Consider the following 144,179-nt stretch of genomic DNA (forward strand, 5'->3'; position numbering starts at 1 on the left):
GTAGTCCGACTAAGGAGGGCAACCGGACAACTTGCAGAGTCCGAGTATACATGTGGATTCTTCGGCCTTGTTCGTCTGACTCCACTCCTGTAGGTGGTGCTATATCTCTCTATAGGCTATTGAATCTGTTTCCTGTTGACGTTTACGCCACAGAAAAACAAACCGTGAAGGTCGAGATGGATCATGCTGTGGTTCTGTGTTTTTCATACTTGCTGTACATCATTGTCGTGTTGTCTGAAGAGAGATGCCGCTACCGCCGTGGCAGTTTATATGTCGTCTCCCTCTACTTCCGGGTCCGACTCCAGTCCGACTAAGTGTATACATGCAGGAGTAATCGGACTATGAATCGCATTATCCAGGTGTGTTAGTCTGACTAAGACTAGCTTAATTTTAGTCGGACTAACGTGTTTACGTGGCGTTAAGAAAACCGAATTATTGTCTTAGTCCGACTAAGACTAGCTCGATTTTAGTCGGACTAACTTGTTAACATGACCTCGATAAAACCGAATTATTGTCTTCGTCTTTTAGAGATAGATCGCACTGAGAGATACTGTAGATTGTCATTAACGAATCAGACCCAAACAAACACAACTCACCGATAAATGCAAGAAAATGGGAAAGAAATCATAAACAAATATAAACAAATGAATGATGTTTTGTTTATGGGTAACACACTGTCTACAGCGGTGATTCCCAAAGTCTGGGTCGTGGTCCAAACATGGGTTGTGTGAGATTTGTTCTAGGTCCCCCAAACAAATTTGCAGAATTTCCCCAACCTTTTAATCAAGATTTCTGTGACCATGTAACATGCATTAAATGAAGTTTTGATTAAAACATTTTGTTGACTGACTCAGGTGTTAACAGAACCTTTAGTTCCTGGGATAGTGAGTGAGAAGAATTCCCACCTCCACACCTCAAATTCTTTCCTCCAGCTCTGCCGACAGCGCCTCTGGAACGACGTGTACAAGAACAAAATCTATTTATTCTTTTGTTCATGTGAGACTGTAGCATCTGCATCTCTCCTTTACCATCATAATTGTCAATTCCATTACAGGTGGAATGTTGCACAGCAAGCAAAACGAAAAGTCGACAAAGGAGTGATGCATCGAGTTCAGAAAGAATGTATAATGAACCTAGGAAGGCAAGAGAGGACACTTCCTCCCTGCGAAGCCTCATTGAAGCTAAGCTAATTGTCTAAAATAACACCGATCATTTCGGAACAATTGTGGGTGGCATTTTTGTTGGGAATTTTGTCCCAAATTGTACACAAAGAATTTATACTCATTCCCTTTTGGGCATTGGTCTTTTCCAGAACATCTTCCCATTGGAGTGTAGCTAAAGTCTGTGACACACAAGAGGATTTTCAAATCTGACTTGATATAAAAAACGTGGGACTCCACTTTATGCGTGGCTGTGTGTGTTTGATTAGCCTCCGTTAAGCTAACCCAACCAACTCAACATGGACTTTCTCAATGGACTTTGGTACGTGAAAGTTACCTCCAATATTCTGGATTTACCAGGTCCAGTGGGTAACATTTAGAGGTTTGGGTCGTTATTGGCCTCTATATTTACCTTTTCGGTCCTGTTTTGTACATGTGTTGGTACGATCTGACGTCCTTGTATAACCTCAAGGAGGTTGCCCTGGTTCCATCTTCTTCATTGTCTCTTTAGACCAAAACAAGAGTTATACAGTTCTAGCTCTTCTTCGGTTTCCTCCCACAGTCCAAAAACATCCAAAGACACTCTCAATTGCTCTTGGGTGTGAATATGGTCCAGGGTATGACCTCGCTCTGTCAACTGGGATTGGCTCCAACCACAGATGACCCTCAAGTGGAGGAGAATGTGGTAGAAGTTGGATTGGATTACATTAGCGCTGGGCCACACGGTTGGTGTAGTGGTTAAAACTCTTGCCTTTGCAGGAAGAAGACCAGGGTTCACGACCTGGTTGGAACTAGAGTCTTTCTTCATGGAGTTAGCATATTCTCCCTGTGTGTGCATGGGTTTTCTCTGTGTTCTCTGGTTTCCTCCCACAGTCCAAATACATGCAGATTTGAGGATTAGGTCAATTGGACACTCTAAATTGACTGAAGGTGTGAGTGGTTGTTTGTCTCTATGTGTGGTCCTGTGATGGACTGGCGATCTGTCCAGGGTGCGCCTATCGCCCTATGTCAGTTGAGAAAGCGGTAGAGGATGGATTAGCTTTTTGTTAAGTGGCTAATATCTGTTTTAAGTTTGTGTCCTCACTGGCAGCCACATTTTATCTGCGATAGAATGTCTGTGGGTGCAGATCTTGGTGGTAGTAGCAACTATTCAAAGGAGAACTTTGAAGGCGAAGTGGAGAAGGGTTCAATGTGAACAGCAGTTGAACATGGGTCAGTCGGTCCTAAGAGGAGGTGATTGGTAATACAAGTACGCTTAAAACTGCTGTTATTTCAGGATTCAGCAGAACGTTATTCTGTGTGTGGCAGCTCTCGGTTCCTTAGACTCAGCTGATCTTTAGCTGCATCCGCGTGGACGCTCCCGGGCACACGTGTCAGTACAGTCCTCTTGGGGGTCATTTCAGGACAGAGCTGAGCCGCTGGAAACTGAGCATCGTGAGCAGTTTGTGGACTTTGTTGTTGTTGAGGTCAGTGAGCTGAAAGAGTCTCCGCTCAGCAAACTGTCAGCAAGATGGCAACGGCGGGCACAGGTGGGTGTTAATCAACGCCTCTCACGGGAGTGTGGCGCAGCCTCAGCAGCCTCCAGTGCTCTGATACGACTGACAGTAATTATGTTTCACAAAAAAATCATCAGGCTTCGCAGGTACAGGTGCTCTAAAGAGCAATCTGGGTAAAAGTTGTTTCCATGGCAACAAGACAAACAGAGTGACCACATGGCGATTGAAAATGATGTGAAATAACGGCCGTGTGTTACTGTTAAGTATTTTTCATTCAAAATAATTAAGGATTTCTTAATCACTTGTAATTATTCACTTAAACTGTGACAGATTATTATTTGATTGTTTGTGTGGTGACAATAAATGGAAGGTGAATTTTCTCATAGACTAATTATCGTTAAATGAACCCCCCTGAGAGAGTCTTGAATATTTCCATGTTTTCCCCCAAACTTTCAGTGTTTGACAATCCTTCAAACTTGGAACACGTTAGGCAGAATCTTCTCAGAGAAAGGATCAGATTTGTTCTAATGAAAACATTAATTCTGGGTGAACAGCTGAAGAACACCCAGTGACACGTCACGCTATGCTAATGAGCACCGTACTTAAATAAATACCACAAGCAGGTTTAGTGAGCACACACATTTAGACACACACACATACACGCGCGGTGCTGTCTCAGTGTGACACTCAAACCAGGTGAACCTGAAGCACTTATTGAAGAAACCGGCAAAACAGTAAGTCAAAGTATTTATGTTTATGTTTACATATATATGTGTGTGTATATATATAAATATATATATGTGTATGTAAATATATATCTGAATGTATATATATATGTATGTATGTATATACAACATGTCTTCGTCCAATTTTATAGTCGGACTAAGACAATCATTTGGTTTTCTTAATGTCATGTAAAGACGTTAGTCCTTAGTCTGTATATGAATATATATACTTTTTATTTGTTTAACTGTTGAAATTTCAGAATAATTGAAATTATTGAGACAAAACGAAACAATGTTATCACGCTATTTAAGTTACGATACAATATTATGAGTCACATTACCATATCAATTATCAATTATCTATCTATCTATCTATCTATCTATCTATCTATCTATCTATCTATCTATCTATCCATCCATCTCTTCTGATTAAAGGCAAACATGGAAACCTTGTCCATCAGCTCGCGCCTCGACAAGAGCATGCGTCAGCAGTACCTGAGTCTGCCACAAGGGGAGAAGTGCATGGTCACGTACGTCTGGATCGACGGCACCGGGAGAGAACTTCGCAGCAAAACCCGAACCCTGGACAGTGAACCAAAAGACATAGGAGGTGAATGACTGAACATGTATATATATATACACATATTTATATATATATATATATATTGTGACTGACACGATATATTACATCGTGTCAGTGACTTCAAATGCTTTATTTGGTGAATTCAGTGTTTGAAAGCCTGGCTCCTGCACACGTTTAGAAGATAAGCCGGAGAACAAATGTTGTGTGCTGCAGTGAGCCTTAACCTTCAGGACTATTTTTAATCTAATAAACATACCAGTGTGAGGAGGAGACGGCTTGGTGCGGTCGTCTGGCATAAGAAAACAAAACAAAGGAAGACAAGGGTGAAGGAGGATTAATGTCAGGCTGCTTTATTAAAAAATCATCATCTACTGCTAGCACCCATATAGCTTAGCTTATCTTAGCTTAGCGTAAAGACTGGAAAGAGAGGAAAAACAAATAGCTTGGTTCTGTCCACAGCTCACTCGTGAACATATTGCTGTGTAAAATCACACCCACAGTTTAATGTGTGGTTATTAATAATGTTAGAAGAAGAAAAAGAAGGAGAAGACGAAGATGAAGAACAAGAAGCAGCATGAGAGATTGACGAAAGCTCTCAGTGAAAACATGGCCACCAGCAGGGAAAGACAATGTTTAGCCGCTTAACAAATGTTCCACTTCAGAAATCTATGTCATCTTAACTAAATCAATATGTTTACTGTTTTATTTCACTGTTAGATAAACCTTTTTCAACAGAAAAGTGACATTTTTAACCGCTCATTCTCGCACACACCAAAGCCCATAGAGAAGATCAATGATTTTAGCCCGCAGTGACACAGGAGCTGCTACTCTACTGCTGCCTTGTGTGGTATGTTTGTGTCACTGAGATGAATCTGATCAAATTATTTCACCCAAGTCACAAAAGAATGTGTCAAAATGTTTATGTTTAAGCAGTAAATCAGAATGCTCCATGTTAAGAAGAGATGTTTCCGTTGTCAGATATTCCCGTATGGAACTTTGACGGCTCGAGCACGTACCAGTCCAGCGGCTCCAACAGCGACATGAACATCGTCCCTGTCTGCATGTTCAGAGACCCTTTCTCCCTCGACCCAAACAAACTGGTGCTCTGTGAGGTCTTCAACTTCGACCACTCTCCCGCCCGTACGTACTGTATTTCCAGTTTTTCCTGCAAGTATTTGCATTTGGTCGGTTTACCTCAGGAAACACAAAACACTGTCCTTGTTTCTGTAGAGACCAACCACCGAAACAGCTGCAATCGAGTCATGGAGAAGGTGAAAGAGCACTGCATATGGTTCGGTATGGAGCAGGAGTACACGCTCTATGGAGTCGATGAACGACCCTTTGGTTGGCCAGCAAATGGATACCCTGCGCCCCAGGGTGAGTTAGCTTTATGTCTTTGTAGCATGGCTCTCTCTCTAAAACCGGACATTTTCCAAAGAACTGGGTGTGGCCATTCTCTGGAGTTTGGCCTGCAGCAGAAGAACGTTATAACTCAGGAGGTGGCAGGAGAATTTGCAGAATTTGCAGAATCACTGTCTCAGATGTAGCCGGGACAATCTCCAGAGAATGTCCAGACATCAGTGCCTTTGTATTTCTTTGTTTGTTTCTGCCCAACATCTGTATGTATTTTTGTCTTAAAACAACTTCCCCTCATGTCCCCCTCACTGTAAGGCCCTTACTACTGTGGGGTGGGGGCCAACTGCGCTTATGGACGGGACGTTGTGGAGTGTCACTACAAGGCTTGCCTCTATGCAGGCATCAAAATCTACGGCTCCAATGCTGAGGTTATGCCGTCTCAGGTGAGTGTCAGCTCAACCGTTTGACCGAAATAATTGCGTTTCCCCACAAAATATGAACTGCATTCTCAACTTTTCTTGACATCTAACCAACGGTGACGAATGCAAACAATTTTGTCCGACATTTGCATAAAAAATATTCAGTTGCTTTAAAGGCGACATAGACCGGAAGCTCCAATTAACGCTGCGTTTGTGTGTGTATCTGCGTCATTACCTCGTTTATGAAACCCTAAAGTTTCAGAACAAACAGTTCAGCCACTGCTGAGAAAATAGGGTTTTATTGTTTTCCTGGGCTCTGCAAAGCGGAAAGGCACTTCCGTTTGCTGATGATGTCATCAGGAAACCTCACCTCTCCTCTCACCACCGTGGCTCCTCCTGGTGCGGGCACTAGTCCAGTCACAACACAGTCCGCGTTCTGTGATTTTGGTCTGAAACAGCGCGGCTGACGAGTGCGTCAGTGAGGAGATATTTCGATCGGCTCGTTTGCAGCGACTCGGAGGTTTTTGACCATGAAAACAAGTTAATATATGTAAGTAGACCTCCGTGACTAACATATATGTGCGATATGAGCATTCCATGTCACCTTTAAGAAGAATTGCTACACACCAGTATAGAAAAGAGTCGTCAGCATATAAACGAAGATTAGCACCTTTCATTCAAGATTATTTAAGTTAATAGTAAATAAGAGTGGACTTAACACAGAGCCTTGAGGTACACCCTTATAAACGATTACATTAACAGACGACAGGCCCTTGTAACGAATATTAAGGTCATTAAAAAAACTATTTTATGTTATATTTATGTACAAATAGCAGTTTGTTTTTGGGATGTTATTGTGTGTTGAAGACTTTTTTTTGAAAGATTTGGAGGATTTGCTGTAGATTGTTGTGGAGACATGTGCAGATGAGCCAAGGGTGTTAAAGATACTTTGGGGGCCCTGTGCAAAAAGATTGTGGGGGCCCTAAAATTGTTGTGACTGTAGACTTGGTTTTGGTTCAACAACAAAAGCATGTATTTTTGTTTTACATGTTGTCCCTGAACGCCCCCATCTCTTATGACTCCTCGGACTTCAGTGGGAATTCCAGGTGGGTCCCTGCGAGGGCATCGAGATGGGCGACCAGCTGTGGATCTCGCGCTACCTGCTGGACCGCGTGTGCGAGGACTTTGGCGTCATCGCGTCGATGGACCCCAAACCGCTGAAGGACTGGAACGGTGCCGGGTGCCACACGAACGTCAGCACCAAGCAGATGAGGGAAGAAGGGGGACGGCAGTGAGTGGACGTTTTGTTTCAGGGAAATGTCATTTGGCCGATGATGTTTTTTATATTTGGGTAAATGTTTCAAATGTTTCCCAAGAATCACTCTGAGTGAAAACATGGCTGCCAGCTGGTTCTCCCAGAAAAACTGGTTTTAGCCACTTAACAAAAGGCTCAACCAATTAAATTTACCTCAGCTGAACTCTACAATGAACTTTGTGAACTGCGCTTCCTCCCACACCAAAGACCATTGAGAAAAATTTGCATTTTTAGCCTCCAGAGACATAAGAGTTGCTTGGTAATGCTGCCTCATTTGGTAAGATTCTGTCACTGAGGTAAATCTGAGTATTTTAAACACAGAATTCACAAAATAACTTATTTGAAGTCACTGAAGGAGGCAGCAGTGGATCGACACCTCCTGTGTGCTGTGATGTAAAAATCGCTGATTTTCTCTATGGGGTTTGGTGTGGGAGAACAAACTGTTTTCATAGTGACACAAAAGGCTGTCTACTATTGTAATAATGTAGAATTAAACTTAGTATAAAAAACCTCTTCCCTCCCCGACAGTGAAATTGACCGCGCCATCGAGAAGCTGAGGAAAAAGCACAGCGTGCACATCCGCGTGTACGATGCCAGCGCGGGCCGGGACAACGAGCGGCGCCTCACCGGCCTCCACGAGACGTCCAGCATCCACGACTTCTCCTCGGCGGTGGCCAACCGAGGCTGCAGCATCCGCATCCCGCGCCAGGTGGGCGAGGACAACTGCGGCTACTTCGAGGACCGGCGCCCCGCGTCCAACTGTGACCCGTACCTCGTGACTAAAGCCATCGCACGCACCTGCCTGCTGAATTCAGAGGAGGAGGAGGACGAGGAGGAGGAGGGTGTGTAAAAGGTGCAGCTTCCATGTGTGTGATCACCTGACCTGGACTCTTGTCCATGACGACCATGAATAAATGTGTGTTTGTATAGATAGACGTATGTGTGCTACTGTAGCTGTAACCAGAGGGAAATAGTCATTTATCCAAAGTAACGCTGATCTCTGACCTGCACAGAACTGAATTTTACACCACAACTATGAATAAAACAACATAATCTACACATTTTTAGTGGAAAAAGAGAAAAAGAGTCAAAATTTCATTATAAATCATGAGGCCCTTGAATGATTGGAAATATGGTGGCGCCCCCTTGTGGCAGGAGGACAGTATGTCACTCAAGATTTTTCTCAATAACTGAAAATCTTTATAATCAGTTTATATTTACTGGGTTTTTTTCACTTACAGTACGTCATCCCGCGTCTTATTCTGAAGATTCTCCTGCAAACACAAATAAAACCTCAAAATGACCTCAGGGTCACATGAGCTTGTAGTCTGGTCAGATGTTGTGGTTTTATTTTCTTTTTTTTACAGTAAATTATTGTTCTTTTAGCAAATAATTGAAGTTATATGATCTTAAAATTTAGATTAGAAATGATTGTTGGTTGTTGTTGCAGTCATTAGGATTAATTCTTCTATTCACACATAAATAATAACCAGCAACAACAACTGTTTCAAATGTAAATGTCTTCTCACAGTTGGTCACCAGGTGGCGCCAAAGTAGAAGCTGAGCACTTCACCTGAATCATCTACAGAATCTGATTTATTTATTTATTAGTTTTTAGGTGTTAAATAATAAAATAATAATAAGAGGAAAATATTTTGAAAATGTGAGAAAATTCTATACTACAGATTTTTTTTGTTTATTATTTTTTGGCAATTTAATTTAATTTAATTTAATTTGATAATAAATTGTTCAGTTAGAAAAACTAAATTAATTCATTGTTAAGTTCTGGGAAGACTTCATATTAAAACTATTACCCTACAATTTATTTATTTATAAATATATATAATATAATAATATATGTACTGTATATATATTTTTAACGCAGAAAAACCATGTGAAAAATTATTTTTCACCTTTTCCCCAAAAAAATACGGAAGACGATTAGTGCCACATGTACAAAGAATGATGCAAACAAAATGTTTATTTCAACTTCTTTTTATGTATATATATATATATATATATATATATATACATAAATATATTCTGACTTTGATCTCATAATTCTGGCTTTAATATATATATTTATATATAAAACTATGTATGTATGTATATATATACATATATATATATATATATATATATATATATATATATATATATATATACAGTATATGCAAAACCTTTTTTTTTTTTATGTTTCCAAAAACAAAATTTCACATGTGGCTCTGATCCTCTTCCGTAATACAGAAACAAGAAAATAGTAAACCAAACCGTCAGACAAACGTTCAAAACAACTTCAGACAGAAAAGAAACAATTATAAAACAAATCAGAGAAAATGAATCCATAAACAACAAAAACAGGCAGAAATAACAAGGTGTCAGGGGCCACAGGAAGTCGTTTGGTGGTCCACATGTGGCCCACGAGCCATGGGTTTGTTTAAAATGTTATTTAATATTCTTCAGTTTCACTTCAGTTTGTAAAATTCTTTGTTTCTCGTGCTGTTAAATAAACAATGAGGCGTCCACTAGACATATGTCGTCCACCGCCTCACTTCCTGACATGTGACCTGACATGTGTCATGCACACTGATGGAAGTGGGCGGGGCTCCGTAACACGAGCACACACACAATAAAATCATAACCGCCGCGTATCGTCGCTCACATTCTCCAGTGCAGAGCAGATGTGATGCCACAGTGTGCTGCGTCGCCATGGATACAGTCAAGCAGTAACTTGGCAACCGCAGCGTTTGTCTGTCGCTATGGAAACGTCGGTCTGAGCCTGGTGAGATGAGGACAAGCGAGGCAGAGAGAGAGTCAGCATCTTTCTCTCTGTGTTTTCTAATAAACAAGTAATAGCTTATTAATAACAATAAAAATCAGTGTAGATATAAAGGGCGATGAGTTTTTGTGGCATTATTACGCTAATGTAGACTTTATTAATTGTCATTACCAAGATATTACCTGTTTATTACTTTAGTAATAATGTGTTTTATTGTTATATTGTATTTTTATGAACAGATTAGTGCTATTTTATCACCAAGCTTGAAAGTGTATTACAAATAAGATGTGATTATGTAATATTTCCTCACGAATACAAGATTATTACCATGTATTTATGTAAAGTGTTAACTGCTTTATTTTCTACAAAGAGGTTTTTATTTTATATTTTTGGACAAAAACAGTTGAAGACAAAGTCACAACAGGACAGAAAATATGTAAAATTCACATAAAATAAACAATGAAAATGAATATTATCACTGAAAAGGTGAAGAAAACCTGACGTTGACGCCTGAGAGTGTAAAAAACAAGGCTTTAAAAAGAAGAAGAGAAGCTGCTGTGAAACAACAACAATTGACAGGAAGTAGTTTCAGCCTGACAGGAAGTGTGTGTGTGTGTGTGTGTGTGCAGTGATGTGAGACAGTTTGCTGCTGATTCATGTTCGTGTGTTTGTGAACATTTACACACTTTATTTATCACCCAGGAACATGTCACTCACTGAGATTCAACACCAGGGTTTCCATGGAAACCACTGTCAGACATTAATATGTATATATGTATACACACACAGAAGACCAGGGTTCGAGCCCCGGTTGGAACAAGGGCCTTTCTGCATGGAGTTTGCATGTTCTCCCCGTGTGTGTGCGTGGGTTCTCTCCGGGTTCTCCGGCTTCCTCCCACAGTCCAAAAACATGCAATGTGGGGATAGGTAAATTGAACACTCTAAATTGACCTTAGGAGTGAGTGTGAGAGTGAATGGTTGTTTGTCTCTGTCTATCTGTGTGTGGCCCTGCGATGGACTGGCGAACTGTCCAGGGTGTACCCCGCCTATCGCCCGATGTAGCTGAGATTGGCACAGCACCCCCCGCGACCCTCTGGTGGAGGATAAAGCGGTAGATGATGACTGACTGACTGACAATTAAATTACATTTCGAATTTGTAATGTGCTATAGATGAAATATTCCATCAAGAATGATATTATATTTTATTTACATGTGCACTATAGACTATTTAATAATAATATTCATTATTATTATTAAAATTATAAAATTATATTAGGAAGAAAAGAGTATTTTAAAATATATATATATTCATTCTTAATCATATTTTTTTCATTTAATTGTTGTGATCTACAATAATATATATATATACAGTATATATATATATATAAACAGTATATATCACTGAAACATACATTTTAATTTTTTATTAAAAAGTTAAATCAACATTTTAAAATATATTCATTTTTAATCCTATTTTCCAAGTTGTTGTATTATATACATATATATATATATATATATATATTATATTTTATTTGTAGATAATCTGGATTATAGTCGGGCTCTCACAGTCAGTGGTTTTCAGTCAAAGTGACGTCACTGGTTTCCATGGTCTCGTGCAGCAGGTGAGAGGAGCAGCGTCGCTTCCTCGCGCTCTCTTCAGACGCAGAGCGGCGGAGCTGCTGAGCGGAACTCAGCGGAGGAGCAGCAGAGGAGCAGATACAGAAGTAACAGTTACCCAGGAGGAGCAGGAGGAGCACAGTCATGGGGAAGCTTCAGGAATTTGACATCACTTTCGCCAACAACAAGGTGGTTTACGGTCCCGGAGAATCCGTAAGCGGAACCGTGAAGATCCGGACCAGCACTTCTGTGCCGTACAAAGGTAAGAGCCGCTCACCGGAGACACGCTGCGTGGAAATCAAACTTTTCCCTCCGTGCTTTGCTTTGGTTCATGGGGCAGAGAGGAGCTGCTGACGCCGTGTTTGTGGCTCCTTTTTCCGCCTGGAAATGTCGCATGTTTGGGGGTTTGTTGTAGAAGAAGCAGCGTTTTCAGCAGCAGTAGCGTTTTCAGCAGCAGTGGCGTTTTCATCAGCAGTAGCGGTTTCAGCAGCAGTAGCGTTTTCAGCAGCAGTAGCGGTTTCAGCAGCAGTAGCGTTTTCAGCAGCAGTGGCAGTAGAGTGATGTTTAACCACATCCTGATCTTTGTCCTCCTCCTGTGTCTCCTCGTAATGTTTGAGGCAGGACAACAGGTGTGAAGACACTTTTCTGTCCAACTTATGTCAGATTTTACATTCTTTAAAATATCTACAGGAATCGGTTAAAGGGCCAGTTCAGGGTTTCCTAAACTGTGGTTGTGTCAGGATGAAGTGACATGAAATAAAATGTGGGCCATAGGTTGGGCACCTCTGAGTCATTTCTGAAAGACAGTGTACTTTCCCCAAAGATAAAGCTGTAGTTTTGTAACTTTTAAAGATCAGGCTGCTGATTTACTGAATAAATTTTTTGATTTGATTCATACCAATTTAAAGAGATTTATATGTTTAATCGTATCAACATGTTCATGCTAACTGAAAGCTACATTGTTTTTGCAACAGTCTTGTTGCAAGATGAAGTTGAAGTTAGGTATAATGTTGCAAAATTTTACATGTTATTTTTGACAAAGATTAGTCAAAATATTGACTTGGATGCATTATCAGTTTTTGAGTAGCATTGGATTTAAAAATGTACTACACTCTCAAGTCATTAAGGACAAAAATGTCCACTTCCAAAAACACTATAAAAGAGTACAGATTAATGTTTTTTTTTGCTTTTTTGGGTTAAATCTTTTGATCAACTTCAGTCCTGATCAAAACTATCAAATATTGAATAGTTATCAGGATTTTAACCCTCTATATGGCAGCTTGATTACATGATGCTAATATGTTTTATGGGGAAAAACACACAAAAAAAGTTATATGGAAATAAACTACTTTTTTACCTTGTTTTTGACTGCCACATAAATCAACCCGACGACCCTTCGCTCTCCCGCAGCCTTCTTTATTTACACACCCTGACAATTAACATACCAGGGCCCTGGTATCAGTGAAGAATCCCACAACAAGGTACCACACAATGGAGTCTCTGTGTTCCATCTGTGGCAAACAGCTGCTCCCCTGCACCTCAATGACCTGCTTCACCCACATACAGCTCAGGTGTGGTAGGTGTATGAGACACTGACTCACAGTCATAAGCATTAGTAATGTGAGTAAGGAAGTCCTCATGCTCAGAGTGAATGCAGCATGGCATGTTTTATGCCTGGAAACAAGCTTGTAGTGCGCTCGCTTTCCGCACCGAAGTCCATAGAGAAAATCATCGATGTTCACATCACGGCGCCGAGGAGTGGTTGATCCACTGCTGCCTTCAAATATGTTATTTTGTGACTTTGGCGTTTGGAATCCTTTGTTTGGATTTACCTCAGTGACACAAACTGACCAAAAGAGGCAGCAGCAGAGCAGCGGCTCCTGTGTCCACATGAGCTGAAATCGCTGATTTTCTCTATGGTCTTTGATGTGGGAGAACGTGCAGGTTAGCAAGCAACAAAAACGCCAGGTTCCTGTTGTTGAAAGTGTGTCAAACGGTGAGATAAAGCAGTGAACACATTCCTCAGATAGTACAGACTTAAATTAACATTGACTTTATCTGTTGAGGCTTTTGTTAAGTGGCTAAAATCTTGTGTTCACTGAGAGTGAGCCTCGGTGTCTCGGGCTGCTTCTGTGCACTATCCCTGAGAGTGAGAACCTTCGCTAACTCCATCTCCGGCTTTCAGTGCTTCTGTTAATGTACTGTAAATGCTGAGACTGCATTAACTGCCAATGATGGTTCCATCAGTCTTGAATCATGGTGCAGCAGGGAAAGTGTGTGTGTGTGTGTGTGTGTGTGTGTGTCTCTACTAACGGTGAGAACTTCCTGTTTCTTTTTGTGTGTGTGTGTGTGTGTGTGTGTGTGAGTCTCTTCTCCAGCAGTCGCTGGTTTGTTTCCGTCAGACTGAACCGTGCGTCGTTAGCTCCCGGTTGTGTAATGAAGCGGATGATTCGCGATCCCTGGACAACTGTGCACCATGTTCACGAGAAGTGACTCCACAGAGTGTGTGTGTGTGTTGGTCCTCAGGGTGCGACGGTGTGTGTTTTTATCAAAGTGGACACTCTTATGTGTGTGTGTGTGTCTGTGTGTGTAACACAGAGATAATAATAAAAGTGATACATGCTTTCAGCCTCGCTGTATTATTGATGATGGAGCCATTAGACGACATCTGTATTGATTAGCTTCCTTTGCATGAGCAGAGTCATGAAAGCATCATTGAACATGAACCATGACTCTGTTTGTCCGACCACTTATCACGTCCCTCGATATTAGCTTCATTAAACATCTACGTCACTTTAAGTCTAGAGCATCTTCAGAGTGGGTTTTCTGCTTCATCTCACTGTGGGACACACTTTTACAACAAGAAATCCAAGTTTGTGTAGCTTCGGGGGAAACCGCCCGCGCTCCTGTACCAAACCCCATTAAGAAAATCCTCGTTTTCAGATCACAGGGACACAGGAGATGCTGTCTCCCGCTGCCTCCGTCAGGATGTTTATGTGTGTTATTGTGAAATGTCTCTGTTTGAAATCCTCTGTCCACAAACTGACCACACGAGGCAGCAGTGGACCAGCCGCTCCTGTGTCCCCTGCGATCTTAAAACGACGATTTCCTTCTCTAAGGACTTTGGTGCGGGAGAGTGAACTGTTTTCAAAGTTCCCAGAGTTGTCCTGAGATAAAGCAGTGAACATATTCTAAAAATATCGCAGACTTAAGCTGACGTAGATTACAGCTTACTTACTCTACTTTCAGGGGCCTCCATCTGAAAGTTTCCTGTCAAAACCACTGTTCTTTGGTGCAGTTTCCTGTTGGAATTGGCTGTGTAATGTTGAGATAAAGCATTAAACATATTCTTAAACTATCGCAGACTTTAGCTGACGTAGATTATAGCTTAATTACTCTACTTTCAGCTGTTTTTTTTCATTATCCTCATTTCTCTGATTAGCGCCAACCCCCGGGGGACACGAAGCAGTGACACTGGAAAGTTGTATTCATATATATATATATAAATCTGTTTGCAGTGTCATATTCTTTAAATGAACATCAATATTTGGCACCAGCGTATCAATAATTGTCTCTGAGGACTTTTATAGATTGGAGGTTAAAGGGCGTCGTCCACCTGTCTCTTCTCTTTAACCTCCTCTTGTCTCTCGGCTCTCAGCCTCAGTATGTATTGATACTGGAGATGTAGCCACATTGACCGGCGGTGAGGACATTTTATCTCACGAGTGGGACTCACTGTCCACCGGGGTCCATCGTGTGTGTGTGTGTGTGTGTGTGTGTGTGTGTGTGTGTGTGAGACGCCCCTCCTTTTACGCTCCGTTTGACCCGTTTATGAAAACCGTGTCAGTCATCAGAGGCGTAAATGAGACGCTGCGTTCAAACGTTCACTGTAACCTGAGCATAATCTGTGGCAACACAGGCCAGCGGCTGGACTGTATGTAAACAAGACGAGCTGTGTCCCCTGAGACACACACACACGCACACACACACACACACGCACACACGTATATTTGTCCTGGATGTTTCTTTTCTTAATCTTTTATTTAAACTTTGTTGATCACACAGTGAGGCTGCACTCACTCTGTTTGACAGAAAGTCCAACAGCGAAGACGACAGCTGTGTCCAAAAGCTAAATTTGGATTAGGGTTGCTCAAAGTGGGGCCCGTGGGCCAAAATTGGCCCACCAAATGTTTTCATTAAGTCGGTACGACAAATGCATTTATGCAGGGTGCAAATGGATGGCAAAATTCCAAAGTTGTCACACGAGTGGTCACTAATATTGTAGTTTAATTTTAACACGTGTACTTCAGCTTGAAAATTAATTGTTTGAGAAAAAAAACCTGTATTTTTTTTCTCATTCTCATGATTCTCACTTTTTTTAATTAATTTCAGACATAATTATTGTTTCATGCTCCGTTTTAGTAAAACCTTTGTTTTTTTTCTCTCTTTTCTATTCTGTACTTAATTTTAAATGTTTTGTATGAAGCACATTGTGTAAAATACACTTTGTGTATTTTAGAATCAGAATTTATTGCCAAGTAATATTCACACATACAAGGAATCTGACTTCTTTAAGAAGATTAAAATTAGGAAGTAAAAATAAGAAATGTGGGTGAAATTATTTTCTTTATTTAAATATGGTTTGTGTTCACATGACGCATAAATCTGCATTTGTTAACACAGTAGTATATTATATTACTCTGACACTTTAAACGCTGATATTTAATGTCATGGAGACTTTTTACAAAACAACAAAATAACAAAAACATATTTAGTTACGTTAAAAGCTAACAGAATATTTCATTACAGGATTCAGGGATTCCTGGAAATGCTTGCATCTTATTACAATAACAGTGGGTGTTTTTCTTTTTGGCTCACATCGAGTTTCAGTTTGGGCTCCCGTGGTTTGGATGGTGTCACATTTATAAGAATAACTCATCGTCCACTTTATTAGGTACACAGTGACACCCGTGTTGTGGTCTTCATAGTTTAGTTATAACATGTAACTGTTTGAGTTATTGTTTCCTCGATCCAGTCTGGTCATTGACCTCTGACCGCTGACATTTTCTCCCACTGAACTGCTTAAAGATCACTCTGTAAACTCTAGAAATAGTCGTGCATAAAAACCTCGGGAGATGACGTTCAAAGTTCAACGTTCAATCACCGTTTTCTTCCTCATTCTGATGCTTAGTTTCAGCATCAGCAGCTCGTCGGGATGAATTCAGTCAGGCTTGTGATGGGCGGTAACAGCTGTAACTCAAAATGTCAGGTTGTCTCGTGTGTAAATGAGTAAAAATCTAATCACTGTAGATTAAACTACTACTGTCACAGCTGCTAATGTAACTTTATTCAGTTTCCCTTGTTCTCGTGTTCTATTTTCTCAGATTCTTTGTTGTGTCTTTTGTCTGAAATGAGGACTGTGACACACGGGGGTTCAGGAAGAGAATCTGTGACTCACAGTGACTTCATCCTCTCCCTTTTATCTCCACGTTTCTGCCCCAGTGTGGAGGTTCTGATAAGGTTCACATGGTAAATGCTACGTTTGTGCACTGCCATTATTTCTTTGGCACATGCTTCACATCAGTGTTTTGGCAGGTGCTGATGAGTCAGCGCTCATCACATGGTGTGTGTGTGTGTGTGTGTGTGTGTGTGTGTGTGTGTGTGACAGAGTTCACATTGACTTAATGACTAAATCAAAACAAGTGGCAGGAAGTAGGACACAGACGCAGGACACAGAGTGTTAAGAAGATGTTGGAATTTCCCAGTTCCTTGTCGGAAAGTTTAAACTGGAACACCCCCTCAGCTCAGAGAGTGGGAGCATAATGGTACCACACGGTCCACGATACCAATAATATCATGATACGACGATTCTGTGATAATCAAAGTTAAAAGTGCAGGATTTCTCTGTTTATTCTTAACACAGAGAACAAAGGTCAAAGGTGAAAAAGCCTATATGTATTGAACATGGATGCAGCATCTCCTAACGTAGCTTTCTCCATCATTATCCCGCTGGAAACTCCTTCTTCTTCTTCAGTCAGGTTCCACACCAAGTTTCCCCCTCATTCATTTGAGCAGCTCCACCGGAGACATGAAGTAGCGACGATGCCCGGCGGGTGAAATTGGCAGAGAGTTTGTTAATATAAATATTGATTATCGTATTGCATGAGGAAGAACGACGATATATCGCCAAATCAATATTTTGAACCACCACTAGGAGCGACCTCACAAAGCCCAACACAGGATTCGAAAATGGCTGCTACATGTGTCAAAAGTCTTATTTGTTCCACTTTAAGTCAGTCAGTCGTACACAGAGTACCGATTCATTTTTATACACGGGCATGTTACGCCGTTTGTGTGAACAAACGACTGAGTGGTGTTTTTGATAACAGTAGCTAACGATGGCTAATAGTGGCTAACAATGGCTAATAGTGGCTAACAATGGTGAACAGTGGCTAACAATGGCGAACAGTAGCTAACAATGGCAAACAGTGGCTAAAAATGGCGAACAGTGGCTAAAAATGGCGAACAGTGGCTAACAATGGCTAACAGTGGCGGCTAACAGTGGCTAGCCAGAGATTATCTATGTTTTTTTGGAACACGCTCAACCCGGAGGTGACGCCACTCCGTTCCAACTTCCGATGTAAATTGAACGCACTGTGTATAAACTCAGGGATATCAGAACGACGCAGGGAAAACTAAAAGTACACACACAAGGAAGAACTACAAAATAAAACAGGAAACCAAAAACCAGAGGAAACCAGAGACTAAGAACCAAAGAAACCATCAGGGAGAACATGAAACACAACAAAGCGGAGTACAGAACTGTAACTAACGACTATTGTCTCTGTAAATTGATGTGTTTAATGTGTTTGGTCTATTAATGAGTCCGAAAATGTAGAAACTATTGATCCGTGTTTCTCAGACCTGGAAATGATGATGTTCTCAAATGTCTTGTTTTTGTCCAACAAACCAAAGTGATTCAGTTTTATTGATTTCTTTGTTTACACGGAGCAAAAGAAACCAGGAAAATATTCACGTTTAAGAAGATGAGAAGTCAGAGAAGCTGTTTTTTTAATTATTGAAAAAAACACTCCGGCACTCTAATATAATCAGTGTTTATTGAAAATTCTGGGAAGCAGCAGTTCCTGGACTCAAGTTACATCCAAATCCCTCTCTCTCTCTCTCTCTCTTACTCTCTTAAATGATTTAAGTGCCTTAAATGAAATGAAATGTTCTGGTCATGTTGCAGCGTTTTAAAAACAGTACTGAGCTAAAGTCAAATTAGAAAAGCCATTAGATGAGTTGCTTTTTCAGAAAAAAACACCTTAAACCTGGAATTGAACGAGTAGAAGTGAAGTAACTGATAAAAACCCGTGTTTCTTCATTATTTCATGTTTATTCAACATGTTTGAGCATCAGAGTACACAAGATGTGTAAATTAAACTCACTGACAGCTTTTTAATATGTATTAACGCCTACTTTCAGTCACATAATCCCAGTCCAAATGCCAACGGTGACAGAGTTTGACGGACATTAAAAACAACAAAGCTGTTGTTGACTTTCACACAGTCCTGCACACACTGTGTAAATAACTTAATAGTGTTATCGTTCAAATTCTTTGTTCATATTTGCCTTAGAAAGAAGTTGTTCACGAGGCACAGATCAGCGCCGCAGGTGCACCCATGGTAAATTGCCATTGCAACAATACACAATTAATATGGACATAGTGTGGCTTTCTTTTTCAGAATTCTATATAAAACTATGAGACTTTAATCTCAGAATTCTGACTTTCTGAATTGAATCTCTGAATTCTGACTCTCTGACTATAATCTCAGAATTCCGACTTTCTGACTTTAATCTCTGAATTCTGACTTTAATCTGGGAATTCTGACATGAATCTGGGAATTCTGACATGAATCTGGGAATTCTGACAATAATCTCCAATTTTCTGACTTTAATCTCACAATTCTGACTTTCTGACTATAATCTCTGAATCCTGACTTTCTGACTATAATCTCTGAATTCTAATTTTCTGACTATAATCTCTGAATTCTAATTTTCTGACTATAATCTCAGAATTCTGATTTTCTAATCTGAGAATTCTGACTATAATCTCAGAATTCAAATTTTCTGACTTTAATTTTACAATTCTGACTTTCTGACTGTAATCCCATAATTCTGAATATAATCTCAGAATTCCAATTTTCTAATCTAATAATGCTGATTTTAATCTCAGAATTCATGCTTTTTTTTAGACTTTCTTTAAGAAAACGTTTTTTTTTACATGTGTCCCTAATCCTGTGCAGCTGTTGTAAGGGTTAATATTGTTGAAGTATCAGTTGAGACACAGTTGAAGCAGCACCAGCAGTTTTAAAAGGTTCCACATTTACTTTAATCTGAGGGGAAAAACCAACTTCAGTCAGAGCACATGAAGGCGTGGCACTTTCCATATGAAACCACAGATTAGAAAAGTTCCGTCCATCTCTGAACTTTGGTCTGTGATTCACCGCAGTCATTATTACTTAACTCACAATATAATCTGATTAAAATCTAAAATGAGGGCCAGTTAAAAGAAAATAGTGTGGGGTCATGTGAGGAGAACAAGGACGACGTTTAAATGTAGGTCACTGTTGACATGGAAACCATCGAAAGTGATCTGAGGAAGTGAAGGAGATGAGTTCTGACCACACACACACACACACACACACACACAGGGAAACAGAAGAACTATGAATGGTTTCTCTTCACGTTACACTTTGTGTTTGAGCCTGAGATTACAGATTACATGTTTTCTGATTGATGTGGTGTGATGTAACCTCTGCAGGGATAAGCCTCTTACACACACACACACATGCACAGGTTACTGTTCTCCCATATGTGTGTGTACTTAAAGGTCCAGTGCATACAATTTATTTCCAGTTGTCGTAATATTTTTATAATTGTACAATCACCTGATTGTATAATTCGTTGTTAATCCAATACGCCAGTATAATCCTAATACAGTGGCCCACGATGAACAAACTAATCACCTTTTTTTTAAAAACCAACTCACCTGTAGACATAGTCAACGTCAGTGATCACTTTGAAAGCACAAAAGCAAAGTTGTAAAGTAGATTAAAGCTGGACTGGAGGAGCTTTAAAGGGATAGTTCAGTTTTTATATATACTCTATGTTTGTATGAGGTACTGAAACTCCCTGGTTAACACAAATACACACAAAAATAGCTGAAAAACCATCTTTGTGGCATGGCTGCCGACACAAACACAAGGAAAAAAACTGATTTAAGCCACTTAATGAAATAAAATATACCCCAGCTTCGGTATATGATAGCTGGAGATTATGTCTGTGACTTTAACTCACAGTTAGACAGGAAACTAAAGTTTGTTTCATTTTTATAAAGCGTTCACTCCTCCACACCAAAGCCCATAGAAAAATCCAACGATTTTACCACACAGCACACAGTCGTTGTTGATCCACTGCCGCCTCCATCAGGGAAGTTCAAACGTCTTATTTTATGACTTCTGTGTTTGAAATCCTTTGTTTAGATTCACCTCGGTGACAAAAACGTCCTAGATGAGGCAGCCGTGGACCTGCTGCTCCTGTGTCTCTCTGAGCTAAAATCAAAGCTTTTCTCTATGGAATCTGGTGCAGGAGTGAGATGTTTACAGAGTGAGTCAAACTTCAGTTTCCTGTTGGACGCCGTCTGTCCTAACCGTGAGATAAAGCAGTGTACATGATACTCTAGTTAGTGGCTAAATTCTGTCTCATGCTGGTTTATGTCAAAACCGTCCCCTCTCCGGTTCCTGTGTAGTCGTGTTGAACATGAATTGATTCGTCCTCTGAGCGTCTTCGTCTTACAGAGGTCATTCAGGACACGTCTGGACAAACAGTCCTTGGCTCCGTCCTTTTTTTTTCTTACAGTCAGGAGTGATGGATCAGTGTTTGACACGTCTGTCGCTGACAGGAGGCATCAGGAAACCAGCGCTGGGAAAGTGAGAGGGACTAATTGTTTTCAGCACTTAAAGATTTAATGAAGGTCGTTAAGTGAAGCGTCGGATTTCGCTGCCGCTCTGTGGCGCCGAGCGAACGCCGTGACCTCTGTGCTCTGTGCAGGGAATGAGAATTATTCCTTTTAACAACCTTTATGTCTCAGCTAGGACCTTTTGTGCTGTTTTATTCTGTCGGAAATTCCTGTTTATTCCTTTTTTAAATGCCTGGCAAACACACTTTAAAGGGACAGTTCAGTATTTTTAAAGTATGATTGAGAAAAAAAAAAACACACTTAACAAAACACTAATTTAATAAAATCATCACCAGATTAAGTCCACAACAACTTCACAATATATTCACTGCTTTAACTTGTTGCTTATTAGCATTTTCCAACAGGAAACAGAAGTTTTGAAAATCGCTTACCCTCTGCACTGAATTCCATTGAGAAAACCAGCGATTTAAGCTCTGAGCGACACAGGAGCTGCTGCTCTGCTGCTGCCTCGCTTTGGAGGATTGTGTCACTGAGGTGAATCCAAGTGACGCTGTTCAAACATCAAAGTCACAAAATGCCACGTTTGAACCGACCGACAGAAGCAGCAGAGCATCAGCAACTGCTGCGTGCTGGGATCTGAAATTGCTCATTTTCTCTATGGGGTTTGGTGTGGGAGAGAAAGCGGTTTAAAAACATAGGTTTCCTGCTGGAAAAGCTTGTCAAACAGTGAGATTAAGTTAACGCGCACTTAATGTGATTCAGATTTTTCCTGGTGAGCCTTTGTGGCTGTGGTTAACCCACTTCAACCCCCCCAAACTAACCCTTTAAACCCTTTAAACCCTTTTTAAAACTCTCTGTTTTATCTAGATGACAGTTGTGTCTTATCACACGTGCACACACACACACACACACACACACACACACACACACACACACACACACACACACATCTTTTCGGGAGTTCTGATGCCATGATTATGCAGGAATGTTTAAATGACGTCTGACGACAAAGTTTCGGTGCATGTGAGGAATGTGGATCATTTCAGCGCTCTGTTGTGTTTGAGAGGGTTTTTGTTCCTGTGAGGTCCAGACCTTCACTCATGATCATGATGATGATGATGATGATGATGATGCTGATGCAAGAGGCTGCAACGTCTGACTTCATGGTTTCATCCCTGTGAAGTTTCTGTCTGTAACAATGATATCGTGAGAACTTCTTGAGGGAATTCTGTCAGATTTAGCAGAAGTGTTTTTTGATTCCATAATCATCCACATATACATTTTCTGTGAGGGTGCGTGGACACGTCGTCACTCCATGATCGTCTGAGTGAGATTATTTGTCCTCACCATGGACAGTTTTGCCTCATCATCGTTTTTGTTTTCATGAGTCGTCGTGAAAGCAGCTGCGTGAAGCAGAAATGTTGATTTTTTTTTTGTCAGTTTGCTTCGATTTGTTTTGCCATCTGGCTGCGCTGTGAGACGTGGATCTCAGACTTCTTACTGTGAACTGATTGTTTTGGTGATGCAGTCAACCACAGTCTGTTGGGTGTGTGTGTGTGCGATTTCTGCTGACTGCGTAACAAACTGCCCCTCAGGGATAATGAAGAAATAACTGTTTTGAATCACTTGGATTAAGTGTTTTTTTAAAGTCACTAAAACAAGTTCTCTGATTTTTTTTTTTAAGCTCCTTAAATGTGAGTATTTTCAGTTGTCTTTGCTTCAGATGACAAAATACAGGATAGGGAAACACTATTTTCATAGTTTGGTCCATAAAATGTTTGAATGATTTCTTTGTTACATGGAGCAAATATTCACATTTACGAAGCTGAAAACTTCTCAAAAACTATCAAAAATAGTATAGTGGGGATTGATTCAGTAACTGAGTAATAATCGATCAATCATTGCAGCCCCAGAAGTCGTTGGTGGGCTGAAGTTGAAATGAAGAACAGTGAGGTGTGGCTCTTCCTCAGTCATGTGGGCGTCAGTCTAACAGATGTGATGAGCCGACGCCTTCACTTCCTCGTCAGAGTCTCTGTCTTTGGTTTAATGAACCAACTGCAGTCGTGTTTACTCTGCAGGTCCAGAAACATTATATCAATGACAGAGCGTCTCTCTTGTATCCGTCTGCCCACACACACACTCACACAGAACATTCACGAGTAGTAGTAGCACCGGGATCGCCTCCAGACGGAGAGGATCCTGGAGCGACTCAGTGTGTTGGTAACAAAGCCAGTCAGCTGCTGAGTCAGAGCACGCTCTGCTGCTGCTGCTGCTGCTGCTGCTGCTGCTGCTGCTGCTGCTGCTGCTGCTGCTGCTGCTGCTGCTGCTGCTGCTGCTGCTGCTGCTGCTGCTGCTGCTGCTTCTTCCTGAGTGTCAGTCAGTCCGCCTGAGGCTACACTTTGTTCTGCTGTAAATTCCTCTGCTGGCAGTGTAATCCACTGTGAGGGCAAGTTAGGAATTGTCCGTGTCAGAAAAACCGAACACTACTTTTAAGGGCTGAGTTTGTGTTGCAGGATTTTAGTCTCTAAATAGCTTTAAATTGAATGTTTTTTGTCCATTCACTGGCGTTACATAGTCTTACTGGCACCAGTCCCTATAAACAGAAAAAAACGTACAGTAAAACATAAAATGATTTAAATACATCACTCTTCACTGCTTTATTTCACTGTTTGAGAGACTTTTACAACTTGAAACTGAAGTTTCTGTCACAAACCTCTCACTCTCCCCACACCAGAGTCCATTGAGAAAAACAGTGATTTTCACATCACGGCTCACAGGAGTTATTGATCCACTGCTGCCTCCATTTGCAAGTTCAAATATATTATCTTGTGACTTCTGTGTTTGAAATCCTTTGTTTTAGTTTTTCTCAGTGACACAAACCGCAGCAGCTCCTGTGTCTCTGTGACCTTAAATTGATGATTTTCTCTATGGACTCTGGTGCAGGAGAGAGCGTGGTTTACAAACTTCAGTTTCTTCATGGAAAAGCCTGTCTAACGGTCAGATAAAGGTATTTGTAAGACTTAGCAGACCTTGGTTGAAGTGGATTTTTTGATGTTAAGGTTAATTTTATTAAGTAGACAAAATCTGTTTTTCCTGTTTGTATTCCTGTCTGGTCCAGTCCAGTGCTTTAATTATAATTAACACAGTTAATATTAGAAAACATAAATGTAAGGCCTCCTAAAAATGTAATTCCAAATGATTTACTTGTTAAAAGTACTCATGCTACTCCTAGCGTCGACGATGTGAAAGCTGTTGTTTTCAGTTTTTTTTTAAAGAAATAATCTGTATTTTTGGTGTAGGAGTGAGATGTTTACAAAGTGAGTCAAATATACTGTAAGTCCTACTTGGACTGTAAGTCCTACTTGTGTCTGTGGACATGTTACTCTGGTGTTTTTATGAATGAAATACCACTCAGTGTGTTTGGTTAGCTAGCTAGTTAGCAAACCTAGCTGTAATGCTAGCATTACTCAGCAAATATCCAACTTGTGAACTTCTGTGCAAACTGAAATCAGTAATTTGTACAAAAAAAGGCTTAAGCATGGATTGAGAGAACAGTGAGTGTATGTAGAAGAAGTAAACAAATTTAAAATACACATTATGTGTCATTTTATTCCGCTTTCAGCTCCTTTTAATACGAGCTGGTTTCCAGTAAGGCATGCTGCTAATTATTAGCATGTCGATTCTGACTTTTTCTACTGTTCATTAACTTAAAAAAAGTTAAATTCTTTAAGATGACACAGCATTAAATCAGAACAAAAGATGAATTAGGCTAATTTTCACCGTGTTTTTGTCACTGTTTTCAGATTTTTCTGTGTACTAGCTTCTTATGTTATTTCCACACATTAGCCAGGTGCATGTGCAGTTTGAATCGGGTCAAAATGAAGTATAGAAGACAATTTCAGTGAGACTAACATGTATATTAAAAGTCCTGTTTTAGTCGGACTATCAGCATATTTGTTTTTTTGGAACGTCTAGAAACATGCTGTCATTTATATCCCGTCACGTCTGTGTTTTTGTCCGTGACGACTGTGTGGATGTGACGTGTGGAGGTGTTGTTCTCCTGCATGAACGAGGCAGATGGCCCGAGCAGCAGATTGCATGTTTAAATTAATGACCAAATAAATAGACACTGAGCTGTGGACTTTTTTATTTATTTCTACTGAAACCAAAGGTCCCTCCCTCTTCCACATAACTGTGCCAACAGACCTGCTGGTGTGGAGAGAGCAGCCATCTGCCATCTGTGTGTGTGTGTGTGTGTGTGTTGTCTGATGCCAGGATTCAGCGTTGGTATGAGCTGTGACAGGTCAAACACAATCTGCAGCTTGATACTGTATTTGTCCGTTAATGCTTATGTGTTTTTAAATGTCGGCACCCATCGTGTTGATAAACGTGAACGCTGACTGTTTTTAATGCTCGCTCTCTTTTTAACAACATGTTCTCTTGCTGTTTCGACCGCCTTTCCTGAGAGGAATCTGAAATTCATGTCGATTTGTAAACCACTCGCTCTTCCGCACCAAACTCCATAGAGAAAATTAACAATTTATGCTCGGGAGCGACACAGGAGCTGCTGGTCTACTGCTTCCCCGTTATGTAAGCTTGTGTCACTGAGGTAAATCCGAATAAAGGATTTCAAACACAGAAGTCACAAGATAACACATTTGAACTCACTGAAGGAGGTGACACAAACCTCAGTTTCCTCAGAAAAAGGTTGTCTAAGAGCAAGATGAAGCAGCAGACATATTTCTTAAGAGATCATAGACTTACTCTAATGTGCATTGTATTAGATAAGGCTTCTGTTAAGTGGCTACTAATCTGTTTTTCCCCTTTTTTACTGACTGGACCATGATTTGACGGATCTGTGCAAACGTTTCACCGAATATAGAAAAAAAGACTATCATTAACTCGTCCGTCAAGAAGGTTTTTTTCCTGCTTCGTCACTAATGGAAACCATTTTATCTCTCCTCTCTTCTTGGCAGCGATCAAGGTGAGCTGTCAAGGCTCGTGTGGAATCTCCAACAAAGTGAACGAGACGTCATGGAGCGTGGAGGAGCAGTACTTCAACAGAACGCTGTCTGTGGCTGACAGAGGTGATGACAGTTAGAGAAAAAAGATGCCTCATGAGTTTTCTACTGATTATTTTCATTCATCTTGGTTCATTGATGGAGAAAATGGTGGAAAATGTCAATCAGTGCTTCCCTTCAACTGACAATGTCCCTAAAGAAACCAAACATGTTCAAGAAGCTGAAATCACAGAAACACTCCAACTGATTTGTTGATCAGTATTTGTTGAAAATAGTTGATGATACATGTAGTTGCTGGAGCCTTATCTGGAAGTTAACACCTCGTTTTAAATCACTGTGACATCATAGTTTGATATTTTGTTCAGTTTAATATCTTGGTTTTTTGTGAAACCAGAAGTAACCATGTTTGGAAGAGAGGGGGTGGAGCCTGTCCATATATATATATATACAGTACCCGCAACTATGCACCTATTGGACTGTACTGAAATAATGGAGCCTTCAAATGTTGTCGTCATGTTTACAAAGTTTACATGACGACAACATAAGTTTGCCCCGGTGGACATTTGAGAGAATACAGGTTTCAGACACTTCCACATTGGCTTCATTTCTTTTTGCTGTGACGCTGCAGATTCTCTGAATGTCACAAAGCGACATATCTTTCTCATCTGAGAGCGCTGACATGTCGGAGCCCCTTATCAAAACAAATCATCGCTGTGTTACGTGAGTGAAGGCTCCGCCCCCCCAGCTCATTTGGCTTATGGGAAATATGCTGCGACGGGATTAATCTCTCAGCAGCAGCAGCAGCAGCAGTGAGGAGATAAAAGCCTCAATCAGGCAGAGTAACAGTGTCCAGCCTCGCTGTCTGCACGACGCCTCCCTGAGGTCACACGTGGTTTCCAGCGGTGACTCATGAGAAGACTGGACCTGCTCCACAGAGGACGGGTCTTTTCTTTTCCTTTGTTTCCGCCCCCTCAAGGCCTCGCCACTCGCCTGTGGAAGTCAAGAGCTCACAGGACGTTTATTGTTGCGCGTGATCTTCCATCTTTTGTATGCGTTGCAGTTAAATCCCACAGCAAATGATGTGTGTGCAATATATGAATGAGGATTATATCTATATATCGTGATATTGTGATAAAGTATCTGTGATGACTGTTTAAAGGCTGTTGCATTGAGAATCATCATACATTTGTGAAGTACACTAAATATTATGAATTAAATATCACAGATATCGATCACTATATAAACTAAAAATATCCAAATATTATTGTTAAGACATTCAGCCTTACCTATAACTTGATATATCAAATGATAAAAAAGGTATTTTATTCCATATTGCCCAGCCAAGTGTGCATTCAATCTATTGTTAATGTTAATATCTACTGAGGAACTTGTTGTTGCTCTTTAGAGCATGAAATGAACTGTGTTCTTCATCATATACAGCTACTGTATACACATCACTTCTGTCTATATACTACATTATAAACAATGTACTACTGGAGAGTCATTTATCTTCATTTACTGCACCTAAAGACTGCAGAATAACAACATATTCATACATAAGCTCCTTCATACTTGGTGTTAGTGCTTCAGTGGCATTGACCTTCTTTATTTAAAGATTGCTATCACTGGGCAGCAGATTCAGACTGAAGAGGAACAATGTGTGATTCCGTCCTGGCCGTGAAACAATGGACCGGCTCTTTACTCTGGCAGAGATCCTGGAGTACAAATTTTCCAGCCTACCATGTGTTTGCTGTTTTGTGGATTTGGAGAAGGTTTATGACCTGCTCCCCTGGGATGTTCTGTAGAAGGTGTGGCGGGCGTTTAAGGTAAGGGCGGACACTTCTCAGGGTCATCCAATCCCTGTTTGCCCAAAGCAAGAGCTGTGTCCGGATACTTGGTGGTATGTCCGGTGGATGTTGGCCTCTGCTAGGGCTCCCCAATCCTGTTTGTGAAATTCATGGACAGGATCTCCAGGTGCAGCCGTGGTGAGGAGGGGTTCCAATTTTGGTGGCCTTTTTGCAGATGATGTGGTCACGATAGCTGCCTAGATTTTGAGGCAGCGGGGGTTTGAGGATCGGCACCTCTAAATCAGAGGCTATGGTTCTCAGTAGGAAACCGATGGATTGCCTACCCCAGGTGGGGTCTTTACCCCAATGACGGAGTTTAAGTATCTCAGGGTATTGTTCATGGGTGAGTCAAAAATGGAGCGTGCGATTGGCCAGAAAATCGGAAGAGTGTGAGCGTTATTGCGTTCGTTCTGCCGCACTTTTGTGACGAAAAGGGAGCTGACCCAAAAGGCAAAGCTCTCAATCAGTTCATCTTTGTTTCTATTTTCACCTCTGGTCATGATCTCAGGTATAAGCAGCCAAAATGAGTTCTCTCAGCAGGGGGCTCTCCCTTAGAGATAAGGTGAGAAGCTCAGTCGTCCGGTAGGGACTCGGAGTAGAGCTGCTGCTCCTTTGTGTGGAAAGGAGCCAGTTGAGGTGGTCTGGGCACCTCCCTATAGAGGTGTTCCTAGAACGTCCAACTGGGAGCAGATCTTCAGGCAAACCAAGAACAAGGTGAAAAGATTATATCTCCTTGTTGGCCTGAGATTGCCTGTGGGTGCCTTAGTCAGAGTTAGACGATGTGTTGATGTGGACGAAAGGGAAGTTTGAAGGCCCCTGCGACATGATCTTGGATAAGTGTTTGACGATATATGGATGGATGGACATCACTGGGCAGCAGATTCAAGCTGTAGACATAACATTGACATGTTTACATTAAAGCCGGAGTGTGGAAATGTGTGGAAAAACTAACATAAGCAGGCTACGTCTACCAAACAAAACATCCAAACCCCAGCTGTGTGTACTCTAGTCAAAGCTCCGCCCACCTAAGTCCTAAGGAAGTTATGTTTTTTGTAATGTTGCAATATTTGGAACTAAAGTTTTGTGTGTGAAATGTAATGTTTGCTAACTTGCTAACATTACAACATTTTATGATGTTTTTGATAATTTTGTCTTAAGGAATGTTTTTGTGAAGCAATTTGGTTACAATACAACATTTTGTAACAATTTGGTCATATAAGTAGTGTTTTTTGTGATGTAGCTACCATGGTTTTCTCCATTGCAACATTTTTTAACATTTTTTGATAATTTAACTTTCTTGGGCATATTTGAACATTTTATGACACCTTTTAGTAACTTTATTACTATACAACATTTTGTAGCATTTTTTGGGTTAGAATTGTTAGTAAGTATTGTTTTTATGACATTAGTAACGTGTTGTATTATTACAGCATTTCCTGGCAACACAAGTAATGTTTTCTCTCACATTTGTCTGTTTTTGGGGACATCGTTTAAAAGCTTACACATGTGGACTGAGCAAGGACAGAAGGCTCCGTCCAGTTCTGTTTAAAAAAAAAGTAATAAAAAAATCTAACATTGAGCATAAATGAGCCGTAAAGGTCGGGTCAGTAACTGTTGGAAAAGCTACAACTCACACATCCGCCTTCTCCCATATCTGCTGCAGTGTCGTGACGACACATCGTGAGAGCACGGACGCGCAAGTAGGCGGGGTCAGTTAGTGACTGACAGGTACGGTAGCCAATCAGTTCCATGTGTGATCTGACCGAAGTGATTAGTCATGTTTCCTACAGTGTTGTGACGACGGCAGACGGCAGCTTTGTCTTTCCTCTGTCGCAGTCTATTTTATTTATTGAGGATGTGAAGAGGATCACAAAGAAATTACTGAGCGGAGCTTTAAATACAAGACACACACACACACACACACACACACACACACACTCATGAGTCTGGAAACTGTTGTGTCTTTATCTCCTTTCATTGTCATTGTCTTCCAAAAATGGGCTGAGGAACGCTCAGAGAATCAGACAGGAAGTGTGATAGAGCACCACCAACACACACACACACACACACACACACACACACACACACACAAAGCAAGTAAGCGTGGCTCACTGATAATGTGGTATGCCACAGATGCTTGGCAGTTGGCAGCGTGCACAGCAGTGACGATGATGTCATAGTCCACTCTTCATCCTGTCACTGTTGTTGGTTAATGACCTTCAGGAAATGAGGAACGCCCCTCCCACTGACGCGCTGCTGCTGCTGCTGCTGCTGCTGCTGCTTCTTCTACTAACTCCACTGAAGCATCTGTAGTTTTATTCATGAATACCATTTCACACATCTCTGCACAAACTGCAGGTATTAGAAATTCATTTGCAAGTTTCCTAATATATATATATTTTTTTAGCACCAAAGTCCATAGAGAAAACCAGCGATTTAAGCTCCCCTGGACACAGGCGCTGCTGCTCTACTGCTGCCTCGTTTGGTTAAGTTTTTGTCACTGAGTTTAATCCGATAACAGATTTGAAACACTAAAGTGACAAATGACTATATTTAAAGTTACAGATGGAGGCGTCAGTGGATCAACAACTCCTGTGCGCTGTGATGTAAAATCGCTGGTTTTCTCTATGGGGTTTGGTGCAGGAGAGCGAGCAGTCAAAGAAGCGACACAAACGTTTCGGAAAATTATACACAGGACATTTTCTTTAAAATATTTGTCTCTCCAGTTTACAGAGATCTTATTTCTTGAGTTATTGTGAAGTGGATAAACCTGTTTATTTTTTATTGTTGTCCCCAAAGTTGGGGGCAGGTTTCACTGAACTCTGGCTGCTTCTCAGCACCTGTGTGTGACACACTGACTCTGTACAAGTGCTCTTCAAAAGTCCCCACGTTGGCCCTTTAATGGCAGTTCATCTGCAGTGCTGCTGCACCTGCACTGGTTTAGAGCATGACTGCGTCTTCCTCTGTGATGCAAATGAACCAACGCACACACGCGCACACACACATGCACATACCTTCTCAGGAAACAGAAACTAACGGAAAAAGGGCTGTTTTCTCCGTCCCTAATGAGTTGAGACGAGTTTCTCTCTGGAAGAACTTTTATCGCACCGTCAGATCATCTGGTGAATCAATAACCTGGTTTACTGACGTGTGACGGGGAGAGGGGGGAGGAAACTTCTTAAAAAAGGCTCTTGTTATCAGTTTAATGGACCCTGTGAGGCAGTGTCAGCATTTAAACTTTTCCAGAAACTTAAATGAAAGGAGTGACTTCCGGTCGGTAAATATGGAAAAACTATTGACATTAAATCTGTGTGTAGAAAAGCTGTCAGAGTAACATTAATAACATGTTTTTGTCACATTTTTAACACTGGTCAGTAAATCATGTTTCAATTTCTCCTCTGTCCATGTGCACAAATCTACTGATATACATAAAGATTTCTAACTTTCTAACCAAGGTTTTTAGACCAAACGACCCAAAAAACCAGAAACACCTTTCAAAATACATGCAGTCATGTGATTCACGTAACCAGACCAAGAATGACCATATATGAGCATCCGCCGGTCTCTAGTCATCAGTTGCAGGCCTCAACCAGTCGCTCTGTCATATCGCACGTTCTACATGCAGTATGAAGATGATTTTCAGGGCGTGAAGATGTCAACACATGAGCTATCAATGCTTCTCAGAGTCTAATTACATACACATGAGGCTTTCTTTAAAAGCTCCAGTGAGTTATGACTTGATTATATTGTATTAATTGATTAATTGTCACAGGTTTTGTTGACACTAAGAAAAGTGAGCTGACGTCTGCCTCCCACTCTCCGCTCGGTCGTTTCTTGCTCTGCCGGTAAAATCACTCATTAACTGCCAATAAATCACTCATTAACTTCCCTGAGAAGAGCTGCAGCTCTGCCAGCGAACATGTGTCGCTCGCCTCACGCCCCCGACGCTCGCGTCAGCCGGTGTCTGACCCGGGTTTCACTCGCCCTCTTTTCATTTCACCGCCAATGAAAAAAAATAAATAAAAAGGAATGTCAGCGCGGCGACAAAAGCCCGTTTGTGCCTGAAACTCCATCCCAGTGGGAAAGTAGGTGAGGTCCCCCCCCCGCACACACACACACACACACGGGCCACTCCTGTTTACTCTCGAGTTTCCAACACTTCAGTAAGACAAATGAGACGCTGTACGTGTACGTGATGTTTGCTGCCCACTTTTAACAAACATACTCTGAATATCTTAACGTTTCTATGTCATTTATGATCAAATAAATCAATAACTGTTTATTTTCCGCTGTGTCACTGAATGAACGCCCTCTCTTACAGGAATGCTGACGGCAGGCGAACACAGTTTCCCGTTCCAGTTTCTCATTCCAGGTGAGTGTACCTGCTTGTTCCTCTGTGACCTGGCCACGCCCTCCTGTTCCTTTTTTTAAAAATTGTTTTATCATTTTTTTTTCTTTTCTTCTCTTTTGTTGTTTGCTTCTTTTTTTATCAGGAGTGACATCAGCATCTGTGATAACACAGAAACTTTTCCACTGTCCGGGCACACGCACACGCACACGCACACACACATAGTGGAAGTGTGTGAACAGTCACCTCATTAACATATGCTTGTAATAATAATAATAATAATAATAATAAGTTCTCCTGCCTCTGGGTTCATAAACCACCCTCAGTGAAAACATGGCAGCCAGTGACGACTCAAGAAAAACAAGATTTTAGCCACTTAACAAAAGGCTCACCTATAAAATCAAAATCATATTAAGTCTCTGATATCTAACCATATTTTAATCCCACATTAGACAAGCTTTTCCTCAAGGAAATTTAAGTTTTGTGTCACTTTGTATGCCGCGCACTCTCCTACACCAAACCCCATAGAGAAAATCAGCGTTTTAAGGTCACACGGACACAGGAGCTGCTGGAATATGGCTGCTTTGTTTGCTAAGTTTATGGAACTGGGGTAAATCTGAATGAGGGCTTTTACACACTGAAATCACTCAATAACACAGTTGAACTTACCGACGGAGGCAGCAGTGGATCAGCGACTCCTGTGTGCATGAATGTGTGCATTAATGCAACATTTGAGATTTTCTCCATGGACTTTGGTGTGGGAGTTACAAAGTGACACAAACCTGAGTTTCCTGTGAGAAAAGTGTGTCTAATAGTGAGTGAACATGTTATAAAGACATCGTACACTAGTCTGATGTATTCCCATTGTCCCCCTGGTGGCCATGTTTTAAAATGCCTTTGTGTCTCAGGCTGGTTCTCTGCACAGGGGGCGCTCACGGTGCAGACTCTGTGTCCATACCTTCAAAAAAACAACACCTGACTTCTTCTTCTGTCATGGCAAAGTTGGGATTTTCCCTGCATGAAATGATAAGGATGAGGTGAACATGGTTGCCACCTGGGGGCGCTGACACAGTGCATGGTTTGTCTTGTTATCTTGCACTCTGTCAGGCGTGGGCAGTAGCACAGGGCTGGATCGGGTTATTTATAGTCCTCGTTCTCGCTCTGCTGGTGTGTAGTCACTGTTTAATTAGTCTTCATGTTCCCAAACTTTCCCTCCCCTCCTGTCAGACCTGAGGGATGTGTGCTACTGCCCCCTGCTGGTGGAACACTGTTAAACTGCCCTTTTCCAACAGTAAACTCAAGTTTGTGTCACTCACTCTCTCTCACTCTCTCTCTCTCTCCCACACCAAAGTCCATAGAGAAAGTCAGGGATTTTACCTGATGGCACACGGGAGTTGTTGATCCACTGCTGCCTCCGTTAAAAAGTTAAAATGTGTTATTTTGTGACTTTCGTGTTTGAAATCCTTTGTTTGGATTTACTTAAGTAGCACAGATTTACCAAATGAGGCAGTAATTGATCAGGAAGTGCTGGGTGCACGTGAGCTTAAAACGCTGATGTTCTTCATGAACTTTGGTGCAGGACGGTGAGCGGTTTCACAAACTTCACTTTCCTGTGGAGGAAACTATAACCTCTCCATTTAAGCTGCTTTCAGACATGCTCTAAATTTCAGAGACATGTTCTTAAGATGGTTGAAAGTCACTCAGAACGTCTCCTGACATCAAATCAGCTGATAATGTCCCAGTGAGAACACACCAGGAGAAACTCAGGAGGGACATTTTGCAGAATTCATGTGTGAAAATGGCGGTACTCTCTTTGACATATAGTCTTTACCTTCCTCAAGGATGTCAGTAACTGTTCACTATGTCACAATAACATCCGCACCGTCCTCCGACTCCACAGCTGCTGTCCCGACTTCCTTCGAGGGACCGTTTGGGAAGATTTCTTACCGCATGGTGGCAACCATCGACACACGCCGCTTCTCTAAGGACTACAAAATCAAGAAACCCTTCTACCTACTCAACCTGCTCAACCTCAACGAGGTGCCGGACGTTGAAGTAAGTGTAACAACCCAGGGACAGCGGGTTTGTCTTCCAACCAGGAGGTTGGGGGTTTAATCTCCAGATCCTCCAAATCTACATGCCTGAAAAAAATCCAGATCAAATCTATGCAAGTCTGCAATATCTCCAGAATATGTTTCTAACCATTTCTAACATAAAAAGAAAAATTTAAACTGGTCACTCTGCCACACCAAAGTCCATACAGAAAACCAGTGTTTGTAGCTCACAGCGACACAGAAGCTGCTGGTCGTCTGCCGCCTTGTGTGGAGAGTTTGTGTCACTTTGGTAAACCTTAACAAAACTTTTCAGGTGCCAAATTCATAACATAAGTAACATATTTGAACTTACCGATGGAGGCAGAGGTGGATCAAAAACTCCTGTTTGCTGTGATGTACAATGACTGATTTTCTCTATGGGCTTTGGTGTGGGAGAGTGAGATGTTTACAAAGTGACACAAACTTAGTTTTGCTGTTGTCAAAGGTTGATATAATACTCAAATGTGTTCTTGTGATATTCATCCACTTAAGCTGATGTAGATTTTATGAGGTGGCCTTTTGTTAAGTGGCTAAAATCAGTTTCTCCTCTTTGTTCCTCATTAACGTGACGAGGCCTTTACTCACAAACTCCTTCGTCCTGCGACTCTCTCTTTCTCTCTCTCTCTCTCTCTCTCTCTCTCTCTCTCTCCCTCTCTCTCCCTCTCCCTCCCTCTCTCCCTCTCCGTCTCTGCAGCAACCGAACTGTGCGGTGACGACAAAGAAGTTCAGCTACCTCCTGGTGAAGACGGGGACGCTGATGCTGAAAGCTCGCAGTGACCTGAGGGGCTACGTTCCCGGTCAGGTCATCAAGTTAGCGACTGAGATCCACAACAAGTCTGGGAAGGACACGGGATGTGTACTGGCCAGTCTCATACAGGTAGACACTGGAAATGGTTTTGACTGTAGCTGCTTTAAACTGGGAAAGGACATTGACATGGTTTAAAGTGACTCTCTTATATATTTTCATGTGTTCATGGTTTCTCATCAGAAAGTGACCTACAAGACCAAGCGACCCTTGTTTGACCTGCGGACCATCGCTGAGGTGGAAGGAGCCGGAGTGAAAGGAGGAAAACACGCAGAGTGGAGGGAGCAGATCATCGTCCCTCCTCTTCCTCAGTCAGCGTTAGCAGGCTGTAGCCTCATAGACATCGACTATTTCATCCAGGTCAGTGTGTGAGTGTGTTACTGGTGATTAAGTGACGTGTCTCTTTTAAAATCAACCAATTAGCATTGCATTAGCACTTAAATTATATTGCATAAGCACTTAAGTTATACTCCATTAGCACTTAAGATATAGCACATTAGCACTGAAGTTATACTCCATTAGCACTTAAGTTATACTCCATTAGCACTTAAGATATAGAACATTAGCATGTAAGTTATACCCCATTAGCACTTAGGCTATACTCCATTAGCTATTAAGTTATACTCCATTAGCACTTAAGTTATATTACATTAGCACTTAAGTTATATTGCATTACCACTTAAGTTATATTACATTAGCATTTAAGTTATATTGTATTAGCACTTACGTTATACTTCATTAGCACTTAAGCTATAGCACATTAGCATGTAAGTTATACTTCATTAGCTATTAAGTTATACTCCATTAGCTATTAAGTTATACTCCATTAGCTATTAAGTTATACTCCATTACCACTTAAGTTATATTACATTAGCACTTAAATTATAGAACATTAGCATGTAAGTTCTACTCCATTACCACTTAAGTTATATCGTATTGGCATGTAAAACAGCTTTGCTAAATATTTATAAAACCATTTATAAGTAGACACAACACAGCTTCAACACCAATGATAAAATAGCATTAAGACCATGCTAGCATCATGCTAATAACACAAGCTATTGCCTGAAGTCCCTGAGTTCCCTGAGAATTTAATTGATGAACAAACATCACTATCAGCAGTTAAAAGAAAAACGACATCCATTTACATTCAGTGATGAATATAAATCTTGAGTTTTAGTCTAGAACTCTGTGGCTCATAGTTGTGAAGCTAATTCAGGCTCATGTTTTTGTCACAGGTGTCACTAAAATCTCCAGACGCAGTCGTCACTCTGCCCATTTACATCGGCAACATCGCTGTGAACTTGTCTCCGTCGAGGACTATCCCCTCCACTCCAGACCGCTGCGGCGCCGCGGGGGTGATGCCCAGCGCCCCGCCGGTGGAGGAGGAGCCAGTGGAGGGCGCAGGTGGCATGGTCAGTGAGGAGATCCCGACAAAGAGTCACTCTCAGCAGGATCCCTCAGGTCAGCCGGTCACCATGTCGCCCAGCGCCTTTAGCTATGCGCCGGGTGCAGCGCTGCCTCCCAGCCACAGGCGGCCCGACGCGTCCGCGCCGCTGTTCTGTGTCTCCACTGGGGCAACCATTCCATTCTTCACAGAGGGAGATGTGACTCCCATACCTACTTCCTGTTCCCTCATTCTCCCTCCAGAGTACAGCAGCTGTGACTACCCTCATGGTTAGTACATTTGTGTCACTTTGTAAAACGCTCACTCTCCCATACCAGGGTCCATAGAGAAAATCATCAATTTTACGTCACAGCACACAAAGGGTTGTGGAGTCACTGCTGCTTCCATCAGTAAATTCAAACGTGTTCATTTTGTGACTCAAAATCTGTATTCGTCCTTTGTTTGGATTAATTTAGGAGACACAGTTTTACCAAACGAGGCAGCAGTATATGAGTAGAGAGTTTGGTGTGTGAGGTTAATTGTGACATTTTTTTTTATCCCCAAATGACTTAAGAGGGTAGTACATTTTAAATCTGAACCCCATTTGTTAAATGAAAAGTAAAACTTTTTTATGTATTTCTTTAATAAACAGTTTTTGGAAGTGGACATTTTTGTCCTTAGTGACTTAACAGAGTAGTATATTTGTAAATCTGATGCTATACAAAAACTAAAAATGCATCAAAGTCATTATTTTAAGTAATCTTGGACATGTTTAATACTGATGTTGTTTTGTGTGTTTTTTCCATAAATAGCAACAGTGACATCAAGTAATCAAACTGGCATTTAAAGGGTTAAAATCCTCAATATTTTTGGTAGTTTTGAGCAGGGCTGAAGTTGTCTAAGAGATGTATGCAGAAAAAAGGAGAACAAAAAATATTAAATATTAAATAAATATTAATCTGTAAAGATTTTCTTGCAGATTTTTTTTAGAATTGGACAATTTTGTCCTTAATGACTTAAGAGGGCAGTAAATTGAAGCCTGAGGGTTAGCATACATATCTTTAGGTGAATCTTTTCTTAAGAAGCTAAAATATGTTTCTCCTGGTCTCCCTGCCAGCAGCCATTTTGTTTCATAAAACCTGAACTAACCTTTAAACGACGACTTTTGCTCTCCTTTGCGTTCCAGAGCCGCCGCCCACTTATGAGGAAAGCTGCAGTAATGCCGACTCCAGCTTCAACAACGGACAGTAGACAGGAAGCAGCTGGTGAAGCCCACTCGCACCTGTCTGGGGTGAAAGGCGGTGGACAGAAGCCCCAACACCCCAAAGATTTAGTCCCGTTGTCCTCCTTGTCCTGTACTGTTTTAGAAAAAAATGGACCTTATCTTATATTAAATATAAGAATTTTAATTTCAGGATCGTGACAGACATACTGGGTGATCATCACTGTGCCTAAGAGACATCTTTTGGATTGACACGGAGGATGGACGGACGTGTGTACTTCTTGGGGCGGGGGAAAATGTTTCTTCTTTTTTTAAAATAATTGTTGCATCTGTGATGCTTAGAAAATGTCTTCAGTCGGAAGTCTGATGACACCCAAAGTCCTACTGCTGTGTGTGTGTGTGTGTGTGTGTGTGTGAGATGTCCTCATCATCAGCAGGACACAGTCATCTTCACTTAATGGGATAGTTCATGTTTTTTGAAAGGTGTTTGACTGATGTTTTGACAGAGACCCCGCCTGGACTTAGCTTTGACTAAACAATATGTTCACTGTTTTATCTCGCTGTTACACGGCCTTTTTTTAACAAAAAAATGTACGTTTTTGTCACTTTGTAAACCCCTCTCTCTCCCACACCAAAGCCATTGAGAAAATCAGCAAATGAACGTCACAGCTCACAGTAGTTGTTGATCACTGAGTTCAAATGTGTTATTTTGTGACTTGGGTGTTTGAAATCCTTATTTCAGATTTATCCCAGTGACACAAACTTACCAAACGAGGCAGCAGTACAGCAGCAGCTCCCGTTTCCCCCTGTGAGATAAAAATGCTTGTTTTCTTAATGGGCTTTGGTGCGGGAGAGTACATGCTTTACAATTTTCCGTTTCCTGTTAGAAAAGACTAACGGTGAGATAAAGCAGCACTAATTAGATCTGTCAGGATGGACCAGGTTGCATAAAACTAATTTAAAGCCCTTTGTGTATCTTTTAGTGACCATCTTAACAGTTCCAACCATTGTACTTTTTAAATCCATCACAGATAGGCGTTAATGAGGAATGTTTCTTATTTATAAATATATAAAAATTACTGTGCAACCAAAAGAAAAAAAACGTTTTTAAACTGTTTTATTGACCCAAATTAACCACTTCCAATATTTACATATTGGTTTATGTTGAAAATAAGTTTTTTTTCTGTACCAGATGTTGATAAAATGTAAAAACTTAAATTTAAAGAAGACCACGTACACTGACATGCTCTGGTTTGGTGGTAAATAAATCACATTGTTTGTACATTCAATATTTTTTATATATTTTTTTATCTCTTGTGTCCACTCGGTTATAGACTGTTAATCTGCTGTCCTAGTCTGCCCTCTTGTGGACACTGTTTTGTTTGAAGACGTGAGCCTGAGTTATTTTTCTGTTTCTTCTTTTTTTTTCCTTTTAAAGGTACAGTTTTGTCTTGTTTTTGAAGTTTGGATGCATGAGTTATCAACACAGAACCAGAACCAGAACCAGCCTGAAACATAGAAGTTCTTCAAAAACAGGATTGAACCACTTAACAAACACATCTACTTCGGCTTAAGTCCACGAGATCATGGCATTGTTTCAAGAAATGTCTTCATACACATGAAGTCCACCCCAAACAACTGTAAACACTGTAGTTCATATGCCAGGCCTGTATGTGGCGCTGTAACACAGCTACAGAAATACACCAAAATGGATGAGGAGATGTGGAGCTTGCAGTCTGTCGTACAAACTCCAAACACAAGAAGAAGAAGAAGATGACGACAACTGGTTACGACGTTATAGCTTTTACCAAAATCGTATGACGGTTGTTTACAAAGTAAAAGGGCAAGGGTCACATTATGAGTTTTTGTCTTTCTGGGACCAGTTTTACAAAAATGGTGTTTTTGGGCCCCCAAAAAACGTTGTTTCTGGGAGGACAAAAGGCCAATGTTTGTGGATTCTTCTAAACACACTCTCCTGCACCAAAGTCCCCAGGGAAAGTCGGTGTATTTGCACACTCTTAGGTGTCAACAACAATAATGCTGTCCTCACTCTGGTTGCTTGACCACATTTCTGAGTCTCATCAGTGGACAAAAAAAAACCCCAATGTGAATATGAATCAGATGTTTTTATTTTAGTGTGAATTTGTCTTTGCTAAAAATCCTTTGTCTGGATTGACCAAAATGCAAACTTCTGTGTTTGTTAGCTTATTTTTGGGAGGATTAGGGGGCGTGGCACAGATGGCGGCGGGGGGCGGGGGGGTTGTGCCTCCTGCAAAACTTGTCTTTCATGAATGTCAGCCAGAAAAACCCACAGCTGCGTGCGTTCCAATGATCGTGCTGGCTTCCTTGAATATGTTGAACAGTACATTTTTGTTTTGCTCCGTGAGGTTCCCATACCACTAAAAGGTCTATAAAAATAAAAGCACCTGTCAGTGTCTTGTCCACATTAAAAATATTATTGTTGAAAATACAGTCTCTGCAGGTCATGGGCAAAGACTGTAGCCAAGGAAAGGAAAGACATGGAGTGTAAGACGGTGTTGGAGAACTGTATATAAAAACGTGTCACCTGTGGTAAGAATATGGACAGAAAAGGTACAGAGTAATAAAGAGAACAGAAAACAGCAGTGTAAAATGTTTTTTTTGTGGTTGGTTGGTGGTGTTTGTATGGCAGGTACTTTTATGGTGACTGCTGAATACATGGTGCATTCCATTTAATGGAAGTCGGAACTGGGAGTGAAAAATAGTACATACAGTACACATAACATTTATTTATTTTACACTTTTTATTTTACTTTTTTTTATAGTGTTTATGACAAAATAATGATTTATGTAAATAAACGATTGATGTAAGTTTGGTCGAGTTTAATAATTAAAAAAAAAGAATGCTAACGTATCTTGGGCTAGCAACGCTGTACATGGCACATTTAAACAGCGTAGAAACACGTCCACTGATAAAATGGTACCGTAAAATATTCTATAAGAATTATTTACTGAGAAAATAAACAAGGTAGAAATGGCTTTTGAGACTTTCCGACATCCGACTCTTGCCCGGACCAATATGGTGTTGTCTCCGCGTCCTTATCGAGTTTATTTTGAAAACCTGAGACCGGATACGACCACCGGTTGTCATGTGATTAGCTCACGGATGTGATCGGTTTGTCTCCTGAGCAGCAGCTAAAATAAACCGACTCAAGAGAGAGTCCGTGTGGGGTTTTATCGCGGAGGGAAACCTTCATCTTCACACGTTTGTCCCGGAGGAAATGTTTCAGTAGGACACGTTTATTTTCTGGTACGTGTCAACACATTTGCATGTTTCTGTTTGGGTTCCGTTAGCCGCGCTGCTAACAACCGGAAGTCGCGACATTGCAGATGTCGTTTAGCGTTAGCGCCTCACAGATCACGATAATAACGTCCTGTAACATCCAAATAATCCGACATTTTATCCACATCTGTTCGCTCAGGTGACTTCTGTTGCAGCGCAGTGTCAAAATGAACTGTGTCTCGTGTTCATTTGACACGTTTTTAACATTAAACGTCAAGGTGACGGACGAGCTGTTGATGTTTTCATCACATGAGCGATTATTTTCTGTTGTTGTGTCGACTCACTGATGCGGTGTGTGTATTTAATGGTATTCATGTATTCATATCCAGCCTCCATTCATCAAAAAATATCCACACTGACATTTTTCTTATCCAAATGACATTCATGGTCTAGAATTCACGATTTCTGGGCCAAATGACGTCACCTTTTCCTGTTGTTAATGGGGTTTGTCATAATAAATGTCTGAAATTCCTTTTTTAACTAACATTCACTTCTGACTATTTCAATTACACGGGAATTGAAGATACTGTAGATTGAACTGGAATTATGACCTGTCAGAATTAAAGGTCCCAGTGCATACAATACAATTTTAGGGATGACACTTATCATGATAGTGATATCACAGACTTGATTATCAACCGATCTACTGATATTAGTCTGATACAGTCATTTTAGACCATTTAAACCAGTGTTTCCCAAACTGGGGTTCTTGTACTCCCAGGGGTACACAAAGTGATATAAGGGGAATATGAAGAAATAACCTGTTGTTGTGGCTGTTCAAACTATTTTCAAATACATAATTCTCCAACTGTGTTACAAACATTATTCTGCCGTAATCAAAAACAACATGACTCAGCTAAAATGTTGTTGCTCATTTTTATTTACATTTATTACAGTCTGTGCAGAGTGAAACATGTGATATTCAGGATGTTTTGGATTGTATTTTTACATCTGATTTTGACCACTTAATCTGTATCGTGTTGGCTCATCCCTTCTACAATTTAGTAGTTTATTGGCCTTTTCTACACAGAAACAGAACTGTCCCAGCAATGTTTTATTCTTTATTCACGCCAGTTTTCCATAAGAATGGCAATGGCTGTGTCTGTGATGTCGAGCAGGATTAAGGGTCATAAATTAGAGAAGTGAGGCTATGAAATCGCTGTTTTCCCAAGATCATGTATTCGTTTTATACATTTGAAATAAATTACATTTTTTTTTTTTTGAATTGTCACAATAATATCGTGAAAGGCAGAATAATCTTGGATGTAAATGTTTATATTGTACCATTTCTAACACACTCATTCACTCCCACGTCATCGGAATTCTTCCTCTCTCTCTTTCTTTACAGACACGTCTCAATAATGTCGGGGAACAACCTGGTTTTACCCATAGTGCTGTGGGGCCGCACGGCTCCCACCCACTGCATCAGCAGTCTGCTGGTGATGGACGACTTCAGCACCATCATCACCGGCTGCCATGATGGACAGATCTGTCTGTGGGACATGACGCCAGAGCTGGAGGTACTGATGAAGACCATGGTGTTTTCTTCTGTCTCTTACTGGCTTTCTCTCATTAGTTGGTATATGCTGAGTCAGCATATCGCCAACCATTGCGTTCCCATTTTCCTTTGCTTATATTTCTTCTTTAACTTAATTTTCTTTCTTCTTTATGTTTTGTGGTTTATTTCATTCATTTATTCATTCATTCATTCATTCATTAATATTTATTCTATTTATTTATACTATTTAGGTATGTACTTTGAAATGTTATACATTTTGAGCATTTTTTTGCTCTTGAGAATTGGTTTGAATTATCATGACTTGTCCTGTCTTGGATTGTCTTCTTGTCTTGTTTTTGAATAGTCACGACTTATATTGAATTGTCACGTCTTTAATCATCATGACTTGTCTTGTCTTGAATTGTCTTGTCTCATCTCGGTATTCTTTCAGATTTGTCCCAGAGCCATGTTGTTTGGACACACGGCGTCCATCACGTGTCTCTCTAAAGCCAGCGCGTGCGGTGATAAGCAGTACATGGTCAGCGCGTCAGAGAGCGGGTGAGTCCACACACACTGCTGACTCTGAGGTCAGTCATTCATGTCCAACTCATGTCTTCTCATGTCTTCTCATGTCTCAGGGAGATGTGTTTATGGGATGTTAACGACGGACGCTGCATTGAGTTCACAAAGCTGGCCTGTGCTCACACTGGCATACAGGTGAGACTCACACCAGTGTCCTGTGAGCGTTTATAAGATAATACAAGCTGGGATTCAGCATGTCCTTTTTTGTCCTCCGTGGTTCCTCAGTTCTATCAGTTCACCATCGGCACACAAAGGGAGGGACGACTGCTCTGTAACGGCCATTACCCAGAAATCCTAGTGGTGGACGCGACCAGCCTGGAGGTCCTGTACTCGCTGGTGTCCAAGATCCTGCCCGACTGGATCAGCTCCATGAGCATCATCCGCTCCCACCGCACGCAAGGTGAGTGACGCAGGGACCGATATGCTGTTCGCGTGTTGTCATGGTAACTGACTGTTAATTTGCCGTGTGTGTGTGTGTTTGTTGGAGCAGAGGACACGGTGGTGGCGGTGTCAGTGACCGGGATTCTGAAGGTGTGGATCATCACAGCTGAGGTCAGCAAGATGCAGGTACACCGCCGTGTGTTTGAGAATCAACGTCGGACGTCAAAATAAAAGCTTGCGAAAGACGGCCTTTCTCACACAGTTAACCCTTTTCTTTTTCCTCATTTCTGATTTCGAACGATATCATCTTTACTTTACCACCTTGACCCCAGTGCAACATTTAATTCATGGCACATGAAATCTACGTGTGTGTGTGTGTGTGTGTGTGTGTGTGTGTGAGTGATGTTTAAATTTTTATTGAAAACAAATCATATTGACTCAAATTAAAAAGTGAAATCATTAATTAATGGTGCAGTGCTACGTCAGGAACTCCTTGTCTCATATTCTTCTTTTTAAAAGTACATTTGAAGGGTGATTAAACCTGCTCTATTGTCTTATTTTGGAAGAAATGCCAGGTAGTGGGCTGAGAGCGGAGGTAGAGAGCAGTGCAGGGGGGCGTGGTCTGGTAGTGAAATCTGATAGCGACAGCTCTGGCATTTAAAAAGGGGAGGAGGAGTCTGTGACAATGAGCCTCGCGCTGGTTGGACAAGAGGGTGACGGAGGAGTGGACTCATTGTGACTGCAGTAGCTGATGTTTGACCAGAGAGGGCAGTAGATTCAATAATACTTTACACTAAACTGAAGATTTGCACCTGGATCAGCAAAGAACGTGAACTATATACACAAATACACTGGTTTACACCTGAAAATAAGTGGTTTTAGGAGTTTAATTACACTTGAAATGAAATGAAATGAAATGAAATGAAATTAAATGAAATTAAATGTGGATATAATGTTACTCCTGTGTAGGACATGGACCCCGTGTTTGAAGAAGAGTCCAAACCCATCTACTGTCAGGGCTGCCAGAGCATTTCCTTCTGCACCTTCACTCAGAGCAGCCTGCTGGTCGTCTGCTCCAAGTACTGGAGGGTAAGAGACACCGAGCTCTGGAGATCTCACCTCGTGTCTTCATGAGTACGTGCACATCTCTGTTTGATCTTCTCTGTTTGTTTTCTTTAATTCATTAAATCAGGTGTTTGACGCGGGCGACTACTCGCTGCTCTGCTCGGTGCCCAGTGACACTGACCAGGTCTGGACCGGCGGAGAGTTCATCGCCGCAGACAAAGTCATCATCTGGACCGAGGACGGCTGCAGCTACATCTACAAGCTGCCCGCCAGGTAAACACCACGCCGTTCTCTGAGCTACACGATCGGTCAATGTTCTGTGTTTTACTGGTGATTTATGAATCGTCATGTCCTGAGATGAGTGATTTACTCTGTGTGTGTTTATTCCCCAGTTGTCTTCCTGCTAGTGAACATTTCCGCAGCGATGTTGGGAAAACCAAAGAGGGTTCGATCCCTCCTCTGGTGTACAGCATCGCCAGCCGCTCAGACAAACAGGTCAGTCTCGTCTGTGACGCTTTAAAACGTGAGCTGAGACTGAAACACGTGAGATCACATGACAGCAGACTCACCTGACTAACAAGTTCACCCAAAAAACAAAATGTTATTTTTCTTGATAGAAACTGAAGTCTCTGTCACACATAATTCCATAGATAAAATCGGTGTTTTAAGCTCACAGAGCCACAGCAGCTGCTGGTCCACTGCTGCCTCGTGTGGTCATTTTGGGTCATTGAGGTAAACCTGAATGTTTTTCTTTAAACACAGAAGTCACAAAATAACACATTTGAACTCACTGATGGAGGCAGAAGTGGATCAACAACTGCTGTGTGGCTGTGATGTAAAATCACTGATTTTCTCTATGGGGTTTGGTGCAGGAGACTGAGAGGTTTTTAAACTTCACTTTTGTGTTAGTAAAGTTTGTCAAACCATGAAAGTAGAAAAGTGTCTTCTTTTTCCCAGTTGCTGACATAATTGTTATTGTTATTTTTGTGCCTCCAGCTCTTAATCTGTCCTCCGGTGACTCGGTTCTTCTTCGGCCGTCGGGAGCCGTTTCACAAACTGCTGATTCAGGGAGACTCGTCAGGTCGACTGTCGCTGTGGAGCATCCCAGAATCTTCACCTCTGCAGCTGCCGTCCATCCCTGCTGCTCCTGCTGCTGCTCCTGCTGCTGCTGGTGAGGTCACCGCTGTCTGTGGTCATGGGATTATTTCTTTTCACCCTCATAATCTGAACATAATAATCTTGTTTTCTTGAGGAAATTCTTTAAAATTAAATTAAAACAAATTCAAACCTGTACAATGATCTAAAAAACATGTATAAAAAGAATAAATATGTATGGGTAATAAGAGCTATTGAGGCATTGTCGGTGAAATTGTGACACCTAGTGGCCAATATATGTCATGACAAACAAATCTTAGTTTTTTTTAATGATTTTAATATTGTGAAAAATAACAAAATCACGTTTTTAACTTCAAATCTATTTAAATTTTTGCCTAAGTCAAATTTAATTTCTTTTCGACAACCACAGAGTTTCACGTGTTTCAAAATACAAACTGCAACCAAGTTATTTTCATGATTAATTCATCGGTTAAACTATATTTCTGATTAATCAAGTAGTTGTTTGATTAAATTAAATTAAATTAAATTAAATTAAATTAAATTAAATTAAATTAAAATGTAAAAAATTATGTTGATACACATTTTATGAACTTATTATATATAATATTTCCATTTGCCCACAGATTTAAAACATATTATAAAGTTTCTAAGAAGAAAAATGCTTCATTTTATTGTTGGCCAATATCGATTATTTAAAAAACGCCAAATATTGACTCTAATTCCACAATTCATGCACAAAAACCTAATTTAACTATCATTAAAGTTGTGATTTCAGTTGTGTTGACTGTGTGTGTGTGTGTGTGTGTGTGTGTGTGTGTGTGTGTGTGTGTGTGTGTGTGCAGAGCTGCCGGCGTCGACCACCGTCAGCCTCCAGGAGGCGTTTGATAAACTCACCCCAGTGTCTGCTGGAATCATCGACCAGCTCAGTGTTCTGCCCGGCAAAGAAGAACCAGTCAAGGTCATTTTTACGTATTTAACCATTTATTTGTCACGTTTCTCTCTCTCTCTGTTCCACATAAACAAACACTGTGTGTGTCTGTGTCTGCGTGTGTGTCTGTGTGTGTGTGTCCATGTGTGTGTCCATGTGTGTGTGTCCACAGGTGACGGCCAGCGTCTACATCCCCTCTCAAGGTCGTCTGGTGTGCGGCAGAGAAGACGGCAGCATCATCCTGGTTCCTGCCACGCAGACCGCCATCGTTCAGCTGCTGCAGGGAGAGCACATGCTCCGCAGAGGTGAGAGACGTTACCTCACTCCTACACCATGACTCGGCACTTTTTTACCTGGCACACACACACACACACACACACACAGTCCACTCACTTAAACTCAAGGAAACTCAAATTATTACTTTTTATAGTGACGGTGCCGTGTGATTATAGATTATGCCACTAGGGGGCACTGTGCTGTACTGTGCTGTACTGTGCTGTACTGTACTGTATAATAGTGTTTTACACGCTGTCTTTTTAAAAATGGTGAGCAGTAGTGACACTGTGTGAGTATTGTAGCCACATCTGCAGCACATGATGTATTTTTATTGGTAAATGAAGAATTTCCAAGAGTTGTCTGGTTTTGTTTGTGTTAATTAAAACACATACACGTGACTCTCAGGTAAAATTCTGCACATTTTCTTTGTCTCCCACGACCCATTTGTGGGCCCTGACCCAGTTTTTGGGAACCACTGCTGTATAGTGCAACAGAATTTTATCAAAAAACAATTTTTCCTGGGGCTCTGTGGTGTTGTGCACTTCCAGAGTAAATATGAAGAGATTCAAAGGTCGTGGGTTTGAGTCACACTAAAGTCCAGCTTTGTGGACAAAAAGACTTGTCTTCTGTGCAAGACCATGGTGCGGTGGTGTGCTGAGCGTTGTGTGTCCTCCTGTCCTCTGAGCGTTGTGGGTCCTCCTGTCGTTTCCCTCTGTCCTCTCTGAGCGTCTTGTGTCCCTCTGTCCTCTCTGAGCTTGGTGTGTCCTCTCTGAGCGTCTTGTGTCCCTCTGTCCTCTCTCTGAGTGTGGTCTGTCCCTCTGTCCTCTCTGAGCATGGTGTGTCCCTTTGTCCTCTCTCTAAGCGTGGTGTGTCCCTCTGTCCTCTCTGAGCGTGGTGTGTCCTCCTGTCATGTCCCTCTGTCCTCTCTGAGCATTGTGTGTCCCTCTGTCCTCTCTCTGAGCATGGTGTGTCACTCTGTCCTCTCTGAGCCTGGTGTGTCCCTCTGTCCTCTCTGAGCATGGTATGTCCCTCTGTCCTCTCTGAGCATGGTGTGTCCCTCTGTCCTCTCTCTGAGCATGGTGTGTCCCTCTGTCCTCTCTGAGCCTGGTGTGTCCCTCTGTTCTCTCTGAGCGTGGTGTGTCCCTCTGTCCTCTCTGAGCCTGGTGTGTCCCTCTGTTCTCTCTGAGCATGGTGTGTCCCTCTGTCCTCTCTGAGCCTGGTGTGTCCCTCTGTTCTCTCTGAGCGTGGTGTGTCCCTCTGTTCTCTCTGAGCATGGTGTGTCCCTCTGTCCTCTCTGAGCCTGGTGTGTCCCTCTGTTCTCTCTGAGCGTGTTGTGTCCCTCTGTTCTCTCTGAGCGTGGTGTGTCCCTCTGTCCTCTCTGAGTGTGGTGTGTCCCTCTGTCCTCTGAGCGTGGTGTGTCCCTCTGTCCTCTCTGAGCCTGGTGTGTCCCTCTGTCCTCTCTCTAAGCGTGGTGTGTCCCTCTGTCCTCTCTCTAAGCGTGGTGTGTCCCTCTGTCCTCTCTCTGAGCCTGGTGTGTCCCTCTGTCCTCTCTGAGCCTGGTGTGTCCCTCTGTCCTCTCTGAGCCTGGTGTGTCCCTCTGTCCTCTCTGAGCCTGGTGTGTCCCTCTGTCCTCTCTGAGCCTGGTGTGTCCCTCTGTTCTCTCTGAGCGTGGTGTGTCCCTCTGTCCTCTCTGAGCCTGGTGTGTCCCTCTGTCCTCTCTGAGCCTGGTGTGTCCCTCTGTCCTCTCTGAGCCTGGTGTGTCCCTGTGTCCCTCTGTCCTCTCTGAGCCTGGTGTGTCCCTCTGTCCTCTCTCTAAGCGTGGTGTGTCCCTCTGTCCCCTGCAGGCTGGCCGCCTCACCGTACGCTGCGCGGTCACAGGAACAAAGTGACGTGCGTCTTGTATCCGTACCAGATCTCCCCGCGCTACGACCAGCGCTCGCTGGTGTCCGGCGGTGTGGACTTCTCCGTCATCGTCTGGGACATCTTCACCGGCGAGATGAAGCACATCTTCTGTGTGCACGGAGGGGAGATCACTCAGCTCATCATCCCGCCGGAGAACTGCAGCGTGAGTTTCCCTCGGTTTGTCTTCAGTCTCCCAGCTGACGTCAGAGTGTCTCGTAAACGTCCCGCCGTGTCCTCCTCAGACTCGCGTGCAGCACTGCGTCTGCTCGGTGGCCAGCGATCACTCGGTCGGGCTGCTGAGCCTCAGAGAGAGGAAGTGCATCATGCTGGCGTCGCGCCACCTCTTCCCCATCCAGGTCATCAAGTGGCGTCCGGCCGACGACTACCTGGTGGTGGGATGTTCTGACGGCTCCGTGTACGTGTGGCAGATGGACACAGGTGAGACAGAAGCCTCCTCTCTTCTCTTTGGTTGGTTCTGTTACTTATGGAAAAAAACAAACTCTGAACTCTATTTTGAAAGGTCACAGCAGGAAAATCACAGATGTAAATGAGTAGAGAAGAACTTTATTGTCCACCAACATAAAATCAGGACAGAGTCATAAAAACAACACAGTTAAAATAAGATGAGAGGAAATATAACGTCTTTCAGCAGTGCTGTCGCTAAATACACCAGACTCCTCTGTTAACTATAAAATATTCACATTTTTGAACGTTTCCTGTGTTAAATGTTGGAGTTTAACAGCATGTTTTTAAAGGAAGACGCCAGTGATGACGTTCTCTGACCAATCAGACACCGACCGTCTGTCCACGTCACGCTTTAGTATCGTCTCGGCTCACTTTCGACCAAAAAAACCAGGAACCGGGTCAAAAAAAAAACTGTACTGGAACTGTGTAGTGGGAAAAATGAGGGTCCTCACTATGACTGAAGCACAAACGTGTGTGTGTGTGTGTGGAGACAGAGGAGAAAGAGAGCCGTGGTCTATTACATGTCAAACGCCTGACTTCACACACACCTTCCTTAATTTCACACTTAGCCACCCTGCAATCTCACAGCACTACAGCTTATTCACTCTCTCACACACACACACACACACACACGTATAATGGTGCCACTTCTCCTCTCTGCACTGATGTGCTCCTAATGATGTCTGTGTAAGAAATGCCGCCGCACGGCTTCTCTCTGTCTCTCTCTCTCTCTCTCTCTCTGTCTCTCTCTCTCTCCCTCTCCCTCTCCCTCTCTCTCCCTCTCCCTCTCTCTCTCTCTCTCTCTGTGAAGAACGTCTGCAGTCAGAGAGCCGTCGCTCTGTCTGTGACCTGAATCATATTCCACAGATAATAGATGATGAAGCCGAGCGTCCAGACACTGTGAGCCGGGGATTGTGTCAGAGGAGGGAGAGAGGGAGAGAGGGAGAGAGGGAGAGAGTTTACCAGATGTATATAAAGTGGGGAGTGATGAGAGAAGATTGATAGACACACACAGACAGATGAAGCTGGTGTGTGTCTGCTCACACTGTGGAATATAATCATCTACACGGTGCATCACGGCGTTGGTGTTTGTCACGTTTAAGAAGCTGCAGAAGCTCTGAGTTATGATGCATTCCAGGCTGCAGCTAAACATTATTTTCTCAATTAAGTTCAATAAGTTGTCGTTTGGTCCATAAAATGTCAGAGAACGTTGATCTGTGTTCATAATGATGTCGTCTTTTAGCTTTAATGATTTCTTTGTGCATGTGGAGCAAACAAACCATCAAATATTCACATTTAAGAAGCTGAAAAATCTGAAAAACACTCTAACAAAATAGTTAGTTATTAAACAAATAATCTAATTTCGTTCCAAAAAATAACATTTAAAGCTGTAGTTTCTGTTTTAAATCAGAGGTTTAAAACACTCAAATCTGTATAATGTTATTTAAATTGTTTGCTTTTCTTCACAAAAATGGCAAAGTCGTACAGAATTAAGAGTCTTTTTTTGACTGCTGAGTTATTTTAACCAACACATCCCTTAAATTTGCCATTTTTGTACGATATTGAGTCGTTTAGAAGAAAAAAGTAGTGATGAAACAGGTTTTGCCTGATGACATATTAATAAAAAACACATTATTCCATCACAATATTGATATTTATGATGATATTTTTGCAGAATTTCAAAGTAAAAGTCTTTGTTTTGATGTAGAATGATGTATAGTTCACTTATTTAAATAAAATCAAATATTAAGTCAATAATAACACGTAGACAAGTTTAATTAAACACAAAACAAGCTTATATGTAACATAACTTTGAGTGTAATACATTTAAAAATGTGATAATTATAAAAACATCTTCACACCTAATCAATAAAACGTGGAAAATAATCACCGGATTAATCCTGTATGAGTTGTAGCCCTTTAATCTTATTTAAAATTCTTGTTTTCACATCATAAAGGTTGACTAAAATTGATCAAAATGTAAGATTAAGTTTGATTTCAGGCCATTTTATCGCAATAATACTTAGAATCGACATAAATGTGACATTATAATTATTGGATTTACATTTTTCACCATTTTCTGATTCTGAATAACAAACTTATTGAAGAGAAACAATCAGCAGAGAAATGGATAATGAAAAAACCTTTTCTTTGCATTTGCAGGCGCACTGGACCGCTGCGTGATGGGTATAACGGCGGTGGAGATCCTGAACGCCTGTGACGAGCTGGCGCCGGCCACCGTGGACGCTCTGAGTCACTCGGCTGTGAACCTGAAGCAGGCGATGACTCGCCGCAGCCTGGCGGCGCTGAAGAACATGGCCCAGCACAAGCTGCAGACGCTCGCCACCAACCTGCTCGCTGCCGACAACGCCGACAAGGTACGCACAGTGTTTACTTTACGTTTGTGTCACTTCGTAACTTTGAAAATCCCCCGCACACTTCCACACCAAAGTCCATGGAGAAAATCAGCGATTTTAGCTCATGGTGACACAGGAGCTGCAGGTCAACCGCTGCCTCGTTTCCTAACTTTATGTCACTGACGTAAACCAGAACGAAGGATTTCAAGCACAGAACACATAAAATAACACATTTGAACTTAAAGATGGAGGCAGCAGTGGTTTACCAACTCCTGTGTGCCGTGACATTAAAATGACTGATTTTCTCTATAGGGTTTGGTGCAGGGGAGAGTGAGCGCTTCACAGAGCGACACAAATTCCCGTTTCCTGACGTCTGTGAAGTTCAGATGTCTCCTGATCTTCCCTAGTTTTGTTTATCTGTCTCTCTCACACACACACACACACACACCCACACACACACACACACACACACACACACACCCACACACACACACACACACACACGAGTTCTGTTGGTCAGATTGCCGCCAAAGTCACAGTCCAATTAAAATACTGCTGGAGACAAACGAAAGGTCAACACTACTGTGTGTGTGTGTGTGTGTGAGACAGAGACCACTGGTGTCTCAGAGGGAAGCATGAACTATCTTAAATGTCAAAAAGGTGCAGTGTGTGGTTTTTTCCTCCTCCTCTGAGCTCGACTGTCCAGAGCAGCTCAGGTATAAGTGGGGAAAGTTTTCACGATCCCCCCCCGAGGGTGTGTGTGTGTGTGTGTGTGTTTGTGTGTGTGTGTGTGTCATGGGACCCCTTTCTGAGAAGCTCTGGTCTATTTGACTTAAAATAGAAACATAAAATTTACAAAATAAACGTGACGTTTTGTTGAAGAAGAGCTGAAACAAGTGATCGTGACCGTTCACTCCTCAGGGAAAATGTTTTCTTAGTGTTTTAATTCAAGTGAGAAGTAGAAGCTTGCTTGCAAACCAGTGGAGGCGCCCCCTGGTGGACACTCAAAATACAGTTTTCGGACACTTCCACATTGTCTTCTATCCTTAGATCAGGGGGCTGTCAAACATACTGCCCGGGGGCCAGAACCGGCCCGCCAGAGGCTCCAATCCGGCCCACAGGACGAATTGTTAAAATTTCACACTTCGATTACAATCTAAACGTAATGTCAAATGCAATATTTTTCACTTCCAGATACCTGTGACTAAATGTTTGTGCCTTTATAGATCCAGTGTGCTGTGTAAATAGTACATTTAGGCATGATATTGTTGAAATTGCACTTATATTTCTCAAGAAATTTACAATGTTTTGTAAAAATATCCTTCAGTAAATGTAACACAAAGGAGACAAAACAAAGGAGTTCTTGTTGTTCATAGGTTATAATGCTATTATTTTACTATTTTTACTGGTCCGGCCCACTTGTCAAATTGTGCTGTATGTGGCCCCTGAACAAAAATGAGTTTGACACCCCTGCCTTAGATAGAGAGGAGGAGTCAAGACAGAGCCGTAACTACAAGTCCTTTTCCTGACGTCTCTTGTGCTTTTTATCTGCTTGTAGTCCCTCCCACTTGTACCCGGCCCCCTTTTTTGTCCAGATTAGGGCGACTTTGTCTATTACTATGTTCAGTTTGTGATATTTCTTGAAAAAGTGCGGTCTCACAGTGAACTCTGGAAACCAGATTATTGTGGTTTCCAGAGTCTGTGTTTGAGTAAGCCCCGCCCACCCGGGGGCGTCCCAGCACAGAAAACAAATACCATGAATAATTTAGCGTCATTTAGTTCAGCTGCTACACTTTGACTTTTAAAGTTTTACAGTGATCCATTTAGCTCGTCCTTCTCCTCCACCACCGCGTAACCTGTGTGTGTGTGTGTGTGTGTGTGTGTGTGTGTGTGTGTGTGTGTGTGTGTTGTCTTCCCTTCCGTCCGTCCTCTGTGTTTTCAGATTTATCGTAGGCGTCTCTCGGGCTCTTCCTTCCATCAGTGTCCGTAATCACAGCTCTTTTCAGAAACACATCAGCGCTGTTCTCCTCTCCTCTGTCGTTTCTCATATCTGCTCAAATTATGGGTCAAAACCACCCACTATCCCTGATGACTGTGTGTGTGTTTGTGTGTGTGTGTGTGTGTGTGTGTGTATTCTCCCCTGCGGGGTGTAATGGCAGATAATGACCATAAAATGTCAGACCATCAACCCGAGCATTACACGCAGCCAGCTGCAGGTCTCCATCCCTGTGTGTTTACACCTGGTGTGCGTGTTTGTTTGTCTCTCTCTGTGACTTTGACTCCGTCCTCTGCTCGTTATGCTACATATTTGTGTCCTGATGGAAAATAAAACATGATTTGGGCCATAAATCTAATATTTTACCGTTTTATTCGTTTCTTTTATATAATAATTGAACAAAACGCGTTCAGAGATTAGTCAATAATCAGTTTCAGCTTCACTTTCCTTGTAAATGTAAAAAAAATAGCTGAAAGTGATTAATTGATCGATTGGTTACTTGATTTATCGTCAACTATAGCATTTGTGTGATTTCAGCCTCTTAAATGTGAACATGTTGTGATTTCTTTGCTCCTCTGTGACAGTGAACTGAATATATTTGGTTTGTTTAACATGTTTACATCATTTTATGACATTTAGTAGATCAATCAGTAATCAGTAGTTAATGAGAGTTGAAGCTCTACATTAACATTAACGTGTAGTAGTAAGTGAATTGTCGTCTGTAGTAGTATTTGTTCTTCCTGTGTGTGTGTGTGTGTGTGTGTGTGTGTGTGTGTAATATTGCTGTTTGCCTTTAGATGGCAGTGTTGATCCAGCAAAACCGCTTCATCTTTTCTATTTAGGACACAGTGTGACTTCCATTCATTTAAACAGACTAAACAAAGCCTTACCACTAACCTTAACCATCACCAGTTAACTTTAACCATAACTACAATTCATCAGGACCAGGTTTTGGTCTCTATGAGGATTGGTCCTGACATGGTCAGTGTTTATGACTGGAAAAAAAAAAGGTCCTAAAGAGGCAACAAATATAAGAACCCTATCTGTGACAGTTCATGCCCAGTGATAATCTTAATCTATAACCACAATTCAAATTTTACTCTTAATCTGAACCAAAGCCTCAGAAACTGAGGTTCTACCTCATTGGGACCAGGTTTTGGCCCCTCAATAGGACCACTGGTCTTGGATAAAAATCAGTGTCTATGGTATGCCAGGAAAGGTCCTAAAGAGGTGTGACAAAAAGTAGAACACACCCACACACCCACACCCCCCCCCACCAGCCACAGCCCCCCAGGGAAGACTTTCCTGTCAAAGCTGGGATGCTGTTCCTCTCTCTCTGCCCCAGCTGCAGGTGTATTGTGTCTCTTCGTCAGTCAGGAGTCTCCATGGATCATAGCTCTCTCTCTCTCTCTCTCTCTCTCTCTCTCTCTCTCTCTCTCTCTCTCTCTCTCTCTCTCTCTCTCTATCTAGATATCTATCTCTCTATCCATCTATCTATCTATCTCTCTCTCTCTGTCTCTCTCTCTCTCTCTTGCTCTCTCTCTCTCTCTCTCTCTGTCCCTCTGTCTCTCTCTCTCACTCTGTCAGGGTTTATCTCGTTGATCTTTACCTGATCTGAAACGTTAAAAACAGTTTCCAGAACCATAAAAGTGCAACACAACAAAACAACATGTCAATGATCGTTAAGTGTTTCCAGGTCGAGGCGGTAACGTCTTCCGTAGTGAAATCAACATCATATTCTTCATACTAGTGTCGCTTGCAGATGTGCAAAATACATACATAGAAATTAGAAAAATAATATCTGTAGAAAAAAAACAATAGATGGACACTAGATGGCGCCAAGTGCTCACTAGAGCTGTGTGCTGTGAGTATATCGCAATATGATTTCACAATATCATGATAATATCGTATTGTGACTTAATAATCGTGATACCATTGTATCGTGACTTAAATATCGTAATAATATCTTATTGCATGTGACTTAAATATTGTGATAATTTCGTATCATGACTTAAATATCGTAATTATATCGTATCATATGACTTAAATATCATAATATTGTATCGTGACTTAAATATCGTGATAATATCGTATCATGACTTAAATATTGTAATGTTATCGTATCATATGTGACTTAAATATCATAATATCGTATTGTGACTTAAATATCCGAATGATATCGTATCATATGTGACTTAAATATCATAATATCGTATTGTGACTTAAATATTGTGATAATATCATATCATGACTTAAATATCTTAATGATATTGTGTCATGTGACTTAAATATCGTGATAACGTATCATGACTTAAATATCGTAATGATATTGTGTCATATGTGACTTAAATATCGTGATAACGTACCATGACTTAAATATTGTGATAATTTCGTTTCATGACTTAAATATCGTGATTATCGTATCATGACTTAAATATCGTAATGATATTGTATCGTGACTTAAATATCATAATATCGTATCGTGACTTAAATATCGTGATAATATCGTATCATGACTTAAATATCGTAATGATATTGTGTCATACGTGACTTAAATATCGTGATAATATCATATCATGACTTAAATATCGTAATGATATTGTGTCATGTGACTTAAATATCGTGATAATGTATCATGACTTAAATATCGTAATGATATTGTGTCATATGTGACTTAAATATCGTGATAACGTACCATGACTTAAATATCGTGATAATTTCGTTTCATGACTTAAATATCGTGATTATCGTATCATGACTTAAATATCTTAATGATATTGTATCGTGACTTAAATATCATAATATCGTATCGTGACTTAAATATCGTGATAATATCGTATCATGACTTAAATATCGTAATGATATTGTGTCATATGTGACTTAAATATCGTGATAATATTGTATCATTGTATATCTTTCTCTCTCTCTCTCCAGGGCAACCTGCCAAAATACTCCCACAATGCCCTGGTGGTGCAGTCGATGAAGACCAACCTGACGGACCCGGACATGCACGTGCTGTTCTTCGACGTGGAGGCAGTGATCATCCAGCTGCTGACGGAGGAAGCCCAGAGACCCAACCCCATGCTGGTGTCTCCAGAGTCGCTGCAGAAGAGTCAGGCCGGGGCCGACAAGGGCGGCTCGTTCCTCGCCAACAAGATCTTCAAACAGGTCACAACCATGAAGACAAAATGGCTGACAAAGATGGGTGAACGTCTGCGTCTAATTTCCATATTTTAAAATTGTCCAGGTGAAGGAGACCATGAAGGAGACCATAAAGGAGCACCTGCTGGACGAGGACGAGGAGGAGGAGGAGGAGATGAGGCGGCGCGAGGAGAAGTCCAAGTCTCTGAGTCTGCTGGAGTACAACCTGACCATGGACACGGCCAAGCTCTTCATGTCCTGCCTGCACGCCTGGGGCCTCAACCAGCAGCTGGACGGCATCTGCCTGGAGCGACTGGGCATGCTCCGACCACACTGTCCCATCTCTTTTGGCCTGATCTCCAGAGGAGGTCACATGTCCCTCATGCTGCCCACCTTCAAGGTACCTGAACTTTTGTTTTAATCACAATAAAGAAAAAAATTATGTCATGAGGACGTTTGAGAGCCGTGAAAACACAGACCAATGGGCTTAAAAGCAGCTTTAATCCATTAATATGTTCAGAATGAGTGAATGTTTCTTTTTATATGGTATTTAATTTTATGTTATTGAGTCCTATACCTTCTTTTTTTTGTAGTACTTGTACAATGCCATACAAAGTTTATCGATCTAAGGTCTGGCTTGTAAAAATGAGTGACATCTAGTGGTAAGACCGCAAATTGTGTCAAACAAAGTCACAATTTGCTCCCTTTCCCAAGTGTGTGGAGGACGTATGGTGGCCTTCACAGACCACTAATGGACGTCTTTGACTTTTATTTGCTTCGTAAACGTTTAATTTCTGAATGCGAAACTTCTGGTTTGTCTGCACGGGCTTCTGTAGAAACATGACGGCACAAGATGGCGGCCTCAGTAAAGCTAGGCCCTTGCCTATAGCAAAGCATTTTTTTGATTTGAAATGATTATAGGTTAAGCACTTTACATCTACATGTATATATTTATTATTCTTATTGTTTTTGCTCCGACAGCCACCAGATTCCACTGTACTTGTACAATGACAATAAAAATCTACACCAAGGTCCAGCGTGTAAGAATTAGTGACATCTAGTGGCGAGACTGAAAATTGTGACCAACAGACATCTCATTTGTTCCACCCTCACTTTCCCAAGTGTCGGGGAACTACGGTGGCCCTCAAAGACCAGAAAAGGACGTATTTCACTTTTTAAATGTACACTCGTACACAGGGTACTGTAGAAACACGGCAGCACAAAATGGCCGCCTCTGTAGGCCAAGAAAACTCAAACGTTTTATATTTTTATGAGTAACACACACATCATTTTTCCCAGGAGTCCTTGCTGTACCAGTTGTCCCTGGCGACGGGCCGTAAGCTGACTCTGTCAGAAATCGTGGGGAAGGGGACGTATGGCGTGTCCAGGGCCGTCACCACGCAACACCTGCTGTCCGTCATCTCGCTGGCCAACACGCTGATGGGCATGACCAACGCCACGTTCGTCGGGGAGCACATGAAGAAAGCACCGGCCAGGTAACAAACAAACAAACTGTACACAAAGTATTTTCTCTGTAGTTATGTCCACACTTGAACAGTAGAACTTTATTCAGGAGTGGCACTTTTTGTTTTTTGTGACATCTAGTGGACATGGGATGAACTGTAATTAAACTAGGGCTTCGTAAATGTGAATATTTACTGGTTTCTCTGCTCCGTATGACGAAGAAACGATTAAAACTGAATCGTTTTTTGGTTTGTGGAGAAAACAAGACATTTGATGGACTAATTAATGGAGAAAATCACCGGCAGATTAATCGATTATGAAAGTAATCGTTAGTTGCAGCCCTAAATTAAACAACATTTAGCTCTGGAGGACCAGGATTGGTGTGAGAAGGTTTGGCATCCACCTCGAGATCAGTGGACTTGTGTTTTCAGAATTGTGCCCGAAAAAAAAAAAGGGGGTCATGAACTTTTCTAAGAACTTGTGCTGGTCTAAAAAAGAGATGACAAAGTCATAGAGTCTGCAAACAAAAGACCAGATGATGGATAACAAAGAAAAAAGCGAGCCTGAAATAGTCAAATGTGATAATCCAGCTCTAGGATTAGATTTCGTGCTGAACCTTTAACGGTAAAATCTGGATTCAGTGGGCGGAGAAACCACAGAACCTGATCCATCATCAGTGATTCACCAGAAAAACAAACTAACAAGCTAAAGAAAACACAAAAACCAGGGGCTGAATTCAGAGCAGAGAAACATGGCCGACGTTCATATACACAGTGATTTCAGCAGTGTGTATGTGTGTGTGGGGAGCTGATTGTTTAGTCTGTCTGAGCTCTCATTGTGAAAGATTTAACACAGAGGTCGAGGTCCTGCTCCTGTAACACCAACACATCATTTCAACATTTCGTCAACCATGCACACAAACACCCTGCAGAGAGAGAGAGACACACAGACAGACACACACAGACAGACACAGACAGTCAGTCATTGCATCGTTCCTGCAGGAAACTGACGTATGTGCCACTTGCTCCACTCCCACACCAAACTCCATTGTTTTTAGTTTGCAGGCACACAGCAGTTGTTGATCCACTGCTGCCTCCAGCACCAAGTACAAATGTCTTACTTTGTCACGTCAGTGTTTGAAATCCTTTGTTTGAATTTACCTCGGTGACACAAACTTGCCAAATAAAGCAGCTGTAGCACAGCAGCTCCTGTGTCGCTGTGAGCTAAAAATGATGATTTTCTCCATGGGCTTTGGTGCAGGGGAGTGCGAGAGGGTTACAGAGTCACAAAAACTGAATTTTTACAGGTAGAAAAGGCCGTCTATTGGTGCGTGTCTCCTTATCTATGGCCTACTTCAGTGGTTCTCAAACTTAAGTACCACCAAAGGAAATGTGTGTACAACTGGTGGAACCATGGGAACAATATTTTAGAAAATGGACGTCATGCAAGATCTGAAACTTGCGATTGAGACCATTAACTTCTCAGGAAAATGTTAACTGACATTATAACTCAAACCGGTGGAGTCGCCCCCTAAAGGCCGTTCAGGAGAATACAGGCTTAGACACTTCCACGTTAGCTTCACTTTCAGGATTTGGGTGAATGTGTTTGTTAAGAATAAGAATAAAACACGGCAGAGTCTCGAGCTGACGTGGCAGCAGCGTGAAAGTAAGCAAACAGAGGAAGTTCTCTCTTTTCTTACTTTCTCCTCCTCTGTGTGTTCACGTCTGAGCTGCTTTTATTAAACCCAAACACTGATCTTCTCTCCAAACCTCAGCTCTGAGAACCAGCCACTGTGAATATTTGAAGGTGTTTGGGCTTTCTTTCTTTCTTTCTTTCTTTTCACGCACCCACTCTTACATTTATGACAGTGTTGGAAAAAGTTAAAAAAATATCTCCATCCCTCGGCAACAACAACAAAACTCCAGACTGAGAACTCATTCTCACTCCTGAAAACATGTAGAACTTTCCAAAAAAAAACCAACCTGGCTTTTATCGATTAATCGGGATCATTATGTGTCAGTTTTGCAGTTTGAGGTTAATCCCCAACAAAATGTCATAACTTGAACACATTTGTGAACACAACAATTTCATTCATTTTCTAGCTCAGTTTTGCTGTAATCTGAGTCTAAACCAACAAACATTAATAAACTCAGCCGTGAGTTTCAGATTAAATACAGAAGAAGCCTGAAGGTCACGTATAATAATCTGCGCACATCCTAAATAAACACACATTTCACATTAATTCAACTAATTTATCTTTATAAATAGTCTTTTTTTTTTACCTATAAACTTTGAATTTAAATTACGAAACTAGAGTGAGTTTGACCGAAATTGATGGATTTAGATTTTATTTTAGATAAAAAAAACACATTTTACACATGCAGATACAGAGAGAGCAGCAGCAGCAGTCAGATACAATCGCGAGCTGCATCGACCAATCACACACACTGGATTTATTTAGCCTGATAAAGTCTGATATCTAATATAATTCACATAATGGTGTCGTGGATTCTGAGGATTAAGATTGGATTCAGAAAATAATGTAATCAATTAATCACTTCGGTTTCTGTGACGAAATATAAAACCAAATATTTTATCAATGATTGCATTTACGAAATCACATCTTTCCACCCCAACGACGACCTAATTTGCAGTGTATGGCAGCAGCAGCAGCAGCAGCAACTATTTCAGTCTGTAGACTTTGTAGAAGTAAAGACCTTTTTACGAGGCTTCTTGAATGCATCTTGAAGCTTCTCCGTTAAGCTCAACACACTGTTAATGCCCCTGCAAAAATGATGACATTTACCATCTTGTTAACTGCTCAACACACAGTGAGCCCTGCATTAATCTGACCAGGGTCCTGAGCACGAATGCCTGTGTTGTTTTCCTTCAGATTATCATTTTTGAGGAGGTTAACGAGCATTAAAACTCTTGAAACTCTGCACGGCGATCAGGAGTGGTGAAAAGGGCCATGTTGGAATAATGCCCGAAACCTGTGTATTGCTCAAGGGCTCTATAGCGCCTCCCCTAAGGGGAAACGTGGGTGGAGCAACTCAAAAATAAGTTGCCCCAAATTTCATGAAACTTGGTGGGAACGCGTTACAGCCCAAGACAAACAAAAAAGTCCATTGGCACCACGGCCTCAACTCAATAGGATGTCGGCCATTTGGCGAATTTGGTGTCCATCTTGGCCATTACGCTTCGTACGCTTCGTTTATCGTAGCGACATAAAAACTGCGACAATTTGATCTCAACTGAAAGAGCTACAGCGGCAGTGCGACACGGAGTTTCTCAAGAGGTCGTCCGATGACACGACTGTGACACCAACACAAAATATGAACTCGTTATCCGGAAATAGAAATTTTCTATCACATTTTATAGTTTAAACTTTGTACATTAGTACAAGCGTCTGTCCGTCTGTTACTCACACATCTGGCATATCAACAGTCTCCCGTGGACTCACTGAGGACACACACACACACACACACACACACACACACACACACACAGGAGGGATATCGTTAGAAATCCAAAGTGTTTGTTGTTAAATGTGAAGCTTTTTCATGTCATTCTCTGTGATACTGTGTGTGTTTCTTTGTGTTTTTCAACCACAAAGACTCTGTGTGTGTGTGTGGTTGTCGCTGTTTCTTTGTGTGTGTTACAGTGAAAGGCTGTGAGAGCAGGTGTGTGTGTGTGTGTGTGTGTGTGTGTGTGTGTGTGTGTGTGTGGGGGGGGATACATGCAGGTGCACATGTTCTTGTGTTCTCTTTCCTGAATGGATCTCACTGCCTCATCTGTGTCACATAAAAGGTGTTTGTGTGCGTTTGTGTGTGTGTCTTTTACACCAATACATTGTGTGTGTGTGTGTGTGAAATGTCCACTACATTCCAGGACTTTATCACATTTTTTTCCAGCTTATTTTGCAAAATGATTCCTTTTATCAAAACGTCTTTTAATGTGAAAGTTTGAAAGTTCTTCTTCATCTTCACTCCCTGACCTCGTTTTTTTGAATTTACGAGTACTTACTGTAGTACAGCGGCGTGGCATGGCAAGAGATGCGTTTCCACGGCAACCGTGATCGATCATGCCATTGATTGTTGTATTGGAAATGTTTGTGTGTGTCTCTGGAAGTCGGAGACGCCTCCAGTCTGTTTCAGTCTCTGCTTTGTGTCCTCAGCCCAAAATTCAATACGCTGGAGCCTGAGAGACACACGCACGCACACGCACACGCACACACGCACGCACACACAAACACACACGCGTGCGCGCACACACACACACACACACACACACACAGATATTCTATCTGCTGGTTTCAAGAAACTGGAATAAAAAATGTTTGGGTGAAGACTGAAGAGTGTGTTTCTTTGGATTGTGTGTGTGTGTGAGAGTGTGTGTCCTGGCCCTCCATCTCTCCTCCCTCCCTCCTTTAATATTTCATGCCTCCTCTCTCTGTGATCCTCCTCCAGGCCTCCCAGACCAGGAGGAACCCCGGAGTCTCCTCGCAGGACGCCGGCTGTCCCGCCCCAGCCCTCCTGCCCGGCGCTACAGGCCCAGATCAAACAAGGTAACTACAAAAGGAGGGGCGCTCACTTCACACTTCCCCAGGGCCTGCAGGCAGGCGGGCGGGTGGGAAGGTTAGTGGTGGTGGTTGGGTGGGGGTTTGATAATGGAGCCCACCGGCAATAAAACCCACAGAGTTATAGAAAACCCCTCACAGCGTGAAGCTGCTGCTGTTTCCTCGGTCAGCGGCTCTTTACACGACGACTCGTGTCCGACCTGGAGCGGCAACCATTCATCGATTATTGATCAACTGTTTTGTCTTTTTTAAAGAATTAAAACCAGTCTCTCTAGTTTTTCAGCTTCTTACATGAAGTATTTTCTGGTATCTTTGCTCCATTTAACATAGAAATCATTAAAACAATCAGTTTTAGTTTGTGGACAAAAAAATAAGACATTTGAGAACATCATTGTGCCGGGTTTGAGAAACACTGAGCGACATGTCATGAAAAATTAAATTAGAATTAGGAATGTCAGTCGTTTAGTAGCCAGAGAATGAATAAAATATTTATTTGGCCAAAGTTTGCCACATTCTAATCAACTGGTTGCAAATGGACAAAAATTTACAGAGTTTTCAAGTTGTGAGTGGTGCTGAGGAAGGGATGAAGACAAGGGGAAGGGATGAAGACAAGGGGAAGGGATGAAGACAAGTGAAGTGGGCGAAACAGACGCTGAGAAATAAAGTAAAGGTTCTGAAAAAGAAGTTCAGTCTTTGACAGCAGACAGAAACTTGCTCCAGGTCACTGTCGGCGACATTTTTAACCAGCCGTCACCATCTGCCTATACCACACACACACACACACACACACACACACACACACACACACACACACACGTCTGCACAGCGTTTTTTGTGAGGACACTGCATTGACTTCCGTCATTAGCACAGCCTAAACAAAGCCTCAGCTTTAAACTTAAACCTTAACCAGTCCCTCAGAAATGAGCTTCTTGCCTCATTAGGGACCAGGTTTGGGTCTCCATGCGGACCTACTGGACCCGACAAGGTCATTGTTTTTTACCACAGAAAAAAAGTGTCCTAAAGAGGTAACGAATACAAGAACACACCCCCTCGTGTGCCATGGGTGGCACCCTCAGGTGTGGGGGGAGGGGCGTGGGGTTCCCTGCTATTGTCATGCCCTAATGGAGGCCAAGCGTGATAAGCGCATGGACTTATTCATGCCACACGCCTATTCACGCCCATTCAGAGGGAACGCCCGGCCGTGACCTCTGCCTCGCCGGCTACTTCAGCCCGGCGTGTGTCTGTGTGTGTGTGTGCGTGCAGGAGAGCGCTGTTAACCCCGGCTCACTGTCTCCTTTCACATGGAAATAAATGAGGAGGCCCCTCTAATATACTGCAGCACTAGGAGGGATATAGAGAGCGCGGGCAGGGTGTCTGTCTGTCTGTCTGTCTGCACTTCATTTAAAAACACCTACAATTATCCCGCGCTCGTTACTTCAGGACGTTAATGCAGGAAGATTTAAATGAAAACATCCTTGTTTTTCAGTCGTTTTTTTATCATCTCGTTGTATACAGTTCCATCAGGGCCGCACAGTTAAGTGCAAAATATGTTTTGATATTTATGATTTTAGAACATATTTTGTAATGAAAATGACATTTAACATGCAACAATGCTGCTAATTATTATGTATCATATCAAAATATCGGTCAAAATAAGTGCAGGTCTAATTTTTTACTTCCCCACCTTCTTCAAAGGGATTATTCTGGTGATTCTTGTTATCTTTTTCTATCCTTAAAATTGCTGCAAACATTTCATCTAACAATAACTGAGTGTCGTGTTGTATTGATGTGACACCTCACTGATTCTGTGTTTTTGATGACTGTTTGAATGGATTTGATGAGGGCATGATGATGATTACGTCACTTTAGCGTCCTTTTAATAACAGGTGTGATTCTTTTAACCAGATCGTGTTGAAAAATATCAATATTCTCTTATAATAAAAGAGTTTATATACTCATGCTTAGGTGTATTGAAAATAAAATACTGGACGTTTTTGGATTAAGGAGAACTTCATCAATTTAAATTCATCATTAAATTGAGGTCAAAGCCTTTGTTAAACTACTATTAAACAAATGTCATTTTAGCACTGAATTCTGTGGTTAGACATAAACATCAAACTATCATCTGCATAGAGTGCAATCTTATATTAACACCTAAAGCTTTTTTTGCAAAAGGTTCCATCTCTAGATTAAAAAGAAGGATAATTTATAATATAAGATTAAGTTTATTCAGTAAAGTCTAGTTTGAAATGTTAAACTTTTTTCCCACGTGGATGTTAGAAAACTGCCGACGACCGCTTTTATCTCCTCCGTCAGCCTTTCTCTTGGTTCTTTCTTCTCGTTCTTTTTCTTTGTTCTTTCTCTTCGTTGTGTTCTCTGTCGTTCACTCAGTTGTTCTCTGCATGGCTTCAGCTCGCTGCCACAAACACCGCTCTCTTTCTCCCTCTCTCTCTCTGTAAATGTTCACATCTGTCGTTCACTGCACTTTCTATCTCTCAGACTTCACCTCCACCTGTTTATGATGTTATACGTAACTGTTTTCCTGTCTGTGTCTTTTCTCTGGTTCTAATGTTTTAAATGATGCCTGTTGCAGAAGAAACACAACATGATGTTCTTTATGTGTATGAAAAGTTGTGCTTTCTGTCTTTTTACTGATAAAATACCTACGATTAAAAGTTTGATCTCCACTGTACGAAGGTTTCAGGTTTACGGCGCTAACAAAAAAACATGAAAGTCAATGACATCTGTGTAGTTTTGTTATTTTAATAGAAATTAAATGAAGATATTTATGAATGTATTTGGTCTTTGTGGTCCCGCCACAGTCTGAAACCTTTGTCTCATGAACCAGGAAATCTCTACTAACTGATTCTATATGAATATGCAGAGTTTACACTTGAGGGGGAAGGATCTTCAGGCTGCTAATTTCAGTTTGTTGTTGTTTGACATTCAGTTGCTCAAGAATGGACTAAAATGCATCAATTATTGTCTTTTTCATTTATAATACCGTCATATACTGTTGGTGTATGTACAAAACTAGATGAGCCAAAAAATTTACCAATTTTGGAGAGAAACTGGGCGTTAATATAGTCTCTTTACCCCATTCTTGAGTCTCATGTTTCTGGTCAGACTGTGAATCAGAATCAAACAGAATTCTTGGCCCGGACAAGTCATCAGACGATAATTTAATTTTCAGTATTTTTGTGTACTCACTAACAGCTGTGCAGGGAAATTGCCTTGTGTGAACCTTTAGTAGTAACTTTCATTTTGTATTTTTCTGCATTAGAATTAAATAAATATTTTTCAGTTATTTATTTTGTATTTGTTTATATTTTCATCTCAGTTTTTTGGGCACAGTAAAAGAAGCCAAAGGTTTACTCAGTAAATTAGTCTACATTACGATAAATCCTCGGTCCCTAAAATCAATCACGTTAGTATTGTTGGTAATGTTGTTAGCGACTGCTAACTGCTACATCTTTCTCAAATCAGGAAAAGGGCTCAGGCTGTAACACATGTGGTTTTAATCCAGACATTTAATTTTTAACGTGTAAATCTGGAGGTTTACCATCGGTAGCATGCTAGCAGAAGTGAAAAATGACATAGCTAATTGCTAATGATAGCATATGATATGTGTTATTACATCTGTTAGCTTTAGCCAAGTTCTGCAGGCAAAATATTTGTATTCATGGCCACAATGAAATTTTCTATAAAATCTGTAAGTTTACCATCAGCACATGCTAGCATAAGTGACATATGACATATTGAATTGCTAATGATAATGTATGACATGAGTTAGCATGTATCTGTTAGCTTTAATCTCTGGGTTTGGGCTGTTAGTAATGTTCAAGCTTTGCAGCTAAGAATTTTGAAGTATTTTTAATTACTTTTAATTAAATAATACTCTCACTGTCATGTGAAGATGCTAAAATAATTCTTAAACTTTGGCATAATAATGTTTAATGTTTTAATGTTTTTGCTACTTATTTTCAAGTCGGAAATATCAGATGCTTAGAAAACGCAACATGATTAACTTTATGTTTTAGTTTTTCCGTTCATGTTCTTTGTCAGTGCTTTGTTTTCTTCTTCTTCTTCGTCTGACTCTGCGTGTCCTTTCTCTGTATGTTTATATATATATTTTTCCTAACCTGTTTCCTTCTTGACTATTTCTCTCTCCTTCTCTTCCTCTTTACAAGCTGCTGTAGCCACCGCAGCCAACACTGGCGCTGCTGCTGGGGCTCGGGGGCCCCCCGGGGGCCTTCCCCAGGGGGCCCCTGGTTTTCCCAGCCCCGGCCCTGCTTTACATAACATCCCCTCAGTAAACGAAGGTACAGAATGAAGTGACGGGTACCTGTTAGGGAAACAGCTCGTAGCCATACTCTTTTTCTTTGAAAATATTCTTTCCTGTAGCATCCTTTCTTTTCTCCTTTCCACACACACATATATATATTTATATATATATATATATATATTATATTCCCACCATCCACTTCTTTCTCTATTTTTCATTGTTCTCTCCACTTCACTCTCCTCTTCATGTCATCACGATTCTTCACCTTCCCTCTCTTCTCTCCATCAGTTATTCATCTTCCCAACGTTTCTCTCCTCGGGTCTCGTCACCTCATCTCTCTTCTCTTGCATCAGTCTTGTTTTTTTTTTTTCTTTTCCTCCCCCTGCAGCAAATGTTAGGTTTTCATCTCAGGTGTCTCGCTCCAGTCTTGTCCTCGTTTTTTGGTCTGCGGCGTCGTGTATCTGTTTATCTGTCTGTCCTGTCCTTGTCGAGTTCAGTTCACTCTCAGATCCACTCGGTTCAAGTCACCAGTGCAGAATAATTAGCCCGAGAAGCAGCCGAGGGTTTTAAATCTACACTTTATCGGATTATCAGCTGTTATTTAATTCAATTTTCTATCTAATGTTTCATTTAAATTTAACAAATGATCAAAAATGTCTCCATTCAATCTTCTGTACAAAGACACAAACAGCGTTGTGTCGTCTGCAAAGAAGTGGACCTGATGCATCTGAGCATGAACTGATAACAGTCCTTTTTATCCTGGTCAACATGTCCTTTTATGCCCTGTCTGTCTGTGTGTCCTGATGTCCCGGTGTCTCTGTGTGCTCACTGTTTGCATGCTTGCTGTTTTTCCACCTGATGTAATGGGGAGGAGGGAGGGTTTCGCCACAAAGTCAAACAAAACATCGATTAAATAATCAAAACATAAAGTTGGTGCCCAGCAATAAATAGACATTAAATAAATTTAGAACATGACTGAATGACAGAATGTTAAATTCTCCCAGTAAATTAAATTAAAGTACATTTTCATCCTCATGAGCTCAAATGAGAAACTAATTATCAGAATTTTTCTCACAGGGTGTTGGAGGCGTCCTGCCCCATTTTCCTGTACGATGAATGTCTGTGGTTTGTAGGGAAATACAAGTGCCTTTTCAAAGTGTGAATAACTTTGATTTAGTAAATGGTTTCTTACCATTCTAGTGAAGTTTTAGGACAGAAAACTGCAAGCATGCACTCAGATGTTCATTCCTTATTAGTACCTGTAGTGATATTGTAGTAAAACTGCAACTTTGTGTTTATGATTTTAAAACACTGCCCTGCAGAAACCACACTGTCACTGTTAGTGTCATTAAAACAATTACACTCAAAAATTGTTCCTGTTAGCAAAAAATGGTTGGAAAGAAATGCATCCAATGCTAATAATACAACCAAACAGTGTCCACTACATTTCCCTTTTCCTGTACCTAAAGTGTGAGAAGGCATTTGTTTGATTAGTTTCCAAAAATAGGAACAAGTCAAAGCAGGGATTTGTTTTTTTTAAGACTTACGAGGTGAAAGTGAAACTGAAGTCGCAACTGATGAGAACGAATCGGGATGCAAATTGAAATATTGGCGTAATTTGTAAGGCCTTATCCACACAGAAAACGTAACTTTCTCTGTACAATCTTGTTCTTTTTTGTTCTCCATAAAACAACACCGCATAGTTTCAAGAACTTAGAGTTCAAGGTTCTTAAAGAAATACGTATCTATCTTTGATCCTTCTAACTCTCAAGTATATTACCTTTCTTGTTTTTAATTTTTATGAAATTTATATTCTTATGAAATTTTTTTATGAAATTTATATTCTTATATTCTTATATCCTTTTATTTTTCTCTGATATTTCCATGTTAGACATGGTTGGAAAGCTTAGACATCACTCTTTCAGAATCTGTAAAGAACTCAAAATGTCTATCGGGAGACTTGTTCCTGGTTTTTCCATGGCTGGGCACATATATGCCAGGCCTGTATGGGGTGCTGTAACACTGCAACAGAAATACACCAAAAATCTAGAAGAAGACGTGGAGCTTGTGAGTTGCAAAACAAAAAATGGATCCAGCAATGTTTCCAAAACTTCTCCAGATATCTTTAATCTGCGTAAAATCAGCCTTATCTCAGCCGTCAAACATCTAAAGCAGCATCTGGTTCAACACCTACCATTTTGCTAACTAGCTTCACTAGGAGCAATTATGACTTTTAAATAAATTGGTTTATTAACCTTTTTACCACTCGAGGTTTCTGCAAGACAGTGATGCAGCTTTTACAAATAGAGGTTGACTGATTATTGTCTGTCAATCTGAATATGAAATGTTGACTTGTTTTCTTCACAGTAACTCGGTCAACCTCTACATACACATATGTACAGTATCTATTTCTGATTTCACTCTGTAACAAAGCTAACAGTTTGACTTTTCCCTGTTCTGCAAAGGTAAGTCTCACACGCTGCGTTTGGTAAAGAAATTTGCTCTGAAATTTCTTTCCCTGCTTAAAAAAAAAAAGCCGATCAGTGTCCGTGACCAAAACGTATATTTCACGTTCCTGCATCCTCTCCGGGAACCATATATTGAGCCAATATATGTGACTAAGGTGCTTGGTTTTTAATGTCGACGATGAGTTTTCTTGTCCCCTGTGTAAAAGCTAGTGTGTGTGGTTTTTTTTTCTCTGTAAAAATGAGCCACGATTTCAGCTCCGACTGGATGTAAAAAACATTTTGAAATGTTATTTTTCTCCATCAGACGAAATCAAGGGAAGAGATTCGTATTTTGTCGCATCACCTGGTGTTTATTGTTTAGTCCTGAAAACCCTCAAGGTTTTCTCATGTGTTTGAGGTCGAATCCTTCAGACGGTGCCGTGGTGTTGTTGTTGTGAAGCTGCGTGGAATAAAAAATGGTTAAATTCATCCTGACAAGATGAGGTTGTTGTCAGTCCTTCTCTCATTTTGATGTGAAGCACCACCAGGGGCAGATGTACCCAAGCTTGAGTCGTGCCGCCTTCGTTTTACCTGGGACATACCAAGCCTGCGGCTAATTGCGCAATCCGAGCTAATGCTAGAAATCGCACTTGAGTGGAGCTCCAAGCCTTGGCGGTCAAAGTCCTTCAAGCCGTTCACTCAACATGTTTCCATCTTAAATCAAACACGTTACCTGGATTCCAGGGCAAATCTAGTCTGTACTGTTTGATCTTAAATGGACAAACATGATTTGATTGGCTAACACCTTCACGGGAAAGTGTGCCTAACGTGGTTTTATTTGCTCTTACATGACAGCAGGTAAAAACTTGTGCATACGACAGAAAAGTTAACCATTGATCAGCAACAAGACTCTTGTGTGTTAGGGTTAGGGTTAGTTTCGGGGCAAAGTTTCGTTTCTAGACCTTCATCGGGCTACCAGTTTTTGAAAACGAGAAGCCATCTTAAATGGTGGCACTTTTCCATTATACAGTTCTAGCTCTACTCGGCTCAACTCTCAACTCAGTTTATAGTTCCTCCTCAACATGGGCGGGGTTATTATAGGAAGACTGAGTGAAACTGCCGCGATGACAAACACACAAACCAGTGACTTGTAAAGCAGTTGTTTTGGTTGTAACTGAATCATTAGAATCTGTTGATTTAAAAAGATTTGTTCAGAGAATCGTTCAGTACTTCCTGACACGAGTTCTGACACAGTCACTGAACTGAAATACCACTGAACGTGGCCGTGATTCGAACTCACGATTGATTGGCGGCTTTCAGCAGTGCTGTTGCTAAATACTCCGAATACTCCTGTTAAATATTGAGATTTTAGACATTTCCTTTGCTAAATGTTGGTGATAAACGTCATGTTTTTTTAAGAATTTTTAAGTCTTTTTAACTGATCTACAGTTCGGCATTGTTCGCTTTGATTCTTGTTTCAGACATCGAGCTCATGACTCTTCCAGTGACGACACTCTCTGACCAATCAGAGGCCGGCAGACTTTTCATCGTGAAACGGTTGCAACCTTTACCCACAGTTTTCGGCTGGTCACATTTTATAGATTCCCTCCACATTTCTGTGGGAAACTTTCCCCTCGATTCTCCCAGGATTGCGTCTTAAGAGAAGGAAAACCAGATTTGTCTGTGGTTTTCTTCTACGTTAAAACAGGGCCTCTTTGCGACAGAATGCCGTCTCCAACAGGTTGGTACATCTGCCCCTCAGCTCTGGTTAGCAGAAATAACAACGGAACTCTAACCAAGACTGGAAGTAACCGTGCTTTAAAACCGTACTTTTCCCATCATGTTGTTGAACTGTTGTTAGTGTGTGTGTGTGTTCATGAGGATTGTGTAAGTATGAAGTTACTGTGAATGTGACAAAAAACCCACTGCTGTCATATAGAGACATGTTTTTTAACAGCTTATTTTAGCAAAACGGACGGAAATTACATTACATGTCATTTAGCAGACGCTTTTATCCAAAGCGACTTACAATGGAATTGAGTACAATCAGCCAGGGGTGGAGTCGATCTTGTGACCATTGTGACCATGATGTCTTTCGCACACAGGGTACCGGTCTTAACCTCGGAGCCACTCCACCCCCAAATCATGAAATCATGATGAATTTAACTATATTGAAACATTTAACAATGCAAACTGTAGTCAGTTAGCTTTTAGCATAATCTCAACCTTCCTAAAATGGTTGATAGGGATGTCTGTTGAAAGGTAGCTGTCATATCACTTGGAGAACGTTCCAGTTGTATTCGGACGTCGTCATTTTCTCAGTTACGAGTAGACAGTTTTAAACGGAGCGCCCCCTGAAGTTGCAATTCCAGGTTGTGAACTCATTCAGGGGCAACTGGAACACACGGCTAATCCCTGATGCTCGTCTGTCAACGTTTCTCTGCACATTTGTACAAAAAATAGGTTGAATTTAGAGTTTTATGTGACAGCGGTGAGGTTTGAGCATGACCTTCACTACAGTCTCCTCTAACTCTGAGTCTGTGTGTGTGTGTGTGTGTGTTCAGGTTGGAGCCAGCTGGCAGCCATGCACTGTGTGATGCTCCCCGACCTCCTCGGCCTGGACAAGTACAGACCTCCTCTGCTGGAGATGTTGGCGAGGAGATGGCAGGATCGCTGTCTGGAGGTAATGTACTCTCACACATAGACATATCTGGCCCATTAACCTCATCCATCACAATTCAATGTCCAACCTTCACCATAAAACCAGGTCTTAAACCCGAAAAAGTCTCATTAAAGCTCTGAGGACCAACCAGAGTCCTCACTTCCTCTGCACAGCTATTCTTCTTAGGCTTCTGCTTTGACTTTCATCTGTTCGGACAACCTAAAGAAAGCATTACCCTTAACTTTAACCATAACCAGTGAATGACTAACCCTAACCTTAACCCAACCAAAATTTTAAATATTAAACTTATCCAGTTCCTCAGAAATGAAGTTCTTGCTCATTAGGACCACGTTTTGCTCTCCATGAGGACTACTGGTCCTGATGAAGGTCCTAAAGAGGCAACAAATACATAAGAACCCTACCTCTCACTGTTAATCCCTAGTGCTAATCTTAATCTGAACCAAAGCTTCAGAAACTGAATTTCAACCTCATTAGAACCAGATATTGGCCCTCAAGAGGACAACTGGTCTTGGATAAAAATCGATGAGAAATGAGGTTCTGCCTTATTACGACCACGGGTCCTGACAAAGGTTAGTGCTTATGCCAGAAAAAAGGTCCTAAAGAGGCAACAAATACAAGAATGTTCTTGTACACAACTAAATCTCTAACCCTAACATAAACCTGGTTCCAACCCTGTCACTCAAACCAAGTCTTAATGCTGAAACATCCTGACAAAATGTCCTCACCTGCTGTTTATACAGCAGGTGAGGACAAAACGTCTTATTAGGTGAGGACCAAACGTCTTATTAATGATAAAAATGTCTCTAAAGACCTCTTCTCCTCTCTCCCTCCCTCTTTCTCTCCCTCTTTCTCTTTCTCTCTCCCTCTCTCTCTCTCTCTCAGGTGCGAGAGGCAGCACAAGCTCTCCTGTTGGCCGAGTTGAGACGAATCGGCCAATCGGGACGCAAGGACACCATCGACGCATGGGCTCTGTACCTGCCTCAGTATGTGGACATGGTCAGCTCACGTGAGTGCCTCAGTAATCTGAGTCATTTTTAATTCCACGCTGTCTTCAGACTGTGTTCACTGCTGTTAAACGGCCTTTTCTCACCAGCTAAATGAGGTTCGGGTCACTTTGTAAAGCAGCGCTTGCTCCCCTGCACCAAACCCCATAGAGAAAATGAATGATTTTTCATTACAGCACACGGGGTGGATGTTGATCCACTGCGGACTCCATCAGTCACTTCAAATGTGCCACTGGGTAACCTTGGTGTTTGGAAATTGTTGGTTCCCCCGTGTCCCTGTGTCCACGTGTCCCTGTGAGCCTTAAAACGCTTGTTTTCTCAATAGACTTTGGTGCAGGGAGCGTGAACAACTTAGGAAGTCACACTAACTTGATTTTCCACTCAGAAATGGTTGTGTAATAGTGAAAGGAAGTGGTGAATGTGTTGTTGGTGTAGAATTTATTAAGCAAGCCTTTTGCTAAGCAGCTAAAATCGTCTTTTTTTCCCCCGTTGACCCCGGAATGTCTATCAAACAAACCCAATTTGAAAAAATCTCTCTCTCTCTCTCTCTCTCTCTCTCTCTCTCTCTCTCTCTCTCTCTCTCTCTCTCTCTCTCTCTCTCTCTCTCTCTCTCTCTCTCTCTCCTCTGTGTGTGTGTGTTCTGTCTCTTATTCTGTTCATCTATCTGTCTGTAGCTCTGTGTATTTCCTAGTCCCTCTCTCTCTCTCCCTCTGTGTCCGTCTATAGTTAGACCTGCTGATGGGAAGAAAGGTGAATCTCCACCTTCTTTTACTAGAAACAGCCCTCTAAAATGCTGTGTGTGTGTGTGTAGGAGTCATGGTTGCTGAGGATGCTGGGGGGGGTTTCTCAGGGGAACTGTTACCATAGAAACGGGCACCAGTCCGTGTTGTGTTACCACAGCAGTACCGCAGGCAGGGGAGATGGTGGGAGTGATGGAGCGGTGACCTCGGGGGATGAGGAAGGATGGAGAGCTTGGGGGAGGGAGGGGAGGTAACACAGAGAGAGAGAGAGAGAGAGGTTAAAGGGTCATTGAATTTGATCTGCGTGCTGCACAGCAGGACTGAAACAGACAGTAAGATGACTCCTGCTAGTCCTGGAAATCCTGGAACATCATGGGGAGAGTCAGGGAATGTGTGTGGGTCCCCGAGGGAAGTCTCCCTCTTGATCCTGAACCTCAGCCACATGTTTCCTTCAAACTCTACTTTTATCCTGTTGACCTTTGTTGTGTTTGTTCACAAATTCTCCTGAACGCCTCATCTTAACATCACATAAACCCTGCAGGTCAAATGATCACATTTTTAAATAAAAGAAGACAAATCCAGTGATTTGAACAGGATTCCCGCTCCTGTGACTCACTAGTGTCATTACTTCATGACACCTGGTGATGGTGCTTATCCCCGGAATGAGGGAAACCTGCACAGAAGAAGCATTTTAACTCACTGTGTTGTAAAACTGTCATTATCGTAGCCACATAATAAACCGGATACATTTAAACATTGTTTACTCAAGGAAAAACTGATTTTATCTCATTTAAAAAAAGGTCTGCCCTGTTATCTCAGTGTGTGACAAACCTTTCCACCTGGAAACTGGAGTTTATAAACCGTTCACTCTCCCACACCAAACTCCATAGAGAAAACAATTTGTTGTTGATTCGCCACAGTGACGCAAACTGACCACAGGAGGCAGCAGCAGACCAGCAGCCCCTGTGGCCCATGTGAGCTTAAAAACGCTGATTTTCTCTATGGGCTTTGGTGCGGGCGAGTGAGCGGTTCACAAAACGACACACGGGTGACGTGACACTTTGGATTCACAGAAGCTGAACACTTGAGGAAGTTCACAGCAGGTGTGACAAAACTACCAGCCATGCACACGCACACGCACACGCACCACACAACCAGAGGCTTTAGTCTCTGAGCAGCAGGGAGACGACGAGGCAGCGACGAGGACAGTCCACCCAGGGACACACACACACACACACACACACACTTAACACACTCATGTTCACACACACTCGATTAAACAAAGTCTCCAGCATTGTGCGGCGTGCGCTCGCATGAACACACACACACACACACTCTCAGGGTCAAACAGTGTGAGAGAAGCAGCTGTTTCTTTGATCACTCAGCGGCAATGATCACTTCCTCTTCTCCTTTTTTTAAACTTTATTGTTTCCCTCCATCGCCCAATCCTGCGCTTACCTTTCTCTCCCCCCCACGTCAAGCTGCTGTTGTAGGAGATGTGACCTTTCCTTCTCTTTTCTCCCTCATCACCTTTGTCGTTGTTGCATCAGTCCCTCATCACCTCTCCTTTACCATCTTTTCCTTTTCTACTCTCTTTTTTCATTTCCTTGTTCCTTCCTTCCTTCCTTCCTTCTCTCCTTCCCTCTTTGCCCTGCCTTCCATTTGATACTCATCTATATATAGAATTACATTCAAAAATTCTTTAAAGCAAATGGTAATGGTCTTATTTCCCTCATCACCTTCCCTTCTCTTGTGCTCTATCCTTCCTTCGTTTATTCCTTTCCTCCTTCCTGACTTCCTTCTAGTTTTCCCTTGTCTGTGTGGATGAAAGTTAAAGTTAAAAACTACATAAATGACACATTTATGCCGTAGAACTTAAGTAAAGAGAGAAAAGTCATAAATGAGACCTTGTCCTTTTTGCCCCTGAAATACTGGGTACACAACTTCAATCTAAATATATATAATAATAAATATAAAACCAGAAGGGAATACGACTGATTGGATGAGTTATAAAAGGACTAAAACATAAAATCAGTAAAAACATAACAAAACAATAATAAAATGGTAAACTCTTGTGTCATGTGACTGAACGCTGATTAAAAACCTGTTCAAACTCAGGATTAAGACCGTGTCATTTTGACCAGTGGAAACGAGGAATTAAAGAGGGAAGAGGAGATCCAGCAACAGACTGAGGAGAGGAGGAGGAGGAGGAGGAGGAGGTCCTGGAGGTTAACAAGGCATGCTGGGAGCTATGTGTCATGGCTGACATGACAAGCTTGACCTTGGAGCAGGGCAGAGTGTCTCCTCCCCTCCCTCCTCTCTGCCTCCCTGTCATCCTCCCCCTCTTCTTTTTCTCCCCCATCTCCCGTATCTCTCTCTCTCCTTCTCCTCCCCTTGGCCAGGACAGCTGAGTTATAGGCCTGTGTGTGTGTGTGTGTGATATAAACCTGCAGAACATCATAATAAACTCCAGCGTTCCTCAGTTGTTCGGAAACTTCCTCACAGTCTTGTCTTTTAAAGCTGGTATAAGCAGGATTTTCTGTAGAAACACGTGGAGGATCAATATCTGGATCAATATCTGGTTTTCGACAGCGTTTCCGATGACCGATTCTTGTTCGATATCGGTTTTATTGAGTTGGGTTTTAACCAAAACTCTATCACACATTACAATCATTTAATTTTGATTTCGTACCTGGTACTTTTAAAGTTACATGTACATAATGGTGTGTTCCATTTGTAGTCGGAACTCGGAAACTCGGATCAACCTCATCAACCTTGGTTGTGATCGACTGGTGTTGCTAACAATGTCTCGCCTGAGATACGTTAGTTTCCATGTGTTTTTCCCGACTTTTCAACTTGCCGACTTCCGATGTAAATGGAATGCAGCAGAATCCCGATGTCGTCTAATGGACACACTAACATACATTTTTGCCCAGAAGTGGAAAAGTTTCTATAAAATGTGACGTCGACAGACGGAGAGCGTCGTCACTGGAAGAGTCATAACACGAGAATCAAAGCGAACAATGTCGAACTGTAGATCAGTTATAAAGACTTTTAAAAACATGCGTTAATCTACAACATTTAGAAAAAGGAAATGTCTAATACGTCGATATTTAACAGAAACTGAAAGCCGGCGATCGATTGTGAGCCGAATCACGTCCCGTTCAGCGGTATTTCAGTTCACGCAGGAAGTACTGAACGATTCTTTTTAAATCATCTGATTCTAATGATTCCGTTACATCCAAAACAACCGCTTTACAAGTCAATAGTTTGTATGTTTGTGTCGCGTTTAAAACCGCGTCACCGCAGTTTCATACTGCCGTTGCTATGACGACTCCGCCCACACTGAGGAGGAGCTATGAAGTCATGGAAAAACAACGTGACCGAGTAGAGGCGAGCCGTGCCGTGCTGGAACTGTATAGTGGAAAAGCATCATTATTGTCCTGCATATTCCAGGTTTTTTGTTTACATCTTCTTGACAGCCAATCACAGCCTCTGAGCTCGCTGCGTGCTGATTGGCTCCCTGATGGCTGATGTTCCGTGGTTCATGAACTGCAGCTGAACTGAGACTGACACACACACACACACACACACACACAGAGAAGCATCACTCATTCAAGTCCAATTAAGTTTTTATCACGTAAACATGCGAGACGGATGCTCTGCTGTTCATGCTGCCCGTGTGTGTGTGTGTATACGTGTATGTGTAATATAAAGTCATTATCAGGTGTGTGTGTGTGTGTGTGAGAGAGAGAGCAGGTTAATTGGAACATGGAGCTCAGTGGTAACGAGGATTAATCAATGTAATTAAACTAACTGTAATAATAGCTTGTCATTAACTCATGGTGACATTTGTGTTTCTACTCAAATTATCTGTGTGTGTGTGTGTGTGTGTGTGTGTGTACGTACCTGATATTCCTTATGTTGTCACATTATGGGGACAAAAATCAAAACTCACCCATAACGTAAACCACTACATTTTAAGGTTAAGACGTGTTTTACAGTTCGACTGAGGTCAGGGTTCAGGGTTCAGGGTTCAGGGTTAAGGTCAGTACTAGTTATTGTTAAGGTTAGAGTAAGTCAACGCAATGTCCTCTGAAGTCATGGAAACCTCTCTGTGTGTGTGTGTGTGTGTGTGTGTTCATTAATGAGGCTGTTTTCTCGGAGATTAGCGCAGCATCAGCTCCGTTTCCCTCCGTCGCTTCATTCATTAGCGCAGGCCCGCTAATGAAAAGCCACACTTAATTGGCAAAGGGGAGATAAAGGCTAAATGAAAACACTAAATATACTGTGTGTGTGTGTGTTTCAATTAATCCCTTAGATAACGAGCAGGCGCCAATAAACCCTTATTAGCTGCTTAACCAGGACAGTTAGTCTGATTATAAAGCGCTATAATCATTAGCCTACTGCTCACTCTGTCTCCTGTGACCACACACACACACACACACACACATATATATATATATATAATATATAACATTAACTCAAATCTCTCTCTCTCTCTTTCTCCACAGCTGGGACAACCACAGAGTCCTCTCCTCAAGCTCCGCCCCCTCCTGATGCCCAACCAGTGGAAACCAAGGCTCCTGAGGAGGAAATGGACGTCACTGATGATGACATCACAGCAGGTAGGAGAGAGAAAGACTGTGGTTTGAGTACGTTCTATACATTTACTGTTAAAGGGATAGTTGAGGTGTTTATAGATAGATAGATAGATAGATACTTTATTCATCTCACAGAGAAATTCACATTTCACATTTCACATTTATCAGTAGGAAACACAGGTTGGTGTTTCCCACACCAAAGTCCATAGAGAAAATCAGCGATTTTAGCATCGCGGCACACAGGAGGTGTTGATCTGCCGCCTACGTTACTAAGTTCAAATGTTATTATTGTGTGACTTTGGTGTTTGAAAACCTTTTTTCAGATTTAACCGAGTGACAAAAACGTAAGAAAAGAGGCAGCAGTAGACCAGCCGCTCCTGTGTCCCTGTGACCTAAAATCAATGGTTTTCTCTATGGGGTTTGGTGCAGGAGAGTATGAGCCTTTATCTGGTCTGGTTTTTGTTTTTAAGAAACATTCAAAAGTCATTTATCTTTCATGTGCTGCTGGGTTTAAGGGTGTTGCTCCAGTGACTCTAAACGTTAAATGTGTGTGTGTGTGTGTGTGTGTGTGTGTGTGTGTGTGTGTGTGTGTGTGTGTGTGTGTGTGTGTGTGTACTTTGACCCGCATGGTGTTAAAAGCAGTTTGGTGTTTAGTGTGTCACACATGCTCATGAAGTGAGAAGTTATTCTCCTCACCTGCAGTACAGGTAGAAACACACACACACACACACACACACACAGAGAAAAACACCTTTCTGGTCCATTTATCTTTAAGTGTGACAGACGGGAGGATAACACAACCTCCAACTTCTGCAGTGGTTAAAAAAGTTTGGCAATATTTACTGATGCCCATGAATATAAATATTACAGCTGTCAATTGATTAAAACCCCCCAAAAAATGTAAGAATTAGCTGTGATTAATCGCATGTTTTAATTCAAAAGCTCGTAATAACCCGCATTCAAACATAAAATGACTTCATGTAGAATAAGGACAGTTTAGAAATGAATGAAAATTACGTTACGTTTTTTTTTATTTATTTTGAACTGAGTCGATCGTTAGTTGCCTTAAAGTGGTGTGTAAGAATTAGTGACATCTAGTGGTGGCACTGCACATTGCTCCGCCCACTTCTCCCCCTTTTTGTCTACTACGGGAACTGCGGTGGCCTTCGCGTACCAAAAAGAATGTCTTCTCTTTTTTGTTAGTTTTTGCCTCAAAGCGTGAAACGTGTGCTCTGGCTTGTTTTGTCCACTCGGGCTTCTGTAGAAACACGGGGGCACAAGATGGCGGCTTTCGAAAACTAAATTAGTTTTTCTTTAAAGCGATAAAACACTTAAACAAGCAGATTTATCAAAAGTTTATTCAGTTTCTGCCAGTAAACCCTTGAAAATGTTAAATATTTGAAATGAATTGCAGTGTATTCATTTTGATAGTATGAGTTTAGAAATTATTAAATTTTCTGGGTTGTGAGTGTGTGTTTGAAGACTTAATCAGATGTAAAATCTGTGATAGCATATTTTCTAATTGATCAGTGATTCAGGTAGAGTAAATAATCTGTTTCCAGTGTCTCACATGAAAATGACAGAGTGAGCGTCAGTAACGTGTTTCTACACTAGAGGGAAGACTGAGCTCAATAACTGAGAGGGAGGGGGGCGGGGTCTCATCTGCCTTTGGTCAAAGGTCACTGCTGGACACATGCCCCGCCTCCTAATATTGGAAGTTGTGTAAACGTTGCTGTGGTTGTGATGGAACTCATAAATAAAGCTGATCTCTGTGTAACAGATAAACTAAAATAATCCAGACTCGGATTATAATTTGGGTTTAACGTCGGATCAGGTTCTCTATTGTTTTGTGTCGTCCTGAATGAAGAAGAGTCGCATCATTGGCAGCAAACGAACAAACTCCCCCTCCCCTCCCCTCGCCTCACCTCGTCCATCAGTTGCGAGGGGGGTCCACAGCGGCACAGATAAAGGTCAGAGGTGAAAGGTCACGCTGACCCTCACCTCTCTTGTGTCATTAGCCCCGCTGTGATTTGGTTAGCTGAAACGCTAGCCTCCCCCGTTAATCTAATGGCGGAGCGTGGAGGTCGTTTGGGTCAGGATCGCGTTTCTGCTCACAACAGATTGAACTTATGGAGAGATGAATGATCGCAGCGGATTCTGCCATTGTTTTCTGATCATTGTGTGTGTGTGTGTGTCCCAGCTGGTGTGTGCTTATATTATTATATTACACACACACACACACACACTGTGAGGCAGTGAAGTTATTGTATGAGTGTTATAAATGTGCAGGAATGGTTTTTATCGTGTCTTTATTAGAGTCTGCGGTTCAGTACAGAAGATGTGTTGTAGTGAAACATCGCAATATTTTATGGCGTTATATTGTAATGTTTTTATTTAATTAGTTGTTATTTTTTGTAGCTGTAACAGTATTCTTAACGGTGGAGTTGGCAGCAAACGTTCAGATCTTTGAATCTCTCCTCCTTCCACTCGCTCACCAGACAAAACTGTACATAGTTCATACAAGTAGTTTTTCGTAATATACTGTATATATAAATATGTTGTAATATATCACCATATTTATATTATCCTCATACATCGCAAATATTGCATCCTCACATCTTTAATCGCGATGTGTATCATATTGCCAATTTCTCAATAGTACTCGGCTCTACTGCATATGGTTGTGTATTGACTATGATATCAGTACTCAATATCGGTTAGTTACTGGTCGGATATCGGGGGTAAAAAAATAAAAAAGGTGAAATCTGATACGATTCCCAAAATGCTAAATATCGCTTTAATACTTCACTCAGCACAGACTGTTAAAAATTTTAATTTTAATGTCTTCTTTATGGAAACTGAATATTTGTCGCTCGATTGGAGCATGTTAGCATATTTGTGCTAATGTGTTAGCGGCACATTAGCATGAATAAGTTGTTCATAGTTGAAAAGGACTGTTATGTTGGACTGATATTGGTACAGAATCAAATGATCTAGTTTAAACTGAAACCAGTACTAGAAGCTCTACCTTTAAAATAGAGTTTGGTACACAATTGTAGAACTGTTTATCGGTACTTAACTCACGTACAAAAATATAGCTCAAGTTGTGAACAATTAGTCCAAAAATACAAAATTTAATATCTATTTTTTTGTGTGGAATAATTGTGATAGCAGAAAATTGTCAATATTTTACACGGTGGGCAAAATGGGCAAAAAAAAAATAACGATAACGCTCGTTATCTCCTTTAAAAATGTGATATTAATTATTGCTTATAGACGCAAAGACAAAGATGTTTTCTCCCAATATGCACAACCACGCTCGGCTAACCTGTGTGACAGGGAGGATGCTAGTCAGAGGTCATGTGATCACGTAGGCCCACTAGTGGTCGTGAAGTGACATTGAATTCCTTCTGCTGCACGTTTCAGGAAATCTGTTGAAGTTTCAGTGCGAGTTTCGTCAGTTTTTGTGAAGTCTACACAACAATCGACGCAGATTCTGAGATTGTTGACGTTTAAAAAGTCCTCGTCCTTGTCCTCTCATGTAGAGACAGTGACTGTTTTTGTACTTTGAATAATAAACAACCTGTGAAAGTCTCAAATTCATATCCAGCAGATAATCAGGCAGGCAGACGGCGGGTGAGTGGGTGAGTGAGGGATGTTTAGGCCTGTGGGCAGATTCAGATGTTAATACTTGGTCACATTGATCAGGGCCGAGCTCGGTTTTCACCTCAGAGACGTGGATCCTCCACTCGCCACACACACACACACACACAGTCGTAAAAACACAATACACACACTTCTGTAATCGGCTTAAATGGAAATGAGATAATGGGGACAGAGACGGGAGACGCGGGGAATTCTGTCTGCAGACAAATCAACAGTGTGTTTGTGCGTCTGCAGCCTCTCTCTCTCCTCAGTATCATTCTGATGTTAGATGTACTGCTGTTGATTCATACTGTTATTATTATTATTGATTATTATCACGTCTGGTTCTCACTCGACGATGTTTTACACGCGGAGAGAAGTTCTGTTATTGTTGATATTAACATTTTACCAACAATAAAACACAAACCTGACACTTTTCATTGTAGTTTTAGTGTCAGGGCTGAATCTGAATACATGAAAAAACATAAATATTACATTTTAAAAAGTATTTAAGCAGCTGAAAGTGGAGAAAGTGGAGGATCAGTATATTATAATAATATCTCTCTGTCTCTGAGACTGAGGTTTGAAAAGAACGCGACCAAAGATCAGAATTGTTTAATAACGGAGAACGGGATTATCTCTGTACCTAACTTTCATCATAAATGAAGCTATTTATATCTTTTTATTCATAATAATTATGACGGAAAAATACCTTGAATTAAGAGAGATGGAAATCCATTCCAGCAGCCTGTGACATCATTGTTTAATTTTCACCTGATTTGGATTATTTATTGTCGTTTGGTCCATAAAATGTCCTTAAAAATATAAAAATATTGTTGCTCAGTGTCTTGTTTTTGTCCACAAATCAAAAGATGATTCAGTTTTATGATTTTTCTGTTCAATGGAGCAAAGAAACCATAAAATACTTCACATTTTACAAGCTGAGAAATCAGAGAAAGTGAATTTAATTAGTAAAAAAACACTGAGAAACACGTTTGACAATGATTTCAATGAAAAAGATGTGTTTATATATTACGTTCTGCAGCTTTTATCATCAATTCAACACTAAGAATATAATAAAGAAATTAACTTGTAAAGTTTTAATTATTCATCAGGATTGTTGTTCTTTCTCTCTCTCTCCGTGATGGAAAGATCATTTTCTTTTCTCTCGTTTCATTTGTTGGAGCAGAAATCGAATCGCGTCACAGAGTCTGAGCCGCGGAGCCTTTAATAAAAACTAATTCCTTCTTTATGAAGAAACGCGTCGTGATGGAGCCACGTCCACGAGAGAAGAGGGAAAAATGAAACGTCCAGAGAACGTGACAGTGACGAGAACGCGGCGGGATTAAAAAAGAGACACACACACACACAGAGAGAGAGAGAGAGCTGTCAGATTACTGAATTAAACTGGGAAACAAACGCATAATTGATCACGGATGACGTGAAAATGTGAAACAGACCTCAGGGTTTGAGTCAGTGAATTATGAGAGTGAATAATGAGAGAGGAAGTCGTTGGATTAAAAATACAGACTTTACTTCATTCAGTCATTTCTCTCTCACTTTATCCTCCGTTATGAACCAGTGAGGCAACGATGTTGGCAGTATAAATAATACCTGTAGGGGGCGCTAGCATAGAAGTCAAAGAGGCAGCAGCTTGTTCAGCTTGTGTCTTCGGTTTTAGTCGTATATCAAGGGATCTAGGCGTGTTTGTTGATATCCGATAAAACGTCAATAATATCGCGCATTCTTCGTAACAAATATAGCGTAGATTTTGCCACAAGGGGGCGCCTGCATCTTTTCTGTCATTGCTGGACCACATGATTTATTGTGGTCTTATTTTTACTACTCTTGTTTTTCTCACTTAAAAATGGAAAAATAGAAAAATGATCATAGCAACATATTAAAATCGTATGTAGCATTACTCTGACCAAGACAGTTGCACGGCATTATCACGATAATTGTAAATATCAGTTTAAAATTCTTAAAATATCTCTAAAACAAACCAACTTTGCAAACTTGTTTGTATTTTACGTCACAGACAGGATACGTACATTATATTGAGCATTTTTAAGTGAATAAAATCAAGAACTGTAAATTATGGGTTTCCAGGAATGACTCGTTAGTGAACAAGAAGATGTTTTTTTTTATTTCTCACAAGAGATAATTCATTTTTGTTTTCTTTGTGACCCATTTTTATCTCATTCATGGTTTAACCAAATGATGGAAAGTGATTTATCACAATTTGTACTTTTGATGGTACTTTATTTTATCACAATTTGTACTTTTGATGGTACTTTTTTATCAATGAACGTTAAATCAACTGGTGCTCAGATAAAATTGAGGATTTTTGCTTGACCTCAGAGAATCATGAATCTTGAATTACTCCACCTCTGAAGTGAGAACTGAAAGACTCAGCTCTGGTTTGGCTTACTTCTCACCTCTTAATCTACGTTTTTGTTCTTACAGAGAACGTAAAGTACCGCAGATATGGTGTTGATTCAACCACTAATGATACCCAACCTTAATAAATCCAAAAGGAAGGAAATAATGAAGGGCTGAAGGTGGAAAGTGAGGAAGGGCTAGGATCGAGGGGAAAGAGGATCATTCGTAGGATGAAATGAGTGATTTTCAACGAGGATTTTTGCTCAAAACGTCTGTCCCTCCGTCTCTAAAGTGATAACTCAAAGTCTCAGCTCGTATTTGTGACGTTTTAATCTACATGTTCGTTATTACACAGAACCTAAAGTACAGAATGATACCATACCTTAATCATCTGATCCTTTATTCTAATTCCAAGAGAGGAAGGAAATAATGAGGGAGAGAGAGAGGGAGGTGAGAAGTGGGGAGAGGTTTAGGACAGAGGGAAAAGTGGAAGGAAGAAGAAGAAGGAAAAAGTAGATTAAGGATGAAAAGGGAAGTGAAGGAGGTGAGGATGAAAGGACGCTGAACAAAGGGAGGGAGTGAGAGGAGAGAGAGGAGCAGAGCTGATTTCTTTGTTTGAGGAGCAGTAATCAATATCACACACACACACACAGAGAGAGTGTGTGTGATTGGGGTCAGCTCTTGACCAATTAACCTCACGTTGAAAACAACCTGCTGTCGCTCTTCTTCATTCACTCAACAACAGGAAGTCACTCATTCAGCGTGTTTATACGGAAGAAACTTTATTTACACCAGGGTTTTCCATCGTTATCAATGTTATTATTATTAATATTAAAGAGTTTCCTTATGAACCAAAACACTGTGTTTACAGTTTCCACTATGTTTCATAGTGTTCACATTTCAAATTTAACACGCAAAAATCTGTTTGTGTACAACTACAGTGTTTTTCTTCATGTCAAACTGTTAATACACTGTTTTAACGAGTGGTAAATTATAAATAACTTCCAGATATTGAAAGTTATTCTGGAAAAATGGACAAAAAGAACATTTTCTGGCTCTTTTATGGTTAAAATAAGCACAAAATACATTTTGAGGCTTACATTTGAATATTTTCTGGTATCTTTGCCCCAAGAAGACAAAAATAAATCATTAAAACTGATTACATTTTGATTTGTGGACGTTTAAGAACATCGTTATAATCATTTCTGGGACATTTTGCCGACCAATCAATGACAGATTAATAGATTTATGAAAATAGACGAGTGAATGGTAAATCAACATTTTACTGTAGTAAAAAAAGTAGATAATTACGACTCCCTCTAATTAACGGTAATTGTAAGATCTGTAAACAAGCTAAAAAAAAGCCAATAATCAAAAGTGTAATTATAATTTTGCAGCGATGCAAATGAACCGAAGTTGTAAACAAACATAAATAAATAATAAATGAAGCCCAAGAACGTTCCCATGTTTCCCCTGAAGGACTGCAGCCTCGCCAGCTTCCCATCATGCACCCCAGCTCCGCCTCCATTGGTAATCAATGGGAGACGACTGGTAAAACCCGTTCACCGGGGACCGAGTGCGGGGATCAATATCAGCGGGAAGCTGATGTGAGAACGATGGAGGGAAGAGAGAGAGAGAGTGAGAGAGAAGGATGGACGCTTAAGACGTGTGAGAGAGAAGAGGAGAGGTTTAAAAAGACTCTGAGAGACAGAAGACGAGAGGACGAGCAGCAGAGTGAGCTCTGTCCTTACTGCAAATGTCACGAGACAGAAAATCTGCGGGGGAAAATAATTGAAAACACAATTAAGTTGATAGAGGGAAAAGATTCCAGTCCCGAAAAAACCCGCTCGCCGTCCGTCCATCCGTCCTTCCAGAGAGACACGAGCGAGTCCACGTGAAGGTTAAGTGTATTTTACCTTCTTAAGACACAGACAGAAGAGCTATCTGTGCACACACACACACACACACCGCTTCAATTAGACTGTAGACGAGGAGGAGGAGGAGGAGGAAGAGCAGGGGTCAGAGGGGCGGCGGCATGAGAGGCCACAAACAAACTGAGGAGAAGTTTGTAGAAGAAGAAGCAGCAGAGAGGACAGTGACCTTCTGCTGTCACTGCTCCATCATCCCTCTGCTCTCTTTTTCCCTTACAGTTCTTTTGTTGAGGGAAAAGTTCAAACTTGAACAACTTTAATCGAGATTTTATGGAAATCAGAACACGGTGTGCTGCAATTTACAATTTGTTAAAGCCCAAAATGTGAGTCACAATATCATTTTCAGATGAATAAATGTCTTAAACTTTATTTAACGTCTTCTACAGACTGAAGAGAACATCTTTCTTTCACAGTAATCATTTTAAATATGTTTTTTTATATCAAAATGACATTAATGACATTAAAATGACCGTTCTCCCTCTGATATCGTGAACATGTTGCTGTTGATCCCTGTCAAAAATAATCGAAAATTAGATTCAAAATCATTCAGCACCAGCTTGAACTTAAAAACACAGCCTAGAAGCACAATCAGACCATCTGAACATGTTTCTGTGTGGCCCAACAGAGCAGTGGAGTCTTAATCCACTTTTTTTTACTTTTTTTTAATCCATTAGAAAAATGCACAAATCTCCTAAGGGGGGGTGGGACGGCCTAAAAGAGGGCGGGACTTCAAGTTGTCCAAATCACACAGAACTATAAAAACAGATCAGTGTCGCATGATGAGGATTTAAGTCAGAGTCTCAAACTATGTGGTTAATTATCTTCAAATGTTAGCACAATGTTCCATCAAGATAAAACAATAACTATTATTCATGATGATATTTGACAGAATTTCAAAGTAAAAGAGTTACAGACTACACAGTTCACAATGATTAAAAACAAAACAATTCACATTTTCAACTTTGAAAATGAACAAATCCAAAAATTAAACAACATATGGACAACTTTAATATAAAAACTGAACATGCTCTCTCTATATATATTTATATGATTTTTATGTAAAAAACATTTAATATAAAATGTATTTGTGTATTTTTATTTGCAAAAGATACATTTAAATAATGCATTTAGAGTAAAGGAAGGGGGGAAAGAGTTGTGATGTTATTGGTTTGGTATCATTTATATTATTTTTATTTATTTTTAGAAAAATCCCAGCAACAACATCCAGTTTTATCCGTTATTGTGATTAAAATAAACACTCACAATAAGTCGATCTTAGTAAATCTCCGTTATTAAATGAGGGAAATGTGTAAATGAAAAAAGAAATCGTTATTATTTCTTCTGACTGGCTTGAAAATACCTTGAAAACTAAAATCTCCATCTCATCATCATCAAACGAAGCCAAGACTCTTCGAAAATATGTCAAATATGATACAACAATTACAAGTTTTTTTTATATTTTGTGCTAAAATTTCTGTTTCTGTATTTCTCCTTTTGTTTCTGTTTAAATGACAATGCGATATTTAGTCATAATTGTGTGGACTCCACAGGTCGTTGCATTACACCACTCTGTCCTCTTCTTCTTCTTCTTTTAAATAGATTCCTTCCTTTATAGATAATGTCATTTCAGCCAGAAAGCCTTTTTATCCCAATCCATTTCTATAGGTTTTTTTTGGGGATGAAGATTTAGCAGAGCGGAGGCAAGCGCGCACACACACACACACACACACACACACACACACGCTGCTCCCTCCCCCTCTTTAGTTTATTGGGTTATGTTTGGGAGCAGGTTGGCCAACAAATAGGATTTAGATACAATGTTATTACAATAGATCTGCCGCTCGTGAAGGAAGCCGATCAATACGCTTCAAAAATCAATCAGTCCTGTCCACACACACACACACACACACACACACAGGAAGTGATGCTACCTGCTGCTGCTGACGACTCATGAAACTTCATGGAGGTCCTTCATCATGTGAAGGATTCTTCTTTATTTATTTATTAAAAAAACGGTGCATCATTTTTAATCGACCTCGATTCATCCTGACTCAAACCTTCAGGACGTTCACTTTCTTCTCAAAGGAACTATATTAAGCAAATGAGCAGCCAGCAGGGGGCGCTGGACTCTATACAGAAGACACTCACTGTTAAATTAAATGATCAATGTCAGCTTAAGTCTGCGACACCTGAAGAATATGTTCACAGCTTCATTTCGCTGCAGGACGGACTTTTACAAGAGGAAACTGACGTTTCACTCCCTCACACCAAACTCCATAGAGAAAATCATCAATTTGACATCACAGCACACAGTTGGTGTTAATCCACTGCTGCCTCATTCTATATGTTTAAATGTGTTCTTTTTTCACTTTGGTGTTAAAGAGTCATTCAGTTAAATTGACCTCTGTGACACAAACTTATCAAATAAGCAGCAGTAGAGCAGCGGCTCCTGTGTCACTGCCTGCTAAAAACACTCATTTTCTCTATGGAGTTTGGTGTGGGAGAGTGAACAGTTTTATAAAGGAAGACAAACTTCATTTTCCTGTCGCAAAAAGGGAGAGAAAAAGAAAAGATAAAGTGACAGATGTTGACTTAGCTGATGTAGACATTATTAGTCAAGTCTTTTATTAAGTGGCTGAAGTCTTTTTCTTTTTTTTGTCTTTGGTGAAGCCTGAAGCAAAGACCACTCACAGCACAGCGAGTCAATCAAAAATAGTCTCCATTAGTGATTCTGTGCAGTGAACACCCACATAAAGCATAAACACACACACACACACACACACACACCTGATTTTCAGTCACTTAGGAAGTCACTTCCACACCAAACTCCATAGAGAAAAACAACGATTTTGACATCACGACACAGGAGTTGTTGTTCCACTCCTGTCTCCATCCGCAAAAGGAAGAGATAAAGAAAAGATAAAGTAGAAAATCTTGTCTTAAGATATCGTTGACATAAGCTGATGAAGACTTTATTAGTCCAGTCTTTTGTTAAGTGGCTGAAGTCTCTCTCTCTTTTTTTTTTTTTTTGGTGAAGCCTGAAGCAAAGGCCACTCAATCACCCATCATCAAAATAGTCTCCGTTATTGATTCTGTGCAGTGAACACACACACACACAAAAGCATTAACACACTCACACCACACAGTCTCTTTGCCAAGTCACTCCCTCTCCCACACCAAAGTCCACAGAGAAAATCAGTGTTTTGACGTCACAGCAGTTGTTGATCCACTGCCGCCTGCGTCAGTGACTTAAATAGTGTTATTTAGTGACGTGTGTGTTTTTAAATCCCTCATTCAGATTTACCTGAGTGACACAAACTTGTTAAACGAGCAGCAGCAGACCAACAGCTCCTGTGTCACTTCCTGCTAAAAACGCCTATTTTCTCAATGGAATTTGGTGTGGGAGAGAGAATGATGTACAAACCAACGGAAACTTAAATTTCCACTCACAACCGGGAAAGATTAAGTGGGGAATGTCGTCTTAAGACATCGTTGACTCGAGCTAATGTAGATTTTATGAGTTAATCTTCTTGTTGAGTGGTTGAACCCTGTTTTTCTGGGTGTCCACACACAAGCAGCAAGACCTAATCAAGTGTGGGGAGGAGAGTCCCATCACTGATTATTGATTCTGTTGAACCAGTTTTATTTGCGATGTTGTCTCTGAGACCTGCAGATCTCTCCGTCCATCCGTCCGTCCTCCTCTCCACTGTCCCCCGTCTCCTCCTCCTCCACCTCCCCCTCCTCCTCCTCTCTCTGTAAATCCCAACTTTTTAGTCATTCTTCTCGGGAGTCTCTATCTCTAATGCTGTTATCTACTGGCCCAGTCTGGCCCGAGGTATGGATGCCTGTCTGTAATCCATTTATCAGAGCCGGCCGCCGGGCCTTCTTCCAAATGACAGCTGGCCTTTAGCAATCTCATTATAAAGAGCACCAGGATATAGTATGGAAATATGGAGGGCAGGAGGTGCAGGAGGTGCAGGAGGTGCAGGTGCAGGAGGAGGAGGGAGTCTGGAAATGGACTGAGGAAGAATCTACAGAAATATTACAATTTTCTCGTACTGTAAAACTCATCTCTAAAGGCTTTTGCGCAGAGATTTATGTGAACCTGTATCCAGACTTCACAGAGTTATAATAACACAGAGTTTTGATAACATTAACCTTTTATTCGTCTCACAATGGGGGGGATTTACATTGTTACAGCAGCAAAGACAGTCAGGTAACAAATAAATACAATAGAATTTATAAATTATATATTTATAATCATTTTCTTGATCTATTCACTTGATCATGTTCTATAAACTGAAAGGAAACATCTTTGTTTGTCACAGATCTACACAAAATATCACACACTGATCATTTTAAATGATTCATTCAAATGAGAATAATATTGTAAAAATGACCATTCTCAAATCAATCTGTCAAAGTAATCGCAATTATTTGTTTAAAAAATCATTCAGCCCTTATATTGACATTAAGTAATAACTAAAAAAAATACAATATAAATAGGTATGAGGTTGATATTTACAGTGTAAACACTGTCAGTATTTATGAGTCATAGATTAAAAAGAGATTTACCACAGAATACGATGAACTATTGTGTATATGAACTATTGTGAATATGAACTATTGTGTTTTTTTATACTGCAAATATAACAATTTTACATATTACATGTATTAATTCATATAAATCTAATTATTTGCAATAAAAATATTCAATTACAGCTTTTGCAATTTGTTTTATGTTGGAAAATTATAAATTGTTCTCTGAGGACTCACTGGTCCTGACAAGGTCAGTGTTTATGACAGAAAGAATAAAGGGTCCTAAAGAGGCAACAAATACAGGAACACACTGCTTTGATCCAAGGTGAGGACGGAGCTCCGCCCTCTTTCTGCATTTACACACACACACACACACACACACACGCGTGTGTGTGTGTGTGTGTATCCCCCTCTGAGCTGCTGTACCTCCCCACTGTGTTCACTCTTGTACACACACACACACACACACACACACACTCACACTCAAAAGAGGTTATTTTGGGGTTGAATGAAGGGACACACACACACACACACACACACACACACACACACACACACACACACACACACACACACAGACTGCGCTGTGACTAAAGGCCTTAAGCTGGACAATAAGACATGTGCCAGAGTGTGTAGTCACAGCGCAGTCCGTGTGTGTGATGGTTAATACCAGGACAATGGACGTGTGCCTGTTCAGTTGTTATCAGCTCACTGGAGACTCACGCCTGCTGTTTCCTGTTAACCACCTTTCACTGTGAAAAGACATGAAAAAGATATAAAAAAAAAGACCCACACACACTCCTTGTTCAGTGTCTGATGAAAGAAAACACACACACACACACACACAGATGTGTAGTATCTTCAGGTCCTTTCAAAATAAAAGTGTCTGACTCAGACACAAGGAAAATGTCTCTCTGGACACTTTTCCATCCAAAGTTAATATGTTAATTGTTTTAAAATGAGGTTTCTAATATTTTGGGATTCTGGGGGCGTGTCCAACATACACACACACACACACACGTACACACTTTAGTCTCAGGATGGGACGATATTAGTCTGATACAGTCATTTTAGATTATTTATGAACGTATGAAGCTGTTAACGACACATTTGTCAAAGACATAGTTCTCCAGCTGTGTCACAAATAATGTTCTCCCCAAAAGGAAGAAACAAACCGCACCAAAAAAATAAGATGATTGGATTCTACATTGATTTTGACCAGTATCGGACTGATACCGACACTGACCGATACCAAATCCCATCCCTACTTTAGTCGGGACCACTCCATTGTTGTTGTTTTTCAGTGTGTGAAGAGGAGAAATGAATCTTCTTTATTGGGTGAAGGTCTCACTGTTGTGTTAAAAATCGACTCATTTACTCGTCTCTGTCTCTGCACCAGGTTGTCTGTCCAACCTTCCGCCGAACGCCAAGAAGATCTCCAACTCCTACGAGGAGCGCCGCAAACAGGCCACCGCCATCGTGCTGCTGGGCGTCATCGGGGCAGAGTTTGGCGCCGAGATCGAGCCGCCCAAGGGTCTGACGCGGGCGCGCACCGGTGGACAGGCTCCCGAGGGCTTCGGCCTGACGAGCGGAGGGTCGTCCAACTACTCACTGGCCAGACACACATGTAAGTGTAGATTGGAGATTTGTCTGGAGAGGCTGAAACACTATTAACTGGGTTTGAAAATATAATGTTCTTCATAAAACTGAAGATTAGAAGCGTAGAAAAGCTGGGGAATAAACCTTCTGGGCATCGGTATTGACCCAACAACCTGAAACTGGGAGGGGTGAACGATCTGCATGGTTCAATTTCACAGCTCTCTAGACCGGTATCAGACTAGAACCTGGTTAAACACCTGGTTCAACACCTGGTTCAACACCTGGTTCAACACCTGGTTTCAACACCTGGTTCAACACTTGGTTCAACACCTGGTTCAACACCTGGTTCAACACCTGGTTCAACACCTGGTTAAACACCTGGTTAAACACCTGGTTCTTCCCACTAGTTAGTCAGAACTGAAGAAGCCTCTTGGACGAGAGGGTGAAATGTCTTCAAATCAACTCGAGCAAGTCCAGTCGCCCACGGCTAAACTGCTAAAGACGATTATGTCATTCCTTGCTTTATGTTAACTTGACTTGCAGATAACTAGCAGTCGCCTAGTAACAGTGTTCTCACGACTTGTCTCACGACTTGTCTCACGACTTGTCTCACGACTTGTCTCACGACTTGTCTCACGACTTGTCTCACGACTTGTCTCACGACTTGTCTCACGACTGAGTTGAATCCTTGTGGAAAGTGTTTAAATCGTGAAAAGTAGGAGGTAATTATCTCGTGAATTTAAATACAAACCAATGACGTTGCCCCCTAATGGACATTTAAGAGAATCCAGGTGTCAGGCACTTGTGCAGTATCTTCACATTCTTGATGTTTGGACTAAACTCTGAGGACAGCAGCTCAACCCTCTGAGACCCTTCAGCACCTTGAGTTCCTTGTGTTTTCTATTTCTATATTCTCACAAACATATTTGACATTTTGGTTATATGTCATTAAAGCGTCGACACTGTGCTCTTTGGAGGAGCCCGGTGAAAGTCGCTGGTTGTGGAACACACAGCAGTAGCCGGAGTGGAGCTGATATTGTTATTGATTTTTCCCTCTCTTTGTGCCCCCCTTTTATTTTTCTATAATCTTGTTTCACCTTTTAATTTTCCTGCTCCAATGCTTGGCTCCGCACTGCGCCGCCATTCTTCCACACTCTTCAGGAAAAACCCTGCCTGTGCTCCAGCTTTGGGTTCTGACGGTCGGACTCTCCAAGCTTAGCTTTGAATCGTCACCTTTTGTTTTGGACAGATTGTTATTGACATTTTAAGGTCCCTCATAACGTTGATGATCTCTGACCCCGTGACCGGCCTCGTTCATTAAGTCACCGCTAAGAAAATCTATTGCACAAAAAGTACATGTTTATTCGAGTTTCCCAAACTTTCTATACTTGAACCCACTTTTTAAAGAACCCTCTCATCCACCTGGATTTATTTGCTGTAGAATTGTTATTCAACTGTTTAGGAATTACGGTACTGAGACGCTGACGCGCTGGTGAATCTCGTCTGTAATTGGACGGTCGTTCCGCGGAAGTCCTGAGGGCTGCCGTAATGACAAGTATATGCACACAAAGCTCTATTTCTCTGCTTTCTGGTTGAGATGGTGCTACGGTAATGAGAAGTACGCATGCCAAGTCCTTTCGGCGACGAAAATATTTTAACAGAAGGGATAAAGACGGCAAACAGTTGTCACCCAAAATCATAATAATTTGCGATTCGTAATTTGTGCCATTAGCCATAAGTGTAACTAAGCTAATATAGTTTTTAAGTAGTAAACTACTTATTTTTTGGTAATTAAAAGAAACATTTTATTTTGGGCATGTCATTTTAAACATTTACACATAAACTTTTACTAAATAAAGTAAAAGTTAGGAAAATTGTGTGCAAATTAATTTGGGGACCCAAAAACAATCTCCCGCGACCCATCTGTGGGTCCCGACCCAGTGTTTAGAGAATATGTGTGTTAGGTCAGAGTCCAAGGAATGTTGTGATTTTCACATATACATACTAACAATTTCCCCTTTTACCATTTATTGTTATCCCGATGATGGAAAGATTCACAATTTTCACTCTAATTTATCGCGATGAAATTGTGTTTTTGTGCACTTTATCGTAGGAGCTTCAGCAGCATAAATGGAAGTTAAGTGTCCGAAGAAAGACGATGATGAAAAGAATGTAACATTTTACATCATTATTAACATGATCAAGTGTGTACGTGTGTGTGTGTGTGTGATGAAACCTAAAACCAGGAATACTCAGAACGTGTCACGATTATTGTGCCTGAAATCTAAAAGATAATGCTTTAATATTCACTCCGTTCCTGCTTTAACTCCCAGTTTCATTCGCTTACTTTATTAAGAACCTGTGTTTGTAAAAAATGAAATTATAAATAGACGCTCGGAACCTGAACCTTGCTCCTTCAAAATTCTCAACTATAAGTCAGACAAAAGTATAAAGTTCAGCGCTGGATTTGAGCTGAGGGGTAGAGATGGAATTGATTTTCGTCCGCCAAGCTTGACACCTTAAGGAGCTTGGCCCTGACTCTCACACACACACACACACACACGCACACACGCACACACACACACACAGGCGGTGCCACAGTGTGCCTGCAGCGTTGGACCTTGGTGGGCATCAAACCTGCACTAAGCAGAGCTGTTCTTCCGTCCTGCTGCTCCCGAGCTCTGATTGGCCGCCTCTGGGGGCATCCGCCCGGTGACAGAGCCTGTGCACTCACTGATAGGCCGTGGAGCATGTTACTGCTTAGCTGGACTGGTACACAGCGGTCCAGCTCACCTGTGTGGACTCACCGCGCTCACACACACACACACACACACACACACACACACACACACACACACACACACACACACCCCAACCCCTGTGTCATCAGATGAAAAACTCAAACTCAAGATTTAATTGATCCCCTTAAACTTTGCTTGTTTTATAATCTTTAAAAGTCAAGTATTCAAATAAAGATTACTGTTTTCTTAAAGCCTTTATTTTGGTAGCCGCTCTCCCCCGTTGCATTTGAGTAGCATCGGAAATGTTGTCGTTTATTACCTCTTCATTTTCACAGCTTCGTAACTTGGTGTGTGTTGGCTGCACTAAGTGAGTTTGATTCACAGAAATATCACAAAACTACTTTGATTACTTTGTACCTTGAAGCCCTGCTAAGTGAAGACGTTAACAAGTACGATTCCCCAGCAGAAACATCATGATGCACTAAGTAGTATCAGAGAAATGTAGTACACGGTGTATATTTTTGAATATTCCGGAGTGCAACAAGTGTTTTTCTACCTCTGCTTGTGAGCAAAGACATTTGGTTTTCGCACCATTTTTCTGAACATGATACCTCAAGAACGTCTAGTGTGAATCCTTTGAAATTTTGCGGTTTAGATTGTGGTCAAAGGTTCAAATATTTTGAAGTGTGGGGATCAAACAGCAGGCGAACAACCACCTGGCAGTGATTCTTGTTGGAGTTCCTACCTCAGAGGAGATGAGAGGAAGAATCCAGGAGGAACTGTGAACCGTGTTTAGGAACTTTTAAGGTGCGTTGAGGTGGATTGAACCGTTCCATTCTTTGGCACCCTTCCCTTGGGATATCAGAGTACGATCAGGTACGATCAGGGTCCCTTGGTGTTACTTCATCTCAGTCATCGCAGTCTATTCTCGTACAGATCTTGACGTGTAGTTGTTGAGACAAACGGAGCAGAACAAAACAAAGAGCTGCTGGATGTCCTCCTTTGTTGTCTGCTGTATCGCGTTCCATGTCGTCGTTCATTGACGTCGCACCGTCACGGTGTGGCGTCACACTACGCGACGATAGGGCACGGCCCTCACCCCGTCACCTACCAAGTAAAGGTTCTGTTCTGAGTTGAAGCTCAAGCCTGACTTTACCAAACTGACGTGAGTGAACCTTTAAGTGGTTTTATTACTGAGCCTCAAACTGCCTGTGGTGCAGAACTTCACTTATCTTCTACTGTTCCTCACTTGTTTGGCTTTTTTGTTGTGGTCTTTTGTCTACTCTCATACAGTTTGTTGTTTTTCTCCCCCCCTCCCCCTCCTCTCCTCTTGCTATTATGAAATTGAAAGATGGATCGGTGTTGTTGGCATACAGCAGCAGCATGTGATGAATGAGAGCTGTCCACCCAGGGAGAGCGTGGGGGGGGGTACAGTAGTCTATACAGCAGAGTATAGATTGATGTTTTCATATCGCGAGGAGGGAAATGTAGGGGAGACGGAGGCAGGAGATTGAGCCTAAGGACGGAGGGACGGGTGATGACAGAGGGACCAGAAGATGTGGATGGACAGGACACTGTCGCGGGACAGGAAACTGTCAAGGCCTGTTCAACCCACACTGGTGTTTTAAAAACATTCAAGGGAGCAGATGTTTGTAGCGTTGACAAGAGGAGTGGACCTTGAGGTGGTTAGCTTTGCTGGGTAGCTTACATTATAAAGTTAATCATTTGCAAATGATCACCAACTCCCTAATTTCCCAGTTACGAGTAGGAAGTTTCATGCAGAGTTTGCAAATCAAGATTGCAACTCTTACTACTGTGTAGTTCCATCTTTTTTGTGTCCACTTAAATAAGTCATGCACACAGTGCTGTCCTTCAGAAGCTAAGCTGCTATGTTTCCATGATAAAAATAAATATATTTTGGTCAAAAATCACAACATTCCTTTGAAAATGTCCATCAACTACCAACTAGCAAACTGTCTATGCAAATGCTAGCTATAACGCTAACATCAACCACTGATATAACCTGACTTGTGAAGAGTTTCTGTGGAAACTGCAATGAGACAAGCGAGCGTTAGCATCATTTAGCCACATCTTAGACTTAAATGTTTGGGTCTAGCTTTTTGGGGCGAGGGCCCTATCGTGACTGTGTGCAGTCCTAGTTTATTCTTTGTATATTGATTATTTTATATCATAGTGTAGTACTTGTGATTTCCCCCAGTGTGCGATCAATAAAGTCAAATCTAATCTAAGATAGTTAGCCAAAAACAGGCTAAATGGTACAATAGCTGGTTGCCAGTTAGCCTTTGACAGAATATCTCATTGGATACTGTGATTTTTCACCAAATACTTTGTTCTTACACTCAAAAAAACATGACTATAAAACATTTAAGAACATTTTTTTATCGTGTTAACACATAAAACCTAGCGTCCTCCGCTCACATACTGGCTCTCACTCTCCCTGTTTTTGTAATTTCCTTCTTTCTTTGCAGCCAGTCTGATCCAGCTCTCATCCACTAACCAAGTCCCCAATATTGATTTACCTTCAACATTCATTTAAGCTCTCTCACACACACACACACACACACACACACACACACACACACACGCATGCACACACCCGCACACACACACACACACACACACACACACACAGTAGGAAGGGAAGGAGCAGAGGAAGTAGTGAGCCTGTTAGTGGTCGACCTAGCCTGGTAAAAAATTAGACGTCACCAATCTGTCATTGTTTCACAGCCTCGGCTTCTCCTCTGGTCTTCCTCCTCCTCCTCCTCCTCGTCCAGCCTTAATCACCCTGTGTGTGTGTTAATGTGACGTGTTTACTGCTCTAACTCACAGCTCATTATCGCCGACTGATGCTTTGTCAATAGCTTGTTGGTTCATTTGGGCTCCGTCGGGCCTTTAAATAAAGATGTCCGGCAATGAGAAATGGAGTCCACACACACACACACCACACACACAGACACAGGAGTGGGGGGGAGGGGCTGTAAATTTGTATCTCGATCCAGCCAATTACAGCGCGGCTTGTTAACGGCCAGCGTTAATTGTCCGGGGAGAAATTTATGACGATGAAGGTTTCGTTAGACGTGCACTCTCCTGTCCGCCCACAGTCAGAGTCACTGTCAATCAACGGTGTTGACCTTTAACCTTGTGACCCCCCGTTTCTAAAGCTCAGTTTATATTTTTGCATTCTTTAATTCTGACTTAAGTGACCTTTGACTCCCATCTCAAACATAGCAGTTGTTTTAAAATGGCTGAAACACTGTTTTATTGATTATTAGTTGCATCATAGTTCTCTTTATTATAAATTGATCACTTGTGTCCAAACTAATAATAATAATCCAATTGTTTTCAGTTGTTTTGAATGTTTCCATAGATGCATGAAGCTTAAATAGATTTCTGGATTTCTGAGGCAAATTTTTGTGAAATTATGGATTTGATCAAATAAATTTGATAACTTTAAAATTCAAAATCAATGTCACCGCCCACCGATGGTTATTTAATTAACTCACGAGGGACCTGGAGAGTCCCAACTCTACTGTTTAAATGTGTAAATAAGAAAATGTTTTGATATTAATTCATTTTGATAACTATTATCATTAATTACATGGTCATTTTGTATTTTTCATACAAGAGTTACAGTTCAGAGTGCCTTTAATACATAACGCGCATTAATGACACAGAATGAATAAAAGTGTTTAAATAATATGATAGAAAACTAATATATAATAGTTATAATTGTGCTTTTTATAGGAAAATTACACGGAATGAATAGAAGTTTGTTCTAATTTTGTTTGATAATATGATATAAAACCTTTAAATACACCAACTATTTTTATGTAAACAGACGATCGTAAAAGATAAATCTAAGTCTTGTTTTTTGTTTTGCTCACATCAAGGCTTTTTTATGCAGCTTTTATAAGAAGAACATTGATATATTAGTAATTTATAAGTGATGTGAAGTCATGTTGTGTGCAGAGCTTTTTAAATGCGACTTAAAATCGTTGATTATTGGAAACAAAAGGTGTGATTTTATAAAATTTTTTGGGAGGATTGTTTTGAAAAACAACAAAAATGACAAACAACTACAATAAGAGAGTTTATTTAAGGAGGAAAAAAAGCCTTTTATTTGGGTTATAAATAATTATACAAGATGTACTAATGCTACACTGTGTTAGTGAATATTTTAATGAGAAAAATCAAACAGTATAATTGATCATTGATCGTGTGTGCAGTGTTTTTTTTTACGATTTGTCCTTGATTTGTAATAACGATTAGTCAGGGGTTAAAGGTCACGTCACTGCTGCTATTTACCCGCCACTGTTTGCATGTGTACATGTACATATATACATACACATACATATATTGATGCATGTAACAAATAAAACTATGGTTGATCTGACCTGGTGCCCATGTTTACATACCCTCACCACACTGATCATGGGCTGAGGGTCAAAGGTCACCAGCTTGTCACTGGCTTCACTCCGCCAACATGCTAACAGCTAAGCATCTCAGAGATGCTAACACGGTTATCTTCCATCTCTATATCGTTCCTATAAATGTGTGTGTGTGTGTAGATATAAACCAATCAGGAAGGGGGGTTTAAATCCAGCCGATGATAAAATAGCAGCAGATCCAGATGATGATGAGATTATCTGTGTGTGTGTGTGTGTCTGTGGAGACACGAGGACCTTCAGAGCCACCACAAGATCATAAATACTTCAGCGCATTTGATTTGGATTATATTTTTTATTTTATTAAATTACATGTTTCATGTCATGTAATGACTCTTTAACATTAAGATTTAAAGTCAATTGAACGTCCTTATTGATCCGTGCGTGTGTGTGTGTGTGTGTAAGATCAACGATGATATAAATCTGCTTCTGTAAACGGGTTTAACTTTAAAGGCGCAGTACGTAATAATGTTTGAGCTTCACTCGTCGTTGGCAGTTGAGCCGGCATGTCTACGGTGGCCTGGAAGTGCAAACCATTATTACAAAACATGAAATACTTTTACAAATCCCACAGGATAGGACAGGAAATGGCGGTCAGTTCATTAAAACGTTTATCTTTATTTTATAGAATTAATTCATACAGTGAAGGTTATGGTAAAAGTTTGATATAAGACGTCGTTAAAAAGACAAAGTCAGTGGCTCTTATTTTGAAAGCCAGGTTTCCTTAAGATGTGTGGCTTTAGTTCATTTGTTTTGGGATTTGTAATAAAAGTTTTGTAACAATGGTTTTTACTTCCAGGCCACCGTACTTTGTCAGTACCTAAACTCGTGCCATTAAATACATTATTAGTCTGTTAACAATAAAACCAGACATGTAACATACAGTATGTAATGTATGGATCAAGTTACTTATGAGTCCAGGAAGAGAAACGGCCAAGTCTGAGTCACATCAGAACATTTTCACAATTACAGCCCAAAACTAACCCAAGCCCATTATTAATTTAATATTAATTAATGATTCCGTTTAAGAGATTTATTTTTCAGCTCCTTAAATGTGAATATTTCCTGGTATCTTTGCTCCGTGTGTGTGTGTGTGTGTGTGTGTGTGTGTGTGTGTGTGTGTGTGTGTGTGTGTGTGTGTGTGTGAAGAATCTGCTAAAAGCTGCAGAGACCCAGTGAGAGGGGGTGGGTTCATATGTTTGAACGGAGGAGGAGAAGGAGGAGTTATCGAGAAATGGGGGACATTTTCTGGAGATTTGATGGTCAGTGCGTCCCCACAGAGACTGGCTCAAATGTCAGGTCAGCTCTGAGGTGACCTCCCTCCCTCCTTCCCTCCCCCTATATGACTCTCTACATCCTTTGTGTGTGTGTGTGTTTCCAGCACAAGTCAAATCTTATCATTTCACAATTTTTAACTTAATCATTAAAACCTATATATATAATCTAGTATTTTTCCTTATAAGAGCACAGATAATAGTTTTCTCCATTGAAAATGTCTATGTTAAAAAAGGCTGCCATGTTGCTGTAATGGGCGTGGCTTATTTCATCTCTCTATCATCTTTTAACCCTTTCACACCGAGCATACGCTGCATCAGCGTAATTATGCAACGGTTTGTGCTGTCGGTAAAAAACCAGAGAACCAGTGTTTCTTTGTCACCAGAGAGAAGACACTGTTGTACATAAGTTTCCATTTTTGTAGCATTTTTGCTCAATGAGACGGAAAACTCAATTTGAAATGTGTTCATATTTCAAATTTAACACACAAAAAATAACCCTTTTAGTTATTTTTCTTCATTCTAAATTGTTAAAACACTGTTTTAACATGACAGTACATTTTTAAACGACTGCCAGATATTGAAAGTTATTCTGGAAAAATGGCTAAATAAAGCGGTTAACTCACAGAATCATTTTTTCTGCTTCCCTTTTATGGTTAAAATAAGTATCCAGACGGACATTTTGAGGCTTGTTAAAGAGTTCATTTACTTTCTCGATTAATCTGTAAATTGTTTGGTCCTAGGGGTTCAACAATTCCTCGATTAATCGATTATTAATCAATTACTAAATTCATTCATTAAGTATTTTGAGTGTTTTTAAGGAATTAAAATGAGTTTTTCTGATTTTTCTCCTCCTTTAAATGTGAATATTGTCTGGTTTCTTTGCTCCATAATAACAGAGAAGTCCATAAAACTGAATATTTTTGGGACAAAACAAGACATTTGGACCACATACTGTAGGGCTGCAACTAAAGATTATTTTCATAATCGAGTCTGTTGATTGTTGATCAGTGTTTCTCAAACCTGGAAAGGACGTTCTTAAGTGTCCAAAAAATATTGAGTTTTATGGATGGACATAGGCTGGAGTATTTGATGTCGTCATCGGACACAAAAAAGAAAATATTCACATTTAAGAAGCTGTAAAGGTGACACCGAGCTCCTGTGGTTGTGATAGTTCTGTGTCACTGTTTCCAGGTAAGGCCCTGACCTTCCTGCTGCTGCAGCCCCCCAGCCCCAAGCTGCCCCCCCACAGCACCATCCGCCGCACCGCCATCGATCTGATCGGCCGAGGCTTCACCGTGTGGGAGCCGTACATGGACGTGTCGGCCGTGCTCATGGGACTCTTGGAGCTGTGTGCCGACGCAGAGAAGCAGCTGGCCAAGTGAGTCCACGCTCACACACACACACACATATGCATATGCAAGCGCACACACACGTGCACGCACACAAACACACAGAATGTCACATCCTGAAAAGAATCAATTAAAGCTCACGTCTCACCTTTTATCTTATGCGTTAGATTCCTCTTCATGTGCTGATAATCATCAATAAATGAAGTTATCTGAAAATAAATAAATAAGAATTCAACCAATTCCCGCGTTATGGGGGGGGGGAGCTTTAAAGACAAGGTGTGTGTGTGTCGGGATGTGTCACGTGTAGCTTTTCCACAGGTTACTGAGCTTTATTTTTTATCCAAGTTAGATTCATGAACTGAAACTTTGTGTCTGTGCACGACCTGCATTTATATAAACTTCCAGACGACGAACACACGTGAGGACACATTTGTGCTCAGAATAAAGTTTTAAATGTGTTACAAAAAAAGTTACTTGTGTAACAATTTAAGTTTTATAGCTTTTGCAAAAACATTGCTTTCCTTACAAAAATCATGTTACTAACATTACAAAAAATTGACTTCTGTTAAAAAAACATTTTAAAAATAAATATTACAATTTCTTTTTACTTGAGTTACAAAAGCCATGTCACTATGAAATTGCAAAAAACATAACTTATGTTACAAAAACATTAGTCATGATACAAATAAAAGGTAACAAAATCACAAATTATGTTACAAATACATGTCAAAAATGTTAAAAAACACAAGTTATGTTAAAAAAACATGATAAAAATGCTAAAAAAACATAACTTATGTTACAAAAACATTACTCATGATACAAATAAAAGGTAACAAAAACACAAGTTATGTTAAAAAAACATGATAAAAATGCTAAAAAAAACATAACTTATGTTACAAAAACATTACTCATGATACAAATAAAAGGTAACAAAAACACAAGTTATGTTAAAAAAACATGATAAAAATGCTAAAAAAAACATAACTTATGCTACAAAAAAAGACTGGTTATGTTACAGGCATATTTTATTAAGATTACAGAAACATACTTGTTATGAAAACCATGTAACAATGTTAAAAAAAAAACTTGACTTCCACTGTTTTTGTGGGGCGGAGCTTTTGCTGAGAGTGAAGACAGGCGGAGGCTGTTACTGTCATTTCTGCTCAGGAACTCTGAGACGCTCACACACACACACACACACACACACACACACGCACACACACACTCACAGAGAAACACTTAGGTATTGTAGAGCTGACACACTGAGTTACAGCAGCCGAGCTGTAACCTGATTTCAGGACATTATGATGATGTAACAATGTCTGTGTTGCTTTGACGTGTGTGTGTGTGTGTGTGTGTGTGTTAATGTCGTATTATGGCCTGTTTACATTAGCAGCAGCTTTAGCTGCTTTAAGGAGAACTCCAAGCAAACACATTGTCCTCCTCCTCCAGAGGAATCTGCTGATTAATGTCAGTGTGTGTGTGTGTGTGTGTGAGTGAGGGGGGCGGAGCCTGTAGACCGACCACAGTGTCAGTCAGCAGACATTAGCATAGCACAGATATTGACTTCACGTTTACGGTGGAGGAAATGTTCGACCACAGACGATGGCAGCGGCAGCAGTGAGGAGGTCAAAGGTCATGGCCGCCTTTATATACAACCACAATGAGCTTGTGGTTATTGGAGAGTTATTGTGGAGATTTACACAAGTGTCACAGTCACAGGTCATTTACTGTGTGTGCTGTTATGTTTTGTTACATACAAAAATAATATCCTCCTCGTCCGCCGTTTACGACATTATTCCGGCGCGGTAAAAACTTTCTTCATTTCTCCAAAATAAAATCCTTTTTTTATTTAAAGTGTTCCTTTTTTTTTTTTTTTCCTACCAAAAAATCACAAGAAATTATCATATTTAGGAGAATACGAGTGACAGCCTTGTGACTGTGGCAGGTCATGTGACCCCTGCTGGCCTCAGCCCGTCACTGCATCTGTCAGCATCTCAGTCTGTAAACAGTCAGTGTCGTGTTTTTGTGCAGCAGTGAATCGTCGTCACATGACCCGGGGGTTTTCACTCCTCCCTCACACACGAAAATCAATACGTGTGTGTGTGTGTGTCTGTGTGTGTCTCAGTATTGACTGGATAATGTCAGCGTGATATTGGCTGTGAATGCAGCCATGTTGCCAGGTTTACACACACTGAACGGTGTGGGTGTGTGTGTGTGTGTGTGTGTGTGTGTGTGTGTGTTTAGTTACTTTAAAGCACTTTATTATTATTAGCCCTGTGTGTGTGATGTACTGATGTCCTGAAATATTATTCACTATTGTGTAGATATATTCATATTTTTATGGATTAAATGAAATACAGAAATACAGACGTGTAATATTATTATGTGGACCGTTCAGTTTGGACACATAAAGGCATAGGTCGGGTTTATTTCACATTTAGAGCCTTTTCCGACTAGAAACTGACGTTTGTGTGCAGCTCACTTTCTGCACCAAACTCCATTGAGAAAATCAGCGATTTTACGTCACAGCACACAGGAGTTGTTGATCCACTGCTGCCTCCATGACTAAGTTAAAATGTGTTATTTTGTTAGTTCAGTGTGTGAAATCCTTCATTCTAATTTACCTCAGTGATATAAATTTACCAAACGCGGCGGCAGCAGACCAGCAGCTCCTGTTTCCCTGGGAGCTTAAATCGCTGATTTTCTCTATGGGCTTTGGTGTGGGAGAGTGACGGGTTTACAAATCAACATAAAGTTGAGTTTCCTGTTAAAAAAAGGCAGCGTAACAGTGAGATAAAGCAGCAAACACACTTTTATTGTGTTTTATATTGTACACGTCATACAGTAGTCTGGCTGTGGCGCTGGTTCTCGGGGCAGGGGGCGCTCACACCACCAACAATGACTGCACATCAGTACATCACACAACAGCACTACAAAAAACTATCACTTTAATTAATACAATGTAAAGAAAGCACAAATAAATCAGACTTTTTTGTAGCTTTTCGTTGATGGAACCACTGGCCCCTGTGTGTGTGTGTGTGTGTGTGTAATGATAATCCCGCTGATTTCATTACATGTTCTAAATGTCGGCCGTTAACCTCGCTGCTTCTCGGCACAATTAGCTCTCCCTCGCTCCCTCCTCTCCCGACTGCCTTATATCAACACGCTGACTGTTTCCAATTACAGCCGCCTCTCTAAATGAAATTAAACATTTCAATAGCGCTGATATATTGGCAATATATTACCGGTATTAATTACAGGATCTGGCGGCGTGATCTGTAATCAGAGGAGATGAATCGTCCGGTCGCCCATCACTCCTTCCCTCCCTCTCTCTCTCCCCAGAGTCATTTGTTAACAAGGTGGCCTTGCTCGGCCTTCATCCTCTCTCTCTTTCTCTCTCTCTCTCTATCTTGCCTCTCTCTCACACACACACACACACACACACACACACACACACACAGAGGGGTGTGGGGCCAGCTGTTGGGGTGTGTGTGTGTCTAATTCTTGTTGCATTGTGGGAGTCCATTATGCTGTCGTCTGGTGAATGGCTCCCATTGACTCGGCCTTGACATTATAAGCTGCCTGCTAATCTCTTCACTCCATATATTAGTGAGGCTCCATCTCTCTCCCTCTCCCTCTGCAATGTGCAATTATAGATATACACACACACTACACTATGTATAGATATAAATATGTGTGTATTTACACAAATATATGTACTGTATATTTGTGTGTATCTATGTATATACATAGATATAGACATGTTTAAATGCACTTATTGTCGCATTTAAACGTAATGGTAGTCGCTTTGGCTTTTCCCATTTCCCATTTTTATCCAATTTTTGTCGTCTTTTTCAAAAATGATCAGTTTAAACAGTTTTTTTTTTCATCTGTTGTTTTTTAAAAATATCTTTTTTTTAATATTTGACTGGTCCGGTGCTGCTGCTGTGCATCAAAGTGTTTCACAATAAAAGCCTCATTTTTAAAAGAGAGGGAGCAGAAAGTGCTTTTACTTTGAAAAGGCTGCAGAAAGGACGACAAAGAACTACAAATATACACTTTCACAGGTGATGCAGATGTTGGAGACAAACATTTTTCCTGTCTGTTTTCTCTCTCCAGCGTCACCATGGGTTTGCCTCTGAACCCGCCAGCGGATTCGGCGCGCTCTGCTCGCCACGCCCTCTCCCTCATCGCCACGGCGCGCCCTCCCGCCTTCATCACCACTATCGCGAGAGAGGTGAGACTCGTCCACGCACAGTCACTGTGATGCAGAGATGTTCTACAGTCTCCATGTGTAGATGTTGCTTAACCCTACACGGTTGATACAGGTGTACCTAATAAAGTGGTGAATGTACACTTTCTTGTTTTTATTTGATTTCCAGGTTCACCGGTACAACGCGGCGCAGGCTAACTCTCAGTCGCAGCAGAACGTTCACACCACCACGCTGGCCCGAGCCAAGACTGAGATCCTGCGAGTGATTGACATTCTCATTGAGAAGATGCCCGGAGACGTTGTTGACCTGCTGGTCGAGGTAAAACTTTCATGACGTGCCGCTCATCACTGAAGGATCCTCCACACATACACGTTAATATTTCATCTTTTCTCTGTCTCTGTGTGTGTGTGTGTGTGTGTGTGGGGGGCTCTTCTCCAGGTGATGGACATCATCATGTACTGTATCGAAGGTTCTCTGGTGAAGAAGAAAGGACTGCAGGAGTGTTTCCCCGCCATCTGCAGGTACACACACACACACACACACACACACACACACACACACACACACAGAGGTCAGTAGGTGCAGATTTGTGGGAGGAGTTAATGCTAGTTGACCTCAGGCTGTCTATACTGATGTCATAGGGTCAGAGGTCGACTCACATGTGACCGATTTCTGCCTGAGGGCGACTCAGTGTGTGTGTGATTCCTGTCCTGACGTGTGTGTGTGTGTGTGTGTGTTCCAGGTTCTACATGGTCGGTTACTGCGATCGCAGTCATCGTATCGCCGTCGGAGCTCGTCAGGGTTCAGTGGCACTTTACGACGTTCGTACCGGAAAATGTCAGGTGCGTCCAGAACCGCTGATCCAACGGTGGTCCATACTGATGTAGAGATTTCACCTGCTCAAATATTCTGTTTGTCCAAACATCCATCCAAACATCATCCGTCCAAACATCCATCCAAACAGCCATCCAAACATCATCCATCCATCCAAACATCTATCCATCCATCCAAACATCATCCATCCATCCAAACATCTATCCATCCATCTATCCAAACATAATCCATCCGTCCAAACATCATCCATCCATCCAAACATCCGTCCAAACATCCGTCCAAACATCATCCATCCATCCAAACATCTATCCAAACATAATCCATCCGTCCAAACATCGGTCCAAACATCGGTCCAAACATCATCCATCCATCCAAACATCATCCATCCATCCACACATCCGTCCAAACATCCATCCAAACATCCGTCCAAACACCCATCCAAACATCTATCCAAACATCATCCATCTAGACATAATCCATCCGTCCAAACATCCGTCAAACATCTGTCCAAACATCCATCCAAACATCTATCCAAACATCATCCATCTATCCAAACATAATCCATCCGTCCAAACATCCATCCAAACGTCCAAATATCATCCATCCATCCAAACATAATCCATCTGTCCAAACATCTATCCAAACATCCGTCCAAACATCATCCATCCATCCGAACATCATCCGTCCAAACATCCATCCAAACATCTATCCAAACATCATCCATCCGTCCAAACATCTATCCAAACATCATCCATCCAAACATAATCCATCTGTCCAAACATCCATCCAAACATCCGTCCAAACATCATCCGTCCAAACATCCATCCAAACAGCCATCCAAACATAATCCATCTGTCCAAACATCCATCCAAACATCCGTCCAAACTTCTATCCAAACATCCATCCAAACACTAATAAGAAGAGAGTAAGAACAGAGAGAGGAGGAGATAGGACCGAGGAACTGAGGAGAGATAACAAAGGAGCAGAGGAAAAGAAGAAGAGACAAACATTTGAAGCACAGACAAAGAGAAGGAGGAGAGGCTGATTAATGATGAAGTGATGAGTCTCTTAATCATGTTTTTGTCTTTGTACATGTTTATGTTTGGTCGTGTGTGTGTGATTGTGCAGCGTGTGTGTGTGTGTGTGTATTGGTAATTTGCTGTGTATTGATTGTGAGTAACCTGAGCAGTCGAGTCTGGTGGAGGGGGTCATTTATATCTGATAACAGCACTGGCCTCTGTTCACCCAACATTCTGTGTGTGTGTGTGTGTGTTTGGACACAGGTTTAAGACAGGACGAGCTTTTCCTTTGTGTTTTATTTGCTGTAATTAACATTTAATAGATAATGTCTTTGTGGGGGGTGTGTGTGTGTGTGTGTGTGTTCATGTATGTGTAACCATTCACAGTGTGTCCTTTTAACCACGTGTATTTAAATGATTGTTCCTGTGTTAGGTTTTATATTAGTTTGGATGTTGTAACATGTTTCAATCTTTATTTATAAAGCACTTTTCGTACATATTAAAACATCCTCACTCAGTCACACATTCACCCACACAGAGACATTCACACGTCCATAAACACAACTGAGACAAAGAAGCGGAGGAGACGACAGGAAATAAAGTAAAACTGACCTAAATCAGCTGAAATAAATAAATTAGTAAATGAAAAAATTGATTGAAAAAGTAAATAAAATATATTTGTATAAACTTTATCTGTTTACCTGTAGATAACACTTAGATTAAAACACAGATTACAGATTGACCGAAAAAGAAAATGCTGAATTGAGTATTGAGCATGTGAGTGTAGAGGGAGGGAGGAAGGAAGGGAAGACAGCATCAGCAGGAGAGTAAGGAAGGAAGGAAAGGTAGCATCAGCAGGAGAGGAAGGAAAGAAGGAAGGAAAGACAGCATCAGGAGGAGAGTAAGGAAGGAAGGAAAGACAGCATCAAGATGAGAGTAAGTAAGGAAGGAAGGAAAGAAAGAAGGAAAGGTAGCATTAGCAGGAGAGTAAGGAAAGAAGGAAGGAAGGAAAAACAACATCAGAGTAAGGAGATGACATGACAGTTTTTGCGTATAAAGTGTGTGTGTGTGTGTGTGTGTGAGAGTGTGTGAGTGTGTGTGTGTGTCCAACTGTAGCTCGCTTGTCCCTGCTGGACCATCTGCCACAGCTTTGATCAGCCTCCGTGAACAGTCCTTTGTCATCTGTGTGTGTGTGTGTGTGTGACCGTGTGTGCGCGCGTGTGTATGTGTGTGTGCGCGTGCAGTTGTGTGTGCGTGCGTGTGTATGTGTGTGTGCGCGTGCAGTTGTGTGTGCGTGCGTGTGTATGTGTGTGTGCGCGTGCAGTTGTGTGTGCGTGCGTGTGTGTCCAGCTGCTCAGACTCCTCTGAATCCACTAATTGAACACAAAGAAACAATGTGAGTGATCTTTGTCTCCCGTCTGCATCTGTTTCATCATCACTCTGTATCTGAAGATGTAGCTTCACCCTCCCTCTCCACATCCCATAATAGGCAGAGCTCGGACACATTGCTGAAGAATCACCTCCACTTAAAGGGATAGTTCAGTTTTTATGAAGTGTGTTTAAGTGGGTCACTGACCCCTGCGCTGAGAACCAGCTTACTCAGTGAAAACATGGCCGCCAGTGTGGACACGAGGAAAAACACATTTAATCACATTAACACTCCAATATCTGAACAATGTGTTCATCACTGTATTTTTATGTTAAACAGCTTTTTTATGCTGAGAAATGACTCGTCGTTCAGTCTCCCACACCAAAGTCCATTCAGAAAATCAGCATTGTTGTGTCTGTGTGTGTTTGTGTGCGTGTGTGTGCGTGTGTGTGCGTGTGTGTCACAGTCACAGTCACAGTCACAGTCACAGCAGCCATTAGACCTGCTACAATACTAACAACACCTGCAAGAAGCCACTGAGGTCACAGTGACTCATGGTGACCAGAAGCACAAGGTCAACGTGTTTGTTGATGATGTGTGTGGGTCTTCACACACACACACACACACACACACACACACACACAGCCAGGATCTGCTCCAGGATTGGCTCATGCTTGTGTCACATGATGCTGATATTTATTAAAGACTGCAGCGACGTCGTCCAATAACCGCACACACAGACTGTGAATAATGCCAAAAAAGAAAACAGTTTTTGAAGTGGAGGGCGGGGCTTATGTGCCGTCAGTCATGGGGGGAAGGGAGGAGCTGGGATGAACCCTTACACACACACACACACACACACACACACACACCCACACCCTGGAGTCCCCAGGCGTCAGGTGTATTGAAGTACAGAGTGCTGTAAATGGTTTCAGTGTGCTTCACTGCTCTCTGATAGGCTGATTGATTTGGTAGGCAGTTCACCATGACACACACACACACACACACACACACACACACACACACACACACACACACACACACACACACACACACACACTCCCCAGGACTCTGCATTGACTTCCATTCATTTGGACACTCGTCTATACAAAGCCTTATCACTAATCTAAACCAAAACCACTCAGTCTCTAACACTAACTTTGACCTAAACAACTCAATTCTTAGTCCTAAAATTTAAGCAGTTCCTCAGAAATCAGGTTCTGCCTCATTAGGACCAGGTTTTGGTCTCCATGAGGACGACTGGTCTTGACAAGGTCAGTGTTTAATGGGAAAAAAAGAAAAAAGTACGTCCTAAAGAGGACACAAATACACACCTCATCATTGTAGTTATGAAAGCATCTTTAATATTCTGAAATATTGTAAATACGGTCACTGTTCCCTCCTCGTGCTCTGAATTAATAGTTAAATTACAGTAATAATATTCATATTGAATTCAAGATTCCCACATGGGTGACTTCCTGCTGAGTTGAGGTCATGGTTATGGCCGACTTGTTCGTTCGTCTTGGTCTATAACATCTTCCCAGCAAGTTTTGGGAAATGCAGTGGAACTCAATTTTGTTAGCACCCCCTAAGTTTTCACCTTAGGGGGGCGCTATAGCGTCTTTGAGCAATGCACGGGTCCAGGAACTGTGCCAATATCGCAGTTTCGCCAAACATGACCTCCATGCAAGTTTTCAAGAGTTTTTTATGCACGTTAACCAGCTCAAAAATGACCACAAAGTCACGGATAGAATAATAATCTGAAGGATTACGATGGGTTCCTCGCACAAATTTGTGCCAGGAGCCGTTTCGGGCCTAAAAAGCTGAGGGAACAAATGATTTTGCGTCACGTTTGTCTTGTTCAGAGGTTAAAGGTGGAGTCTCCTCGACGACGTCAGTGACAATTCACCATGCAGGACTTTTGTCTTCTGCTGAAACGCGTTTGTTTCTCTCAGATCTCCTCAGAAGACGTGAGTTGGTCGTTGGTCTCAAACCTTGATGAACATCTGTCTCCACTCTTTGTTGCTGTGTGATCGTTTTACCTTGAAGAGCAGCAGCGACGGCAAAATGTGATTTGGGATCTCGCTAAAAAAAAGAAGAAGAAGAAGAAGAAGAAAATAACCTGTGAGAGAAAGAGAGAGAGAGAGAGCGACTGACGGAGGTGAAGGAAAGCAAAATGAAGGCATTCATTAGGAGGCGAAGGTTGGACGCTCTCAGCCAACACTGCTGGAATCTAATCGTCTTCTCACCAGCAGCGGGAAAAAAAATGCGATTTTTATTTCATTTTTCCTGCTTTAATCACCGCAGACGTGTTATTATTTCAGTGTGTGAGCGCCAGAGGCGACGCGTCCTAATCTCATCTGGAGGTGAGAGTTTGTAAACCCAGGTGCGGGGGGGGGTTCTAAGAGAGGGCATTTATTGCCTCACACACACCCTGCATCTGGTGGGACACTTGATTGCGTTACACGTGGCGCTCGCGTCACTTTATTTCGTCCCCAGAGTTTGTGGAGGCGGAGCTGCAGCATCTGTCAGAGCAGGAGCCGGCCTCGTGTCTGATGGAATTATCCGCTCACAAGCAAACACTTACTGTCGAGCTCAATCACAGCAGAGCTGCCGTTCAACCAGGACGAGGATTTGATCCTCGTGTTTGAAGTTTGGAGATGAACTCACAGTTTAGCGTCTGTTCTCCTTCAAATACTCTGTAGAATTAAAGTACTGTAATTATGCCATCGGAAACTTTCCGACAGTTTTCTTCTTCAGTTAATGTTTTCTGAAAGCTGAGAAGTTGCACGTCAGAGACGGCGCGCGGTTGTTTACGGTAATTTCACTCACGCTGTTGCAGGAAGAAGCCGGAGAATCAGCGTCTTTGTCACCACAGAGAGGGAAAAACACCTGTACACAAGTTTCACTGAGACAAAAACTCACACAAATGTGATTTTAAATAGGTTTTATACTTAGAAAAATCTGGTTGTTTGTGTTTTTTCTTCATTGAAATTGTTAATGCATTATTTAACATGGAGTAAATTATAAATAACTGCCAGATATTGAAAGTTATTCTGGAAAAATGGGCAAAGTGTCCTTTCTATTCACGTTATTCTCTCCATTTCTACCTCTCACGCTCTGCAAAGTTAAAGGTGATGCTGAGCACAGAGAATTTCATTAGAGCTAACGAGAGCTGAACAATAATCACAATCACAACACGGCCTGCTGCGATAAATCTTTCTTAAAAGCAGAATATGTGTAAAATGAGCATTTTAGATGAATAGTTGTCCTGACTGAAGAGAACGTCTTTGTTTCTCACAGATCTGCACAAACATCACACAGTAATGTGTGTTTTTCTTCCTGCTCTGATTTTTCATACTTTATAAAATGAATTTCAATACTATTTCAATACTACTTTATATATTTCTGTCAACAAAAATGTGTGTATGTTTATATATACATATATATATAAATATATATAAAACATTTATATATTATATAATTTATGTATATTATATATTCATTTTATATATATTTATATTTATAATATATAAAATATATACACATTTATATATATATTTTTGTATATACATACAAAAATATAGATGCTCCCTCTCCCTCTTTTTATTGATTCATACGTATTTTTATATTTATTTGTCTTTAAACAAATACTTAAACACAAATCAGTAACAGTTTTTGTCGCATCAACAGCTGAGGTTTTTCTTTATTAACTTAATAATTATGTATCAAGTTCAACACAGATATTTAGAAGGTTTTAGTTGAATGTGGAATATTAGTTAGTTCTAATACTTGTAAAATCACTTGTTTTTGTTGTCTTTTTTCATTACATGTCATTTAGCAGACACTTTTATTCAAAGCAACTGACAATATGTGCATTCCTACATTTGGATACGAAAAAGCACTAGAAGTAAGTAAGTGCTTCAAGTTAGCCAAACTATAAAGTGCGAGCATCTATTTTTCCTTCAACAGGAAGAACTGTGTGTTTTCACAGTTTTATTTTTAGCTAGATTTTCCGTGTCTGAGACTTTTTTATCTTCCCCTGTTTTCACTCAAGTGGTTACACATTCTCCTCTCATTCTCTCTCTCTCTCTCTCTCTCTCTCTCTCTCTCTCTCTCTCTCTCTCTCTCTCTCTCTCTCTCTCTCTCTCTCTCTCTCTCTGCAGAACATCCACGGTCACAAGGGTCCGATCACAGCCGTGTCGTTCGCCCCCGACGGCCGTTACCTAGCAACGTACTGCAACGCTGACAGCCACATCTCCTTCTGGCAGGTAAACATGAGCGAGTTCATCCGTCTCCTTGAAAGTTATCTTACCTTCTTATTTATTTACACAAATTATTACGCGAAGAAATAAAAAATTGTATTGAAACTTGTTTTTACAGATAATTGACAAAAATCAATCCATGTAGGAAGTATATTATTCTATTTTGGTGCTTTCTTACATACTTTTGAATTTTAATTGATTATTTATTTGTGGTAGTGAGTAAAAATATGTACGTATACATACGTTCAGAGTGCAGAGACACTGACTGACTGACTGACTGACTGACTGACTGACTGACTTCTTCCCAGAACTGTTATTTTGAATGAAAGGTCTTGACGACCTCTGACACGACTGTCTGCAGACACACATATAGAAACACACACACACACTAATGGCATTACTGTAAGCATAAACCACTGTGAGCACGCCGGCAGGACGGCTGCTGTGGTAATGAGCTGGCAGACGCTCTGTCGGTCGGTGTGTGTGTGTGTGTGAGGGAGGGGCAGTGTCGTCTCAGGAAATGATGATACTCGCTGTGTTTTTCCTACTCACACACACACACACACACACACATGCTGTGTCCAGTTTCAGGCTCTGTCGTCGTCACAGAGACTGAAGAATCTCCAGAGAGAGAGAAACAAATATCATAAAGTATCATAACCAGCGTCATGAGTCAGTGTTGTTTTTGTTTTTTTAAAGGAGTGAAAATACACAAAAACCACGTCGGCAAGAAAACGGCACAGAAAAGTGAAGTTTGTAAACTGCGGAACAATCTGTCGGTTACCTTCCTGTAGAGCTGGAGGAAACATGCCAAATAGAACATCTACATAAGCTTCTACAGCATGTACTCTAGCATATATAACAGCTACACTAGCATCTATAGCATCTATAACAGCTACACTAGCATCCATAGCATCTATAACAGCTACACTAGCATCTATAACATCTACATATGCTTCTACACAGCATGTACTCCAGCATATAACAGCTACACTAGCATCTATAACATCTACAGTTGCATCTATAACATTTACGCTAGCATCTATAACATCTACAGTTGCATCTATAACATTTACGCTAGCATCTATAACATCTAAAACATCTACACTAGCATCTATAACATCTAAAACATCTACACTAGCATCTATAACATCTACACTAGCATTTATAACATCTAAAACATCTACACGAGCATCTATAACATCTAAAACATCTACACTAGCATCTATAACATCTACACTAGCATCTATAACATCTAAAACATCTACACTAGCATCTATAACATCTACACTAGCATTTATAACATCTAAAACATCTACACTAGCATCTATAACATCTACGCTAGCATCTATAACATCTACGCTAGCATCTATAACATCTACGCTAGCATCTATAACATCAACATTAGCATCTAAAACATCTACAATAGCATTTTAAACATCTACAACATCTACATTAGCATCTATAACATCTACACTAGCATCTATAACATCTACATAAGCCTCTACAGCATGTACTGTAGCATGTATAACAGCTACACTAGCATCCATGACATCGACACTACCATCTATACCATCTACATAAGCTTCTACAGCATGTACTCTAGCATATATAACAGCTACACTTGCATCTATGACATCTACAGTTTCATCTATAACATCTACACTAGTATTTATAACATCTAAAACATCTACACTAGCATCTATAACATCTACGCTAGCATCTATAACATCTACACTAGCATCTATAACATCTACGCTAGCATCTATAACATCTACACTAGCATCTATAACATCTACGCTAGCATCTATAACATCTACATAAGCTTCTACAGCATGTACTCTAGCATATATAACAGCTACACTAGCATCTATGACATCTACAGTTTCATCTATAACATCTACACTAACATCTATAACATCTACACTAGCATTTATAAAATCTAAAACATCTACACGAGCATCTTTAACATCTACAGTTGCATCTATAACATCTACGCTATCATCTATAACATCTACACTAGCATCTATAACATCTAAAACATCTACACTAGCATCTATAACATCTACACTAGCATTTATAACATCTAAAACATCTACACGAGCATCTATAACATCTAAAACATCTACACTAGCATCTATAACATCTACACTAGCATTTATAACATCTAAAACATCTACACGAGCATCTATAACATCTAAAACATCTACACTAGCATCTATAACATCTACACTAGCATCTATAACATCTAAAACATCTACACTAGCATTTATAACATCTAAAACATCTACACGAGCATCTATAACATCTAAAACATCTACACTAGCATCTATAACATCTACACTAGCATTTATAACATCTAAAACATCTACACGAGCATCTATAACATCTAAAACATCTACACTAGCATCTATAACATCTACACTAGCATCTATAACATCTAAAACATCTACACTAGCATCTATAACATCTACACTAGCATTTATAACATCTAAAACATCTACACTAGCATCTATAACATCTACGCTAGCATCTATAACATCTACGCTAGCATCTATAACATCTACGCTAGCATCTATAACATCTACATTAGCATCTAAAACATCTACAATAGCATTTTAAACATCTACAACATCTACATTAGCATCTATAACATCTACACTAGCATCTATATCATCTACAGTAATATCTATATCATCTACACTAGCATCTATATCATCTACAGTAATATCTATAACATCTATAACGTCTACACTAGCATCTATATCATCTACAGTAATATCTATAACATCTATAACATCTACACTAGCATCGGAAACATCTATAACATCTACACTAGCATCGGAAACATCTATAACATCTACATTAGCATCTAAAACATCTACACTAGCATCTAAACTAGCATCTATAGCATCTACATTAGCATCTGTGATATCTATTATCATTAGCATATATATTAGCATATATAACATCTATATTAGCTTCTAATATTATGCTTCTCTCTTTTATGCACTATATATTTATATTTATCTTTAACTCCTCTTTGTTATGTATAAACTGCCCTGTGTACCCACAAGTTCTTTTGAATTCTATGTTCTTCACAGCCGTGCTATGATGACTCCGCCCACAAGGAGGAGCTATGACATCATGGAAAATCATATCAAACGGAGTATAGAGTGGAAAACCTTGTGGTTTGAGAGCTTCTCTCACGTGTGTGTGTGTGTGTGTGTGTGTTTTTGCTCCTCAGATGAACATCGGTCTGCTCGGCAGTATCGGGATGCTGAACTCTGCTCCTCAGCTCCGCTGCATTAAGACGTACCAGGTTCCTCCGGTGCAGCCGGCGTCTCCGGGCTCCCAGAACCACCTGAAGCTCGCTCGCCTCATCTGGACGTCCAACCGTAACGTCATCCTGATGGCACACGACGGCAAAGAGCACCGCTTCATGGTCTAAAAAGAATCCCCGCCTACTTCTGTAGCTCCGCCCCTTTGCCCCTCAAACCCGCCCTCGTGCGTGTGACACACCTGCACCTTCTTCTTCAGTCTCGTAGTTTCACAGTGGTTTTTTGCGATGTTTGTACGATCAGAGGCTCGTTTACATTTTAAACTTTGTTTTTTTAGTCGTCATTCCTATTTATTTGCCGTTTTCTCCTATATAGTGGCGGCCATTTTGAGTCCCAGTTCGGCTGTTGGACGACGTGATTACAATGTTCGCGATTATCCTGACCAAAAATAATTAAAGATAACATCGTGACAATCGTAATCATGTCTCCAGAAAAGTGCACGCATGCTCGTGTAAACACACCCACCGTTCTGTTCTTTCATAAAGTTTGGTTAGCATCGGAGTTTGCAGTCCGAGGGTTTACGATTTTTTGGGTTAGCATAAACTGTAAGTGGGTGACGATGTTTACATCATGTGGGGTTTTGCCGACTCGCGTACGTTGAAAGTTTGACGTGATCGTTACACACCTCAATAATTTTTCGCAGGTCGTATACTTTTTTTAAGTGAAAGTTTTAACGTGAAATAAAAAGAATCGGATCATTTCAAACCTCAAAGTTCTTTAATGAGTGTAAAGATTCAGGCTTATGGAAAGATCGTAAATTGTCTCAGCTTTTTCTGTCGAGGAGACGAGGTTTATTTTGAAATTGATCAGAAGTCAGGATTTATTTTGTCGTGGCAGAAATTTCGCAGAATAATTTTTCTGTTTGGAGAGGACGAGAAAAACGGCTCAAACATTTCCAGAAAAATTACACTTGATCATATGTTTGACGATGTGTCTTTATGTGGACAGAGACATGAGGTCATGTGACTTTGTCTCTGTGATGTCATCATGTGAAGAAACACGTGTCTCTGAACCTTTAACTTTATTCAAAAGTTTCATTTCAGACGATCAGTGATAAAGTTTATAAAGTAAATATTTTTTTAAACTCACTTTTCTTACTTTACATCAGTATTTTACTCTTCTTTCTCTCCTCTCCTCTCCTCCCTCCTCCTGCTCACCTGTAAACTCTCCTCCCGCCTCCTCACCTGTAAATTCTCCTCCTCTCCTCTACTCCCTCCCTCCCTCCTCCTCCTCCTCCTCACATGTAAACTCTCCTCTCTCCTCTCTTCTCCTCCTCCTCGCCTGTAAACTCTCCTCCCTCCTCCTCCTCACCTGTAAACTCTCCTCTCCTCTCTCCTCCTCCTCCTCACATGTAAACTCTCCTCTCTCCTCCTCCTCCTCCTCACCTGTAAACTCTCCTCTCCTCTCTCCTCCTCCTCCTCACATGTAAACTCTCCTCTCTTCTCCTCCTCCTCGCCTGTAAACTCTCCTCCCTCCTCCTCCTCACCTGTAAACTCTCCTCTCCTCTCTCCTCCTCCTCCTCACATGTAATCTCTCCTCCTCCTCCTCCTCACCTGTAAACTCTCCTCTCCTCTCTCCTCCTCCTCCTCACATGTAAACTCTCCTCTCTCCTCCTCCTCCTCCTCACCTGTAAACTCTCCTCTCTCCTCTCTCCTCCTCCTCCTCCTCACCTGTAAACTCTCCTCTCTCCTCTCTCCTCCTCCTCCTCCTCCTCACCTGTAAACTCTCCTCTCCTCTCTCCTCCTCCTCCTCACCTGTAAACTCTCCTCTCTCCTCCTCCTCCTCCTCACCTGTAAACTCTCCTCTTTCACAGCTTTTCACACGTTGTCGTCTTAGTTTGACATATTTCTCTTCAGCTCTTCACAGTTTTGGGAAAATGTGTTTTTTGCCGAGTCTCAGGAGATGAGAGGAGGAGAGGGTGAGAAGAGAGGAAGGAGGAGGAGTAAATAAGCAGTGAGGAAGAGGAAGATGAGTTTATTCAGCCAGGAAACAGAGAAAATATTGTAGCTTTTCTGCTTTTAATCAAACAAAAAAGAAGAATTTTAGGTTTTATCTTTTTCCTCTTTCTTGCTCTTCTTGCTCTTCTTCCTCTTCTTCCTCTTCTTTCTTCCAATTCTTCTTTCTTCAAATGTAGAAATAAATGAATGAAAACATGAATGAATGACTGAATGAACATAATTAGGTGAACAATTAACAAAAAAAAAGGTTTAATCATTCACTCATTTATTTATTCATATATTTCATTCTGTGTTTCTACAGGAAAAAACAACAGGAAAACTGAAATATTGACTCTTAATGTTAAACAGATCATTTCTTTCTTTTTCATATTAATTTAGACTTTGATGTGATTAAATATTTATTGTATAGAGAAACAGAGTGGCAATGATATTTAAGTGCGTGTGTGTGTGTGTGTGTATTGCATGTATACAGGCTTCCCTTGGTGTAACAGCAGATTAAATCTATTGTGTGTCATAAACAACATGAAAAGTGTTGTTGTTGTTTGTGTCCAATAAAGATAAACATGAGACAGACGTCGGGTGTCAAACATACGTCGTTGTTTATTCTCCATCTTAAATGAAAAATCTAAACAATATTTTATACTTAAAGATGAAAGTTCGGGATAAAATTGTCAAATAAAGTCACATAAATAATGTATTTATTTTTTATATCAGAAATAAATTATATATCGTAGAATTATGTTTTTTTCTCGTAAAACTGACTTTTTTCTTTAGAATTACAGCTTTTTTCTTTAAAATTATAACTTTTCTCATAAAATTATGACTTTTCTCGTAAAATTATAACGTTTCCCTCATAAAATGATGACTTTTCTCTCATAAAATTATGACTTTTCTTGTAAAATTATGACTTTTCTCATAAAACTTTGACTTTTCCCTCAAAAAATTATAACTTTCGTAAAATCATGACTTTCTTAAAATGATGGCTTTTTCTCATAAATTCAATTTTCTCGTGAAATTATGACTTTCACGTAAAATTATGACTTTTTGTAAAATTACAACTTTTTTCTTGTAAAATAATGACAATTTTCTCGTAAAATTATAGACTTCGTAAAATTACGACTTTTTGTAAAATTACGACTTTTAGTAAAATTACGACTTTCGTAGAATTCATAAGAAATTGACTTTTTTGGAATATTTCTTTCTCTTCAGTTTGGCCCTAACACTCTTAAATCATTTTATACTATTTTATATATAATCTACTTATTTGATGTCTCTTATTAACCCTGAACAAGAGTCCTTGTCCCTCTGTGTCTCTCCCTCATTCTTGGTCCCACAGATGAGACTTTTTTTTCAGTTTATATCATTGGAGTTAACAGAAGAGGACGTTTAAATGCTGTTTTTATCTGATGCAAACTTAAAAAATCCTGTTTTTAGTTGTCAGACCTGGAATTTAAAAAAAGAAAAAAGGGAAAACAGTAAAAAAAAGAAGTGTTTTTTAGATTAAAACAAAAGAAAACTGTGTTAAATGAACTATACACTTAAGCATAAGTACACGGTGTCTTCTGCTTAAAGACATCGGGACATTTTAAAATGATTAAGTGAGATTAGTTAAAGTTAAAGCTAGATAAAGTTTGAATTATTTTCCCTCTGAAGTTGAAAGTGAATGAGTGAGTGAACTCAGCTCACCTCTGAGTTATAATTATTATAATAATTATAATAAAAGTTTTCCCTTTAATGTCTTTAATTTTGGAAACATGAAGAAGTTCAGTTCACACGATTAAAAAAAAAAACAGGTTAAAGAGATGAAAAGAAAAAAAAGATCGATGTTGATTCTGATGAGAAAAGTTCAAACGTCTCATGGTGATTTGGAAGAGTCCATCTATTATTAAGGGGGGGGGGGGGTTAGTTGGGGATTTTTTTGGTTTGTCTGAACATCAATCGAGTTCTTGAGGCTAAGAGATAATTTTTATCTCCTTTAACAAAAACCCTCATTTTCACTGTGAGACGTCTTCATTTGCCCAGAAGAGGCGAAGTGCTCGCTCTTTCACACCAAACCTCATAGAGAAAATCAACTATTTACCATCACAGCGACACAGGAGTTGTTGATCCACTGCTGCCTCCATCACTGAGTTCAAATGTGTTATTTTGTGATTTCGGGGATTTGAAATCTTTTCTCGGATTCACCTCAGTGACACAAAGTGACCACACGGGGCAGCAGCGGACCAGCAGCTCTGGTGGCCGCGTGGGCCAAAAACGCACATTTTCTCTCTGGGGTTTGGTGTGGGAGAGTGAGTGGTTTAAAAACTCCAGGTTTTTTTGTTGGAAAAGTGTGTTTAACAGGGAGAAAGAGACGTGAACGCGTTCTTATGACGATCGTAGACTTCCGATGACGAACAGTTTACTTTTTGTTTTGCTTGTATTTTTTAGGGTTGCTCAGCACTCTGCGAGTCACACTTCAAAAACAGCTGAACTGTCCCTTTAATGCCAGCTCTGATCAATAGCTGCTGTCCTCTCACATCTTTCTCTCTCATTTGTCTTCTCCTCCGTCCGTTCTTTCCTCCCTAAAAGACACGAATCCCCCTGTTTTTCTTCATATTTATCAGTTTTTTTGAGCTGAACTCGTTTGCATCCATCACCAAACTTTTCCCATTTTCTTCTTCTTTGCTGCTTTTACTGTGAAATTAATCAGAATCTGAGGTGTGTGAGTGTGTGTGTGTGAAGTTTCTCTGGTGAAAGTTTTGTGCAGTTCTTGCCGTCGTGTTTGTTTGTTTATTTATTTGTTATTGATGTTCCCAAAAGTTCTTGTGTTTCAGCTGCGAGGGCTTTTTTTTTTTTTTCCTTTTCTCTCCACAAGATAAAAAGATTATCAAAAGATCTGCGCTTGTTTCTAATCGATACGATCTCACAGTGGGAGTGGGAGAAAGTTTGAGGGGGAAAAAAACCCAAATGAAAAAGCATTTCATCAGGGATTAAAAGCAGGTGTAGTTTTCTCCTCAGGCTTTAATGAAAAATCATTTCATTTTAAAAAACGAACTTCCTACGTGTAAAAGTTTAATTTGAATGTGTTGTTTCCTCCGTTTGAGTTGCGTGGTTTTGATGTAAATGAATAAATAACTGTGTAGCACAGAATGTGAGTGTGATCTATGAGATCTTTATTCGTCTGAGGAGAAAAAACTGTTTCATGAAAGCGACTGAAATTCAAAAATGTTCTTTTTATGAAAACTTAACGTTTGAATCTGCATCTGTCAGCAGGAAGAGGACGCTCGGTTTGTTTTTCTTTAAACTGTGATGTCAGGATCTTCATGGCTTCACTCTCACTCCTTCATCCATCCATCCATTCATCCATTCATCCATACCTGAAGGTAAGAATGTTTACTTTTTTTTACTGAGACCAGTAATGATTATTAATGCAGGATTATCCGTCGCCACCAGGGGGCAGATTCTTCTGTTTACACTAAAGCAGGGATACTCGAATTCTGAAATGATTGTCGGTCTGGTCTCGACAGTTGCCATGGTTACATCAAGTTATTTAAATGAGATATGAAGTAAAATGGGTACTTTATTCTTGTAAAATTACAACTTTTTCTCGTAAATTTACAATTTTATTCTTGTTAAATTATGACTTTTTCTTATAAAATGTACTTTTTTTCTCAGAAAATTATGACTTTATTGTGTTACAATTATGATTTTATTCTCATAAAAAATTATGACTTTTTTCTCGTTAAAAATATGACTTTTTTCTTGTAAAATTTTGATTTTTTTTCTTATAAAACTGACTTTTTTCTTGTAATATTTTGTCTCTATTTCCTCCCCAGTTTGCCTCTAACACTCATCTTAGTTCTCCCTTACGCTTAAAATAGTTTAAACTTGACGCTCACTCTCATCTTTATCCTCTACAAACAGTTTAAAGTTGTGCGTTTATCCGCAGGCTTTTATTTCCCTGTCTCTCTCCCTGTCTCTCTCTCTGTCTCTGTCTCTCTCTCTCAGAGCTTCCTGTCAGCAGCAACATCAGAGCGTTGAAGCTGCTCTCGTGGCTTTAATCCTCACACAGTATGTGCGCATACTTAAACGTGGGACAAAGTCGTCCAGTGTCCACGCTTAAAGACAGAAGAGGAAGGAAAGTCGATGTTAATGCTGAGAGAAGTGGAGATCAAAACCAGGACAATGTGTGTGTTTAGCTCTGACAAGACTGTTCAACTTTGAGAGGAGGGGGGAGACGGGGGAGGAGGGCAGGGGGAACTCAGCAGCGGGGGGAGGAAGAAATAGGATCACACTGGCTCCAAAAAACTGCATTTTAATGCCTTTATTTTGAAAGGTTTCAGTGGAGAAGCAAATGTACGGAAAACCAAACGTGACAAAATTACTTAAACAAATAATTCAGTTAAGGATTTTGGGGGAGACGTGTGTGTGTGTGTGTGTGTGTGTGTGTGCGCGCACGCTCAGCTGGAGAGAGAAAGTATCGACGTGGAGTCAGAGAATCGTCCGCTTCTCCCTCAGGTGGGATTTTAAAAAAGAACCTGAGCTTAGATTCACTCGCGTTTCTCACATCCACCGCGGGAGTCTGAGGCTCCTGAGGCTCCGCCCCCTGAACATCCACAACGCCGTCCAGAAATTAATTTATTTTCAATGTTCTATTCAGCGAGAATCCTCCTGCAGCTCAGCGCTGGATTAACTCACTGACGCTCACTAACACGCAGAGGTTTGAGATTAACGAGGCCAAGAGATCAGAGACGTGAACACATGAACACATGAACATATAAGGACATGAACACATGAACACATGAACACATGAGCACATGAACACGAGAACATGACACATGAGCACATGAAGACATGAGGACATAAACACATAAAGACATGAGCACATGAACACGAGAACATGACACATGAGCACATGAAGACATGAGGACATAAACACATAAAGACATGAGCACATGAACACGAGAACATGACACATGAGCACATGAACACATAGAGACATGAGCACATGAACGCATGAATGCATTAACACATGAACACATAGAGACATGAGCACATGAACGCATGAACACATGAGACATGAGGACATGACACATGAACACATGAACACATGAACACATGAGACATGACCACATGAACACGAGAACATGACACATGAGCACATGAACACATAGAGACATGAGCACATGAAGACATGAGCACATGAGCACATGAGCACATGAAGACATGAGGACATGACACATGAGGACATGACACATGAGGACATGAGCACATGAAGACATGAGACATGAGACATGAGACATGAGACATGAGACATAACACATGAGCACATGAGCACATGAGCACATGAAGACATGAACACATGAGCACATGAACACTCGGCCGTCGTGAACCACTCAGTGAGAGCTGAAGATCAGAAACTTGACCTGATCATCAGCAAAAACCAGAGACCTGATCCTGAGTCCACCACCAAACCAGACTCCCTCTAAGTCCTGGTTTCACAGTTTGTAAAACAGTTTGCACTTCCAGGCCACCGTAGGAACCCTGGCCCTTGACCTGTCTGGATTTGAACCAGCAACCCTGGTCGGCCGTCCATTCTATTCTTTTATTTGCAAAGTAAATTGAATGAAACCCCCTTAACTTAACTTAACTTAACTCCTCAGAGACTTTCACTTTCCTCCTAAAACCTTGATATGAAAATCTCCACAGATGATCTTCACCCGAGGCTCTGAACATTCTAATGTTACGTATCGACTGATAATTAATTATGCAGTGAATTCACTTTCACTCGTTCACTCGTTCACTCGTTCACTCTCCCTGCTGCTGCTTGTCTTTAATTCCTTTCATCAGGAGCAGCGAAGGCTTTTTCTACATCGAGCGTTTTTCTCTCAAACCTCCTGACGACGAGCCCGAGCTGCAGCTCACTGACGACTGACCTCGTTCTTCAGTTCATCTTCACTGTCTTCACTCTTTCATTTCTCCTGCAGATGTTTCACCACTTCACTGTCTTCACTCTTTCATTTCTCCTGCAGATGCTTCACCACTTCACTGTCTTCACTCTTTCATTTCTCCTGCAGAGGCTTCACCACTTCACTGTCTTCACTCTTTCATTTCTCCTGCAGATGCTTCACCACTTCACTGTCTTCACTCTTTCATTTATCCTGCAGATGTTTCACCATTTCACTGTCTTCACTCTTTCATTTCTCCTGCAGATGTTTCACCACTTCACTGTCTTCACTCTTTCATTTATCCTGCAGATGTTTCACCACTTCACTGTCTTCACTCTTTCATTTCTCCTGCAGATGTTTCACCACTTCACTGTCTTCACTCTTTCATTTCTCCTGCAGATGCTTCACCACTTCACTGTCTTCACTCTTTCATTTCTCCTGCAGATGTTTCACCACTTCACTGTCTTCACTCTTTCATTTCTCCTGCAGATGTTTCACCACTTCACTGTCTTCACTCTTTCATTTCTCCTGCAGATGTTTCACCACTTCACTGTCTTCAGTCTTTCATTTCTCCTGCAGATGCTTCACCACTTCACTGTCTTCACTCTTTCATTTATCCTGCAGATGTTTCACCACTTCACTGTCTTCACTCTTTCATTTCTCCTGCAGATGCTTCACCACTTCACTGTCTTCACTCTTTCATTTATCCTGCAGATGTTTCACCACTTCACTGTCTTCACTCTTTCATTTCTCCTGCAGATGCTTCACCACTTCACTGTCTTCACTCTTTCATTTCTCCTGCAGAGGCTTCACCACTTCACTGTCTTCACTCTTTCATTTCTCCTGCAGATGCTTCACCACTTCACTGTCTTCACTCTTTCATTTATCCTGCAGATGTTTCACCACTTCACTGTCTTCACTCTTTCATTTCTCCTGCAGATGTTTCACCACTTCACTGTCTTCACTCTTTCATTTATCCTGCAGATGTTTCACCACTTCACTGTCTTCACTCTTTCATTTCTCCTGCAGATGTTTCACCACTTCACTGTCTTCACTCTTTCATTTCTCCTGCAGATGCTTCACCACTTCACTGTCTTCACTCTTTCATTTCTCCTGCAGATGTTTCACCACTTCACTGTCTTCACTCTTTCATTTATCCTGCAGATGTTTCACCACTTCACTGTCTTCACTCTTTCATTTCTCCTGCAGATGTTTCACCACTTCACTGTCTTCAGTCTTTCATTTCTCCTGCAGATGCTTCACCACTTCACTGTCTTCACTCTTTCATTTATCCTGCAGATGTTTCACCACTTCACTGTCTTCACTCTTTCATTTCTCCTGCAGATGCTTCACCACTTCACTGTCTTCACTCTTTCATTTATCCTGCAGATGTTTCACCACTTCACTGTCTTCACTCTTTCATTTCTCCTGCAGATGTTTCACCACTTCACTGTCTTCACTCTTTCATTTCTCCTGCAGAGGTTTCACCACTTCACTGTCTTCACTCTTTTATTTCTCCTGCAGATGCTTCACCACTTCACTGTCTTCACTCTTTCATTTCCCCTGCAGAGGTTTCACCACTTCACTGTCTTCACTCTTTTATTTCTCCTGCAGATGCTTCACCACTTCACTGTCTTCACTCTTTCATTTCCCCTGCAGAGGTTTCACCACTTCACTGTCTTCACTCTTTTATTTCTCCTGCAGATGCTTCACCACTTCACTGTCTTCACTCTTTCATTTCCCCTGCAGATGTTTCACCACTTCACTGTCTTCACTCTTTTATTTCTCCTGCAGATGCTTCACCACTTCACTGTCTTCACTCTTTCATTTCCCCTGCAGATGTTTCACCACTTCACTGTCTTCACTCTTTTATTTCTCCTGCAGATGCTTCACCACTTCACTGTCTTCACTCTTTAATTTCCCCTGCAGATGCTTCACCACTTCACTGTCTTCACTCTTTTATTTCTCCTGCAGATGCTTCACCACTTCACTGTCTTCACTCTTTTATTTCTCCTGCAGATGTTTCACCACTTCACTGTCTTCACTCATTCATTTCTCCTGCAGATGTTTCACCACTTCACTGTCTTCACTCTTTCATTTCTCCTGCAGAGGTTTCACCACTTCACTGTCTTCACTCTTTTATTTCTCCTGCAGATGCTTCACCACTTCACTGTCTTCACTCTTTCATTTCTCCTGCAGATGTTTCACCACTTCACTGTCTTCACTCTTTCATTTCCCCTGCAGAGGTTTCACCACTTCACTGTCTTCACTCTTTTATTTCTCCTGCAGATGCTTCACCACTTCACTGTCTTCACTCTTTCATTTCCCCTGCAGAGGTTTCACCACTTCACTGTCTTCACTCTTTTATTTCTCCTGCAGATGTTTCACCACTTCACTGTCTTCACTCTTTCATTTCCCCTGCAGAGGTTTCACCACTTCACTGTCTTCACTCTTTTATTTCTCCTGCAGATGCTTCACCACTTCACTGTCTTCACTCTTTCATTTCTCCTGCAGATGTTTCACCACTTCAGTGTCTTCACTCTTTCATTTCTCCTGCAGATGCTTCACCACTTCACTGTCTTCACTCATTCATTTCTCCTGCAGATGTTTCACCACTTCACTGTCTTCACTCTTTCATTTCTCCTGCAGATGTTTCACCACTTCACTGTCTTCACTCTTTCATTTCCCCTGCAGAGGTTTCACCACTTCACTGTCTTCACTCTTTTATTTCTCCTGCAGATGCTTCACCACTTCACTGTCTTCACTCTTTCATTTCCCCTGCAGAGGTTTCACCAGTTCACTGTCTTCACTCTTTCATTTCTCCTGCAGATGTTTCACCACTTCACTGTCTTCACTCTTTCATTTCTCCTGCAGATGTTTCACCACTTCACCATCTCCCCGTGTAACGTGAGGAGAAATGTTCACCCAACAATAACATGGATGAAGTGGTTAAATACAAACATGTTAAACTTCAGAGTTACTAATTAAAGGGTTAGTCCGTGTTTTCCAGTTTTAAAGTGGTTGTCAGTGAGACCTTGGCTGGGACATCAAGACAAACAGATTGAATCTACTTAACAAAATAAAACACCTGATAAAATCTGCGTCATCCTCAGACTATGACATCTTACATGTTTTTACTTATTATTATTATTATTATTATTTTACTTACATGTTCACCACTTTGTTCACCACGTCATTGTTCACCACGTACAGTCAACTCTGTACACGTCACAAACCCTAAACTATAACTTTTTCAGATATTTCTTCAGTTATTTAAGTTTAATAATGTTTCTTATACGTTAAGGGCTTTTGATAGTATAAAAATATAAAAGGGCATCAAAGTTCGTCCCAGAGAAAAACACAAAAAATACACAAAACTGTTCAGACGAAAGTAGGAAATGACAATTTTAAACAACAACAGCATTTAAAACAAGCAAGTTTGTATTGATCATGATCACACACACACACACACACACACACACACACTGCTGTCTGTTTAGACTGTCCCGCCTCCACACGTGTCTGCCGACCCTCTGGGACTATGACCTCTGACCCCTGTTGTGTGTGTGTGTGTGTGTAAACCACCCATCTGTTCCTTTTAAGACATGAGTGCCACTTCTGTCCTCGTGAGACCTGAAGTGACACTGTAGCAACATTAAAGGGCCACTTTAGTTTTTTTTTTTTATTATTATATATGTATATATATATATATACACATATATATGTATATGTATATATATATATATATAAGTATATATATATATATATGTATGTGTATATATACATATATATATATATATATATATGTATATATAGTCAATCGTCAATGGTAGAAGGATGCTGGGGTTGGAACTGCCAGGCAGGAGTTCTAGAGGAAGACCAAAGAGAAGGTTTATGGATGTAGTGAAAGAGGACATGAAGTGAGTTGGTGTCCTGACAAACAGATGATGGTGGACAGCAGGGACACCAGACACTCCATCATTTTAAGTCAGGTTTTCAAAGCCACACCAAACCCCATAGAGAAAATCAGTCATTTTACAATCACAGTGCGCAGGAGTTGTCGATCCACTGCTGCCTCCGTCAGTAAAGTTCAAATCTATCATTTTGTGACGTTGGTGTTTAAAAACCTTCATTCAGATTTACCTCAGTGACATAAAGTGACACAAAGTGGCCACACGAGGCAGCAGTTAAACAGCAGCTCCTGTGTCCCTGTGAGCTTAAATCGCTGATTTTCTCTCTGGAGTTTGGTGTGGGAGAGCGAGCGGTTTACAAACTTCAGTTTTACTGTTGGAAAAGTCTGAAAACAGTGAGATAAAGACGTGAACATGTTCTTAAGATCCTTGGCTGATGCAGAGTTTATGAGTTTATGAGATAAAATGTGCTTTTTCTGCTGCTGACCTCAAACAAACATCACCACTTGACTTTAAAACTGTGGCATTGCCCTTTAATCTCACTTTGAACTCGTCCTTCAGTGGTTTTTAATTAACGTCACACGCTCTGCATTCAGATTCATGCTCACTCTCATCTTTATCCTCTACAAACAGTTTAAAGTTGTGCGTTTATCCGCAGGCTTTTATTTCCCTCTCTCTCCCTGTCTCTCTCTCTCTCTGTCTCTCTCTGTCTCTGTCTCTCTCTCTCAGAGCTTCCTGTCAGCAGCAACATCAGAGCGTTGAAGCTGCTCTCGTGGCTTTAATCCTCACACAGTATGTGCGCATACTTAAACGTGGGACAAAGTCGTCCAGTGTCCACGCTTAAAGACAGAAGAGGAAGGAAAGTCGATGTTAATGCTGAGAGAAGTGGAGATCAAAACCAGGACAATGTGTGTGTTTAGCTCTGACAAGACTGTTCAACTTAGAGAGGAGGGGGGAGACGGGGGAGGAGGGCAGGGGGAACTCAGCAGCGGGGGGAGGAAGAAATAGGATCACACTGGCTCCAAAAAGCTGCATTTTAATGCCTTTATTTTGAAAGGTTTCAGTGGAGAAGTAAATGTACGGAAAACCAAACGTGACAAACACATTTATACATGAACACATCAGTATGTGAATAAATGAAAATAATGCTCATTCATAAATATATGTTCATACATTTATTTGTACTTATGTATTTAACTGCTACTGAAAAGTGCAGATAAATCGATCAATACTGAAATATTGAAATAAATAAAACCAAAAAAATGAATAAATAGTTACATTAATAAATTAAAAAAATATACAGTTCTGCAATTAGGACAAATATCCCTGCATTTCTATTACATTATTATAATTATTTGTGCTAATTTCTATAAAATATATGGTAGAAATATTTAAAGGAGTAAATTAATAAATGTCAAAAATACACAAAAACATAAAGGTAGATTTCCTCCCCAAAAAAAAATCTACATGACTATGTGTTGAAATGTTGTTTTATCTTTAACTTTTTGCATTTGTTTGTGTTTGAGTTGTTTCTTAACGTCTTTATTCTTCTTTCTTTTGAATCATGACAGGTTTGCTCGTCCGTACGACAGTCGTTTGAAAGTCAAACTGAGGCTTTTGATGCATTAAATGTGAATATTTCTCCTTCAGGTGGTCACGTGACCTCTGGTCACATGATCACTCACCTTTGTCTTTGACAGAATAATGAAGACGATGATGAAGGAGCTCAGGATTGAATCTTCACATCAGAACGTATTTCTGTTTTCTACTCTCTGAGATTAGGCTCCGCCCCCTGCTCCAGTGCTCACGAGCAAAGCACGACCGCCCTCTTCTTCTCTCCTCTCACCTCCGCCCCGCCCCGCCCCGCCCCCTCCTCCTTCAATCAGCAGGAAACTCGTGTCCACATCGTTTTTTTCGCCGCGTTTGAAAATAAACGAGGTCGATACCTTGTTGCGTTTGATGTGTGTGAACAGGGCGTCGGCACAATTCCGCTCTTAACCGCCCTGATTTGTTCACCGGAGGCTAAAGCCATTGATCAGGTCTTCAAAGCGAGAGCTGCGGGATGATAAATATTTCATATTTACAGTCGATAAGCGACTCCCTAACAGCGGCGTGAGTTGTTGTGATCGGGTTGTGGACACGCCAGATATTGACGGACTGTTTATGAGCGGCTGACGGGGGTGAATTGGTTTAGTGGCGAAGCTTCCGGAGACGCTGCTCATAATCACGGCTCAGGTGATTGACAGCTGGCACATAAACAGGCTTTTATTCATCAGAGCAGGGGCGTCACAACAGGGGGGCCCCACCTAAGCTGAGAGGGCCCCCCACACACAAGAACCCACTTGAATTCTTTGATTTAGCAGAACAACATTAGCTTGTGACCCCAGAGCGTGTTAAAGGGACATTTGTCAAGAAAACAAGACTTCCAGAGACAAAAGGAAAGAAACACTACTTTATTTTGCTGTTGGACAACAAAAAGAAACTTAAGTTTGTAAACAGTCTGATTTTCTCTTTGGGATTTGGTGCAGGAGGGTGACGGCTTTACACAAGTGACACAAACGTCAGTTTCCTGTTGTTAAAGTCAGTCTCACAGTGAGATCAATTCACCTCTTTTTAGATTTCAAAGCTGGTTTGATCTGGTTTGATCTGGTTTTCACGTCTACTTCACGACCAATCAAATTCAAGCAGGCTTTAGGTGCTTAAACGCAAACAATCCACGTGAAGAACACACAAATCCTGAATGAAAAGTCTAGTTTGTTGGTTAAAGCTAAGCAGGAAGTAAGTGTATTAAACAGCCACTAGGGGGCGACTTTGCTGGTTGGAAAAAAGAATGAAAGTTTTAAAATACAACTGCAACTCCATTTTGATGTCCAACTGACGCTCACGGATGCTAAATGTTGGCTAACTTGCTCATTTACAGTCATCTTTGTGTGACAATGTTAATATGAAAGTGTTCATCAACAAAAAAATGGTACAATATTCTGTCTCTTTTAATTGAAAGAAGACACTGAAGGAAACAAGCGGTTCATCCAATCACCTGTGAAAGTTCCTTCTGTTCCAGGTTAATAACGTAAACTTTAGTTGAATTCATGTCGCCGCTCGTCTGCAGTCCATCTCCAAACTGACAAAAAAACAAACGTGAAGCGCCGCGCGTGTGGAGGAGGGGACATTTATTTTCTCCCCCTGCTAAATGGCAAATGTCAATTCTGTGAAGCCTCTGAACACAAACTCACATCAGTGTGTCATCTCACCTCAGAGCGAGCGACGAGAAAACAGCAGCAACAACAACAGAGAAAAGAAAAGAACAGGAGATAACAAAGCGCTCGTCTGCAGAGACACAGCGCGGAGACGCGAGGCCGCGGAGTGACGGCAGTAAATCGCCTCCACGGCAGATTCCTCAGCTCCATTAAAGACGGAAGCCGAGCAGCAGAGACGGCGGCGAGCCAGGATGTGACCGGCAGGAGCATCGACTGGTTAAGGCTGAAGATTGGTGAGAGCGGACGGATCGATGCGCCCGGAGCCTGGACGCAGAGCTGGACACTCAGAGACAGAGAGAGAGAGGGGAGAGGTATGATTACAGCACAGAGAGGAAGACGAGGGTGGGGACGAGAGAAAAACACAGCGGGAACTTTTTCATGTTTATTTGTCACATTTAAACATGAAGAAGTGAGTTTAAAGAACTGATGCCAGAGTCAGAATGCACAGAAAGAAATATTGATTCCTCACTAATTGTTTGTCAATATGTTCACAGGTTGTTACGATTGTTGTGTTTCGTGACCTCGGTGATTGACAAGCTTTTATTTTGAGCCAAAATCTGCGGTTTGTGTCTTTAAATGTTCACATAATCAAGCTAAACGTCAAAAATATCGTACAATAAAAGAACATATATGTTGTTCAGAGGCTGATTGTGTCACGACGTCACGTCACATCTGTCTGAAGTCACAGAAAAGCTTCACTCTCCCACACCAAACTCCATTGAGAAAATGAGTGATTTAAGCTCACTGGGTCACAGGAGCTGCTGTTGTAATTCTGCCTTGTTTGGTAAGTTTCTGTCACTGAGCTAAATCTGAATGAAGGATTTCAAACACCAAACTCATAAAATAACACATTTGAACTTGGCTGATGGCGGCAACAGTGGATCCACACCTGCTGTGAGCTGTGGTGTTAAAATCGCTGCTTTTCTCTATGGGGTTTGGTGCAGGTGAGGGAGCGGTTTACGGAGCGACACCAACTTCAGTTTCCCTTTAACACCATCAAGCAAATACACTGCAGGTGCACACAGTGTGAGTGAGTGAGTGAGTGAATGAGTGAGTGAGTGAGTGAGTGACCTTGACACTGACAGAGCTTTAGCCTGAGGCCTGTCCTTTAGCTAAGGGGGAACAGACACACACACACACACACACACACACGCACAGAGTGCCCAGTGTAGCCAGTCGGGCTGTGGCTCATTAATATTGCATTGATTGGACAGAGAAGCAGTGAACTGGAAGAACCATGACTCTGTGTGTGTGTGTGTGTGTGTGTGTGTGTAGGGTCAGAAAAGAGGAGGAGAGACAGGAGAAGAAGAAGAAGAAGACAGACATCTGGACATCTGGACATCTGGACGTCTGGACGGTGACAGAATGCTGCCGTCAAACACGTGACTCGTCGTAAACTCGTGTCCCTCACTTGTGAAGTTTGAACACGACATGTTTGACGTTCAAATGTTAAGGTCACGAGAACGAATGCTGTTGCTAGGCAACAGGAACTGCTTTTATCGGCGGGTAATGATCATGTGACGCGAGGAATGAAGAGTGAGGGAAAAAAAACCTAAGAAAAACTAAACTGAAATATGATCTTTCATGTTTGTTTGTCTTTTTGACGTGTGGTTGTATGAGGTACTGCAGTCCAGGTGTACAGTTTCATATGAACGTGTTTGTTGCTTTATTTCTGCTCTTCTCCAACAGGAAAGTGATGTTTGTGAGCCGCTCTCTGTCCAGCACCAGAGTCCATAGAGAAAGCTGCTGTTTTTAGCTCGCTGGAACCCAGGAGCCGCTGGTCTACTGCTGCCTCGTGTGGTAAGTTTGTGTCACTGCGGTGAATCTGAACGAAGGTTTTTTTAATGCCGAAGTCACAAAAACAACAAAACCTGCACATTTGAACTCACTTAACATCGGCGGCTGTGGATCAGAGACTCCTGTGTGCTGTGATGTTAAAATCAGTGATTTTCTGAATGGACTTTGGTGCAGGGAGAGTGAGCGGCTTACAACGTGGTAACAGTGAGATAAAGTGGTCAACATGGTTTTTAAATATTGTGAAGAGTAAAGAAAGGATGGATGTGAGTGAGGAAGGGAGGACAGAAGCTAGGCCACATAGGAAGGAAAGGATTGATGCCAAGGAAAGAAGAAAAGGAAGGGACACAGAAATGAAGACTGAAGAGAGAGAGAGTAGATGGAGAGATGAGGGAGGAAAGATGGAGTGGTAGAAGAATGGGAGGGTGGGGGGAGGGGGGCAGAGGGGGAGAAAGGAGGGATGATGGAGGAATGAGGGAGGAAGGGGAGGTGAGAAGACAATTAAAACAGTCAACAGGCACTTTGGATTCCCCTGACTACATCTCATCATTACAACACACACACACACACACACACACACGCACACACACCCACACACACACACACACACGCGCACACACACAAACATGTTTAAGGTGACATGATACAGACGGACCAGACACGGGAAACACTTCCTCGTTTGCCCTAACGCCCTCACTTCCTGACCACTGAGACGTTTAGAGAGCTCTGTGTGTGTGTGTGTGTGTGCGTGTGAGGGTGTTTGTGTGTGAGGGTGTTTGTGTGTGTGTGTGAGTGTGTGTGTGTGTGTCCAGAGAGTTCCATCCATTAGTGATAATGGGGAAACAGAGCTGCTATTAGCTGTTAATGGACAAACACACAGTCGCATTGTCGGCTTTCTCTCTCCCTCTCTCTCTCTCTCTCTCACACACACACACACACACACGCACACACACAGAGTGCGTTTGAATCCGACTTATTAGCATTAGTAAAAACACATGTCTTATTATTCAGTTGAAGAACACAGGAAATGGCGGCCATTTTGTGTCCAAAGTAACTTCTTCACGTTATCTACGAGGGCGGCCGATCTTGATAAATCAAACCTGTCAATCAAACGATCACATGACTTGACGACACATGTTGGTAGCGAAACACAAAATGGCTGCCTTTTCCTTGGTGTTTGAAGAAAACTTTCTTCTCCTTCACTTTATCTCCTTGTTTTGTCTTCACTCTCATCCACTTTCTCCCTCTCTTGTCTTCCACTTTCTCCCTCTCTTGTCTTCCACTTTCTCCCTCTCTTGTCTTCCACTTCCTTCCTTTTACTTACCTGTCCTCCTTACCTTTCCTTATCTCCTTCTCCTCGTTTTCTCCATTCACTCCTCTTCCACACTTTTTCTCTTTTCCCCCTCATCTCTCTCATTTTCTTCTCCTTTCTTTCTCTCACTTTTCCCTCTTTCCTTCCCTCGTCTCCTCTCTCTCTCCTCTGTTTGTTTGCACTTCCTTTCTTCTATTCCTCCTAAAATCTTCCCTCTTCCTCCACTACTTCCTTGCTCACTCCTCATCTTTTCATTCCCTTAGAAGCTTTTCCTCTTCTCTTTCATGTTTCCCTCTTTCATTCCCTTCTTCTCCTCCTATAATTCTACCTTTTCCCCCACATGTTTTATCTTCTCCTCATTTCCTTCGTTTCTCTTTCTTATTTTCCTATATTCTCATTTTCCCCTTCTCTCCTTTATTCACTTGTTTCCCTCTACTTTTCTTACTTTATCTCTCTCTATCTTCACCCTCCCTCCCTCCCTCTCTCTCTCCCTCCCTCCCTCCCTCCCTCTCTCTCTCTCTCTCTCCCTCCCTCCCTCCCTCTCTCTCTCCCTCCCTCCCTCCTATTAAGGTCAGGATGGTGCTAAGTGTCTATCAGTGGTGATGAGGCTCAGGAGACTCCTTTGTTCTCAATGAGGGTGAAAATTCAAAACAGCCACAAGAGCGAAAAGCGTAACCTCCCCTCCCTCCTCGCCCCACACCTCCATCCCTCATCCCTCCATCCTTCATCCTGTCGCCCAATCAATCGCTCCTTCTCCCTAACAACTCTATTGATCAGATGCACTAACAACATCTTTCATTTATTAATTATGAGAGAAAGTCTTCCCGGGATCCCTCGCTCGCTCTCATTTTGTTCTCCCGACACCAACCTCACCCTCCTTACCCCACCCTCACCCCCTCACCCCTTCACCTCCCCCCGCTGCCTGTGTCCATCTGCTCTGCCCTCCATTTTAAAGCTCAGATATCTCACGTTAGTTTTTCAGGTTCAGATGAAATTCATCTAAATCTCTTGTTCGTTGCCAAAAAAATGCTTCAATTGACCTGTGCTTAAGCCCCGCCCCCTTAGCTCATTTGATCAAACAGTTACGTTAGCGTGAGTTTTAGATGAAAACGTGATAAAACATCATGATTTATGTTCATCAGTGTTTGAAGTCAACGCCGTTTTTGCTTCAGCTGCTGGTTTGTGACATTTAGTCAATTTAGAGCTAAGATCATGTTGTTAGCATGAAGCTAGCGTGGGCTTTGTGCTCAGTTAGCGTGGTGTAATAGGTGTGTTGTGTTTAGCAGACATGGACGTAGCGGCCTGAACGTGACGTTTATTTAACAGGGACAACAAACTCTTTTATAACAATTGTTCCAGAGTTAGCTAATAGCTAAGTAGCATCTGCAGTCCGTGGACAAGCAAATAACAATCAGGACAGCATAAGAACATAACACAGTAAACAAGAATACATAAGAAAACTAATTGACAAGTAGACAATAAAGACAAAAAGGCAATACATAAGAGGAACTGTTACACTAAAGGTACAATCTGGCCAATTACCCTTAAATTTAAGGCTTTTAGCTACAATCGAAACATTTCCTCGTTCCTTGGAGGGAAATAAAGTTTGTACGGCATTTGAAATCCCCGTTCCTGTCTTGTGTCCAGCTGATGATCAAAAGGCTCCTGTTCCATTAAAGCAGAAGTCTCAAACTTGTGGCCTGCGGGATACATGTGACCCCCCATTCAATTAATTATACGTCTGTTTTTGATAATTATAGATTCCTTCTGCATCATAAATGTCTTTTATTTTGAATTATACGTCATTCTGTATCAAAACTAAAACATTTAATTTGAAAAACGCCCAATCCCATCTGAACAAAGGTTCTTCCCCACACAGCTGGACTTTATTTCATATGACCTTTCTCCTCTTGACCACACTTGAAGTTCATGAGGCCTGTGAGACTGTTATATCAAACCCAAAGTGCACATAAAATACCTGTTTTTCTGTATGTTATGGTTCAAAGTTGTTGTCCTGCATGAAGCTACTGACTAGAAACCTGAAGACTGGCACAAAAATAATAGCAGGCACCTACTTTCTTCATTCTGCTCAAAATAAGGTCTACAGTATATAGAAGCAGATTCTCGCTGTAATTGGTCCTTCTGTGTTTGAGGGCGGGGCTTAGCCTTGGCCCCGGTCACCTGATTTGCTCCAGACCTGTGATGAAGCGTCGTCCTCCGGAGTGCGTGTTTCCTCATCTTTCTCCGTCTCCCTGGCCTTTGTGTCGTGGGCTCCTGGTTGTGTTCTCCCACAGTCGTGTTTACAGACTCGCTGAGTCTTCATTGATTGAAGGAGTGTGCACTGACAGACTGACAAATAGCCTTTTTATTAACGGCCTGTCTGTGTCTGGTAGCCAGAGATCGCAGAGAAGAACAATTAAATTCAGTTCAGTGGACGTTATGTCTCCCTGAAGGGCCGTTTTCATTACAGGCATAAAAACACTGATTAAAGACAAAAAATAGACATGACTCTCATGAATTCCGCCTGCACCGCAAACATGGTTTACCTGCCTGCTCTCAGCCTCGTGGTGTTTATTTACACAATAATACGGATGTGAACGAGCAGTTTGGGGATAGAGCGCTCAGAGACGTGCTCCCGGAAACACCCTGCTGTGTTTCAAGGCTGTAACCATTCACAGCTGCCTGTGTGTGGTTTTCAGCTATTTTCTTCAGATTCACAATAAAATGTGCACATGGAGCTTTTCTAACATGTTTTTTATGCAGGTGCAGACATTGTGATGAGTCTCTGTGAGCTAACACAGCTGTCGGCACCTCGACAAGTTAATTTATTCTGGTTCAAGTGAAACTCAAGGGAAATTTGCACACACTTGCAAGTTTAAATTTACACATACACACATTTTTTAACAGTGTTTCCCCCCCAGACTCTTCTTCTTCAGAGTCAGGCCTCTATTCCTCAACCTGTTCAACTTGGGCGTCTCACCAGCAGACGATACTAAAGTTTAACTTTAACTGTACAACTAAAACTTTTCAAAAAAACCAAAACAGTCTAATAATGTGACCTAAATAAGTCTGTTAAAAAACAGTTTGAGGGAAACGTGAAACAGCAAACTTTTCCATTGACTGCAATAATTATTCAATTCATTATTTCAATTAAATTCAACATGCATTATCTCAAGTCTCTGTACATAGTCAGACAAAAACCTTTACAATATTACAGAGAGAAGAGAAACCCAACAGTTCAGCAAACATCAGAGGCATCAGTGGAGAGAAGCAGACAGACATCTGCCTAGACAGGTTGTGGTGAAAGGAAACATGGGGGAGAGAAAGGACAAGAAGGAGGTGAGGTAGTTTAATTTTCCCTTTACCTCATCTATTTAAAAACCTTGTTTCATGGAGGTAAGACTCTCGATTGTTGTCCAAATGAGGAGCCGGCCCCGGACACATGTCACAGAGCAATCCACTAGGGGCCACAATAGAGAACTCAGACCACATATCATTACTATCAATCTTACTTTTTGTAAAAAAAAAGAATAATAATAATAAAAAAATAGTAAGATCATGGCAGTCAGTCAGTCATCATCTAGCGCTTTATAACTTTAAATTAAATTAAAGTAAGTCATTTCAAACTAACAACAATTTCAAATCTGATGAATAAATAAATCAATAAAAGTTTTGGATTAGATGATGAGCCGACCTGATAGTAGATTTAGTTTTGATGGAATGACACCATGAACACACGGCACTAATGAAAACCACTGATGAGCACATTAATCACATTAAAGAGACTGAGGATAATTCACCGAGTCAAGACACTGTTAATTAATGAAAACAGAGTGTGTGTTTTACTGTGATGTGTTAATGATCATTTACCCTCTCTCTCTCTCGCTCTCTCCCTCTCTCCCTCTCTCCCTCTCTGGTGTCCTCTGTCTCACCCAGCCCCCGGGGGTGCTGTCACACAATTGGTCAGTGACATGACAACCAATTAAGGACTAATTAATCAAGCTCCAGTTGAGAGGTAATATCCTGAGCCACTCGGGGTGAACTGTGTGTGTGTGTGTGTCTGTGTGTGTGTGTGTGTAAGAGAGGGAGAGTTCACTTTTGTTTCCTCTCATTATTTGAATAAAGTGTAAAACTGTTTAAACATTTGTTTTATTTCAGTTATTTTGTGTTCGCTTCTCACACTCATTTGAAAGGGATTTTGTTTATCTCTATTTTTCAGTACTTTGTTTTGGATTCATAATTAATTACATTTTAATCTGTGCATTTAACATTTCTATTCTAATCCATATAAAAGCTTGTGTCGCACTCGAAGGTTGTTATTTTTCTGAAACAAGTGGGAAGTTTCCGTTGTTCCTCAGAGACTGAGTCCATGTCTTTAAAAGAAAACACAGTGATGGTGGATTTAGAGTTTGTGTGAGGTTGTCGTTCATCTGACCGTCAACCTGTGGACAGACGGACACGCACGTCTGTCCACGACTGTACACAACAACAACAACAACAACAACAACAACACACGCAGCAGAAAACACCCTGCAGAGGAACGCTCTATAAATAAATGTGATCACTGTGGGGGGGCCAGGAGCGGGGGGGGGGGGCCCTCAGGCCCACTGAATGGAAGCATTGATGAGAGAGAGAGAGAGAGAGAGAGAGAGTGAGAGAGAGAGAGTGAGAGACACACACACACACACTGAAGCAGAGTGTTAGAGCCACTGGCTGGAGGCCACAGTAAGCTTATTGATTCATTGTTGTTTTCAATCCATCTACACACACACACACGCACATGCACACACACGCACGCACGCACACACACACACACGCACGCACGCACGCACACACACACGCACGCACACACACACACACACTATTCCAGGTTCTTGTTTGTTTTTCTCCTCCGTCACGTCTCCATTTTAACATCTCCAGTCTAAGACCTTTGACATGCTGCTCACCTGTTAAAGGGATAGTTTACCATTTTTCTCCCAGTCAGAAGAGGGCGGGGTCAACCCTAACCCTCTACGATATCTTAAAAACATGTTTATAACCACTGTCTCACTGTCAGACAGCCTTTTCCCCACCATTTGAAACTGAATGTGTAACCTGCTAACCAAACTCCACAGAGAAAAGTGGTCATTTAAGCGCGTGCAGACACAGGAGCTGCTGGTTCACTGCTGCCTTGCTCTGTCAATTTGTGCCTCTGAGGTAAATCTGAAAGAATGATTCCATCTGCAGGATTCACAAAATAAGTGTTTTGAAGTAACTGATGAAGGCACCAGTGATTTTCTCTATGAACTTTGGTGTGGGAGAGTGAGCAGTTTAAAAAGCAACCAAAAGTAGTAGTAGTTTCCAGTTGTGAATATGATGACTGTATACTGTATATATATATATATATATATACCTATATATATATGTACACATATATATATACACATATATGTATACATATATACATATATTTTCTTCATTTCCTTGTTCACTTCATTTTTGTCACTCTCTCTCTCTCTCTCTCTCTCACACACACACACACACACTCACACACACACACACACACACACACACACACACACCTACTTTAACATGGCCTCTGGTCTGTTCTCTACTCACAGGCCAATCAATAGACAACATGTTGAGCTCAACAGAGGCAGAGTTACTATGGATCCAAGGCCTAATTGTGTGGCAGTACAGCAAACTGTGTGTGTGTGTGTGTGTGTTGGGACCTCTTTTCTGTCATAAACACTGACCTTGTCAGGACCAGTAAGTCCTCATGGAGACCAAAACCTGGTCCCAATGAGGCAGAACCTGACTTCTGTGAGTGTGAATATAGATCTCTAAAACATATGGAGGAGGCGAAACGTTCAGATGCATCATGGGTGAGACGTTTGTTCCTGTGGAGCACGCAGGATAAAGCTGGTGTAAGCAACACAGAGTATATTTGTGGTTAATGACGATCAATAATTCCATCATAATAAACAACCTTTCATCGTGATGTAAGTCACGTGATCGGCAGCAGAAGAAGAAGAAGACGACGACAGAGGATCGTGTGTTGGTGTTTCTTTAGTTCATGTATTTTATATCGTTTTTCTGTTCAGTGAGTGAAACCTCACAGTCTGTGATGACACTGATGTCTGGGATACTTTCACAGTTTGTAAGTCTGCTCGATTTTCCCCGCCTCTTTCTCTGCAGAGCTCCCCCTACAGTTTTGGTAGGGGGAGCTTCCAGTTTTTGTCTTTGTTTTTCATTTTTCAGGTTTCTGCCTTTTGTCAATTCTCCGCATTCGGAAAAATCCGGTCCGATGTTTACTCGTGTGTGACCTCTCGCTCGGTCAGACGGTCGTTTCCTCTTCTTCTCTTCCTCCGACAACGGTTTCCTCTGCTTCTTTTTCGCCGTCTCTTTCACGATGAACGTCTAAAATAACACTATCACTGCCTCGATCTTACAGCCGGTCACCGGTTAAAACAGTAGCTGTGTTTCTCGATGGACCCAAGACTTTGCGAGACCTCCTGATTCTGAAGACTCTGAAGATTCTGAAGATTCTGAAGACTCTGAAGATTCTGAAGACTCTGAAGACTCCTGAGGCTGTTTTTTCCGCTAACAGACAGTAGGGGGCAGTGGAGACAGCCCACAACAAGACAAATCCTTTGAGTTAGCAGAGCAACATTAGCTTGTGATGTTTTGACTCAACGTCGGAACACCCAGAGCATGTTAAAGGGATAGTTCAGGTTTTTTTGAAATGCCGGCTGTGTGCTGTGAGCGCCACCTGTGTCAAGAACACACGTAAAACAGGAAGTGAAAACAAGATTTTAGCCACTTAACAAAAGACTCACCCCATGAAATCTACATTAACCTCAAGTTTACGCTTCTGTTAGCATCCTGTCGTCGCTAACAGGATTTCACATGTGTGCTTCTCATTTCCATAACTCTTAAAAACGTTTGTGACGTCTAGAAAATTAAAAAAACTATGGACTGGTGATCTGTGACCCCGTCTTTCGCCCTACGTCAGCTGAGACTGACACGGCGCCCCCCTGTGGAGACCCTCATGTGGAGGATAAAGAGGTAGAAGACGGATCGATGGATACAGGAAAGCAGAGAACTTGTCATTGCGGTAGAACCTCAGGACTTCCCGCGGAACAAGCAACCAATCACAGACGAGATTCACGGTCAGCTTCTCAGCACATCAGAAAGGGGCAGAAAGAACTCACTCATTGTCATTTTTGACAATTCTACAGCCATAAAATCAACATAAATCCAGGCGCAAAGACTCTGAAACTGTTAAATTAGGGTAAAAAAAACCTGCATATATCTGCTTTAAAAGGACGTGTAGACAGGACCAGTGTCCCCTCATGTCTCCGTCCTCCTTTTATTGCCACACATTTGCAGCAGGACGGACACAAACCTATGATTTTGCCCTCGCCATCATGGCTCCATAACTCAGTGCCGCTCCTGCCGCTCGCTGTCACCGCGCAGACCTGCGCCGTGTTCTGGGTTGAAATACGGCGCGACGCTCTGTCCCCGCGGTCCTCTCCCAAACAAGCGCACGCCAGGAAAAAATTGCAGGAGGAGGCGCGAGGTTAATAGAGCTCCTCCTCTTTTAATTGAAAAAGTTAAAGGAGGCGACGGGGTGAGGATGTTATTACTGCGCAAGAGACGTGAGCCGGGAGATGAATGGCAGCCTCTGAGGCGGGTTAATGAGCGCGCGGGGGAGCAGGGGGGATTCTGGACACGAGGGGTCAACCCTCTGTGTGTGTGAGAAAATCAGGGTCCACAAGAATATAAGGTGAGACGTTACGTGTTCCACACAGAGCTGAACAAGGTTTTGTGTCAGTTTATCAAGATCCCAACTTTAGCTTACTTTCTATTACAGTTGCAGTGATTTCACATCAGGAGTGCGCCCTCTTCTGGACAGACGTGTCCTTGTACCGCCTCACATGTGATGCATTCCGGTTGTTGTCAAAGGTTGTAATTTCGGAGATAAGGAGGTGTTCCTTCAACTGGAACTCGGAAACACATATCGTACAATTCAAAGACAATAAAAACACTTTTACTGTTGATTTCACATCCGTC

The 144,179-nt window shown here is 41.2% G+C and overlaps 3 protein-coding genes across 5 annotated transcripts; all 3 read left to right on the forward strand.

Moving 5' to 3' along the window:
• Positions 1-3,264: 3,264 nt before the first annotated feature.
• On the forward strand, positions 3,265-8,348 carry LOC131445979 (glutamine synthetase-like). Its single transcript, XM_058616812.1, has 7 exons — positions 3,265-3,390; positions 3,817-3,991; positions 4,943-5,104; positions 5,195-5,341; positions 5,636-5,763; positions 6,834-7,030; positions 7,583-8,348. Exons 2-7 carry the CDS (start codon positions 3,823-3,825, stop codon positions 7,902-7,904), a joined length of 1,125 nt encoding a protein of 374 aa, XP_058472795.1. The 5' UTR covers positions 3,265-3,390; positions 3,817-3,822; the 3' UTR covers positions 7,905-8,348.
• Positions 8,349-11,477: 3,129 nt separating this feature from the next.
• On the forward strand, positions 11,478-39,445 carry arrdc1b (arrestin domain containing 1b). Its single transcript, XM_058618096.1, has 8 exons — positions 11,478-11,713; positions 26,410-26,520; positions 32,623-32,673; positions 34,550-34,704; positions 35,437-35,619; positions 35,731-35,907; positions 36,786-37,224; positions 38,121-39,445. The coding sequence occupies exons 1-8, from the start codon at positions 11,596-11,598 to the stop codon at positions 38,183-38,185; spliced, it is 1,299 nt and encodes a 432-aa protein (XP_058474079.1). The 5' UTR covers positions 11,478-11,595; the 3' UTR covers positions 38,186-39,445.
• Positions 39,446-41,281: 1,836 nt separating this feature from the next.
• Positions 41,282-120,497, forward strand: LOC131445912 (WD repeat-containing protein 7). 3 transcript variants are annotated; one of them, XM_058616667.1, is made up of 31 exons: positions 41,282-41,445; positions 42,827-42,998; positions 43,428-43,534; positions 43,615-43,693; positions 43,784-43,958; positions 44,049-44,125; positions 44,909-45,028; positions 45,132-45,277; positions 45,397-45,499; positions 46,001-46,175; positions 46,963-47,078; positions 47,221-47,353; positions 49,169-49,389; positions 49,469-49,664; positions 51,855-52,069; positions 56,979-57,212; positions 57,292-57,585; positions 58,485-58,681; positions 63,119-63,216; positions 67,419-67,550; positions 72,525-72,643; positions 73,526-73,649; positions 78,902-79,015; positions 92,888-93,115; positions 102,763-102,949; positions 107,043-107,160; positions 107,306-107,455; positions 107,576-107,658; positions 107,880-107,979; positions 114,526-114,630; positions 117,872-120,497. In XM_058616667.1, the coding sequence occupies exons 2-31, from the start codon at positions 42,840-42,842 to the stop codon at positions 118,073-118,075; spliced, it is 4,509 nt and encodes a 1,502-aa protein (XP_058472650.1). In that variant the 5' UTR covers positions 41,282-41,445; positions 42,827-42,839; the 3' UTR covers positions 118,076-120,497. The 3 variants fall into 3 exon arrangements, with proteins under 3 accessions (XP_058472650.1, XP_058472652.1, XP_058472653.1); XM_058616669.1 differs by having other exon boundaries at positions 44,049-44,110; XM_058616670.1 differs by lacking the exon at positions 67,419-67,550.
• The last annotated feature ends 23,682 nt before the right edge of the window (positions 120,498-144,179 follow it).

This window comes from Solea solea, chromosome 19, assembly GCF_958295425.1.
Source record: "Solea solea chromosome 19, fSolSol10.1, whole genome shotgun sequence".
In the NCBI taxonomy this organism is placed as follows: Eukaryota; Metazoa; Chordata; class Actinopteri; order Pleuronectiformes; family Soleidae; genus Solea; species Solea solea.

Excerpts from the sequence above, each read along its gene's own strand:
- LOC131445979 (XM_058616812.1), top strand. The coding sequence starts at position 3,823 with ATGGAAACCTTGTCCATCAGCTCGCGCCTCGACAAGAGCATGCGTCAG. Across the intron at positions 5,105-5,194 it reads CTTCGACCACTCTCCCGCCC|AGACCAACCACCGAAACAGC; the intron begins GTACGTACTGTA and ends TTGTTTCTGTAG. Across the intron at positions 5,342-5,635 it reads TGGATACCCTGCGCCCCAGG|GCCCTTACTACTGTGGGGTG; the intron begins GTGAGTTAGCTT and ends CCTCACTGTAAG.
- arrdc1b (XM_058618096.1), top strand. The coding sequence starts at position 11,596 with ATGGGGAAGCTTCAGGAATTTGACATCACTTTCGCCAACAACAAGGTG. Across the intron at positions 26,521-32,622 it reads GCTGTCTGTGGCTGACAGAG|GAATGCTGACGGCAGGCGAA; the intron begins GTGATGACAGTT and ends CCTCTCTTACAG. Across the intron at positions 32,674-34,549 it reads GTTCCAGTTTCTCATTCCAG|CTGCTGTCCCGACTTCCTTC; the intron begins GTGAGTGTACCT and ends CCGACTCCACAG.
- LOC131445912 (XM_058616667.1), top strand. The coding sequence starts at position 42,840 with ATGTCGGGGAACAACCTGGTTTTACCCATAGTGCTGTGGGGCCGCACG. Across the intron at positions 49,665-51,854 it reads CGTGTGGCAGATGGACACAG|GCGCACTGGACCGCTGCGTG; the intron begins GTGAGACAGAAG and ends TTGCATTTGCAG. Across the intron at positions 93,116-102,762 it reads CTCACTGGCCAGACACACAT|GTAAGGCCCTGACCTTCCTG; the intron begins GTAAGTGTAGAT and ends CACTGTTTCCAG.